We start from the raw sequence: 144,179 nt of genomic DNA on the forward strand, positions 1-144,179 counted from the left end.
GCTAAATATCGCTGCGCAAAATTGAGCATTAAAAGTTAATTGAATTAGTACCGGAAAATGGTCTGAGTCAAGCTCATCTAATTTTTCTGAAATAACCTGCGCACCTGGTATGTTTGTAAGAGCTATATCTAATATGTCAGGCATGCCACCATTCGTTGGATAGCAAGTTGGCGAGCCTGGAGCAAAAATTTCGTAATTATTTGCTACCGAATGATCTAATAATTTTCTGCCTGCTGGGTTAGTATTTTTGCATCCCCAGTCTTCGTTTTTGCTGTTTAAATCGCCTGCGATGAAAAAGTGTTGCTGTGGATTAATTAATTTATTTAAATCCCTAGAAAGTAGTGGCTTATCTGGGGGTTTATATACTGCCGACATGCAAACATGCGCATTTTTATTACGAATATTTATGCTGGTGGCCTCTAGGTGCTCTAAGCCAGTTATTTCTATCGGATGGTGATGAATCCCGTGTTTAATTAATATGGCTGTGCCGCCCCCACGAGTGGCGCGGTCAGTGCGGTAAGTGGTGTAACCACAAATATTAAATCGATGATGCGGTGATAGGTGAGTCTCGGTAATGAATGCCACATCAATCCCATATATTACAAGGCACTGTTCCAACTCGTACGACCGAAGGCGGAGACCACATGCATTAAAGTTTAGGAGTTGTAGTGTTTTCCCCATGTTTACTGCCATTTACTGGAGCACTGTCGCAAGTGCTTCCAATAGAATGGTTTGGCGGTATTTAATGCTCTCGGTGGAGCGGATGCGTGCGTAATACGGTTCGAGTGCCTTCACTAAATTCCAATAATCGCACATGCGCAAGATCTCTGCGAGTTCCGCGAGGCTAGTGATATTATTATTTGGCTGTGCTTCTGGCGCGGTTTCTGTTCTATGCTGCTGGCTCTTCTCGACGCGAGCCTGCACGATTTCCGTTGCCGTGCGCCGTGGTGCGCTTACGCCTGACGTAGCTGCCGCGTATGACGTCGAAGCTACTGCCTGTGTTTGATTTATGCCCGGTTGGCTGGCCTGCTCGCTGGGCCGTGCGTTTCGCGGACTGCGCTCTGTTGTTGTTGTTGCCCGGTGCACGTGTCCCCTGGTGGACGCGGGGGGAGGGGGGAAACTTTCCCGCGTCGGTGCGGCCGGCTGTGCTCGCGAGGCTGTGCGCGCAGCTTTTTGTGCTGCCTGTTCCGCGGCGGCCTGTCTACGCGACTCTACAATCTTCAAAAACGCGGGGCACTGTCGCCAGGCCGCGGTGTGGCCTGTCTCTTTACAGTTCGAGCACACCTTTGGTGCCTCCTCTGGGACTGGGCATTCGCTGCGGGGATGCGAACCCGCGCACCTGATGTATTTAGGTACTTCTGAACAGTTTCCGGTGGTGTGTCCGAAGGAACTACACCTCTTACAGAGCGGGACGTCTTCCGCGCGAGTCGTGTACCGCTCAATCTTTATACCACTTGTGTAGTATAGTTGTTTGACGGCGTAGATGTCGTGCGCGCTAGGTGCCACGCACACCACGAATGACGGTGTTGGCTCGAAAAACTCTTGCCCTGAGTTGCGGTCTGTTAGCCGCCGACTGAGCTGTTTGATGAAATTTACTTTAAACCCGAGCGCGGTGAGCTCCTCAGAAATCGCATCAACCGGCGTGAATTTACTCAAATTCTTGATCACTACTTTTTCCCCTCGCTCGCTGGGCTGGGAGAAAGTGTGGAAAGGCACATCGTTTGCTTTAAACCAAGCGGTCGCTTTGTCTTGGTCCAATTTGCCATCAAATGTTATGCGCACTTCTTGACGCTTCGTCAGCGTCATTCGGTTTTTGATGCCGAGTCGCGCGAAGGCAGGGCCCAAGCGGCCGATTGCCTGACTGTTGCGGATTACGAATGGTACGCGTTTGTAGCGCGGAGCCTCGTCAGTCGGTGTCCGTTGTTGCGGTGTCGGTACCGCTTGTGACGCATCGCTATTATGCCTGCGTTGTCTACGCTCAACAGTGGTGAAGCCAATGTTGTCGTCCTCGGTTGTGGTGGGCTGGAGCCCTGACGGTTTTTTAGACTGAACAGAGTGTTCAGTCTCTGAGTCGCTGCCCTCATGCGTGCGCTTCGTCGCGGTGCCGACCTCCATCTCCTCGTCGCTACTACTCATCGCAAGGAGGTGCCCCGCCTTGAAAAAAGCAGGGCACACAACAGGCGTATCGTCCGACCTAACTAGCGTGGTATTCCTATCTGTTCGCCGCGTCCTAGCTACCTATCGAACCTAGCACCTTACGCACTGGCCACTGACCTGAGCTTCCTTTTTAGGAACGCCAGGCTAGGCAAAGAGAGAGGCTGACCCTTCTCCGACCAGCACGCGGTAAAGAATCGAGAAGGGGCTGGAAAATGAGGGTATTTATCAGAGAAAGGGCTACATCTTGCTCAGCCAATGACAGACGAGCTGTCTCCCCATTGGCTGTGCACCATGTAGTTAAAGCGGATTGGTTATGGTGGGTTGAGTATTGGCTATTGTTTTGTGCTGCAGGGATGTTTCTCTCTTTATCAAAGGGATCCACATATTTTTTAATTCAATGCTCTGCTGGCTGAAAATATTTTTATTGCTAATAATGAAGGCTGATTCTTTGATTTTCCTTTTTATTTTATCGGATTCCTGTATGAGTGGTGTGGAGTCTTCCCAGAGAATTTTGTGGCTATTTTCCCATGTATGTTCAGCAAGTCTGGATTTTAGGGTTTCACCCCTCTTGCAGTTGTTTTTGTGTTCTTTGATTCGGGTGGATAGAGCTCTGCCAGTTTCACCTATGTACATGTGGCCACATTCACAGGGGATTTGATACACACAGTTGTGAGTTTGTAATTTTTCTGTGGCTTGTTTAGGTAAAACTATTGTATTTGTTTGTTTTTTCGTTTTGTCATGTTTTTTGTCTCGCTTCAACTGTTGTGCTGAATTATTTTGGGTTTCAATATTTTTGTGTTGTCATCATTTGTGGGGATTTTTTCGTTCTCTTAGTACATTTTTCTTTGTTTTTTCTTTGTTTGCTGACCATATTCCTGTTTCGGAATATTTTGTGGTGTTCATATCCTTGTTGACAACAGCAATTGTTTGCTTAATTTTGTGTGTTTTTTGTATCTTTTTTTGAGTATTTTTATTTTTATTTATTTATTTTATTTATTAGTTTTTCTTCAACAGAAAAAGTTCTTAGCAATGGCGTATGTCCAAAAACTTACATCAAGTCAAATCGGCTGCTGTAATTTACAGTTCTGACAATGTGAGGCAGACTGTTAAACACTGACAAGAAGAGGAAGTCTTTGTCTGTAAAGGATCTAGCTGGTCTCTGTCTAGTATAAACCATTTAGAGTTGAGTATTAGTCATTTAACTCTGATGCAGAAATTAATGTTTATTAGATTTTTAACTTTCGCAACTTTATCCAAAGTTGTAAATGGCAGGCACCTCAGTAATAATCAATTAATATTGCACTTTAGAGGACAAAAAATAAATTAATATGGTGGTAGTGCACTCTAACAGACGAAAACACGATGGTGGCCTCCAGCAGATGAAAACAAGATGGCGGACATGACGTCATACCAGCTGCGATATATATACCTTGGCATAAGTGGTGGGAGGTCAAGCGGTCAGTGACTTCTGTGGAGGAAGTATTTATCGAATTTTTTTATTTTTGATTTCACCGGGTTCGAACCAAGGATGTAAATGCGTGTTTAAATAAAATTTTATTTACATTTTATTAATTAAGTTTTATGAATTTTAATTTTTTTTTTTAAATGTCTTGCATAATAAGTACGGGTTTTCAAGTTGGCGGTTGTAACGGAAATTGCAACGATTTAGAATCCTAGACAGGGTCCGTATCGAAACGCGCACGATTATGTCATCCCGTTCAATATGTTGGGCGTAACAAAATGTGCAACAGTGTTTTTTAAATAACTTTTTTAAATTTTATTAATTAATTTTTCTATGAAGTTAAAAGTTTTTCCCGTTTTTCTCGCATATTAATTATATATTTAAAGATGGCGGACATGACGGCAAACTAGCTGTCTTAATATTTTTACCTTGGCATTAGTGATAGGAGTTCAGTCGGCCGGCGGCTTCCGTGGTGGAAGGATCTAACATCATATTTTTTATTTTTGCTCTCGCCGGATTCGAACCTAGGAGGTAAGTACATATTTTAAATAACATTAAATTAAATTTAGATTATTTTTAAAATAAATTTTAAGAATATTTTTCATTAAAAATGGAGACGTCATAATCCAAAATGGCGGTAATGGTATCCTAATTCCTGGAAACAGCTTATCAGAGGCGGTAGATATGGTATTTAAGCCGTTTATAGGAATCTCGAAGCATTTGGCATTTTTACTGACTAAAACGAGAATTTTTTTTTCAAAACTGCAATTTTTCCCGCGAAAATGGGAATTTAAAAAAAAAAATTCAAAATTATTTCAGATAATTTAGTAGATATTTTTTCAAAAATCTGAACATTTTAACGGGTTTTTGGTGAGTATTTGGAATTTTATTTTGCAATTTTTGATGGTCAAGGTCATGGTTAAGGTCAAAGGTCAAGGTCAAGGCCATCCAAGATGGACGCTAATACGTCACAAGCCAAGATGACGGTCAGCACCTCGGTACCTCAGCCTGAAGCCTGGCGCCAGGGCAACTATTATATACTACTGGTGTATCAGGAAATATAACGCAATTTCCCAGCGTTTAACAGTAGTTGTATCGCCTACCAGTCCACAGTGCTCGGAGACTACTACAATTAGTCGTGATGCCTACCCGTGTTTTGGCATTTGAGAATACCTATTGTGGCGGAAGACGGGTTGTCGTGAGCGTGAGTCACAAGACAAAATTAATGCATTTCAGAATCGAGCCCATGGCCACGGTAAATAAGTTAGTTCTAAATATCAGGCTTTCTGAATATCAGGATCATACCCAGATATATCAAGGAAAAAAATATATTTTGGAATCTGGATCGCAGTTTTTTTCAGTTCTTGAAAATGCATTTTAAATTTTGGCCCGCATGCGCCAGCAATCGTAATAAGATTTTCGGTGAAAACATTGAAAAATATTCCAAATGTTTTATTTGTATTTTTAATTTTATATATTTTTCATAAGCATTCGCTATTTTTTTATAACAAACTGTAAAAGCACCCTAGCAACAAACAAAAATGTTCCACGACTGTTTTCAGTGTACTGAAGGAGAAGCGATAAACTTCAAACTTGTTACACCAGAAATTCGAATAAATAGGAGAGTTATGTGATTGCTGCCGTTGTTAAACACATTATTCAAACTCAGGAGTTAGTTTATGTAGCGTTAAGAAGTGTTTTGGTCTTGAGACTACCTCGCACAAAGTCGGTAGCACACGAACGAAGGAACGCGGCAAGCAAACATCCTTGGTAATCATGTCGTACCTGTGTGAGGAAAATGTTCATTAAACGTGCCTGTAGCACTCAATCACAACATCTCCAGTAGCAGAAAATCGTTGCATTTCAAAGCGAAATTGTTTTTATGACTTTTTCATACAAGGACTTAAGTCAGGATGAAAGTTATTGTACGGAATGTTTCATTAGACTCCTAAGGGTGATATCATGTTTTAATAAATAAACTTTTTTTGGATCCATAGACGCCTCATTATGAGTTTGAGCTTCTTTGTCAAACAATTTCTCCTGCCTGCAACTAGGCAGTAAGCAGTGCAACAGCTGCCTAACTCCTACCTCTGGGGGCATTCGTAGAGTCAGGCTGCGTCCTGAGTCGCTGCCTACACAACGCATGGAGGAAACCGCGAAGCCTCGGTAGAGAGGAGACTTGACGTATGCGGTCAGGCTTAGAACACCAGCGGCATTTTCAAAAATGTCTTGTAACGTGTGTACCTGCGTACACTTGCCAAGTATTGTACCCCTGACTTTTCACGGCATACCACCTGCAACACAGTGAGCTGGCCAGGCTTCCCCCGAATAGACGAGACTATTCTTCTTCCAGCTCGTCAGGGAAGCCTGCGAGTATAAAAGGGCATGCGCCCAGACCATCAATATGCAGAACAACTGGGACATCCAGCGGGCTGGCTGCTACGCTGCTCCGACACCGCTCGCCGGCCTACACCGTCAACCGCCGCGGAGTTGCAGCCGCCCGAGGACCGAGAAGACTTCCACTGGGTGAGACCTCTCCGAGTTGTAACCCAGGATATGGACAGTTCGTGTGGAAGCGTCGCTGGATTAAGCATAAAATCTTTCAGAACGAACATTAACTTAAAACGACGGTGCAGCCACAAGGGCAAAGAGGGCGTTCATTAGCAAACTCCATGAGGGCCGAGCGAGCGGAAGTATTGACACAATCACGACACTATCAGGACACTATCGCGACCAGATCGCGACACAGTATGAACTCTACCTCTACCGCCGGTAATGAAGAATCGTAGGCACAAGAATCAGTTAACAAGATAAAGAACTTGCGCTTTACTACGGGAATGCGGAGAGAGCTTCACATGGCACCGGGGGAAGAGTAACGAAAACCAACCTATAAACATTGACAGCGTCACACGACTAGTTGCGTGTATATAATTGTAACTTCTTGAATTCTTGTATTCTTATTCTGACTTCTTGTATTAAATATCTGAACTTATGTTAGGTGTAAAATTGAGTAATATTTAGATTAAGTATGTTCATTGTGACTTTGTATGTGGTATAGAGAGATAAAGAGAGATGCTTAGTATACGTTTAAAAAATTACATTAATAATAAATTAAAAAATTGATTGAGGCATTGCAACGCATGCCGGGCATTATCTAGTATTTATATATAACTTAACCTTCTGTAGCTGAAATAATTGTGTTTAGTTGCTGTGGCTCAACAGTTGTGTAGGGATTACAGTTGCATGTGTTACTGCCAATATAATATTGTATTATAATCATTCCAACTTTAATATAAAAATTCCTACACAAAAACATTCTGTTTTAGCTACAAAAGTTATAGTTAAATATCATAAAGACTTTCAGTAATATGAAGACGATATTAATAGACTTTCGGTTGCTGCTACCCTAAAAATTGATGATGTGGCTGTTCTGGAAACTTTCTTGCGCTCATTATTCTCAATGCAAGGTTATATTTGCTGGGTGTGTACCGCGCAATGAGCGAGTTAAGTTACGGGTTGGATGCCAGGTGAATGTTGCTAGTGGTCTTGTCCCCACAGTTCAACTTCTACCGCTTCTCCGTGTCCTGGCCGCGAGTGCTGCCCAAGGGCGACCTGTCCGTCATCAACCAGGACGGCCTCGACTACTACAACAACCTCATCAACGAGCTCGTCAACAACGACACGTTCCTATAGTGAGTTCTTCCTAGCACCTTCTTCGCCCTTTGTCATGTTCACAGGTGATGCAATCCTTTATTAATCATTATAACATTTAACGTTTCTTATTGGCTATCGCTCATTCTCGATACTAGTCTTAGGACGCGGTTATACGTAACACTGAACAACTTCAGGTGAACAAGTTTAAGTTAACATGTTTAAAAACGTGAAAGCGTAGAGTTACATTGCAGTTGGTATAAATTGTGTTCAATTGCAATGCTTAATGTCATCGAATGAATGTGTTGTGGATTCTATTTATTTGAGCAAGTGCACCTCATTTAGAGAATTACATTCAGCAACATTTTAAACACTAAAATGATTATTTGTTAATCAATGTTGCCGCAGTTGGTAAAATGTTACACCAACATGTGCCAAGAACATTCTCCAGGTTGCATTTTTCGCAATGATTTTTTATATTCTCAAAACTCAACAGCCAATCAGAGAAACTTATGTAGACGGGATGTCATTCTGAACTACTTTGTCAACCTGTTCAGGTTGATTGAGAAATGGCCTTGAACGAAACATGTCCAGACTGTGTGTAACCACACACAAAAGTTGAACATATTTACCTGAAGTAGTAGAGAGTCGCACGTAACCTCACCCTTTTTTATTTCTATGACTATACTGTATGTGCAAATTGTTACCAGCTATGTTTTCTGAGTGAGGAGTCATGAAGGTTCTGTTTTAAACAATGAATTCTGTTTCTATTTAAAACGCAAGGCATTGGTCGCAAGAGGAAAAAGGATGTGTTAAACGAATAACGTTCACTTGCCCAAACTAATCTACAGTTGGATTAATTACTTAAAACCACAGAGTTTAGTCTAATACCATCCGTAAATAGCCGGAAGCACACCGGCTTTGTGGCGAGATGTTACGAGGTCCAGCACCAGACAAGGCGCGGGTGTAAATTTGTACTACTTTAAAATATTTTCGAGATATCTCATATATTGGGATATGTAAGAAATTAATATCTTGTTGTTACCAATGGCTGCAGACCATTAAATATTTTTTTTTAAAGTGAGCTAGTATTTTATAACTTGTCAGTGATGTGTAATCATCTAACAGCTATAACGATCACATGCATGTGTTCTCATGTTGCAAAAATACTTATAATACGAAAACAGGATACGGAATTCAATATATATATATATATATATATTTAAAAATAATGCGGAGAGTGTTAAATGTAATAAGTTTGTGTTTTCAAATACATTTCTTGACGCAAATTACACGTAGTTTCCGCAACCTCCGTTAGAATTCGCTGCCGGAGCAGCTGCGTCAAATATAGAATCGTTTGATTAGCAGACAAAAAAGTTAAACTATACACACTAAAGAAACGGCTCAATAAAAGCAAAACAGACCTGATTTTCGACAAAGTAATTTTATAAAAATTCTGTCCAACTTGTACAAATTCACTAAACGGTTAGTACTATAAAGTATCCTTTTGGCTTTGTGAACTTTAGTATGCACCATTCACCCTGAAAGACAGCACTGAAGTTACATTATTTCATTTCATATGATATCCTTGCCATTCACGAAATTACTCCTATACCGAATGCCGTATACCGAGAGCTAAGATGTTAAACATGAATAGTAATATTTCCATTATTTCCATCGAGTCGTCTTGACATCGAGCCAACTCTACTGTCCGGACCAAACGTTCTGATAGCTGGCTGCGCGGGGGTGAAGGGGCAAGGCGGTGGAGGGGCAGGCGATGCGCGCGGGTCGGTACGTGTAGCGTTCAGCATGAAAACATTGCTACGTGACCAACTCGCAGCGCGTGTTATGAGACGTACGGAAATGGACGGACGTGGACGTGGACGCTGCCGACGGCCTCATAAAGTTATTCATAGTCGAGAAAGAGACATTATTGCTAAAGTAGTGAGCAATGACTTCAATGCCTTAAGGGGGAGGTTATCAATACATTGTTTATTTATAATATACCTTTATATTTTTGTTTGGAAATTGTATTTATTCTGTAGACATTGATACTTACGATTTTGCTATTGTGAATGATATTGTATCTTTCATAATTTTGTATAGTGGCATTTTATAGTCTAATTTTGCATTTTACAGTATTATGCATTTAACCAAAACCGGCGACCAGGTCAGTTTGATTTTTAAATTCCTGAGATTTATGTTTTATTGTTTCATGTAATTTAACGAGTTAATTACCCGTACAGGGTGATTTTATTTAATTTTCTTTCCACAGTATGGGGCGCTTTTACCAAGAGAGTATTATATTTTCATGTAATTGATTTTTTTAAAGTTTTACTTGTGACGAGGTATATTAAAAATACGTTTTTCCCCCTGCAGTAAACTTCATTTGCTAAATTTATTTGCGCGTAACATATTTATTTCATTACACATTCCTTGATACCGACTCATATCCCTATTTAACCTTGTTTTTCAGCTAACAACATATGGAGACAGATGATTATTGGATAAAATATCTGTCGAGGTGAAATTCAGACTACTGGTAACGTGTGCATTGCATTCATATGGGTTGATTACATTGCTGTTTTTGGGTTGTTAATATAAGTCACACCATCGGTTTTACATTTCTCGTTATATAGTGAAAAAATTATATGGACCTAAGGTGTCATGATAAGGACGAGTGAAACCCAAAGCGTTGTGGTCTGGGGAGCAATGAGAAAGCGATACACGCATATGTTTTTGTAAAAGAGACAACACGTCCGAGCCGTGCCGGGCCGTGCCGAATGTGCGCCGCGTGTGACCGGGCCGTGCCGACATTACGCGCCTACAGCACTAGGGAGTCCAACTACCACAACGTTTGGTCCGGACAGTATGTCTTGATCACTCGATTGATATAACTTCAAACATATATTGTGTTCAAGTTGATGCATTTGCTTGATTTCCTCTCGAGAAGTCGCTGGATCTATCCTGGGCTCCATTGAGATGGTGGCTATCGCCGAGCCGGGAGGTGGGGAGGGTTCATTATCATTAGTTTACCATGTGCACTCTTTTGGAAATGCAGGTGCAAGTCCCTTCATATGCACCTTCAACATAACCGATCCTCTAAAGGGCTGGTCAGTAACTTGGTCTACTGGTTAGCGTACGTAGTGAATTTTCGAATTAAACTTCTGGCATGGGTGTTTTTAATTATCTTTTATTCTCCTGGAAAAAGGTTTAGTGCGCAATTGTGCATTCTTACTTTTAAAAAAACCCGTAAACTGTAATTTTTCATCAAGAAAATTTTTATTAGAATCGTGGAAGAAATGAGAGTTAATTTTCTGTAGTAGGAACGTGGAAGACTTTGCCGTAATACAAGCATTTTTTCTCGAGTCATTTCGTTATTGTTAATCGTGACTAGCTGGCTGATGACTGGCTGCCCTTTGCTGGAATAACTGCGAGCCTAACACTCATTTTGAGTGCCTGGGTTCGAATCTCGGGCAGTACATAGATGTGTATGGTGATTTTATGGTTCAATTTAATTTGCAAAAACACTCCCGATTAGTTATACGACATGAAATCAGGTGCGTGAACGCATTAATATTCAGTGATCATGGACAACGACTGTTTTATTAGACATAAAAGCTTTGTCTATCAGCAACCACACTCTCCCTTGAAGGCGTACAAAGAGAACAGGATATGAGTTATTATCCTGCATCTACTGTTTGCACAAACTCATAAGGTCAGGTTAGAGCAACATATTTTTGCTTCGAAAAAAATTATTCATAAATTAGTCTCCACCAAATGTCATGTAAATTATCTTCATTTGTAAAGCAGATTTTCTTTTTCCAATGATTAGTTTCAACCAAGAATTAAGGTTTCGTTTACATGAAGAAAATATCAATATAATTGACTTAGCACTTTACAATGTGGTAAGATGTGTGTAAACGTTACTCTCTTAAAAAATATTCTAATTTCAGGTCATGTTATTTGTTTCAGTTTACAATGTATCACTGGGATCTTCCGCAACATCTTCAAGACCTCGGAGGCTTTGCTAACGATATTATTATTGATTATTTTGAAGATTATGCTAATTTGTTGTTTACGCACTACGGAGACAGAGTGAGTATTTTTCTTTCATATATAGTTATTTTGTATAAAAAAGTTTATATATATGAATGAACTAGCCATAGGAAATATTTCTACTTTACATATTTACGTGATTATGGTTTATTTTACACGCAATTCCCATAATTTCTCAACAGTTTTGCTTTTTTCGGCAAAAATATACACTGGAAATGACATTATCAAAAAATATATTATATACTCTACATTATAAAGAATCTGAACGTAGTCTTCCCAAACAAATATTCGAGTGATGACTGTTCATTGTTAGCTTTTCTGGAGCCTTACTTCTTTATATGAAATTATTACTACGATGAAGACTGAAGACATGTTTGTAGTGTGTTAATATAATCTTGTATATTAATTCGCAACTTTTTTATGACAAACGAGTGAACGAGATCTTAAACTATAATACTGTCATATTTTTTAATTGGAGAGATAATTTTAATAAATAATTTTTCATCACTTAAAAAATAATACCAGGAAAGTAAAAGCTGCAGTCACAGTTATTGTGTGTCCTTTCCTTGAATTCATCCTTAATGCGCCACTGCGTCTCTCCATTCGAAAACAAATCATATAGGTAACATTACTCCTTTAAAAACAATTTATAATTATCTATTTAAAATCTTTTAATACTCAATTTATTCTTAAATTAATCTCATAAATAACTCTCCTCTTGCACACACACCGGTTTTTTTTCTTATACTGTACCACCACCAAAACTGTCTTTGTCTCGTAAGAGTATCTCATGAATTACCAACATATTTTTGCAATGCTAGTCACCGCTGGGAAATAATATCCCCCCACCCTCCCATATAACATCACAGGGCACCAAAAATTTCAACTCGTTGCAATAATACTTTAGCCGAATAAAAAAATTAATAAATTATTATCTATGCAATGGCCAAATCTCTCTAGACCATTTAATTTTTTTATTTTTAGTGCCTCTTACTTTTAAATATATAAGAGCAAACAAATAGGACGTACAACACACCACATTCGTTTTCTTTTGAATAAAAGACTTGGTATTACCGCCTTATCAAAACACTTAATAAAATCAACACCTAAAACTGTGGAATTCTGTTTCGCACACTAGCCGAATACCATCTCCATGGGACTGGGTCAAATTATTTTTTCCTTCTGGTTCTGTAAACCAACAACCAGCATTGTGTTTCGTATTTAATTTCATTCAACTTCGATCCCTTTTTAAAATTATTTCTCTTTCTTTTCATCCAGATAGTTTTACTAACAAATTAAACTTTTTTTAATTTTTTATTATAATATCTAGTTGTACTTCTACAGCGTTATAGATGTTGCTTAACAGTTTATTTTCTTTAGAACAACTAGTTTATTAATAAATATATATGTTCAAAACAAGGTATGCTTGAACAATTATATTTAGCAAAAACTCTATGCAAATGGAGCGGCAACTATATTGTATTCTTTGGATCCCTCCAAAGATTTATTGTCTATGCTAGTAATAATTATTTCTATAATTTGAAGAATATGATATTATATAATCAGTAATATTTATTATTTATATAAAATGTAGAACATTACCACATAGTTAACCCTGGAGTAGTGAATTGTAGTTATTTTAGTAGTAAAAATTTACTTCTAATGTAAAATTTATACGGTCGTTGACTTAAAATAAGGGCAAATCAGTATACATTAGTTTAAAAATGAAAAAAAATTTAAATGTTGACTTTTTAGTAATGGTTCGTCTACGAATAAGGATAGATTAAGCAAAATTCTTGAAGGCTGACTATTCATTGGAGTTGTGATTTTAGCTATCCAATGAAACGATTATTAATGATATTAGTGTATAATCTGAAATAAGTCAATCTATTCATGTATCTTAACCAGGGCTATTCCTTACGGAATAAGCACAGAAGTATGTTAATGTATGTCCGGCGCCAGTATCCAGGGTCGTGGTGGTGGTGTCGAGCCACATCTTTGATTGTTACGTCGCGAAGGCCATATTTGAACTCAACATGACTTAAAATTCCTAAAAATTTCTCTTTTTAGGATTTCAAAAAACCTCAAAAACGTTTGCCTTAAAAAGAAAACAAATTCCATATTAAGGCTTAAGTATCCATTTATACAGCCTCCTATAAACCTATGACGTCATCATGGAATATGACGTCATCGTTGAATTTCCGTTACGGCCGCCATCTTGAACATCTTTATTTATTATCAGATTTTAACGACATGAAGTCCTTGGTTCAAACACGGTGAGAACAATAATTAAAAAAAAAAATCGATGGATCCTTCCTCCATGGAAGATGCCAGCAGACTCTCCTCCCACCACTAATGCCATGGTAAATATCGCCAGATGCTATGAAGTCGCATTAGCAATCTTGTTGTTGCCTGTTGGAGGCCACCATCTGGTTTTCGTCTACTATAGTGCGCTACCGTCATAATATTAAAAGTTTAACCAGCTAGAGGGCAGTAATAATTTATTTTTCATTACGATAAATTCAACCGAATTTAAATAATTATTTCTGAACTAATGATGGCAAGTTTTCAAATAATAACTGTTAAATAAAAAGTAAACAAACTCTTGTGGTCAAACTTTGTATCTTAAGGAATAAACACGTGATATGTGAAAGACAACATATATCAGCACATACCGCAAAAGCTAAACTGGGTTTATCGACACTAATAAATTATAAAAAGCATGGTTATTACGTAGTATACAGATAATGAATGCATCTCTTTTAACCTACTTACTAGAGCTTAAGTTACGCGATTAGAATATTACATGAAAACAAAAAAAAATATCTCTTACCTTTAAAATCTTCTAATATTGTTGCGCAGCTGCATGTTTCGCGCCACTCTTTTGTCACGCAGTAACGAACCAACCGAGGCTATACACTTTCTTTCTTCAATGTTGCCAACTGTAAGGAAATGGCACTATGAACTCTTAAGGGATGCGCACTCTTAGGTGCCTTTCACCTATTCCTCTTTTTTTTTCATAACTTAACTAAATCTAAGTGTATTTTGATTGGGAGGGGTCTGGGTTAGGGAAGACTCTAGGTGCGTCCCAGGCCGAAGCCTTTACGCCTATTCATGCTGCGTTTAAGCCATGCAGACAAGGGAGCATGCATCGTGTGCTTGTTCGGGGATTGGTCAGTCATGGCTGCAATTGGCACCATGACTAACTCCCCTTCTTAACTCTAGACTATAACTAGTTAAGTTGGGCCCAGGTAAAACTTCCATAGACAGAGGGAAAACCCTGGGCACTATCAAGCGGGATGCAATTGCATGCATTAATGACGAGCTGGTTGGCTACGGGAATAATAGGATGGTTCAGGAAGAAGAGTTGGTCAGAGTAGAAAGAGTCTACCAGGCAGGTGTTGGGTGCTTGGACAGTTGTGTCCGCTTGGGTGGTTTAATGGCACTGGTTTTTTGGGGGCGACTTAGTCGTTTCCCACCCAACTGCCAGCCAGCTGAGACTTAGAACTAAGTTGTATCCTAAATCTAAGTGACATGTGTTGTAGCGCATGTGTGGGCATTAAATGTTTTAATTACGTTAGTTGTCCGCGAGCTGAGACGTGGGCCTTACTCTGGAGGAACTAGAGCTTCAGGTCGCCTGTCGCCTGTCGCCTGCCAATGGCTGTCGGCACTTAGAGAAATTAGTTAGTCCGTCATTGCTTAACCCATTATCACAGCATCTACGCATCCAGAGCTATGAATAATTAATTTAAATAGTGTATCCGCAAATTGGTGCGTCAGGAAACACTCAGGAAGAGGATATAGCATCATGTCGCCTGTCGCCAGTATGGGAAGTCGGTCGGTTAGTGAAATTACCCAATTCCTTCATCGCGAGCCCTTTAGCCCCAATTTCTACGCTTTAGTATCTACGAGGTTGTGTGCACGTAACATTAACTATAAATGTGTGTAAGAGCTGCCAGCATACTTGTGTGAAGTGCACTATGATAATTGTGTAATTTGAAGCGCAGCCTGCCCTCGCTATGTTAAAGCATAGGGCAGAATTTTCTCGCCAGTACGCAACCGTTAGGTCGGGGTCTGGCTTTTTTGGTTACATAGTGAGAGTTTGCCTTGAGCCTTGGCCGAGGACGGACGCGTGAAGAGGAGCTCCACTACTGAAGCTGTGTGTAGCACTTTTCAGTGCTACCCAGTGAATTTATTGAAAGGTAGCCTGTGCACCCAGAGTGCGCAGGCGGTACAGGTGTTTACAAATAGAGTGAGCGCACTAATCGCCCGGGGAGTAGCTGCCCCTACAGCCTAGCCGCAAACCCGGACTAGTCCGGGTTTTGTTGGTCAGTGGGTGAGCAGTGCTGCTGCAGGATGCCTGACCACGAGTGTACCAATGCAGAGCATGAGCACATGAATGTGCCTCTGCCCAGTGAAGATGAGGCAGAGATGTCTAGTGACGACGGCTTCACTGTCGTCGCTAGCAAAAAAACGAAAACAGGGGAAACAAGCAGGATTCGCCCCCCTCTCACGAACCCGGCTTACAACAAGCAGGGCGCGCGCGCGCGTAAAACCCCGGCACGCCGGACTCACGACCCGGCGAGCCAGCCGGCCCCCAGCACGAGTGCAGGTTCGAGCCCTGCCTCAGCAGAACCAGCCCCTCAGGCACCCAAAAAGATGCAGGTTAAACCCCTGTTTGTTTTTGTCGACCAGGCACATAGCTACCCGGTCATAAAAGCTGCATTAGATGCAGCCCTGCTAGAAAAGTGGTCGTGCATAAGAAGAGGGCACGACCAACTAATGGTACACACCGCCACAGTAGCAGAGTACCACAGGGCAGTGAAGGCCCTAGAAGTGGCCCGAGTGCAGCACTCCGTGCTACTACAGCGGGACGAGATCCCGAATAAATTCGTTTTCTGCCGCGTCCACAGCAGCATGGACAAGGCTTTCATTCAGGGGGGAGTTCCAAAGAATGGGTCTCCCAGTACAAAATTTTTGGTTCCTGACCAATAGGCAGACCAGGCAACCAATAAATAAATTAGTGGTTGAACTCCCGAAGGCCATTAACACAGACAAGGTCTACGCCATCAAGTCCTTCGGTGGCCTCAACATCAGAGTTGAGGACTACAGGCACCCTAAGGGCCCACTACAATGTGGGAACTTTCAGCGATTTGGCCACTCTGGCAAAGGCTGCAGAGCCTCCCCTGTGTGTCGCTGGTGTAGCCAGGGCCACAAAACTGAGGTGTGCCCCCAGGGAGGGGACAAAAAACAGATGAAGTGCGCGCGCTGCGACGGCCCGCATTCTGCAAACTATAGAGGCTGCATGGCCTTTAAGAGAGAAAACTGGCGTCACCTCCCGCAGCAAGAAAGGAAGGAACGCGAGCTGCAATCTAAGCGCGCAATGCGCGACAATAGGAGAGCTGCAGCAGCAGCTCCAGTCCCCCCTCCCCCGCAACACGCGGGCCCCTCTGGGTGCCAGCCCCAGCCCCCCAGACAGGCGTGGAGAGCCCCCAGCTACCCCGCCCCGCAACAGTGCAATCAGTACACAGTTTTGGCCGACCGGTATGAAACTGAGTACCCAGTCGTTGCCAACCCGTGGAGGCCTAGAGGCCAGCCCCAAACACAAAGACCCCCGAAGAAAAACCTAACGGGGCACAAGAATGGCAAAGGGAGACAGCCCCCAGTGGAACAGCCGGCCCCGAGGCAGGAACAGCCCGCGACACGGCCCCCTCCCCCCCCCTCCTTCCAAGGCTCCAGAGCAGCCAATCACGCGGGCAGCGCCCGCAGCCACCGACATGCAGGTAGAGCAGGCACAAACAGTGCAGCCAACTGCTCCACTGCAGCCGAGCCCCGTAAAAAAGCCAGCCCCTGGCCCTAGTGAATTCCTGAAGGTTGTCCAGCAATCTAAAACCTTCGCCCAGGATCCGAACCTGGCCCAGGTCCTAGAGCCGATGTGCCAACTGATGGCCATCTGGTGCAACCCGGCCATGTCCCTTCAGGACAAAGTACAAGCCACCATGGGCTTCGTGACTACCCTAGCGGCCAGCTTCAATGGCCAACAATCGTAATTTAGGCCCTGTCGTTGACTCCAACCCCGACGACAATAGACTAAGCACCATCCTTTACTGGAACGCACGAGGAATTAAAAATAAAATAATAGAGTTTACAGACCACTTGATTAAAAACAATATTAAAATCGCGGCCATCAATGAAACTCATTTAAAACCAACCGATCGCCTCACGATATTAAACTATAATATATATAGGCACGAACGCGATACTAGAGGCGGTGGGGTTGCCTTAGTGGTCCACAGAAGCATACAGCACTCAGAATTTCAATTACCTGTATTTAATGAACTGGAAGCAGTAGCCATAAAGCTAAAAATAAATAATCAAAACATAATACTAATTTCTATGTATGCAAAACCGGGCAGGACACTGACAGAATTAGACTTAGATATCTTATATCAATCAGCTCCTTCGTTCCTAGCAGTTGGAGACATTAATGCTAAGCATAGCGACTGGAACTGCCGACGCAACACGGCCAATGGTTTCGTGTTGCGAAGGCACGAGTCAAGTAAAAATTACCAAATATATGCTCCCTCAGAGCCAACACATGATAGTGGAGCAATAAGGCAAACCCCCGACATATTAGACATAGTACTAAACAAGCGAGTTCACACGGGTTTCGAACTCAAAGTAGTTCACGAAATGTCATCTGATCACTTCCCAGTTCACTTAATACTTGATGACGCGGATACCGACATTAATCCGCCGAGAACAGTAAGAGACTATAAAAAAGCAGACTGGAGAGGTTTTCAGACCAGACTGATTGACAATCTACCTGCAGCCGATGCTGCCAACTTCGAAACTAAAGAAAATATAGATTCAGCAGTAATTGAACTTACAGAACAAATACAGCTTGCAATGAACTCGTGCATTCCAGAAAAGGAGGTTAATTTTAAGCAGGACGAACTGCCGGCGTATATTCGCAACTTAATTTCTCAGAAAAATAGACTAAGGCGCGAGTTTAGCAGGCGTCGACAACGAGATACCGAATGACGCATTAATGAACTACAAAGAGTAATTTCCGAGGAAATTACTCTGTGGAGGAGTAGCCAATGGGACGACAAAGTTTCGAAACTCCAGGTGCAAGATAATAGCACCTGGAATATGACAAAGCGGTTTCTCAACAAAATAGAAAAAATTCCTCCACTGCAGACCCCCACTGGTGTTGCCTTCACCCCGATAGATAAAGCTCAAGCATTCGCGAATACACTCGAACAAGCCTTCACCCCGAATCTCGAGCCATGCGACCCGCGATTTACTGCCGAAATATATAGGGAAATTAGATTAAAATTAAATGAACCCCTAACCACAGAGCCTTATTTAACTCAGTCGCAGGAAGTTAAACAAGCCATTAAGCGCATGAAACCTCGTAAGGCCCCTGGAAATGATGGCATCCAGGCCATTGTACTTAAGCAGCTGCCAGAAGAAATTATTGAGTATCTGGCAGCCCTAATAAATGCTATATTTCATTTACAATACTTCCCTTCGCAATGGAAAGAAGCGAACGTAATTGTTTTTCAAAAACCTGGTAAAGATAAAACGCTCCCACAAAACTATAGACCTATTAGTCTACTAAATATACTATCAAAGGTGGCTGAGTATATTATCCTTCAGAGACTCAACACCCACATTAAAAATAATAATGTACTACCCGATGAGCAATTTGGTTTCCGTAGCGAGCATTCCACAACACATCAACTAGTGCGAATGACTGAACAAATAGTTGATACATTCACTTGGAATCAATTCAGTATAGCAGCATTTATAGATGTAGAAAAAGCATTTGATAAAGTATTTCATGCAGGATTAATATATAAACTTTATCAAACAGGCTTTCCCGACTGTTATATAAATCTACTAGCCTCGTATTTAAGCGGTAGATCATTTAGAGTCACGACTGAAGGGGCTCAGTCAGACGTCAAGCAAATCAAAGCAGGAGTCCCGCAAGGCAGTATCCTAGGACCTGTATTATTCAATATTTTCATTTACGACATGCCTAGACCTGAACATAGATATGTCCAATTAGGACTCTATGCTGACGACACAGTTCTGTTTAGTAGGTCTAGGAACTTAAATTTGGCTGCCGAAATGTTGCAAACTGCATTAAATCTGTTTGAAAACTGGTGCACAAAATGGCGAATTAAAGTAAACCCGACAAAGTCAGAAGCCATAAGTGTTCACGCGCAAACATCTACCGGACTTAGAAAACAGACCACGCCTCACACTCTTTGACGCAATAATACCACATAAAAACGTAGTTAAATATCTAGGAGTACACATGGATAGAAAACTCATATGGCGTGATCACATAGAATCCAAAAGAAAGGCAGCTTTCGCAAGACTCATGACACTCTATCCAGTCATGAGCAGACGACTCGGGAGCTCTGTTAAAAATGTCTTAATAATATATAACGCGCTCATTAAGCCCATCATAACATATGCAGCACCAGTGTGGGCAACTGCGGCTGAGAGCCATTTAAAAAAGTTGCAGCGAATACAGAACAAGAGCATTCGTATCGCGACAGATGCGCCTGTGTACTGCCCCGTCAGGGCTATGCACAGGGAGCTTAAACTCGAACTCTTGAAAGACTATTATGTCAGGACTGCACAGAAATTCTATGATAAAAGTCACCTGAGCGCAAATATGTATATTTCCTCTCTCGGAGATCGCGACCCTGAATTTTATCGCAAATACAAAATGCCTATCTCAATCCTGGCGCACAGGCCGCCCTAGCTGCTCTGTGATTGGCAGGCCCGCTGGCCAATCACGTCGCGCACAGGCTCACGCGCACGGAACCCAGCCCTGTCTGCACGGAAAAATTTCCTACGCGAGTAACACTTATTATTTAATTTATAAATACTAAATAACCAAACAGGCTGCATATATAACATCACTTAATAAAAATTAAATACGAATGCTCCTTCACCATTCGCCTTAAACCCATACGCCGACAGTTCTTCCACTATAACTAGTGAATAGACGTAAGTATAATAATATTAGCCTATATTATGTTACAATATATATATGTATTGTGTTACATAATATAGGTTTAAAAAAAACTAGTTTTAGTTATGCTTAGTAACACATTTACAGTTAATACTACACGCACACAACTTCGTAGATAATTAAAGCGTAGAAAGTTGGGGCCTCAGGGCTTGCGATGAAGGAATTGGGTAGTTTCCCTAACAGACCGACTGCCCTACTTGCGACAGGCAATATGGGCTGTACCCTCTTCCTGAGTGTTCCTTGTTGCACCAACTCGCGGATACACTATTTAAATTAATTACTCGTAGCTCTGGATGCGTAGATGCTGGGATAGTGGGTTAAGCAATGACGGACGAACTAATTTCTCTAAGTGCCGACAGCCATTGGCAGGCGACAGGCGACCTGAAGCTATAGTTTCTCCGGAGTAAAGCCCTTGTCTCAGCTCGCGGATAATTAACGTAAATACAACATTTAACGCCCACACATTCGTTACACCATACGTTAAGGCATGTTAGCCCGCGCAACATGCATTCCCTAAATTAGTCTAGTTTGTAGGATGTTTAATTTTTTCTCTTCTAGTTATAGGTGCTGCTGTCTGGAGCGGATGTGAGTGGTTCGTGTTACCCTCACCGCCAGGGGCGCCTTCGTCCCTGGCCAGCGAATTCCAGTCCTGGAAAAAAAATCAAACATCAAGGCGGACACCGAGTCCAAGTGCCCAACCCCCGCATGGTAGACTCTTTCTACTCTGGCCAACTCTTCATCCAGACCATCCTCTGTCTCCTGTACTTTCCTACACTAATGCATGCAAACTTGCATCCCGCATGAAAGTGCCCAGGGTTTTCCCTGTGTCTATGCAGGTTTTACCTGGGCCCAACTTAACTAGTAGCTTAGACTAGAGTTAAGAGTGAGGGGAGTTAGTCATGGCAACAATCGCTGCCATGGCTGGCCAATCCCCTCCTAGCACACGATGCATGTGACCCTCTCCCTGCATGGCTAATCCCAGCATGACTAAGGCGTGATAGGCTTCGGCCTGAGACGCACTTAGGTCCCTCCCTAACCCGGACCCCTCCTAAACACACTTAGTTTTTAGTTAGGTTAGGAAAAAAAAAATCGTTACATAGTGAAATATGTTCTGTTTGTGTATGTTTAGTAAGTACGGTGTTCTAATTTTCTTTTAGTTTAGGTGCTACTGGAGGCGGAGTGGGTGGCCCGGTGTGGCCAGCCACCACCAGGGGCGCTCGCGTCCCTGGTCAGAAGATCCAGAACTGCAGAACAACAAACAATGTGGACATTTAAGTCCAAGCGCCCAAACCCCGCATGGTAGACTCTTTCTGCTCTGACCAACTCTTCTTCCTGAACCATCCTTCTATCTCCCGTATTGAACCTGCCTGAAATTAATGCATGAAATTTGGCATCCCGCATGAAAGTGCCCAGGGTTTTCCCTGTGTCTATGCAGGTTTTACCTGGGCCCAACTTATCTAGTAGTTTAGTCTAGAGTTAAGAGTGAGGGGAGTTTGTCATGGCGCCAATCGTTGCCATGGCTGGCCAATCCCCTCCTAGCACACGATGCATGCGACCCTCTCCCTGCATGGCTAATCCCAGCATGACTAAGGCGTATAGGCTTCGTCCTGAGACGCACTTAGGTCCCACCCTAACCCGCACCCTTCCCAAATACACTTAGTTTTAGTTAGGTTAGGAAAAAAAATCGTTAAGCTGTGGCGAGCATGGCCAGGTGGCCGGGTGGCCGCGTGGCCGCGTAGGCGCGCTGTAAATTGGCCGTAGGGTCCGGCCAATGACAGGGCACTACGGTGGTCGGTGCGCGAGTACCATTTTCGGTCGCTTAAACTTAATTATTTCATCTGGGTCATATTGTCCAAGGGATGAAACAAGTGGGTTTTGGTTTGTTGCACATTTATCATAAAATGTTTATGTAGTTCGGATGTAGAAATCGTGTAATGGCTCCATGTCCGTTTCCCTATGGAGAGCCTCGACTGGGCAGTATCTGGGGGCGTCTGTGGCGATACGAATGCATCTGTTTTGTATTCGCTGCAATTTTAGTAGATGTGAGTTTGATGCTGTAGCCCACACGGGGGCTGCATATGTAATTATGGGTCGAATGAGGGCAGTATACAGGGCCAGACCGTTGTACATAGTGCCTCCCAGGTGCCTACTCATTATTGGGTAGAGTGAGCTCATTCTACCATAGGCTTGGCCGCGCTTGGCTTATATGTGGTTTCTCCATAGTAGTTTGCGGTCCAGAATGACTCCTAGGTATTTAGCGGTGTCCTTGTGCGGTATATTTTCGCCAAACAAGGTAAGCTGTGGCCTGTTGTTTGGTTGCGGCAGATTTTTTCGAGTAAATACTACTACCTCGGACTTGGTGGTGTTAATTTTTGTGCGCCATTTTGTGCACCACTGTTGCATCGTATCTAGCGCGGTTTGCAGTCTAGTCGTAGCTAGGCGCTGATTATGTGATCTGCTATACAGAACCGTGTCGTCTGCATAGCAGCCTATCTTCACGAGGCAGTGCTCTGGCTTGGGAATATCACATATACATTAAATAAGACAGGGCCTAAAATGCTGCCTTGTGGTACGCCAGCATTTATGTGCTTAAGTGTGGATTAAGTGCCTTCCGCGGTGACTCTAAATGTTCTGTTGGCCAGGTATGATGCTACTAATTTTACATAACAATCAGGGAAACCTGATTCGTACAATTTGTATATTAAGCCTGCGTGAAAGACTCTGTCGAATGCTTTTTCGACATCTAGGAATGTAGCAAATACATAATCATCGACATTGTATGCGCTAGTTATTTCCTCTGTTAGGCGAACTAGTGGTTGTATTGTAGAGTGTGCTGCGCGAAAACCAAACTGCTCGTTGGGCAGAATGTTGTGTTCACGTGTGTATATTTAACCTGTGTAATATAATACGTTCGGCTACTTTTGACAGCGTGCTTAATAGACTTATTGGTCTGTAATTTTTCGGGAGGGATTTGTCTTTCCCTGGTTTATGAAAGACTATGACATTTGCCTCCTTCCATTGCGTAGGGAAGTGCTGTAATGCTAAAATTGCATTAATACACGCGGCTAAGTATTCCAGTGTTTCGTCTGGGAGTTGTTTTAAAACAATAGCTTGAATGCTATCGTTTCCGGGGGCTTTTCTGGGTTTCATTCACTTTATGACCCTTTTAATTTCTTGTGCGAAGGTGGGAGCCGGTTCCACTATCACTGGTTGTTGTAATTTAGTGCGTAGTTCCCTGTATATTAGGGCAGTGAATTGCCTATCGCAAGGCTGGTTGTGCGAATGGAATGCAGTTTCCAGTGTTTTTACAAAGGCTTCTGCCTTGTCCGCTGGTTTGAAAGCTATTCCTGTGTCATTTTGGAGGGGAGGAATTTTCTGTGATTTATTTAGTATGCGTTTCGTCATAGTCCAGGCACTATTGTCCTGGATTATAGGTTTAGAAATTTTGGTTTTCCCATTTGTGGTCGCGCCAGAGGGCTATTTCTTCGGATAACACCGTCTGTAATTATTTATTCGGTGCTTGGTTTCGGCCTGCCTGTGTCTTGTGTACCGTCTACGTAGGCAGATTTTTTGTGCTATTAATTGTGAGATGTATGCTGGCAGCTCATCATGCTCTAACTTAATCTCCTTTACTGGTATGCACGCAGTTATCCCGTCCTGTATTTTTGTTGTGAGGTCAGCTATCGCTGCCTCCAATTCGTTGCCTGTAGTGATGTAAAGCTCTGTCACATCAGGTAAGGCATGTATTAAGTGATTTTGGAAGCCCCTCCAATCAGCGCGGCGGTAGTCTTTAATTTTGCGGGGCGTGGTGGTTTCTGTGTTCGCATTGGCAAATATAATGTGAACTGGAAAGTGGTCTGAGGACATTTCATGTACCACTTCAAGCTCGAAGCCTGTGTTAAAACGCTTGTTAATGACTATGTCCAGAATGTCAGGAAAACAATTTAAACGGCCTGTGTAGTGAGTAGGCTCTGAGGGAGCATGCACATGATAATTTCTGTTGAGTTGATGCGTATAGAGCAGTCTACCGTTCGTTGTAGTGCGCCTGCAGTTCCACTCTATATGCTTAGCATTTATGTCCCCGACAGCCAGGAAACACGGTATAAAGCCTCCAGGTCTGCCACTGTGAGTGATCGGCCTGGCTTAGCATATATGGATATTAGCTTTACTTGTTGCCTATTAATAACCAGGTCAATGCCTACAGCTTCTAAATTAGGGAACTGTGGGAGCTGACTCTGTATGTTGAATGCGCCTATGTACAGCTAAAGCAACGCCTCCTCGCCCGGCGCCATTATCCCTATCATGCCTATGTATGACATAATTTAGTACAGTGAATCGGTCTGCCTGATGCAAAAATGTTTCATTAATTGCCGCGATATCAATTTTATAGTTATTTAGGTGATAAGTAAAATCTGATATTTTATTTTTAATTCAACGTGCATTCCAGTAAAGGATTTTGTATAGACTATTATGGCCGGCCGATTGTGTTTGTTTCGGACCGGAATTATGTGCTGCCATTGAGGCGAGCATTGAGTAGCTTTACGAAGCCCATTGTGGCCTGTATTTTTTCTGACAGCTCCGTTTGCGGGTTGCACCATATGGTCATGAGTTGGCACATTGGCATGATGGTCGTGGCCAGGTTAGGGTCTGACTTGAGGTCTCAGATTTCTCCAAGACCTGTAGGAAGTCCTCTAGCACTGGTTGTTTCTTTGGTGCGGGCGCGGGGGTGGGCTGGGGCGCCGATAACTGCCCAGGGGTGGCATCAACTGCCATTGCGTTCGCAGGTGCAGGTGAGGCCTTCTGCGGCTGAGCAGGGGGGGCCTGTGGCTGCGGTGTGGGAGGCGCAGGTGTGTCGCGTGGCTGGCGGGAAGCGCACTTGCCATTCTTGTGGCTGCTCGTGTTATTTTTGAGGTGTGGTTTGGGCTGGCCCTGGTGCTGTCGGCGTAGCTGATAGTCGTTGGCATAGACTGGCCAGTCAGTCTCGTGGTAGGCCGGCTCCTGCGCGAGGGGCGCAAACCTGTTCTGCGCGGCTTGGGGAAGGTATTGCCCCGGCTAGGGGGCGCTGGGGGGCCCCAGGCACGGTGCCTGGGTGGTCCCGGTGGGCCTGAGTACTGGCGCGGGTTGCCAGGTTGCTGGCCTGAGGGGGCCTTGTGGTTGGGGCGGTGCTTGCGCTGCCGCTGCAGCACGCCGATTTGTGCGCATGTCATATTTTGACTGGCGCTCTCGTTCGCGTCGTGTTTGCGGTGGCAAATGGCGGCGTGACTCGGCCTTGTATACCGAACAGCCCCGATAGTTGGCTGCATGCTTCCTTTTACAATTGGCGCAGCGAACATTCTCGTGGTTGCCTCCATGCGGGCAGTCGGGGGCACGGTGCGGACCGCTGCACCAGCGGCAGACGGGCTTTGAGTTGCAGCCCCTACCCACGTGGGTGAAACGCTGGCAGTTGCTGCACTGGTTTGGTCCTTCCGGGTGGCGGTGCCTCTCCACTCTAATGCTCATGCCCGCGAATTCTCGGATGGCGAGAATGTTGTCGCTGTCGCAAGTCTGAGGTCTTGTCGCATTTCTGGCGTGTGTGCCTGTTCTCTAGGAACCAGAACGATTGCACTGGCAGCCGCATGTCCTGGAAGGTGTCAGAGATAGATTCGTCTGGGGTCTCCCTGTGGAAGCCCCTGAAAACGATCATGTTTGGAATTTCATCCTTCTGCAGAAGGAAAGAAAACTGGGCACCGATGGCCTTAAGGGCCCTGATCGCCATCTGCTATTCGGGCACGCTCGCTGTCTGGATTTGGAGCTGGTCACAACCGCGGTTGTACACCGTGAATTTGTCCTGAAGGGACTCCTTCAGGGCGCGGTAGATTGCTGGGTTATTGTGGGTGGCATCCACAATTGCATACAGTGGCTTGATCTGGTGCCGGCCGGGTTTGGTCGCTGCCTCTGCGGGTTGGTTGGTCGCTGCCGCGGGCGCAGAGGGCGGAGGGCCCTCGTCCTGGCCGTCCATCGCTTCGTGATTGCGCTCAAGGCGCTTGTCGGGCACTGTCTGCCATTCAGCGTCGCCAGTGTCTCTCGGTTGCGGTGCTGACGTTGTTGCGTCCATGTTGTCAGTTGTCAGTGACAGCCTAACTACACTCGCCTCACCCACTGACCGCTTCCCTGGGACTTAGTTAGCCAGGGTCGAGGCTAGGCCAAAGGGTGCTGCACCCTGGGTTTAAGCAGTGCTGCTGGTTGCTGTATTGTCGTAAGTCAGCAGTACAACTGTTACCCCTGCGCACTTAGAAGCGCACAGGTGAGCTTCGGCGGGCTGTGCAGCACTAATAAGTGCTAGCACAGCTTTGTGGCTCTCTGCAACTCTTCAATCCACGTTGTGGCTTGAAGGTCTCGTAGAGCAGCTCCTCGGGACGTCCTCTCTCCTCGGTAGCCGGGCGCCAAATCTTTCTCCTATTCCTCCTTAGTAGAACAATGGTTTATTGTGGAACGTACAACTTACAAAAATGCATGCTATCAGGCTGTCCTCAACTACCAACTGATGGTAAACTCCATCCAGATCAGACTGAAGCTAACTGACCAAATGAATACGCTTCTACATCTTCAGATAAACTCGACTGACATTTCATCTTATTCAGCCCTTCTTTCGACAGTCTGAGCCCCGACGAAGACTACATGTCGACTCCTCTCAAACGAATGAGCCCCATTTAATGAGTCATACTATCCTAAAACTCTAAGGCGCGCCTTTCCAGAACTCTCCATTGCTGCCTAAAGAACCACTATCCAGGCTGGCCCACTCGCACTCCGGCCTCGGTGCCTGACTGCACTGGAGGGTGCTAGTGTTCTGCCTACAGAGGTGCACTAGTCCAGACCTGAGAGTCAAGAACTAGCCCAACCGCGGCTAATGCGCGTTCACATGCCCTGGTTCCTGGTTTCAACACATGCCTAGCGAACCAGCAGACCCACCCAGTTTCAAAATGATGCATGCCTTAAACAATAAAATTTAATGACACAGAAAAATATACAAATTCATAAATATCGATTTTATCTGGCCTATAATGAGTTTGTGGCCTATATAATCATCAATATAAATCTAGCATCGTTATTATGTGGTCTATATAATAATAAGTGTATACCTAATATATCATCGTATAAGGTCTATACAATCATCAATGTATAGTTTATCATCATGCGTATGGTGTCTATATTATCATTGTGTATGCTGTATCATCACGAGTATGTGGTCGATATCATCATCTGTAAGATTTTTAAATGGTTCATACAATGGAGAATTTTGATTTAATACAAGTTTTGGAGATATGCCATTGCAATTTTGCATTGTTTGTAATGAACAAATATTTTCCCATTACAGCAGAGCAAAACTGCACGGCATATGTCCCAGAAATTGTATTAAATCATAATCTGAGTATAGTCTAGCATCACGAGAATGTGTTCTACATCGTCATCCGTGTTTGGTCTTGCATCATGAGTATGCGGTCTACATCATCATGTTGAGTATGTGGTCCATATAATGATCTGGGAATGGGTGTTGCAGGTGAAGTGGTGGATAAAATTCAACGAGCTCCTGTCGTTTGTGAATGGGTACTCGTCGACCAAGTTCGCGCCGGCCGTGAACGCGCCGGGCGTGGGGCTCTACCTGGTGGGGCACAACGTGCTCAAGGCGCACGCACGTGTGTACCACCTGTACGACGACCACTTCCGCAGCCAGCAGCGAGGTAATCCAAGCTCATAGTGCATGAGATTGGTCACTGCATTCAGCGCATGGCTCTAGCATTGGCTTGCAATTGGTCAATGGCTAGACGTAGCATCTAGGTGACAGTGAGCTTATAAGTAGGGGCCGGAAAAATTCGCGGTTTTGATGGCCGTCAGGATAGACTGAACATTCCCGTGTACACTTGGGCAAATAACGAAAGTTCATTGGCTGCTGACTTGTAAGTCGTCTCAGCTGGTTTGTCTGTGATTCGATCCTTCTTTGGTTGAGGTTTTATTATTGGTTGAGAATCGTCCTGTTGAACAGTAAGCCAATAGCAAAATCATTATAAAGGTATATGTATTTGAATTCAAGCCTATCGCCGAATGAATCCGCGAATTTTTCCAGTCCCTACTTATAAGAGGCCGTAACAAAGAATTACTTGATACTTAATATCACACACACTCATTACATTCAAAAATTATCTTCAAAGATCAATAAGATTTATTTTTTTTCAGCTGCATCCGTCATGATGCGTGTTTTTTTTTTAAATATTCATTTAAATAAGGCGTTCAATTATGATGCCATAAATATTTCACTGAGAAGCTTAAATAGTTTGTCAGTCACATCATTAGTTTATTTGGGGCGGCCAAATTCAATTCTAATAAAACTCCTAGTTATGTTACGAGAGACACAAACAGACATGTTTTAATTAAATATGAATATTTATAACTGAAATAACTGAGGTATTTTGGACGTGAACGGAAAGAGAGATGGTTTTATTTCATGCCCATGTTTATTGCATGCCTTTCCTATCAAATGTTCAAATGTTCGAATGTTCGGCCGCGTGCTTCAGAACGAGTGAATTGCATTGCTTGTTGCGTGTGCTCAAAGCCACCAGGAGTAGCTGTAGGGAGAGCCAGTCCCCGTGGACTAATGCGACTGGCAATGGCGTGTTGCAGAGCTCGCGTCGAAGCAGGCGGCCTCACATCTGGAAAGTAATTGTACCAATGGTTTTATTCTTATTCTCAGTCATGAAAAGTGTCAAATTCCAAAGAATTGCTAATGACATTACCATTTCTTTTGTCTCTTGTGACATCCCTGGAAATTTTAGTACAGAATATTTATACAATAAGAATAAGAAAGTTGTTACAAATTTTTAACTGAGATACTTTTAAAAAGTTGAATGGAAGTTTGTCATAGAAATCAAGTAACAAATATGGAAATGCACGATGTTAAATTTTCTAATGTGTCCATCTGAAACATGTTTAAGATATATAAAGACTTTTAAAAATAAACTAACCATGAAATTTATATTTATTACTTATTGCATTATTTTATGAGACCTACTCTTAGTGTTATCTCTTAGTGGTATGATGAAAACTATTAACTGTCCACAACCATTTTCATACTTCAAGGAAGCGATAATATGAACTAAAGTTTTATTTGCTAACTCCAAGGAGTTAAATATATGTTTCATTTTTATTCGTCGTTAGCTTGTAAAGTCAAGCATAAACAATGTAAAAGACCAAAAACGCTTGTTGCTTACTCTAAATCTATTGTTTTATTAATAAAAAGTAATCCCTTTCGGCATAGCCTACAGGCCTAGGTATATTTCGAAGTACCAATTTTTGTTCTGGAAATATTTTAGAAAGTTCTGTAAAATTCTGGAACATTTTAAGAACGTAATGTACAAACTTATTTATGTTCTCCAATATTACAAAATTTTAGATAAAATATTTGCCCATTTTCTATGCAGTGAAAATATTACGAATATTTTTAACTCAAGTAACCATCATTGAAAAGTTTTAAACGCAGTAATGAATAGGTTAGAATTTAATATTTTATGCTAACTAAGGTAATTATTTTTTTGACATTAAAAAAATATTTTATATTCCTTGAACAAATAACGCGATCGTTAAAAAAATATGCGTTGCACGAAGGTTTACGATAATATTAAGTTTGTTCAAAATAAATTAAAACCAACCTGATACTAAAAGAATTTTGATTTTTTTTTTTTAGTTTCAACCCATGTTTTTACGGTAATAATTGGTTTCATCAAAAATTGTTTTAGCCAAAGTTTTAAATAGAGCTTAGGATTGATACAAAAATTATGTCGGATATTATATTATATCTATTAAATTAAATAATGAAAATGTTTAACTTTAAAACCTTGTTATTTCCACCACTGGCAGTAATGGTTAGGTAAACTAATATTTATTTTAACACTAGTTTTAGTCAATATTTATACGGTTAAACAAAAATAGATTGAATTCAATAACTTATCGGGAAGGCATGTTTTTTTTTTCTCATTCAAAACCCAGGGTTTTTTCAACCAATTGCAATAATGTTTTATTATTTAAAACACTTTCAGACAAAACTTTAGATAAAAATATAAGATTTACAAACAAAATTGACGGTTTTATTAGTGTGCCTACTATGTTCTATGGTTTTCGTTTGATATTTAACCCTTTTGATTCCACCCCTTGCAGTCATTGTAGGTCGTATTAGAAATTATTTCTGATAAAGGCTGTAGGTAATAATGAAAGGTTTTGCATTAAACTAGACATAATTTGATAGTGTATATAGTACGGAAATTATAAATTTTAAAAAGTTCTAATGTTTCATTTCAACCCCTTGCAGCAATAATGGCTTATTGTATCGTATATTGTTTCAAACAAAAGTTTTAGATGAAAATTATATGATTTAAAAAAAATTTGAATGGATTCGATTGTGTCCTTACTAAGAGAGTTATACATTTTTTTCACTTCCAGCCCTTGTTTTTTTCACCTCTTGTAGTTATGGTTGGTCGTATGAAAAATTATTTCAGAGGAAAGTTTTAAGTAATATTTATACGGTTTACAAACCGTTTGAACGTATTTTAGAGTGTGTATGTTAAGGAAGCTAAAACATTTTTTGTGATTTTCAACTATTTAATTTTCTACACCTTGCAGTAATGGTTGGTCATTAAAAAAATTAATTTCAGACAAAATCTTTATTTAATACTTTTAGGTCTTAAAAAAAAAGTAATGTATTTAATAGTGTAAAAGTACGGATTATATAAATTTAATATTTATTTACACCCATATTTTCAACCCCTTGCAGCAATGGTTAGTGATATAAAAAATGTATAAGACAATATTTTTAGATAAAAATTATGTTTTACAAACAAATCGAACGGATTTGATAGTGTACCTACTAAGGAAGTTATAATTTTTTTTTGTCCTCAAACCCTTTCTTCAGCCCCTTGCAGTCATTGTTGGTCGTATAAAAAATATATTCAGACAAAATATTTTGGTATTACTCCTAAGAGTTATAAAACGTTCAAACGGAGGGGTGATATTTTCCATATAAAGGAAGTGACAGCGATGTTTCTGTTTTAAAATACATTCTCCATTTCTATGCCTTTGGACGGATATTGCCCATTAACCCATAAACGAACTCGAACAAGATTTTCCTCCACTAGATTATATATATATGTGTGTGTGTGTTTGGAAGTGATTTGTGAAAAATGGCGAAAGTTATCGTGCCCACAAATTTGATATATAAATAAGGCCATGTACGCCAATAAGGCCATATGATTGGTATAAAAAACAGAGCGCGCTGATAAAGTAGTGGCGTGCCCTTGTACGCAGCTGCCATTTAGTGGGTAAACAAGAAAACAAAGGCCGCCACTTCGTTTAGTAGTCACGAGGTGCACGCCAGTTTCGTTCATGGCATGACGCGAAGTGACTGATGTAATATTTTGGTGAGTGAATTTCTCTTAAATCTATGTAAATAGTAAAGAAAACTAACAAGTTATATATATATATTATGTAACACCCCTCGTGCCTCAAAATAGAATTATTTGGAATTAATTAAAAAGAGCCTTGGAAACAAGCTGGGTAAAAAAAATACGTTAAATAAATTGATTCACCAGAGGCGACACGAGGTGGGAACAAACACAATTTAGGAACTTCCTGTAACAAGCAAAGGGGAAGTTGGGGGATCGTTAACGTCAATAAAATAAAAACTACACGATTAACTTGATCTATAGTTTCCCTGTTTTATTTGCCCCGATGAATTATCTTGTTCCATTATATTAACATACATAAGGTTTTACATAACAAGTTTCAAAGATTAACAAAAGGAAAACGAAAATAGGCCGGCCTGCACTTACTTAAACCAATTTACATTCTTAGTTTGAAATATAAACATTTGCATTATGAGTTTCACACCCAAAGTTGGATGGATCCGATGATTACATTGATAATTAGTTCAATTTGTTTTACATTTTCTTGAGAAAAACACTGGTCGCTGGTGGGTTGGTCATCCGGTTAAGATAGTTCGTAGCTAGGTAAGGGGGAAATGTTGAATTTACATTACCACCCGGGGTCTTCAAACAATCACGTCGGGTAGTAGAAGCGTTTCTTCGAATGTGACCCACGGAACAGAAAGGGGGGGGGGGGGGTCACAAGATGAGAGCAATCAATCTCTCCCCGTCATCGAACCCTGTCTGCAACAGTCCAAATCAAAACTGATTAGAACTGGTATACAGGCAGTCTATGGGGCAGAAAATGCCCAAAAAAAATTTAAGGGAAAAAAAGGGGGTTCGCGAATTATCACTCACCAAAACAGGGGAGTTGCCCAGCACGCTGCCATCGTGGAGTCAGCCAGGGTCTGGAGCTCGCGAATAGCGCGGCAGGACGCGGATGATTTCTTCATGATTAAAAAAAATTTAAAAGAGAAAAATTTCTAAGGCAAATAACTAAACTATGCAGACAGACTAATACACTAGAAATGACTTGAGGGATAGCATCCCTTATACAAAGCGACTACATAGCGGTCGGATGAAGTCTTGACGATTCGCCGATACTCGATGGAGGTCTGTCTGCGGACGCGACGCGAGTTGATCTGTGTCGCGGCAGTCCGCGTTTCGTAATTAAAAGTGCCGCCGACGCTAACAGGTGGAAGGGGGGGTGTCTGGGCCACCGAAAAATACCGAACTTGCCCGACTCCGGGCGGAGAAAAAAAATCTAGCAGGAGTCTTGAAGTTGGCCACACTGGGCGACCGTAGAGAACTCTGTCGGAGGAGGCTGAGTTGAAAAGAATCGACTCGCGCCTGGCGTCCATATAACTCAAGGGGAAGCAAGTGCTGCTCTCTGGCACCCTAGAAGGTAGGCAAGCGGAGAAGTTCGCTTCTTAGTCGCTAGGTAGTGCTTGCTATCAGTTCTGGCGCCTTCGTTTTTGCAGGTAGACCTTGAGAACGGTCACTGGTGTCCAGGGGGTTACGACCAGTCATTGGTCTTACTTGGAACTGAGAAGGGGGGGAGGTGGGGTAAAATGCAACGCTGATGGGAAACTACGCCCCGTCGTGGCTACAGAGGGGCGAATATAACACTAAGACGTGATGAAAAACGCGAATCTCAGCTCGTCTCTGCGAACTGGTCGCCTGCAAGTTACAGGCTTGCCTTTGCAGTTAGGGTCACGAAGAGAAATGATATTACAGGCTTGAGGCGTGACTTAAGGCGGGGGAAATGGTAAGCTGTCTGCTAGTCAGGGATTAGGCCAGCAGAATATCCGATACGCCGATGGGAAAGGGGCTTCAGGGCACTGAGACAAAGTTTAACTCAGAGGAGTACACCAGACTAACAAATTAAAATTACACTATAGTAGAGCAAATAAAATTTCCACACAAAAGTTTAAAATCATAATAAAAATTTAAAATATATCGTGTCGAATTTACTAATTAACGGCACATACTTCCCCCCTGAAAGACGGAGTCAGGGTGGCCCACTTGAGCCACCAAAAACCTGGGTTCCAGAAACTTACCCTGTACCAGGATCTACTGTAGTAAACTACTAACAATGGCTAACAATTCTTACGTGTCTAAATAACGGCTAAAACTTACAGCTATCTTATTGAATTAGGGGCGCCCCTATAAACTAGACAACTTAATGTAACACTTCTTAACCTAAATTTCTTATAAACTAGTACCATGGATTTTTTTTTTATTACTTATAATTATGACCTAGGTTTTTTGTTTTATACCAACACGTTGGTTGAGTATGGCATGCTGTAGTAGGAACGCTGTTCCTTGTATAAAGAAACACAGTGAAGAGTGCCCTCATTTTAGGTTGGGGTGTACTTTCTTCAACTGAGAAATGTGCGCGCGCGCGCGATATTCGCCGGAACTGGGGTCGGCTAACGCGACCGTGACTGGCGTGAGGTATCGCTGGATCTGCCAGGGGCCATTCCAACGATATGAAAGCTTGGCTGACCTCTTGTCGATCGCCTTGCTGAGTGTGTGTCCTCTGCACAACACTTAATCTCCTACTCTGTAGGGATTGGGATAGCGTTTCTTGTTATATTTTTGCCTGCTTGCCTCGTGGGCCAAGTTCAGGTTTTTACGAGCTCTACTCCAGACTTCCTTAATGTTCCTGGGGTCGTCTGGTAGTAACTCTTTTAACGTCCATTGATTAGAGAGTGGGGTGTTGGGCTGGTATGTAAACATGAGTTCAAACGGCGTTGTTTTGTGACTTTCATGTCTGGCGGAATTGAAAGCCATTTGCAACCACACGAGATTAGAATCCCACCTATCCTGCGAGTTCGCATGGAATGCTATCAAGGCAGACCGGAGGTTTCGGTTGAAACGCTCCGCATGCGAAGGCTGGGGGTAGTAGGGAGTCGTGGTCACGTGCTGAATCCCGTGTGAAAAACACATGTTTTTGAACTGAGTCGATTTAAAGTTTGTGGCATTATCGGAAACAATGATGGAAGGTACCCCGGATATTTTGAAAATATAATTTTGGAGGGCTCGAATGGTGATTTCGGCCGTGGCTCTTCTAACAGGGATTAGCCACACAAATTTTGAGAATGCATCTACGCATACTAGAAGCATCGAATTTCCGTCTTTTGACCTTGGGAAGGGTCCCACAAAATCAATGAAAAGTTTTTGCATGGGCCTTTCGGCCACGTCAGAACTTAAATAGCCGAACTGGGTCTGCTGCGCAGGCTTACTCAATGCACATAATTTGCACAATTTCACCCTTTGCGTTATATCCTTGTGCATTCCGTCCCAGATAAAATTCCTGCGAATGTTTTCAATTGTTTTGAAAATTCCTAAGTGTGCGCCCAAAGGTGACGAGTGGTAATATTGAAAAACCATGTCCCTGAGATTCTGAGGTAGGGCTATTCTGAAATTTTTTGCTTGTTGTATCCTTCGGTAAAGTATGCCTTTTGAAAGTTTGTAATATTTTGGAGGTGAGCCTGATTTTATTTGGTTAATTATGTCGGACAATTGTGGGTCAGAATTTTGATTTGATTGTATGTCGGAAAATGCTAGAGGAAAATCTGTTAACAATGCGTGGCAGGACATAGGATTGTTTTCCTGAATCTCGGAGTTGGAAGGATTCTCGAACATTCGAGAAAGAGTATCTGCCACGATGTTCTGTGAACCACGAATATGTTGGATTTGAAATTTCAGAGAAGCAATCTTGACAATCCAGCGTCCTAATTTACCTAATTGCTTGGGGTGAGCCCAAGCCAAGCAAGGGCCTGATTATCGGTTTCCAGCAGAAATTCTTTATGTTCCAAATAGGGCCGGAACTTGTCTATGCCGAAAACTACAGCGAGGCACTCGAGTTCATACACCGAAGAGGCTTTTCTTTCCTGGTGCGTTAAGGTGCGGGAGGCGAAAACTATAGGCTGCCTGCAGCCATCGAATTCTTGTGACAACACGGCCCCAATGGCCACACTGGATGCATCGGTTTGCAAAATAAAAGTTTTACTGAAATCAGCCATTCTAAGTACTGGAGGGCTCGCTATTGCATGTTTTAGAAAATCAAAAGCTTTGTCCTGTTCTGGACCCCAATTGAAAACGGAATTTTTTTTACGTAGCGCATTCAATGGCGCTGCATGCTCAGCAAAATTAGGTATGAATTTGGCGTAAAAATTTGCCATGCCAATAAACCTGGAAATGCCCTTAGCATCTTTAGGGGGTTGGAAATCCTTTATCGCTTGTGTGCGATTAGGGTCAATGGTCACTCCTCGACTTGAAATCAGGTGTCCGAGGAAAGAAATTTCCTGCACTGCAAATTTCACCTTCTTTGTATTAACAGTGAGGCCGGATTTACGTAGTCGCTTAAGGACTTCTTGCAAATGAGCCATATGCTCTTCAAAGGATTCTGAATAAACAACGACGTCATCAAGATAATTAAACACAAATTTGAATTTCAGGTCGCCGAAAATTTGGTCTAGAAGGAGTGTTAACACTTGGGCGCCGGTGGCTAGGCCAAAGGGTACTACCTTGTATTGATACAGATTCCACGGGACGCAGAAACTTGTGACGTGTTTTGACTCTGGTGTTAGTGGTATTTGATGATAGGCCGAATTTAGGTCAAAGACACTGAAAAATTTGGCTTTACTAAACCAGTGACATGCCGAATTTAGATCTGGTAATGGCGTCATCTCTACTTCAATTTGCCGATTTACGCGGCGGAAATCGACCACCATGCGGTGACCTTGGCCTTGGTCCTTGGGTACTAAAAATGCCGGGAAGGCGAAACTGGAAGTGGAAGGTTCGATAACATCTTTGTCCAATAAATTTTGTATGTGATCCCGCATTATCTGCATTTTAGGTCCTAATAATTGGTACGGGTGACACCTAACTGGGGTTTTGTCCAAAAGCTTAATTTCATATTGGGTGAGATGGGTGCGCCCTAATTTTTTACTCAAAACGTCGGGAAAGTTACTGCATAACTTCTCTATTTCTCGTTTCTGTTCAATGTTAAGATGGGTTAGTGAAATGTTATTATCACCTTTAGCCTCTGTGTGAATGGCATTTACTTTGCTCTGACATTTTGCGTCAGGTGACACAAAAGAAACAAAAACTTGGTTGTTAAATTTAAAGTGAATTCTTCGTGCTTTCAAATCAATTATCATGCCTGTTTTTGCAATAAAATCGGAACCAAAAATTAAATCTGTGGCCAAATCATCTGCTACTAAGAATGGGAAAGACCAAGAAAACAAATCGATTTTTACTTTAACAAAAACAATACGATTTACCTTCAAAGGCTGTTCAGCAGCTGTAAAACACTTTATTTTTATTGGCTCAACCTTTTGAATCAAACGGTCTTGTTGTAATTTCCTGAATAGCTGACCTGACACGAATGATCGCACGGATCCAGTATCTATTAGGCCTGGAACTTCTTGTTTTCCAATTATTGTGTTGGCGTAGGGCAAAACTGTGGGTATATTAGCTAGAATATTATGACATGTTCTTTTGTCCGTGGTTCGCGGACAATTACATTGTCTGCACATAGGCCTAAACGTTTTACAGTTTTCCGTTGGCTTGTCTTGACGAGCTTTGTCTTTCTTAGCTCGCCTTTGTTCCTGTTTTCTTCTTCTGTGTGGGGAAGCTGTGTTTTGTTGCACTTTTTGTTCGTAATTTTTATTAGGGCCTTGGTGAAGGGAAAAATTCCTAATGGTTGTTTGGGTGGCTTGCTCAGAAAAAATTTTTTCTGGCCAGCGGTTTACACGTTTTTTGGATTCTGAGAATTTTGATAGTTTGGGCGATAGTTTTTTGCGCGACACTGTTCAATGTAGTGCCCGGGTTTTTTGCAGTACCTGCAGACAGGTATCCATTCATCTTTATTTTGAGGCTTAGCGACTTGTTCATTGCTGTTTTTGTGTTGCGAATTTTTGTTATAATACTGCTGTTTATTTTCTGTTACTCTGGTATTGTTGTGGGCGTAGACATTAGCTTCTCTATTTCGCTGGTGGTCTGCGTATTCTACATTTGTGTTGGAGATGCACAAGCGATCAAGCTCGGCAAAATTTTGTGGTCGGGCCTGAAAAACTGCCCGCGATCGTTTGTGCGGATTAATTCCATCGAGGATGTTTGAGACTATCTCACTCTCAGATACTCGCAACCGAAGAATTTGAGCGGCTAGTTTGATGTCTGCTATGTAATTAGACAAGGCTTCATTTCTTTGTTGTAGCCTGTTGTACCATTCCAACCTGATGTTGGTCATCAAACGGGCTGGGATAAAATAATTTAGAATGTCCTCATGAAATTGGTCAAAAGAATAATTTTGCTCAATGGCGAGCGTCACTCGCTCGCTCAAGGGTGGTTGTGTGAAGGGGAAAATAACTTCTAGGAGTTCCCTGTCTGGAAGGTTTGCCTTTTGTTTAATTTTGAATAAGTTCTTTAGGAAGTCGATTAGGCTCCTGGGCTCCAACCCTGTGGTTTCCTTAAAATTAGCCAGCAGTCTTTCAACGGGATTAGGTATCTTGGCGTAAAAACTACCTCCAGTTGTTTGATTGAAGGTAGGAACCACAGGTACTGGGTTCGGTGCTAGATTAGAGGCGTGAGGTGTGACTGGCGGAGGTTGAGTTTGGTTTTGAAGTTGGTATACCTGCGGGCCCAATGGCAGGTATGTGGTGGCGGGGCTGGGGTAAGGAAGTTGTGATTCTATCCTGCCACCAGGGTGCACAGGGGCTGGTTGTGGTAGCGTAGCTGCCAGGGTGAAAGGAAAGGCTGTCAGTGGCGAAACTGACCTTCCACTGGCCGAGGAGGTGGGAAGGGCTTCCGGAGAGGTATGGAGGGATGTGAAGGCTGACCGGAATTCATGATAGGGGTTGAAAATGGTGGGTGAGGTGGAGGGTAGGTATATGGGTTGGGGCATTTAAACAGGATGAGCTGAGAGCGAATGCATAGGATAGGCGAAGGTTACATTGGTGCTCGGGTGAGTACCAGTCGCCATGACAGTCGCAGATGGAAAATGAGATGGTGTGAATGTCGAAGTCAATGCCCGGCGACGTGATGTCACGGGGGGTGAAGGTGGTGGGGAGGGTAAAGGAGGTGGGGTAGGGACTGGGCTGCCTCCAGTGTGCATTTGTTTTAGGGGTTCCTGTACTTGACTGTCAGTTACTCCTCCTGCCACTGCCTCTACGGGTTCAAGTGTTCTTTGGTCGATTGCGGCTAGTTTGCTCCGCAATTGGAAATTTAGACCAGGAATCTGTTGCCTACATTTCTCGATCTCCTTTTGGTAGATCCCATTTAATTTTTTGGTGGCTACTATTGTGTGGTTGGTAAACCTCGTGCCAATGTGACTCAAACGAGTTAGCGCACGTAAGATATTGTTTCTGTTTGTCTCGTTTTGTACAGAATTAGTGTAACTGTGGAGTTCCTGAAATTTACTACAAACACAGTTAAATTCCTCCAAAGAGTCCAAGTCAGCGAGATTAGTGACTTGTGGTTGAATTTCCTCGGCACACGCAGCTCGGAATCTTTTCCGGAGCGTGGCCACGTCACCGAGGCTTGACAAACCTCGAAATCGGAGTTCATACTTCAGCTCGTCACGGAGGAGATACTCCGGCGTGAGCATTGTGTCCCTTTCGTAGGTGGAGCTTGGTCCAGTCTTACGAGGACAGCAAAACATATACACAAAATTTACGTTGATTGGCCAACCAACAAAGACTTAAAACTATGGTTGAAACAGTACCTTAAATTCTACACAAGACACTCTTAATTTAACTTAGCTTAATAATATCGTAGTTGCTCCGACGGGTCGGAAGTATGTGCCCAGAATAATGAAAAATATATTAGTTTAGTCAACATTAATTCGGTACTTCTGCTGCTCAAGAAAAGAAAAGAACAAGGCCACGGCGGGCGGGCAGTGGTCTGTGAAGGTCGCGCAGAACGCACAGGGCGGTGAACTGAACTCGACGCGACCACACGCGCCGTGAGAGATAAGCAGCGCGCAGTGACGGGGGAGGGGTGGCTACGACCTTGTCAACAGCACGTTCGGGGACGCGCGGTGGGGGGGACAGCTGGCTGGCTGCCGGACGTCTCGCGCGCTACGCGCTAGCCTAAGTCCAAACGGAGATTTAACTCAAGATAAATTTTAAAAATTTAACTCATTATAACTAGGGGGTGTACCAGCGATCAGTTTACAATATTATTACAAAATTGCTATTATCAAAAATTAATTTAAATTTTTTTTTACTTTTATTTTTATTTTAGATATTGTCACGTGCACCTAGCCGGTGCCACCGCCATTTCTGTCACGATCCACCTTCAGAGGGGGGGGGGGCGAGAATCGTAGCTCTTTACATAGAAACAACTCGCTTGGCATCAACTAGTCTTAACTTCATAAAATACTTTACTGTACCTAGGATCATAGGTTCGTCATCCCGTACAGGATGTCTGGTGAGAGCTGAACTAAGGAGATTTTGCAAAATAACATAATACTTAATTAAAATTATTTTATTCTTAAAGTCAAATACTCAACATCATTTTAAAGAACATTTAAATAGCGGGATTACAATTTAAAACAATAATCTCTTTACTTCCTTAACGATTGAACGACCTTACAAGAGAGAGAATGAGAGAACTTCACTAAACACTTCCCTAGTCCTTCCGAATACCTCAAATCATAATTAATACTTAAAATTAAAACAAAGATAAGTCCATACTCACATTTTCCGAAAAGCCTTTCTTGATCGATTACTTTAAAAAAATAACGTAGGGGCCTCTCCTGCCCTTGAAATCCCGAACGAACATTACATTTTAAAAACTATGACGCGTGACCCCTGACGAGGGCCATAGCCTCCGCCCGAAAGCTTGACGACTACATTATGACCTAACTTAAATTAAACGACTCGTGGCCTCTGGCGTCGACCATAGCTTCCGCCCGAAAGCTTGAATTCCTACATCACGAACGAACTAACAACTCGTGACCACAGGTGAGACGCATAGCCTCCGCCTGAGTGAGCCTGAATTCCTACATCACGAACGAACTAACAACTCGTGACCACAGGTGAGACGCATAGCCTCCGCCTGAGTGAGCCCCGAGTCACTAATCACTTGCGCTTAAATTCGCGCGCCCTGCCGCGCCTACCATAACAAAAGCTCGTTATTGAAGTCAAATTTACTAAACAACTAACTAGAACATCTGGGAAGACTCCCCCCCCTCTACCACAATGTGCAGGCCACACCGCGCGGCTTGTTACGACAGCGCGCCCCAGTAACTGCGGCCCGTGGCTGCGCCAGCGCGCGGCCAAACAAACAAACAAAATTCTGCAAGCCCGCAGCGCGCCGCGCCGGCCCCGTGCCCCAATTACATGGTCACGCCACTTGCGCTGACGAGTGAACAGAGCAGCCAGCCCAGAGTCCCGTCAGTAAAGTCCCTAAATTTGATTTCAACAACCCTGCAAAATTTCAACCCGCGACAATATGCTTATATTATTCAAGTATGCCTATAGATCAAGGAAACCATGCTCTGCTACAAAGTTGTAACACCCCTCGTGCCTCAAAATAGAATTATTTGGAATTAATTAAAAAGAGCCTTGGAAACAAGCTGGGTAAAAAAAATACGTTAAATAAATTGATTCACCAGAGGCGACACGAGGTGGGAACAAACACAATTTAGGAACTTCCTGTAACAAGCAAAGGGGAAGTTGGGGGATCGTTAACGTCAATAAAATAAAAACTACACGATTAACTTGATCTATAGTTTCCCTGTTTTATTTGCCCCGATGAATTATCTTGTTCCATTATATTAACATACATAAGGTTTTACATAACAAGTTTCAAAGATTAACAAAAGGAAAACGAAAATAGGCCGGCCTGCACTTACTTAAACCAATTTACATTCTTAGTTTGAAATATAAACATTTGCATTATGAGTTTCACACCCAAAGTTGGATGGATCCGATGATTACATTGATAATTAGTTCAATTTGTTTTACATTTTCTTGAGAAAAACACTTGTCGCTGGTGGGTTGGTCATCCGGTTATGATAGTTCGTAGCTAGGTAAGGGGGAAATGTTGAATTTACATTACCACCCGGGGTCTTCAAACAATCACGTCGGGTAGTAGAAGCGTTTCTTCGAATGTGACCCACGGAACAGAAAGGGGGGGGGGGTCACAAGATGAGAGCAATCAATCTCTCCCCGTCATCGAACCCTGTCTGCAACAGTCCAAATCAAAACTGATTAGAACTGGTATACAGGCAGTCTATGGGGCAGAAAATGCCCAAAAAAAATTTAAGGGAAAAAAAGGGGGTTCGAGAATTATCACTCACCAAAACAGGGGAGTTGCCCAGCACGCTGCCATCGTGGAGTCAGCCAGGGTCTGGAGCTCGCGAATAGCGCGGCAGGACGCGGATGATTTCTTCATGATTAAAAAAAATTTAAAAGAGAAAAATTTCTAAGGCAAATAACTAAACTATGCAGACAGACTAATCTACTAGAAATGACTTGAAGGATAGCATCCCTTATACAAAGCGACTACATAGCAGTCGGATGAAGTCTTGACGATTCGCCGATACTCGATGGAGGTCTGTCTGCGGACGCGACGCGAGTTGATCTGTGTCGCGGCAGTCCGCGTTTCGTAATTAAAAGTGCCGCCGACGCTAACAGGTGGAAGGGGGGGTGTCTGGGCCACCGAAAAATACCGAACTTGCCCGACTCCGGGCGGAGAAAAAAAATCTAGCAGGAGTCTTGAAGTTGGCCACACTGGGCGACCGTAGAGAACTCTGTCGGAGGAGGCTGAGTTGAAAAGAATCGACTCGCGCCTGGCGTCCATATAACTCAAGGGGAAGCAAGTGCTGCTCTCTGGCGCCCTAGAAGGTAGGCAAGCGGAGAAGTTCGCTTCTTAGTCGCTAGGTAGTGCTTGCTATCAGTTCTGGCGCCTTTGTTTTTGCGGGTAGACCTTGAGAACGGTCACTGGTGTCCAGGGGGTTACGACCGGTCATTGGTCTTACTTGGAACTGAGAAGGGGGGGAGGTGGGGTAAAATGCAACGCTGATGGGAAACTACGCCCCGTCGTGGCTACAGAGGGGCGAATATAACACTAAGACGTGATGAAAAACGCGAATCTCAGCTCGTCTCTGCGAACTGGTCGCCTGCAAGTTACAGGCTTGCCTTTGCTGTTAGGGTCACGAAGAGAAATGATATTACAGGCTTGAGGCGTGACTGAAGGCGGGGGAAATGGTAAGCTGTCTGCTAGTCAGGGATTAGGCCAGCAGAATATCCGATACGCCGATGGGAAAGGGGCTTCAGGGCACTGAGACAAAGTTTAACTCAGAGGAGTACACCAGACTAACAAATTAAAATTACACTATAGTAGAGCAAATAAAATTTCCACACAAAAGTTTAAAATCATAATAAAAATTTAAAATAGATCGTGTCGAATTTACTAATTAACGGCACAATTATTAAAGCTCTGGCTGTCTACTTTCGTATGTAATATTAGTACAAACCAATATTTGAAGTCATTATGATATAAGAAGCGAAACGTCACCCATTGCAAGTGTTCACATTAAGTCCAAGGTGAAAATGGAAGGATGTAGACCAACAAGGCCATTTGGCCTTATTGGTCTACACACTCTAAAAAACTTTAATTATGGTGGCACATGTAGATAAATATTTCTTTATACATTACAGGTGCACGGTAGAAAAGTTGTTTCAGTTAGCTCACAAGTCTAATGTAATGTTATGTCATATTACCACGCAAATTTAATTTCTATTACATGTAACGTAAAAGTTCCATACTTGTACCTAACGTTACGTTGATATTACTGATATGTTGCAAACATGTAATTAAAATGACAGTACATAAATAAACATTTTATCAAAGTATATGTTTTATTTTCAATTTTGAATGTTCTTAGCAGCATCATAAATAAACTTATTGCCCACCTTTTCCCAAAGTAACGCATATGAATTACATGTACAGCATCGTTCATCTTATAAGTATAGCTACTTTAGTCTTGAGATCAGCACATCGGTCTGAAGATGCAAGGGTTGCTGGTTTGATACCAATACCCTACCAATAAAATATTTTAAGATAAATTTAAAATTTCTTATGGAGAACAGAATGTAGGAGAAGGCTGAATAAACCCGTACTGTGGAGTTTATAATTTAAATTGAACGCAACTGTACCTACCTAAGTGCGAGGAGTTTTTCGTTGTGATAGAATGTCCTCAAGCAATTACTGTGGAATTGTCTTGAGATCTATTTTTCAGTGTGGATACGGCATCACGGTAAGCTATGACAAATACAGAGCAACGGGCGAAAGACGAAGTGGGCTCAATGGAACGAAGACCAATTGCAAGAAGCAATGGACAGTGTCAACTGTGGTACTCTGAGTGTGAATAAGGCTGCTTCAATCTTCAGCATTCTAATAAGGACATTGCGGAATCATTTGAAAACTGGTTCAACTGTCAGAAAACTGGGTAAGCAAACATACTTAACTGCGGCTGAAGAAAATGAATTTTGTGAACGCATTTTACGCATGTGTGCTATAGGCATGCCTCTTACTTCTAAACTCTTACGGCGAACCGTATTTACTTACTGTGCAATGAACAACGAAACGCATCCTTTCGACTCTACTAAAGGCCTGGCTGGCCGGAAATGGTTACGCCTATTCCTCAAACGGCATCCTAACATTGCAAACAGAAAGGTGCAAAGTATGAACCCCGGTCGATCTTCGAAGCTGAATCGATTCATAATTACTGATCACTTTGACAAGCTTTGAGTGATTTTACAAGATAATGGGTTAATGGAAAAACCGGAACTAATCTACAACATTTATGAGAAAAGTGTGAGACTCGAAAATTCATCATCAGCAAACTGTTTTGGCTCGCAGAGGAGCGAAAAGGGTTCACTTTGTTGCCCCGGAGCATGCTGAAAATGTAACAGAGTGACATGTGCCAATGCCATCGAAAATGCAATCCCTCCAATGGTTATTTTTACAGGGCAGCATCTGAAACCAGAGTTCCACAATGGCATGCCTGTTGGAACTATAATTTGTATGTCTAATAAGGGTTCTATGACGACTGCTCTGTTTATTCGTTGGCTCGAACACTTTGCTCCATATAAAATGAACGGAAAGGTACTTTTGATCTTTGATGGGGCTTCAAGTCACCTTGACGTGAACATTGTGCGTGAAGCAGGTCAGTGAGGGATTGTACTTTACTGCCTACCAAGTAACACAACGCACGAATTGCAACCTCTAAACAAATCCGTCTTCAAGCCTTTTGAAAGTTGCTGGGATGATGAGTTGTTGTTGGTGTATGACAGAAAAAAGGACTTTAGACTGTCTAGGACACGTTGGGCTCTATTCTTAGCAAGGTCTGGGCCAAGTCAGTAACAGCACCAAACATCGTCAGCGGATTCAGGGCAACAGCTATCTATCCCTTCGATCCCCACCAAATCCCGGACGAGGCATTTGCTCCTTCTTCAGTCACTGAACAGCCACATGATGATGTTACAAACAAAGAAAATGTAAATGACTTCAATCATTTTAAAGAACCAACAGGAAAAAGGAAACGTCTTATTACTCGACCAACACAAGTGAGTGACACAACCGAAAGTGATACAGATGACTCTTTCAGTGGACAGTACAACATGTCATTTACTGAACTTTTGTCAACACCGCAACTGAAGAAGGCACCCACGAACATAAAAAAAATCCTTAAACTACAGGGGTCAGAAAGTAAGACTTTCATTATTCGAAGAGAATGAAACACCGGAAAACATATCCAACAATAAGAAAGAAAGAACCATTGTCAAGGGCATAGATCATAATGATTTGACACCAAGGACATGCGATTTGGCAAAACAGACATCACACCACCAGGTTCCCAAGAAACGAGTTCCACAGGACGATTGCGCTACTCCTAGCACAAGTGGCATGAACACAAGGAAGGACAGTTGGTATTGTCCCATCTGTGAAATTGATGAAGTAGCCGACATGATCTTGTGTCACATATACGTGGTGTATTTTCATGAGAAATGTGTTGGCATTTAAAAGCGAGGCAAGATATGCAATTGGGTATGCTCTGGATGCTTGGAGTCTGACTAAGTGTGTTGACATGAATAATGTGTTACCTTTCACAATGCTTCACATTTTGCTGAACGTTTAATTACTTGCGTGCATTTATGCTGATGTAATACATTACCTCTCGGCCAGGTATTTATCCAAGTACCAATGACTCTTTTTTAGGATTAATTTTTGTGATCAAGGTTGACTAACAACTGCAATGCTCTTTATGTCCGATTCCAAATGCTGGCAGAAAGCAAATTTATGTGTTTTTTTTTTTTTTGGGCTAGTGTTAACAAATACATTGTAATCTACACACATTTGTAGTGACTGGCCTTATTTGGAACATAGATTCCTAATAAGGCCAATATGTTAAATTTTCTACTAAGAATTTTAAGTGCACTTAAATTTAGTAATCTGTAACTTATAGTATGTATTACTGTTTACAAGAATACAATATATAAGTCTGGTTTTTTCACATGTTCACTAGCCAATTTAAGGAAATGGTAAACAGTCAAACGTTAGCATGAACAATATTTCATCCAGGCAACTTATATATAATTTTAAAGATGACAACTGTAAAATATTAACCTGACTAAATCTCGCACACTGAAACTAATCTTTCAAAATATATTTGCAGCTTCCAACACGAAACTAATCACACTGCAAAGTTTAAATTTAAAATCAAACATATTATTTTCAAACGTAATTACAAGATGACGACTACCTACCTAAATTTCGTACATCGAAACTTACGAGCCGAGAAAGGAACATGCACGGAAGCTAGACTATTTTCCTCTTTCCCGTGACCTTGCCCCATACGGCCAACTGCGGGAGGTGCGGTGTCAGCGGCAGCCTTCACTACAGCTGTTACACACTGGGTGAAGGACGCAGCTGGGCACAGGCAAGAGAGACTGGAAAAAAATTCAATGTTGAAATGTTCAAAAAACGTTCAAAGTTGAAAATGATCCGAAAATTTTCAAAGTTAAAAATGTTCAGAAAAATTTTAAAGTTGAAAATGTTTGAACATACTTCAAATATTGCTCCCGGTCGCTAATTTAAAGACAAATTCCCCCTTTTGCCAAAGGCCCTGGCCAATCAGAGTGTGTGGGAGCCACTGCTTTGTCAGCGCGATTTTGCAATCTTGTCAGCGTCGAGAGGGGAAATTAGGAGGGACCACGAAAAATATTGGGATGGATGAAGGAGAAATTAGGAGGGGGCAGGTAATCCTGCGAAATGCCGACTGCATGGTGAGTATATTCACTAGCCAATAAGAATCAATCAGCTCCTAGCAGCTGGAAGAGACACCATGATAATCGCCTTACTCCAAAGGAAAAAAAATTATTAACTTACTTGTGAGGGCTCATAACTACGTGCCGAATGAGCCATTAGGAAATGGAGGTCTCCTCCATAACAGATTTCCGTGTACGTTCATAAATTAGATTCTTCATACTGGAAACTGTATTCTACATAGGTGTAGTCGGGTTTAGCGCTCAGGTATTCGGTTTCCGGGTTAAACTGTGTCATGGTAACTGCGTCCGGACGTAAACTGATTTTTCTAGCCATTTGAGTCTCTTTTTATAAAAATTAATATTCAGGTGTGACAATATTAAAAAAAATTTTAAAATTCGGGTATGACAATATTTAAAAAAAATTAATGGTTCTGCAGGTGCCATTTCTGCATTATCTGCGAGTTTGTGCAGGAATATACTCGTTCAAACTTGTAGCGTGGCTGCACATGATAAATTGCATAAGTTTGGGATGGAAAAGACAGCCGTAGTCGGTCTGCAGGTCTACAAATTCAACTGGTGCTTCACACAACTTGCTCAGCCATTTCTTCTGCTTAGGTCCAGCAACGTAAATAATTTAGTTTTGCAATAATAAATCTTCAATAGTGTGTTTAACTTGATGGTATGGAATTTTACTTTCGTTCCACTCCAGACCATAGTAGTATTTACATAGCCATTCGTTTGCGCGTATACTTTTCTTCGTCTAATAATTTCCAGGGATACAGAGGTAGAAAGTTACGGGATATAGTCTTGTCTCCGAAGGTGACGATAATTTCCTTGAGCACAAATCCGTGTTGGCTCTGGAAACCTTACAGGTTACAGTACATCCTGACACTTTAAATGCTCGGTCGTAACTAAATTAATATCTCAAAAGAAACAGTATTTATGACAGAATTTTCACGGTACCTGCAAACGAGTCGTAACTTATTACTCGATCGTGGAGTATCAGGCTGTATGCTGTCGTGTTCGGCGGGACATTAACTTTTGTAGAATTTCCAGCCTACAGTCAATTATGGAATTACGAATATATTCGTCATATTTACTCAAGCAACGGAGCTATTGATTTATACATTTCTAGACTGAGTACTTCTCCTGACTCGCTCGCAAAACAAATCACAGTATTCTGAGCTAAAACTATAAATATGCTTCTTTTATCAATTTTTGGTCAGTAAATCGCAAGTCGTCAAGCAAGAAGTGTGTTTGCCCGTGCGCATTGCTCAATATGACGTATTTAATGCGCGTGAATCGTGACATGATTTACTGTTGCCTTCTACCATACGATGCATAGTGGCGGGAAAACGTGCGATCTACTGAGTTTGTTAGAATAACCAAACGCTCTTAGGTTCGAAAATGTGTACTCTTTTCCAAATCGTTGATACAGCCAAAAAAACAGCGTCTAGCTAAGGTTCCAGGATCGGTTGATGGTCTGGAGTATTTCACATTAATTGATAAACCATATGTGGTGCCTACTAGCGAAGCGAGAGCCAATTCAGTGTTGGTTTTAGAATATGTAATGTGCGAGAAGCAAGGCATAATACAAGAGTACTTTTCCCTTGGTAGACACGCCAAAGTAGACTTGAATTACCTATGTCAGACGTACAGTCGTTTTCCAAAACATCTGCTATGAGACAACGTGAATGTCATAGTACTTTTTCGCATGGACGAACTTAATTTAGGTCACGTTTATGACGATCAAGTAACTATTAAGTTAATTTTTTTTGTTATCTGATTACTTTGGTTATGTATTTATTTAATGGTTCTTTTTCTAATATAACTTTTCTTTTTGTATTAACTTTTTTCCATCATATTTTGAAATTAATTTTTCAATACATAAGAATAATTCACCAATGTTTTTTTATTTTTTTATGATAACACAAAGGGAAATACATTTTTATTTTATTTTCGTAATTTTCTTTGTACATATACATTTTAAATGTTTGGCTATTGATTACATTTTTTTTCCTTCACAATTTTTTCCATTTTTTTTGTTCACAAAATTTTACAATTTTTTTTACTGTGTAATTTTTTTTTTCACAAAACGTTTCCAATATTTTTTTGTCTTCATTACATTAAGTTTCACTCGTAAAAGGGATCGTTTCATGTTACCTTGTGAACCTTTCCATTACAAATCTGAATTTGTTTAACATAGTTTGGATTCAAATACGCTACTCGTCTATGACCGACAATTAAATAACTGTAAATACTAACGTACTCAGTTTGAAAGGGGCTAGATTTATCTCACCTGTTATGGCGTCTTCGTCACTTTCCTAGCCACTGTCTGAGCTGCTCCACCACGGAAGCGTTACGTCGATGAAGGCGTCTGGTAAGAGGCCTGTCGTAGCCCGTCGGTTGTAGGGTGGAGCTTCTGCTGCTGATGATGATGATGATGGGGATGCTGCACGAGGCTGGACGCTGGACCCTGACGCTCGCACTGGATTAGACGGTCGGCGTGGATGCTAAACTAGGCCAGCCACCGCTAAGGCTCAAATAATGAGCCATAAAAGCTGCCTCGTGGCCAAGTCCTCGTCGGTATCTTGACCTGATGACATGATGTGAGAATCTAACTAGTCCGACTGAATGATTCGTGAAACGATCAAGTCCGACTGTGCGCACTAAATTTAAGTCCTATTATATGTACCTACTGAGCTGATGCAGGTAGGTATAGGGAACGATCTCGCTCGGTGTGGTAAACGAAGGTAACTGAAGGCTCCCGGGTCCTTAGTGTCTCTATGTATACCCTAAAATGAGGGTGAGTGGGTAGTGTGTTGGGTTATGAATGTCGTGTGGAAGAGGGGGAGGGGAGAAATGACAAATTCTTGGAGAAATAAAAAGGGAAGGGGTAGTGGTGGGGCTTTATTGTGGGTGGGCAGGGAGTGTGGAGAGGGGGGTAGTAGTTCATATATACAATGGTAATTGTGATTGGGGGGGGGGGGGGGCGGTCAGTCTACCAGCAGCCACCATGGGGGAAGTATCGGTTGCCATTTTTTTTTAATTTTGCCCTCACCAGGTTCGAACCAAGGACTCAGAGCTCCATGGCGTAAGTTTGTTTTTTAAATATTTTTTATTCAAATTTGATTAATTGTTTTTTATAAAAATTTGATTAATTGTTTTTTTATAAATTATAATTTTTTTTTCATAAAAATCAGATAATAAAGACTTTCAAGATGTCGGCCGTAACGGATATTTAAATGGTGACGTCATAATTTAAAATGGTGGAAATTTCTAGAAAACAAAAATGGCAAATTTCAATTTAGCAGAAACTTCTAGAAAACAAAATGGTGGCGATTATGTCATCGAAGATGGCGGATCCAAGATGACCACCGTGGTCAAGGTCAAGGTCATCCAAGATGGCCGCCGTGACGTCAGAATACAATATGGCGGATGTCTCCACAGCCTGAAGCCTGTGCTCGGATGGTCATTTACATTACTAATAGGTTCACAAGGATAATTTATTTATAGTTAACAGCGACATAATAAGATGTAATGATAACATAATAAACAACTGATTCAATAATGTTTGTGTATTGTAGAATCAGTGATATGTTACCACTGACCAATATATTATTGCAGCAATATTAACTGTCTGAAAGGATTTTTAACTAAATTGTGTGTTCTTAAGTCATACAATTTTCTCAAACTGAAATTTTTTTCAGGCAAAGTCAGCATCACGTTGAACATGGACTATCCTATGCCGAAGAATAATTCTGAGGCTGACATAAATGCAACAGAGATATATCTACAATTCAAGGTGAGTACGTCAGAAATTATGGTTTTGTATGACCATTAGACTAATATTGTTTAAAAAATACGTTTTTAAATTGCTTAAAACTGTGTTTTAACTTACAGACTTGTGAGACAGGATTTTAATTACTTGTTTAGTTATATACTCAGTTGTAACTTATTCAATATTTTATGATTGACAATTTGTGAAGTTTTTTATGTACTCAGATTTCCTCACAGTAGTATATAACAGGCGATACGGACCTAATGTATTTCTTATGGGACTACGGCTTTGTGTAGAATCGCTCTGGTGGCTACCCAATCGTGAGGAATATGCTATGAGTAGTATAGGATAGTATTTTCTAAAACTGGCTTCTGGCTGTGGATTGATGATTGTCGGTCCGCCATCTTGGATTGTGACGTCACGGCGGCCATCTTGGACTCAAAAATTCCTCAAAATTCCTCAAAATTGACTCAAAAATTCCCGTTTTAAGAAAAAGTTCCCGTTTTCGAGGGGAAAATTCCCGTTTCGAGGGAAAATTTCCCGTTTTAGTCCTCAAAAATTCCAGCAGTTAGAAATGTCCATATGTAGGCTTAAGCATCCATGTCTACAGCCTCAGATAAGCCTCTGACGTTATCATGGATTATGACGTCACTGTTGCAGTTATCGTTACACACCGCCATCCTGAAAATCCGCAATTTTTATGTTAGAAAATCGGGAAAAATTTTTAAAAATCATTAAAAAAATTATTTAATCGAATAAATAATTAAAATCTTAAAAACCACTGTTGCAGTTATCGTTACGGTCGCCATCTGTGGATTATATAAATGTTGCATATTTCGTTACACCCGCCATCTTGGTTGAGTACCATGTCATTCTTACACTTTACGTAACGACCACCATATTGGATCCTATTAATGTTGCAATTATCGTTATGGTCGCCATCTTGAAATTTAGTCGCCATCTTGAAATTTAGTCGCCATTTTGAAATTTAGACGCCATCTTGGAAATCCGTAATTTTTATGTTAGAAAATCGGGAAAAATTCCAAAATTCATCATAAAATTAACTTAATAGAATTCAGATTGATTATATCGATTCCCGTCCTTGGTTCGAAACCGGTGAGGGCAAAAAATCAAAAAAATCAGATCCTTCCTCCTAAGAAGCCACCTTCAGACTGACCGACCACCACCAATAACAAGGTATTTACCATCAGCTGGTATGACATCATGTCCGCCATCTTGTCTTTGTCCGCTGGAGGCAAACATATTTTTTTCGTCTGCTAGAGTGTGCTGGAGACATGTTAGTATAATGTTCTGTTCACCATAACTTTGACCTTGACCTTGAACTTTGCCCTTGAACTTTGACCTTGAACTTTAACCTTGACCTTGAACTTTGACCTTGCCCTGACCTTGAACTTTGACCTTGACCTTGAAGTTTGACCTTGACCATGAATTTTGACCTTGTACTATGACCTTGACATATTACCTTGACCTTGAACTTTGAGCTTGACCTTGAAATATGACCTTGACCTTGAAATATTACATTGACCTTGAACTTTGAGCTTGACCTTGAAATATGACCTTGACCTTGAAATATGACCTTGACCTTGACATTTGACCTAAACCTTGACATTTGACCTAAACCTTGACATTTGACATTAACCTTGAAATTTGACCTTAACCTTGAAATTTGACCTTAACCTTGAAATTTTAACTTGACCTTGAAATTTGACCCTGGCCTTGAAAATTGACCTTGACATTGATCTTTGACTTTGACCTTGATGTCCATCACGGATCCGACATTTTATGTTCAGTACATGCTAGTGGTCATTGCCACCATCATGTTTTCGTCTGCTGGAGGACACCATATTGTGTGTACTCGTCTTACCATCATGCTAGTTTTATTCTAACATGCTACAGTGCAGTAATCATTTATTATTACTGAGGTGCATACCATCTTGAAATTTGACCGCCATCTTGAAATCATGTAATTATTTAGCTAGAAAGGCGGGAAAAATTCCAATAGTCTCCGAAAAAATCAATTATTAATTTACAAATTGAATCGGTGGATCCCTGTCCACGGTTCGATTCTTGACCAGAGACAGTTGTACCTAATTATTAAATAAATGTTAGGTTCTGTTTTCCATTACCTTTCGCGGAGTTTATTAATAATTCACTCTACGAAAATCAACTCAAGTCAATATACCGGACCAACGAATTAATACAGTGCCGATTAGCCTATTATGAAAGTTTAATTTTTCGATAATCTGAATAACATATAAACCGTTCATGTACAAAGCCACACATATAGATCAATTGTCTTCAGTCCATGAGACCGAGTCATGTCATTATCAGACGTATAGGCTAGTCATTTCAGGACCACATGACTTTCGTCGTTAGCTAATTATATTCAATTAATCCATCATGACATTTTTATACATTCTAAAGGACCAAGTAACCTTAAAAAATATTTTAGTAACACCAAGAGATGATAAACTAGTAAATATTTAATCACTACATTTTGTACTACGCGCAATCAACAAAAAGGAAGCACCAACAACGAAAAGACAACACCACCAACGAAAAGGCAGCTCCTACAACGAAAAGGCAGCACATTTGGAAGCACCGACAACGAAAAGACAGCAGCGACAACGAAAAGACAGCAGCGACAACGAAAAGACAGCAGCGACAACGAAAAGACAGCAGCGACAACGAAAAGACAGCAGCGACAACGAAAAGACAGAACATTTGGAAGCACCAACAACGAAAAGGCACCACATTTGGAAGCACCGACAACGAAAAGTCAGCACCGCCAACGAAAAGGCAGCTCATTTGGAAGCACCGTCAACGAAAAGGCACGGACCGCAAGACCGGGTCATGTCAATATCAGACGTATAGACCATGAACTCAGTACACACAGGAAAAAGGAATGTACACGCAGGACAACGGAATATACACGCAGGACAACGGAATATACACACAGGAAAACGGAATTTACACTCAGGAAAACGGAACGTACACGCAGGAAAACGGAACGTACACGCAGGAAAACGGAACGTACACGCAGGAAAACGGAACGTACACGCAGGAAAACGGAACGTACACGCAGGAAAACGGAACGTACACGCAGGAAAACGGAACGTACACGCAGGAAAACGGAACGTACACGCAGGAAAACGAAATGTTCACGCAGGAAAACGAAATGTTCACGCAGGAAAACGAAATGTTCACGCAGGAAAACGGAAATTACACGCAGGAAAACGGAACGTACACGCAGGAAACGGATTGATCACAGGCTCCAATATTCATTGGCTCCAATGAATATTGGAGCCAATGAATATTGGAGTCAATGAATATTGGAGCCTGTGATCATTTCGTTTCCTGCGTGTACGTTCCGTTTCCTGCGTGTACGTTCCGTTTTCCTGTGTGTACGTTCCGTTTTCCTGCGTGTACGTTCCGTTTTCCTGCGTGTACGTTCCGTTTTCCTGCGTGTACGTTCCGTTTTCCTGCGTGTACGTTCCGTTTTCCTGCGTGTACGTTCCGTTTTCCTGCGTGTACGTTCCGTTTTCCTGCGTGTACGTTCCGTTTTCCTGCGTGTACGTTCCGTTTTCCTGCGTGTACGTTCCGTTTTCCTGCGTGTACGTTCCGTTTTCCTGAGTGTACGTTCCGTTTTCCTGAGTGTACGTTCCTTTTTCCTGAGTGTACGTTCCTTTTTCCTGAGTGTACGTTCCTTTTTCCTGAGTGTACGTTCCGTTTTCCTGCGTGTACGTTCCTTTTTCCTGCGTGTACGTTCCTTTTTCCTGTGTGTACTGAGTTCATGGTCTATATGTCTGATATTGACATGACCCGGTGTTGCGGTCCGTGCCTTTTCGTTGACGGTGCTTCCAAATGAGCTGCCTTTTCGTTGGCGGTGCTGACTTTTCGTTGTCGGTGCTTCCAAATGTGGTGCCTTTTCGATGGCGGTGCTTCCAAATGAGCTGCCTTTTCGTTGTCGCTGCTGTCTTTTCGTTGTCGGTGCTTCCAAATGTGCTGTATTTTCGATGGCGGTGCTGCCTTTTCGTTGTCGGTGCTTCCAAATGAGCTGCCTTTTCGTTGGCGGAGCTGCCTTTTCGATGTCGTTGCTGCCTTTACGTTGTCGGTGCTTCCCTTTTGTTGATTGCGCGTAGTACAAAATGTAGTGATTAAATATTTACTAGTTTATCATCTCTTGGTGTTACTAAAATATTTTTTAAGGTTACTTAGTCCTTTAGAATGTATAAAAATGTCATGATGGATTAATTGAATATAATTAGATAACGACGAAGATCATGCGGTCCTGAAATTTCTAGCCTATACGTCTGATAATGACATGACTCGGTCTCATGGACTGAAGACAATTGATCTATATGTGTGGCTTTGTACATGAACGGCTTATAGGTTATTCAGATTATTAAAAAATTTGACTTTCATAATAGGCTAATCGGAACTGTATTAATTCGTTGGTCCGGTATATTGACTTGAGTTGATTTTCGTAGAGTGAATTATTAATAAACTCCGCGAAAGGTAATGGAAAACAGAACCTAACATTTATTTAATAATTAGGTACAACTGTCTCTGGTCAAGAATCGAACCGTGGACAGGGATCCACCGATTCAATTTGTAAATTAATAAATGATTTTTTCGGAGACTATTGGAATTTTTCCCGCCTTTCTAGCTAAATAATTACATGATTTCAAGATGGCGGTCAAATTTCATGATGGTGAGCACCTTAGTAATAATAAATGATTACTGCACTGTAGCATGTTAGAATAAAACTAGCATGATGGTAAGACGAGTACACACAATATGGTGTCCTCCAGCAGACGAAAACATGATGGTGGCAATGACCACTAGCATGTACTAAACATAAAATGTCGGATCCCTGATGGACGTCAAGGTCAAGGTCAATTTTCAAGGTCAGGGTCAAATTTCAAGTTCATGTTAAAATTTCAAGGTTAAGGTTAAATTTCAAGGTCAAGGTTAAATTTCAAGGTCAAGGTCAAATGTCAAGGTCAAATGTCAAGGTCAAGGTCATATGTCAAGATAAAGGTCATATTTCAAGGTCAAGGTCAAAGTTCATGGTCAAGTTCAAAGGTCAAGGTCAAAGGTCAAACTTCAAGGTCAAAGTCAAACTTCAAGGTCAAAGTCAAACTTCAAGGTCAAAGTCAAACTTCAAGGTCAAAGTCAAACTTCAAGGTCAAAGTCAAACTTCAAGGTCAAAGTCAAAGTTCAAGGTCAAAGTCAAAGTTCAAGGTCAATGTTCAAGGACAAAGTTCAAGGTCAAGGTTATGGTCAAAGTTATGGTGAACAGAACATTATACTAACATGTCTCCAGCACACTCTAGCAGACGAAAACAAGATGGTTGCCTCCAGCGGACAAAGACAAGATGGCGGACATGACGTCATACCAGCTGATGGTAAATACCTTGTTATTGGTGGTGGTAGGTCAGTCTGAAGTTAGCTTCTGTGGAGGAACGATCTGATTTTTTTTATTTTTTGCCCTCACTGGTTTCGAACCAAGGACGGGAATCGATATAATCAATCAGAATTCTATTAAGTTAATTTTTTGATGAATTTTGGTATTTTACCCGATTTTCTAACATAAAAATTACGGATTTCCAAGATGTCGTCTAAATTTCAAGATGGCGACCAAATTTCAAGATGGCGACCATAACGATAATTGCAACATTAATAGGATCCAATATGGTGGTCGTAACGTAAAGTGTAAGAATGACATGGTACTCAACCAAGATGGCAGGTGTAACGAAATATGCAACATTTATATAATCCAAGATGGCGACCGTAACGATAACTGCAACAGTGGTATTTAAGATTTTTATTATTTATTCGATTGAATAATTTTTTTAATGATTTTTAAAATTTTTCCCGATTTCCTAACATAAAAATTGCGGATTTTCAAGATGGCGGGCGTAACGATAACTGCAACAGTGACGTCATAATCCATGATGACGTCAGAAGCTTATCTGAGGCTGTAGACATGGATTCTTAAGCCTACATATGGACATTTCTAACTGCTGGAATTTTTGAGGACTAAAACGGGAAATTTTCCCTCGAAACGGGAATTTTCCCCTCGAAAATGGGAATTTTTTTTCTTAAAACAGGAATTTTTGAGTCATTTTGAGTCAATTTTGAGGAATTTTGAGGAATTTTTGAGTCCAAGATGGCCGCCGTGACGTCACAATCCAAGATGGCGGACCGACAATCATCAATCCACAGCCAGAAGCCAGTTTTAGAAAATACTATCCTATAATACTGCTATGTTTGGATGTGTCCGCCTCTCAATGCCTATAATTGGAAGGTCAGTATTCAATTTAGAGGACTCCAGTCAGCCATCTTGGTTTAAGCTATCTTAAAATCCGTAAATGTTAAGTTAGAAATTTGGGTAAATTAAAAAATTCCAAAAAAAAATTCTTTATTAACTGATGCATTAAATTTAACTCCGTCCTTGTTTTGATACTTGCATGATGCGAAAAAAATTATTTTAAGCGAAAAATACTTATGTAATAGAATATGGTGAAAAATCTTAAAAAATGCATAAATTCATCCACTAGCCTCCATTAATTCAATCAATTCCTGTCCTTGATTCGATCCTTGGTAAATGCAATAATTTTTATTTCAAAAAAAAAAACACTTATTTAATTTAAAATGGTAAAAAAGCTTAAAGAGGCTTAAATTCCTCATTCACAAGCAGCCAGTAAGCTGCGATGTCATCTTGGAAAAATTGTAATTATTACCTAACCTAGAAATTCGAGAAAAAATATTAAATATTCTAAATATCAGCAATTAAATTACAGGTACGATGGATTCCTGTACTTGGTTCGATCCTTAATCGATGATAAAAAAGAGGTCATGTGATAATTTTAATTAATTTACTTATTTTTTTATCAAAATTTATACAATAAATGCTATTGTAATTCAGAGAAGTTTGTAAACTTGAAAACCAGATCCGGACACCTGAAATATCTTGCTGAATAGTTTCACAAACATATTTCCCAATTATATATTTTATCATCAGTATCTTTTCTTGATAAATTCTTGATTACAGGTGGAATATAATTTATTAAATATTAAAGAGTAGTGGAGATAAACTACTACTTTGCGGAACACCGAATACCATGAAAGTGCATTCAAAGCTTTTGATACTTTCCAACCAGTGGCGTCTTGTCAGGGCAAGCAAGGCAAGCAGTGCTTGCCCAGGCAGTTTCCAGAAATTGTATTTTTTAAATAAATATTTTATTCAGAATAGTATTTTACTTTGGCTCGTGCAGTTAGGTGTATGTATTTTTTACACTATCTTCTTGGGACCCAATACTGTGCGCTGTGCGCTATAAAAAAAGAACTCGTTGACATAAAAACATGCTGTTTTAGAAGCGTTGTTAGGTTTAGAAGCGCTGGTAGGATCGCTTTCAGCAGGAAGGCTGCCGCAGTAGTTTCCTTTCGGAAGGGGGGTGGCATGGTACAAAGGTTTAGGGAGGGGATTGGCTGGAAAAATACGTGGTAGAAGCTACGAAGGTAACGCTTTCTTGCCGAACTGGAGCGAACATGGCCGAAGCAGACGGTGGAATTCTTCCGCCGACTGCTTCGGCTATGTCCGGTACAGTTCGGCACGGCAGGTGGCGATGTCGCGTTTCAGTCGGCGGTCGTCTCTTGGGGCGCGCGCATCTCTCCCGCGGGCTGTTGGCTGGCAGTGCGTGGGGGATTTGTGGGCGTACGATGATACTACACTCCCACTTAGTATATAAGTAATGTAGAGTAGGTATTTTACTATCAGAATAATGTAAGTCAATCATTATTTTTCGAAAATAATGTACCCGTATTTAAAAAAAAATGTCAAAATTTCTACCTGTGGAATAGTCAATGTTCAGTTAAGATAACTACTTAAATAGCACCATTTTGTACCTTGAAATCCATATTTTCCCGGCGGAGGGCCCCCAGACCGCCCCCCCCCCCAACATAATCATGTTTTGGTGTGAACGGAGTTATTGCTTCCCCTCATGTAAACCTCACGCCTCGCCACTGTTTCCAACACAATCATACGAATAAAAAATTGGTTGTCTGTAAAGTCGGTTTACGGATGATAGTTTAACGTGACAACGTCATAACAAAACATTGATGAAATGATTGATCCAGAAGAAAAGTAAATATCATATTCGGCCTAAGACTGAGCCGTAATAGGTTTTTGCAACCAAAAAATTTTGGCATTAAAAATATCATATTCTTTGAGGAAGAATTTTTTTTTAATTTGTCTATCTTTTGTATGATAAAATCTACCTCTTCATACTTTTATGAATAAAATGGAATGATTTTTATTGAATTATCACTATTTCGTATGGATACAAAGAAGTGAAATGAAATGTACAATTTAATTAATAAATTTAGTTTTATTTTCATTCATTATTCAAATATATTTATTACTATTGAAATGTTACGTGCGCCGTATTTATTTTTACAAGTTCAAAAAAAAATTCGCACCTGCCGGTATTTGAACCGACAATCTTACGACTGGACAATAACGCCGCTGACCGCTCAGCCACGAGGCCATATTTGATAATGATTAGTTTCAGATGGCATATATACATTTATAAAAATTTTGTTCACGGTAGGGGAATAATATTATTTCGTTTTAATAACTCGATTTTATATCAATACGCATCCCAAATACACCAAACTTATTTATAAGGTGTTACAATATTTTTTAAATATTGTGCAAAAGATCCCGGTTGTAATTTGAATTATTATGTGTAGGCCTAACTGTAAAAAACCATTTTTGGTTCAAAATGTATTTGAATATTCAACATTACTTTTAAATAACTGTACCGATTGTGCTGAAAATCGGTGGACAATCGTTAAATTACATAATATTAATAATTCAAACGACGAAAATATGATTGAAAAGTCAAATCGATGGTCGTTCCAATCGAGTGGAAGAGAGATGCCACGCATGCGTACAATGAGCATGAAGAGAGATGCCACGCATGCGTACATTGAGCAAACAGGAACATCCGTAGTGGGACATCCGTAGTGGGACACTTTTTCGTGCGTGCAGCCGGCGTTCGTCGATTTATTAGACGTTGTCACGTCAAAATATAATTTCAGTTTAAACATATTTACTTACTTAAACTTAACAGTAAAATGCCAGGTTCAAGGAAAAAAAAGAAAACTACAAATAAAAAATATTACATAAATTCTACAAGTACAAACAAGGAAATTACTAACGTTTCTCGATTTATTCAGTCTTGTTGAAAGCCGAAGCGAATCCTTTGCATACCTTACCATCCGTTTTCAGGGCAGTTCTACATGTAAGTCTATTAACAAGCAACATAGAATCAGTTCCAAGGCACAAGCAGTTGGTGGCCAGCCACATCATGTTGGTTGTCTAGGAACGTCAAATAGGTTGACCAGGAACGCGCATCTGTTCAGTTAGTCAGGCTAACATGTCAATTTTGTGGCCAGGCAAGTCTATTCAGTGATAAGGAACTCTCAACCAGTAGGCGGCAAGGCGCATCCAGTTGATGGCCAGGCTTGTATATCCAGTAGTCAGGCATGTGTTTGGCCGTCAGGCACATTAGGAGTATATTATAGTATGTACGACGGTTAGCTTATGGCTGAGATGTAAGTCCAGTCCGCCATCTTGGATTGTAATGGCACGGCGGCTATTTTGGTGTCAATTTACCTCAAAATTCCTTAAACACGTCTCAAAATACATCAAAATTGCTATAAATGTGCCGATATCCATGGAAAAATCCCCACTTTGAAGAAAATTTCTCGCTTTATTCATCAAAAATTACAAAAACAGCTTCTGACAGCTTGTGAACTGCTCATTTGTTGAACTAGGATAAAGTTCTAGCACAAGCCAGATTTTTTTGTATTTTTTTATCTATTTTTTATTGTTTATTATTAATTTTTGTTGTTATTTTTAAAAAAATTCTGTGATTTTTTGATATAAATAAATGAGTTTCTCGGTTTTCTCCGTGTGTTCCCGATTATTCTTGTCAATTTTTTGATGGTTTTTTCATGTACTACCGAATATTCTCGTCAATATTTTGATGGCTTTCTCCGTGTGCTACTGGTTGCTTCTGAGAAACCGACTTAATGAGTCATGTGATTTTATTCAGAGTTAAATTTAATTAATTGAATTTCTACTACTAAATCATCACTTGTAATATTTTTATCAGGTGGAATTCAAACGAAAATATCATTACTCAGTCATATATAATAATAAGCTCTGAGACATCTGAGACTCACTAATAAGCAAGACGAACTTCCTTCTCCTTGGTGCTTAGAAAAGCCATCCTTTTGCGATAGATAGTGAGCATTCTGCATCCCACATAAAAGAACTAAATAATATTTATCTGTAAGCAGCATGTGGTGTCATCTGTTGTCAAGAATCGACACTAAGTACTTTAAATGGGTTATTTTGCATGGGATAAATTAACTCTCACCACTAATTGGTGCTATTGTAGTCAGTTAGAGCCAAGTAGTCTCGAAGCCACGTAGCCTCGTATCCTGGAAGCTTCGAAGCACTGTAGCCTCGTATACTTGTAGCTATATAACCAAGTTTTCATGTAGACTTGTAGTCCTGTATCCTCTAAGACTCGTAACATTGTGTTCTAGAAGCTTCGTAGCTCTGTAGCCTCGCAATCTCGTAAACTTGAAGACTCGTAGTCACGTAGTCTCGTAACCACATGGCTTGTAGTCGCGTAGTGATGATGCCTTGGAGCCGCAATTGGAGTCATGTAGACTTGTAGCTTCGTAGTCAAATACTCATGTAGACTTGTAGTCCTGTATCCTCGCAGACTCGCAACATTGTGTTCTAGAAGCTTCGTAGCTCTGTAGCCTCGCAATCTCGTAAACTTGAAGACTCGTAGTCACGTAGTCTCGTAACCACATGGCTTGTAGTCGCGTAGTGATGATGCCTTGGAGCCGCAATTGGAGTCATGTAGACTTGTAGCTTCGTAGTCAAATACTCATGTAGACTTGTAGTCCTGTATTCTTGCAGTATCGTAAATTTATGTTCTAGAAGCTTCGTAGTTCTGAAGCCTCGCAGTCTCATAAACTTGAAGACTCGTAGTCACGTAGTCTCGTAACCACATGGCTTGTAGTCGCGCAGTGATGATGCCTTGGAGCCGCAATTGGAGCCATGTAGACTTGTAGCTTCTGTGCCCCTTGTGTAGTTAAAGAAACTTTATCTATGGTTTTGAAAATCTTGGAAGCTGCATCAAGTGGGCGAAACAGTAACTACTGTTTACTCAGAGGACACAAGGGAGCAACCAAAAATATTAGTTAGTTCTCACAAAGGGAACTAGGAAGGAGGATCGTATTTGAAGTGAAAAAAAGAATATGTTTGTTTAAAATTTACCCTTTTTATTGTTAATTAAAATCTGAATTATATTATTTTGATGTTCTTTGAAATTACAAAATTACCATTATTTGAATCAATAATTAATTATTTTAAAGGGGGCCCGGGCCATTTGAAGTTATTAGTTACAATTTTATGATACATTTCATAAATGAGACTATGAAAATAACAATAATAGTTTTAACATTAATAAATGTAATAGTTATAAAAAAACATTAATTGCTCTGATTGGTGCAGGAGTACATATTCAAAATGTTGCGTAGCGGACTGTTCACTGGCGGAGCATAATTAGGAGGTTCTGGGCTTCAATCTCCAAAGGATCGGCGTAAATTTGGCAGACTAATTCTTGAAAGGAAACTTCACTCGAGTCTTGAAACATTTCTTGACTGAAGTCTTGAACCCCACTGGAACCAAAAGGGAATCCAGTGGTCAAGAATAGTAAACTAATTAAGTTAGGGCAAAAGGATAACGGTGAGGCAACAATTATCAAACAGGACGTTGACTTTTCCACTTACCGATCTGGGGTTGAAGTGAAGTGAAGTGAAGTTAAGTGAAGTCACTCCCCGAAGGGAGGCGGCGCGAGTAGTCGCGATGAACGGTCGCGAAACATAATGCGAAATTACTTGGCTACTAATGGCAAAAGCCAACCAGAAGAATTAAAAAAAAATGTTAGGGAACACTTCCGAACTTGAGAGATCACATCTCTTAGCTAGGTTGCGGCGGCTGAATACGTAAACGGCGCGGGCGATGCGAGTCCGGCGCGAGATGCTGTCGCGGTGACCGCCGAAGGAAGACTCTCCCCGCTCTTCCGGGTGACATGAAGTTAAGTTCGAGCGAGATGCCCGGAGTCTTAGGGAGTGGGAGAAGTGGCCTCTGATTGGCTAGAATAACCCCGGCGGAGTACTTGCTCCAAAAAAAAGATATGAAGAGGGCTCATTGACTAACTTAAAGGGGCCTCAGAAGGTGCAAAGCAGAGCGCTCTGTTGGGGACAACAGGAACTGACTCTGTGTTGGTACGCAAGAGTCCAGCGTGGGGGGGAACTAGCGAAAGGTAGTACCATATGGAGCCCTCTTGGTGCGAGCTCTGTCGGGGAGGAAAGGAACTTAGATGAAGTATGGTCGCGGCCGCCAGAGCGCTCGCCCCGACGCCTAAGAGAAGGTAATTTAGTTCGCAGTGCCACCGGGAGATGGCGCAAGCTGTCCATTCGCTGGCCTGCGGTCTGTTATAGTGACCGGGAGGGGGTTTATCCAGAGGGAAGGATCTGGAAAGGATAGAGAGGAAAGAGAAGGGGGGTAGTGCTGCGTAGTGGGAAAGGCCGCCTACAGGACTCCCGAGGCGTGTCGGGACCGACTGTAACCTGTGCCGGTGAACCTGACCAAAGTTGCTTCGGTCAACTGTAGCTTGAGCTACGGGTGTGCCTAAGAGGGCTGACGGAAGCTAAGGTAGCGTGTGGCAGGACGTGCGCAGAGCACTGAAGGGGTGCGAAATTTCACTCGCGTACGTGCAGAGAAGCGGGGAGACATGAGACGATGTTTAATCAGGACTTGAGTGGTGTGGGAGCCCGTGGATGAAACGGCCCGAGACAAAATTAAGTAGGAGAGTACAATACTGGGATAAAATTTTGATAGTCTGTAACAAGCTACAGAAAAATTACAAAAAATATTTATTTAAATAATACTAAGCCTAAAGATTAGCCAGGAGAATATGACAATTTATGGCTCACTTCGTAGTCAAATACTCATGTAGACTTGTAGTCCTGTATTCTTGCAGTATCGTAAACTTATGTTTTAGAATCTTCGTAGCTCTGTAGCCTCGCAGTCTCATAAACTTGAAGACTCGTAGTCACGTAGTCTCGTAGCCTCATGGCTCGTAGTCGCCTAGTAATGATGCCTTGGAGCCTCGTAGACTTGTAGCCTCGTAGTCTTGTAGCTACATAACCAAGTAGCCTTGTAATCTTATAACATAATGCTGCTGGAGCAGTTTGAGCTTTGTAGACTCGTAGGCAGTTGGAGGAGCCTGTAGACTCGTAGAATTGAAGCTTTGTAGCCAAGTGGCCTTGTAGCCAAGTAGCCTCGCAGTCATTTGGAGCCGAGTAGACTTGTATCCATGTAGCTTCATAGCAATGTAGTTTCGTAGCCACGCAGCCTTTTAGCCATGCAGTCGCGCAGCCTTGTATAACTCGTAACCTGCCAGATCCTTGTAGACTCATAGCCTTGTAGACTCATAGCCTTGTAACCTCATAGCCTCTTCGACTCGTAGCATTCTAGCCAAATATCATTGGAGCTGTTGAAGGAAAGGGCATTTGGAGCCATTGACTGTTGAAGCCAATGAGATTTGGAGCCAAAAGTCTGTTGAAGTCAATGACTATTGGAGCCAATGACTTATGTAACTAAAAACTGTTGGATTCATAGACTGTTGGAGGCATTATATCCTAACTTATCATTGACGATCCCTTCCTACCGAGTTGAATGAACGAGAGAAACCACCTCCTTTTCGTTAAATGAGCTTTCGTTTTGTAGAATTTCTGTCCAAATGGGCTTCGTTTTCATTAAATGCTTGTCCTGCGCGAAAGATGCGTAGTCATTGTGTGTACATTGCGTATATTGCGTACATTGCGTACATTGCGTGTAATTTGCGTGTATTGTGCGTCAATTGCGAGAACAATACGTGTTCATTCCGTTTACTGTGTGTACTGTCTTCATTTCGTTTCCTGTGTGATTTGTGTTCATTACATTTATTGCGTGTACTGTGTGTACATTCCGTTTTCCAGTGTGTGCCGTGTGTTCATTCCGTTTCCTGTGTGTACTGTGTGTACTGTGTGTACATTCCGTTTTCATGTGTGTACTGTGTGTACATCCCGTTTTCCTGTGTGTACTGTGTTACTGTGTGTTCATTACGTTTCCTGTGTGTACTGTGTGTACTGTGTGTTCATGATCTATATGTCTGACATTGTTCATGACCCGGTCTCGTGGTCCGAAGACGCTTAGTGTATATGTATGTATGGTTTTGTACATGAACATTTTAAAGGTTATTCTAAGTATCAGAAACTAGACTATCATCTTAGGCTTATCGATAACATATTTAATTCGTTGGTCAGGTATATTGTCTTGAGTTTTTCGTAGAGATAATGATTAATAAATTCCACGAAAATTAATGGAAAACAAAACATAAAATTTATTTAATATTAAGTTACTCTTGTCACTGTTCAAGTATCGAATCGAAGACAGGAATCCATGGAATCAATATGTAAATTGATTTTAAATTGTTTTGGTGAATTCTGGATTTTTTCTCGCATTTCTAGCTACATTATTACACGATTCTAAGATGGCGCCCAAATTTCAAGATGGCGGGCACCTCAGTAATAATGAATTATAACTGCACTCTATCGGGTTAGAATAAAACTAGCACGATGGTAATGTACTCTATAAGACGAGTACACACACAAGATGGTGTCCTCCAGCAGACGAAAACACGATGGTGGACATGACGTCATAACAGTTGACGATATATATATATATATATATATAACGGGTTTCATACGTCAAAACATTTATCGATTACTATAAAGTGGTTTGACTTCAAATAACTCGAATATACTTAGACCCTTTCTAATGAATTTATAAAATAAAAGCAAAAGAAATAATCATTTAATGTTAATTTACAGGCGCCAACAACATCTAAGAAGTTGTAATAAAATAAATATTTATATGAAATAGAAGTAAACAATAAAAGTGTGTGAATGAGTTGACTTAAATATGAATGCCACAATACTAGTATCGTGAACGGAAAGCAAAGGTTGTTACTTTTCAGTGTCATTCAATTAATACCACCTGATATACATGGTTTGCTTCATACCAGTAAAATTTCGTCAAACTCATTGAACCTGTTTTATTAAATGTCTTCAATAATTGAATTGTTTATATACAGAATGAAGTAATTTTCATTTTCCTAGCTATTCAGTAGGTAGAGCAGGGTATGTCGTGCTAATGTTCGCTAGATTTCTATATTATATGAAATACAATATTTAAATAGTAACTCAAGTTATGATAGACGTAAACATTCTGGTACTAGAATAAAATGTTGTGTCAACTGACTTTAAGGATTTTAAATATTCCGGAGTGTTTGTTCTGCAAAGTTAGTAAATTATACGAGATTCATTAAGAAAGATACGACCGGCCTGTAGTAATAGTTCAGTGTAATAGAACTATGTAATACGGTTTCTGACTTCTTAATACTGGAACTCAGCATCGAATGAACCGCATCTTTATCCTTGAAACACCAGCGCAGCAATTCCGCGTCTTCGTCCTGGGAAGCCTCTCGGTGATTCTGGATGGAATCGAACTGATTATTATTCCGTAGATTTCTATTTCTTCGTCCTGGGAACGCCTCAATATTTCTTATAATCTTCGTAGCCATGGTTCATTATGTTCATCCTGGGAACGCCTGAATACTTCTTGAAATTCTTCGTATAAATAATTTATTTTCTTCTAACTGGGAACGCTTGAATAATTATTATAATCTTCGTATAAGTTGTCATTTCTCTTCCAATCAATAAATATTTTCAAATTATCAGTAGAATTAATTTCTCCTATTATTAAATTCAATTCTTCTAAATAATTAAAATGCCATAATTTTCAATTTCTTCTGTAATGCAATTATATGTCGTGCTTCGACGAAGGTTCGAATATTAATTCTCGTTTTCGTTTTCTCCGTGAAAATTCCAAACAAAAAATTATTTGCGAGAACTAGTTTTTGTTCGACCGTCTTCGTCCAATACCACAGTGTTTTACAAAATTTAGTTATATAATTTACTCATGAAACTTGAAAATACATTTCTTATTGGCTTAACAAAATATCTAATTACTTGAGCAAAGAAGTTTAATACTAAAAGATGTACCTGCAAAATTATTAACTTATGGTTCATAGAGAAAGAAATACACGTACTTTGAAGTGAAATTATAAAATATAACACATTAATTTTGTTCTTCCATCTTGTTCTATAAATTTTCCAAGTTCAACCTTAATAGAATGCCCCTCTGAAGAATGTCTACATTGTGTATGGTGATACTATACACTGGAGGTATTCTTCCAACAACAATAATACAATATAAACAAAATTAAACTTTGCACATATTATAGTTAAAGATTTACAAGAATTAAATACAATTAACATTCAAACAAAAAAAAACACAACAAAGCAATTCTCAATTTTTATGTACAGGTTTTCTAGTTTAAAATATAGCTTAACAAAATGTATCACATTTTTTTGTGGTTTTGTACGAATTACATATATCAAACTTTCCAATTATACAAATATTATGCATTCATATCATCTGTGAGAGTATAAGCAAAAACAATTATTCAAATAAACAATTACTTTGCCCCTCCAAATTTAGTTAAGGGTATTTTATAAATAAAGATGAAAATTAACTTTCTATCATCTTAGGGTTTTTATAAATCCTTAATTGTGTTACATTGAAATGACCGATTATTTTTCCTGTTTCAATATCTAATAATTCGAAACAATTTTCTCTTATAACATTAGTTATGCGATACGGACCATCATATTATAAGAACAGTTTCTTTGTAACCAATTCCCAAAATTGACTACTATAGTAAGTTCTCTTTAGTACTAAGTCGCCGCAAGATAAAGTAATTTTGTTTGAAGATTTCAGTCCTCTTCTGCGCGCGTCGGCGGCTGCTATTAAACGAGCTTTTACCATGTCTGGAATTTCTTTCAGGGTTTCTTCCAGATCCTTTTTCTCGTTACTCGGTAGCGCTGCAGTATGTTTAGACAATATAACTTCTGTAATTAGAGTAGATCTCTGTCCAGTAAAAGTTTCATATGGTGTTAAACCTGACGAACTATGCACTGTATGGTTGATCATGCTTTCAATAAAAGGAATTTTATTCCTCCAACCAACATGAGATTCGTGGCAAAACGACCTCAGCATGTTCCCCAATGTCCTCATTACGCACTCTACTGGGTTTCCTTGTGGATGTCTTATAGAAGATGTTGTAGGAATAACATTCAATTTCTTCAATCTTTCCTGCCAAATTTTTCCTGTAAATTGTGTACCTCGGTCTGACAAAAGGCACTCGGTTGGCCAATTTCATTTATGAATTGTTAAATTTTGAATATACAATTTTACCGGTGGCGTGAACGATTGGATATAGGCCTAACTTGGTATATTTTGAAAATATATCCATCATGACAAATATGTACGTTACTTTGGCTGCTGAACTTGGTAGTGGTCCAAACAAATCCACTGACACTAACTTCAATGGCGCCTCGGGAATGATCGATTGTAATTCGCCCACCATTGTTTTGTGTGAACTTTTAGTCCTCTGACATAGATCACAGGAAGATGTGACCTTGGCGACAGTCTTCTGTAAGTTTACTACTCAATGAATCTGCTAATTTTTTTGATCCGATGTGTCCCCAAATTTCATGAGTTTCTCGAATTAATTGTAAAAATACTTGCTTAGGGATAACGGGTTTCCATTCGTCTTCAAATTTCTTTTTGTTGTGATTTTTATAAAATAAAATACCATCCTCCGAAATACAATATTTCAAATGTATTTTGTGAGTTATTTCGGTATCGTGTAGTTTACTCGTTACTAATCGACAAAAATCATCTTCAACTTGTAATGTTCCTAAATTTCTGACAATGTTTGTAAGAACTTTATTCTGTTTAAATTTATCAGCTAGCATATTCGCTACTAGATATTTCTTCGTGCGAATCTCGTGTAAAGGTACATCGGAAGATAAATCTGGTATTCTGTTAAGGTAATCAGCAACCAAATTTTCCTTACCCTTAATATGTTGGATGTGTATGTCTAATTCTTGCATGAGTAAACTCCATCGAGTTAATCGACTGCCAAAAAATTTTCCGGTTTTTAAACATGTCAGTGCTTGGTGATCGGTAAGTAATTTAATTCGTTCGCCTAAAAGTAAGTCTCGAAATTTTTTTAAGGACCAAATGATGGCTAAAGTCTCCTTTGCAGTGACAGTGTAATTTCTTTCGGCGCTGTTTAACGCCCTACTGGCCATAGCTACCGTCTTTTCTACTCCAGTTTCGTCCAATTGTGCTAATTTCGTACCTAAAGCATAATCCGAAGCATCTGTATATAATAAGAATTCTCTTCCTTGTACTGGATGGTAGATAACCTTTTCTTTAAGAAAAATGGCTTTCAAATCTTCGAATGCTGTCTGTTCGGTTGTTTCCCATTTCCACGCTCTATCCTTTTTCAACAAGCTAAATAGTGGTAACGCCACCTGTGCGATTCGGTTATCATAGTTCCGATAGAATCCGATAACTCCTAGAAACGTTCTTAGCTGATTTACATTTTTCGGAATAGGAAAATTTGTTATGGCGTGTAGTTTATCTGAAGATGTTTTAATGCCATCTGGAGTAAGTATATGACCTAAGAATGGTAACTCCTGCCTACAAAACACGGACTTAGATAGTTTAACAGTCATGCCTGCTTCCTCCAAGCGAGACAAAACTAAGTGGATGTGTTCCATGTGTTCTTCAAAACTGGTAGAGGAAATCAGTATATCGTCCACATAGGCTCGTGCGAAAACTTCTACATGCTGTACCTAGTGTTTCATCTAAACATCTAGTGAATTCTGCAACAGCATTACAAATTCCGAATGGCATCACTTGAAAAACATATTGGTAGTTCTTGAACAGAAAAGAAGTATACTTTTGAGAGTTTTCTTGAAGTGGAATTTGCCAGTAGCCCGCAGATAAATCTAAGGTAGTAAGAAATTTTACGCCTTGATATAGTCGTAGTATATCCCTCCTCGCATGTGGACTCTCTCTATCTCGCAACGTAATTTTATTAACCTCTCTAGCATCCAAACATAATATAACCGTTCCATCCTTCTTTCTAACACAAATGATTGGGTTTGCGTAAGGGCTAGCTGCTCGTTTTATAACTTTCCAATCTAACATTAACTGTAAATACTTCTCAGCTTCGTCTAAATATTTAGCCGGGATGGGATATGATTTCTTGTGGAAAGGCTCTTCCTCCTTAGTTTCAATTTTAGCTTGGTATAATTTGTTTAATCCGGGTTTGTCAGAAAAAGTTTCCCTATGTAATAATAAGACTTTAAATAAACGTCTTTTTGATTCTTTGTCATTTAACGAGATTCCTAATGTAGCATTCTTCAAATCTGCTTCTGTAGCTATTAAATCATTAGTGTTAATACAACATATTTGTGCTTCCGTTTTTCCCTTTTTTAATGTGCATAAATAATGATCGGTAAATTGCCAATTTTCTTTAGTGGTTGATGACAATCCGTCGCCATTAGTAGTCACTAACCATCCTCCAAAATATAATATAACTTTGAATTTAGTTAGAAAATCAGTACCTAGAATAATGGGTTTCGCCAATCCTTTCACAATTAGTACTGGTACTAACTTAGTTGTTCCAAGTCCATTCACTTCTAATAATGTCTGTTTGTTGATGATCGGACTAAATTTAGTAGTCACACCTATAGTCTTTAAGTTCGGTACTGGCAGAATAGGTAATTTTACACCTGTACTTTCAATCATTTCGACAGTCAGAACTGATGCAATATATTTCACCCCACTGTCTAATAATACCGGAACTTTTACTCCGTTTATCATTAACGAGATTTCAGGACATAATGCTTCTTTGTTATTAATCGCGGTCTCTTCGCTTGTTTCATCGCTTAAAAATTCCCTGTCGTTGTTATTTAACATTATGGTGTATAATGTTTAGGATTCCTTCCCATAGACATATTATTAATTTTCCCGCTAGAGTTATTTTTGACTCCATTTTCTAGTTTTGGGTTGGACGTTCGGAGTCTATCCTCTCTAACCCTACTTAGTTTAACGGCTGTGTATGCTTGTTCGCCTCTTGTGAATGCCATGTCGCATTTGAGTTAAAATTACTGTTGTTAAAACCCATTACATTACTTCCTCCTTGTATGTTCTGATGTGTTGAATTTTCAAACATAAGTTTCGTGTTTGGTAACCAAACTGGTGTTTTGTCTACATTAAATGCGAACTGATCCCTTTGTTTGTTTCCTTGTGTTGGAAATATTGTATTTGTCTGTTCCTGTGGAGTATTATCAACTACATGCACGTCTTGTGTCAGCCCCACCTGCATTCTGTGTGTTTTTACAACAGTCGTCATTTCCTCTCCAATTTCCCCTCGTTTGTTGTCTCGAAAATTTATATTTCCTATCTGATTCTTGATAATTATTCTTATTATAATTCTGGTTACCATATTTCCAAAAATTTCTTCTGTTGTGTTAATTTCTGTCATACCAATTTCGTTTATAATTATTGAATCCCAATGTGTTAACTAGCGGTGGTCTCTGTTCTCCTGTATTTTCAAATTTCCTTTAGTGCCAATTTGAATACAAAGGTACATTAGTAGTATAGGATAGTATTTTCTGCGGCAGGCGTCAGGCGGTGGTGTGTGTCCGATCCGCCATCTTGGATTGTAACGTCACGGCGGCCAACTTGTGACCTTGACCTTGGACCTTGACCTTGACCCCGGCGGCCATTTTGGATACGCCATCTTGGATCTGCCATTTTGGATGCAGCGTAACGGGACATGCCGTAACGGGACACGGCGTAACGGGACACAGCATAACGGGACAAGTAGGTCACGATCGCCATCTTTAAAATCCGCCATCTTTAAATCGAACGCCCCACTCATGATGAAATTTTCGTCTCTGTCGCCATATTGATTTTTTCTGTTCCGCTGGAGGCCTCCATCTTGGATACCGTCGACTCTAATTCTGTTGTTTGTTCCTAGATAGCGCCAGCGTCGCTCTTGATTTTATTTTCTGTTCCACTGGAGGCCGCCATCTTGGATACCGTCGACTTTGTTTATGTTGTTTGTTCCTAGAAAGCGCCAGAGTCGCTCTGTCTCAACACATAAGGTCGATGTTCCATTACCTACCAGAGCTATTATGGTCCTTATCAACATATCAAATTTATTTTTTTATGCAAAATACATTGGAAGTGCTGCGATTCGAACCAGAGCAGCTCTGATCTCTAGGTTGGAAAACATACGCCTTTAACCGCTCGGCTATCGAGACATTTACCAGACTGAGAATAAAATAAGGTATAGGTATAAAAAAATTAACATGCATATCGGGAATTGATTTTTTTTTAAATTTTAAGTAAAAATAGCACTACATGTTCGAGACAGATCCGACATCTTGTATTAAGTCGTAACTGTTGCAATTATCGTTACGCCCGCAATCATTAAAATCCGCAATTTTTATGTTAGAAAATCGGGAAAATTTTTTAAAATTCATAAAAAAATTAATTAATCGAATTAAATAATAAAAATTTAAAAACCACTGTTGCAGTTATCGTTACGGTCTCCACCTTGGATTATATAAATGTTGCATATTTCGTTACACCTGCCATCTTGGTTGAGTACTATGTCATCGTTACACTTTATGTTGCGTCCGTCATATTGGATCATATTAATGTTACAATTACCGTTATGGTCAACATTTTGAAATTTAGTCGCCATCTTGGAAATCCGTAATTATTTAGCTAGAAATTCGGGAAAATTTACAAAATTCATCAAAAAAATCACTTAACAATTTACATATTGATTCGTTCAGTTGCTGTCCCTAGTTCGATACTCGATCGATGCAATAAAGTCTAATTTTATGTAAAAAATATTAATTTCAATAAACCATGTTCATCATTCGTAAAGAGACTCTAAATCCTCTACGACCACCATCCTATCAGACATCAAGACCACCATATTGGAAATGCGTAATTTTAATGCTAGAGATTCGGGAAAAAGTTCAAAATTCATTAACTAAATTTGTAATATATATATTGATTGATTAGATCGACTTAGGTCCTAGGTACGATCCCTGGTCGATACATCACATTTAATATTTTTAAAAAGTACCACTAAAGTGGCAGGTTTGAGAAAAGAAAAAACACCACAAGTTCTTTTAAAAAAATTTTATTACATAAATTAAATACACTACTACAAGTACAAAAAAAACACTGACAAATTACCAAAGCCTTTGGGATTCCTCGATTCAAACAGTCTTCTTATTGTACGGACTAAGCCTTTTACATGACTTTAAATGTCTATCCGATCCGGTCATTACCGCAGCCAGAGACGGACTGAAGTTCATATTACTTATATAGTCTCATTAGCCGGTACAACACATGAGTCAAATCAATAACCATGTTCATTATACGTCTCGGAGCATTTTTTATAATGACGATGTAAGCTATCGAGACATGAAATTAGTATATTGCACTTATTGCACTGCAATTGTATTCTTTCAACACTATTAGAACAACCACTTATTTCATGTCTGCGAGCATTTGAGGTGATAGTAAATGATGCACCACAGATTTGCACTGATGCGAAGTACGCTCTACATTAATTTAAGTAATCAATGCTGATGAAACTTCAGCTGATGGTGGAACAGCATATATCGAAGTCTCCTCCAGTGTTGTCAGAGGCGTTGCCAACGGGATCTGCTCCAACATCGTCGACGCTGACGTCATGGTTCCCGTAGTCGATGGTACATCCTCCATCGAGTTCGACGTTAAAGTCGGTAAAGATGCCATCGAAGTCTCAAGAACAGGCAATTACACGACTTAAACTGCACCAGAAGAAACAAACTAGGTGATCCGTACACCGTCGACGGCAGTAACAAACTGAGCGTCCTGCTGTCTAGGACTCGTTTATATACATTAACCGGTTTGAATAATACGCTAGTAAAATCAAGAACAATTTACTAAAATACTAGAGTCAAAACAACATTAAAAAAATATAAGCACCAGCAACAAAAAAGGAAGCACATTTGGAAGCACCTTCAAAAATGGAAAAAACAATAGGAAGCACCGACAACGAAAACGCAGCACATTTGGAAGCACCGACTACGAAAAGGCAGCACATTTGGAAGCACCGACAACGAAAAGGCAGCACATTTGGAAGCACCGACAACGAAAAGGCAGCACATTTGGAAGCACCGACAACGAAATGGCAGCAAATTTGGAAGCACCGACTACGAAAAGGCAGCACATTTGGCAGCACCGACAACGAAAAGGCAGCACATTTGGAAGCACCGACTACGAAAAGGCAGCACATTTGACAGCACCGACAACGAAAAGGCAGCACATTTGACAGCACCAACAACGAAAAGGCAGCACATTTGGAAGCACCGACTACGAAAAGGCAGCACATTTGGCAGCACCGACAACGAAAAGGCAGCACATTTGGAAGCACCGACTACGAAAAGGCAGCACATTTGGCAGCACCGACAACGAAAAGGCAGCACATTTGGAAGCACCGACTACGAAAAGGCAGCACATTTGATGGTACTTCTATTTTTTTAATGTTGTTTTGACTTTAGTATTTTAGAAAATTGTTCTTGATTTGACTAGCGTATTATTCAAACCGGTTAATCTATATAAACGAGTCCTAGACAGCAGGACGCTCAGTTTGTTACTGCCGTCGACGGTGTACGGATCACCTAGTTTGTTTCTTCTGGTGCAGTTTAAGTCGTGTAATTGCCTGTTCTTGAGACTTCGATGGCATCTTTACCGACTTTAACGTCGAACTCGATGGAGGATGTACCATCGACTACGGGAACCATGACGTCAGCGTCGACGATGTTGGAGCAGATCCCGTTGGCAACGCCTCTGACAACACTGGAGGAGACTTCGATATGTGCTGTTCCACCATCAGCTGAAGTTTCATCAGCATTGATTACTTAAATTAATGTAGAGCGTACTTCGCATCAGTGCAAATACTGTGGTGCATCATTTACTATCACCTCAAATGCTCGCAGACATGAAATAAGTGGTTGTTATAATAGTGTTCAAAGAAAACAATTTCAGTGCAATAAGTGCAATAAACTAATTTCACGTCTCGATAGCTTACATCGTCATTATAAAAAATGCTCCGAGACGTATAATGAACATGGTTATTGATTTGACTCATGTGTTGTACCGGCTAATGAGACTATATAAGTGATATGAACTTCAGTCCGTCTCTGGCTGCGGTGATGACCGGATCGGATAGACATTTAAAGTCATGTAAAAGGCTTAGTCTGTACAATAAGAAGACTGTTTGAATCGAGGAATCCTAAAGGCTTTGGTAATTTGTCAGTGTTTTTTTTTGTACTTGTAGTAGTGTATTTAATTTATGTAATAAAATTTTTTTAAAAGAACTTGTGGTGTTTTTTCTTTTCTCAAACCTGCCACTTTAGTGGTACTTTTTTAAAATATTAAAGGTGTTTTGTATCGACCAGGGATCGAACCTAGGACCTAAGTCGATCTAATCAATCAGTATATATATTACAAATTTAGTTAATGAATTTTGAACTTTTTCCCGAATCTCTAGCATTAAAATTACGCATTTCCATTATGGTGGTCTTGATGTCTGATAGGATGGTGGTCGTAGAGGATTTAGAGTCTCTTTACGAATGATGAACATGGTTTATTGAAATTAATATTTTTTACATAAAATTAAACTATATTGCATCGATCGAGTATCGAACTAGGGACAGCAACTGAACGAATCAATATGTAAATTGTTGAGTGATTTTTTTTTTAATTTTGTAAATTTTCCCGAATTTCTAGCTAAATAATTACGGATTTCCAAGATGGCGACTAAATTTCAAAATGTCGACCATAACGGTAATTGTAGCATTAATAGGATCCAATATGACGGACGCAACATAAAGTGTAACGATGACATAGTACTCAACCAAGATGGCGGGTGTAACGAAATATGTAACATTTATATAATCCAAGATGGAGACCGTAACGATAACTGCAACGATGGTTTTTAAATTTTTATTATTTAATTCGATTAATTAATTTTTTTATGAATTTTAAAAATTTTTCCCGATTTTCTAACATAAAAATTGCGGATTTTAATGATTGCGGGCGTAACGATAATTGCAACAGTTACGACTTAATACAAGATGTCGGATCCGTCTCGAACATGTAGTGCTATTATTACTTAAAATTAAAAAAAAAATCAATTCCCGATATGCATGTTAATTTTTTTATACCTATACCTTATTTTATTCTCAGTCTGGTAAATGTCTCGATAGCCGAGCGGTTAAAGGCGTATGTTTTCCAACCTAGAGATCAGAGCTGCTCTGGTTCGAATCGCAGCGCTTCCAATGTATTTTGCATAAAAAAATAAATTTGATATGTTGATAAGGACCATAATAGCTCTGGTAGGTAATGGAACATCGACCTTATGTGTTGAGACAGAGCGACTCTGGCGCTATCTAGGAACAAACAACATAAACAAAGTCGACGGTATCCAAGATGGCGGCCTCCAGTGGAACAGAAAATAAAATCAAGAGCGACGCTGGCGCTATCTAGGAACAAACAACAGAATTAGAGTCGACGGTATCCAAGATGGAGGCCTCCAGCGGAACAGAAAAAATCAATATGGCGACAGAGACGAAAATTTCATCATGAGTGGGGCGCTCGATTTAAAGATGGCGGATTTTAAAGATGGCGATCGTGACCTACTTGTCCCGTTATGCTGTGTCCCGTTACGCCGTGTCCCGTTATGGCATGTCCCATTATGGCATGTCCCGTTATGCTGCATATAAAATGGCGGATCCAAGATGGCGTATCCAAAATGGCCGCCGAGGTCAAGGTCAAGGGTCAAGGTCACACAAGATGGCCGCCATGACGTCACAATCCAAGATGGCAGCCGTGACGTCACAATCCAAGATGGCGGACCGACAATCACAATCAAAGATGGCGGATCGGACACACACACCACCGCCTGACGCCTGCCGCAGAAAATACTATTGTATACTACTTACATTCGGTTTAATATTATTTCGACCTTTATGTGGTCTCTACGTTCGTATGTTTCCCTGTTTACCGTTGTTCTATCTAGTTTTTCAAGTTTGTCAAACACAAATTGTTGTTCTTTAAATTATACAATATTTGAAAATTGTCTACCGGCAAACTGTAATTGATATTTGATAGGGAGTTGTGATAATATTAGTGCAAGGAACTCCGCATCCTCCATTCTGCAATCTAAATACCTGGTTCGTTCGTACATTTCACTAACATGTGTTTCTAAACTTTTATTTTTCTTGTCGAATTTTTCTGCATGTAACTGGATTCTTAGATTACTCTGAACCCTAGTATTCCAAAATTGTTGTGTGAATAATTTCCTAAATGTTTCATATTCTGTAACAGTATCTTGTAACATTTCCCACCAAAAGAAAGCTGTATTCTTTAAACAGTGACTCACACATTTCAACTTATCCGCTTCGTGTAGTGAGAAAGTTTTACAATATTCTTCAAATGCTCTCAAAAATCACATGGGGGTTTCCGTGCTAATCCCGGAGTAAGTTGGTATACTGTCTAACCATTTATTAGCTGGGTGATGAAAAGCTAATATCGGATCTGTTAAAGCTGTTTGAACGATGCTATTATTCATCTCCGACCCTCGAATAATCCCTGCGGAATTAGTCAAATTAATAGTTTCAGGTATTGTAGTTTGTGAATGTGTTACATCTACTTCTCTATGAGTTCTGACGGTATTTCGTAACTTCATTTCCTTTTCGATTTCACCGATTCTTCCTTCTACTCCCTCAAATATTACTTCATTACGTCTGTTTGTCATATCTAACTTTTCCTTGACTATAGTTACCGCTATATCTTGACATCTACTTTCATATTCTTTCATTTTTCGTCTACTTTCTCTTCTACTTTAGATAGATTGCCTTCTATTCCTTCTAACCTATTACATACTATCGAAAAATTTCTTTCTGTGTCCGATATAATTTTACTCATGACTGTATTAGTTTTTCTAATAGTTCCTGATTTTCCTATCTATGCTTCTCCTCCGCTTCGCATTCTTTTTGTTCCCGTTTCTCCTCCGCTTCGCGTTCTTTTTGTTCCCGTTTCTCCTCCTCTTCGCGTTTTTCCTGTCTACGTTTCTCCTCCTCTTCGCATTTTTCCTGCCTACGTTTATCCTCCTCTTCGCATTTTTCCTGCCTACGTTTCTCCTCCGCTTCGCGTATGAACCTAAAAATTTTGTTCCATTCCTGCTGTGGTAGTTTCCCTAATTCTCGTATCTACTTCGCCTGTTTGCGGTGTTGGTACGTCGCTCTGTCTGATGTTCATGTCAATTTCAATTTTATCTGCGTTTTCAGACGGGTCTGTTTCTGATGTAGTCCTTGAGTTATTTCCCCTCAAGAAATAAGTGTTCCTGTTTTCGTCTGACATCATGTATGTGTGATCTCTAAACTTAAGTAATCTATTTGTCTCTACAATTTTGCCGACTTCACTCGTATCTCAATCCTAGCAATCTAGCTCAGCTTTATTGTTAGACAAATCTATCACGTGCTTCACTTTTGAGCAGACAATCTAATTTGTGCTAATCCTTTGAGCTAAAAGTCCCACGTTGTGGTAGCCAATCTAATTTGTACTAATCCTTTGAGCGAAATACAGCCCCACGTTGTGGTAGCCAATCTAAACGGGTTACCTCCGTTAAAACATTTATCGATTACTATAAAGTGGTTTGACTTCAAATAACTCGAATATACTTAGACCCTTCTAATGAATTTATAAAATAAAAGCAAAAGAAATAATCATTTAATGTTAATATATGGGCGCCAACAAATTCTAAGAAGTTGTAATAAAATGAATATTTATATGAATAAGAAGTAAACAATAAAAGTTTGTAAATGAGTTGACTTAAATATGAATGCCACAATATTAGTATCGTGAACGGAAAGCAAAGGTTGTTACTTTTCAGTGTCATTCAATTAATACCACCTGATATACATGGTTTATTCATACCAGTAAAATATCGTCAACTCATTGAACCTATTTTATTAAATGTCTTCAATAATTGAATGGTTTATATACAGAATGAAGTAATTTTCATTATCCTAGCTATTCAGTAGGTAGAGCAGGGTATGTCGTGGTAATGTTCGCTAGATTTCTATATTATATGAAATACAATATTTAAATAGTAACTCGAGTTATGATAGACGTAAACATTCTGGTACTAGAATAAAATGTTGTGTCAACTGACTTTAAGGATTTTAAATATTCCAGAGTGTTTGTTCTGCAAAGTTAGTAAATTATACGAGATTCATTAAGAAAGATACGACCGGCCTGTAGTAATAGTTCAGTGTAATAGAACTATGTAATACGGTTTCTGACTTCTTAATACTGGAACTCAGCATCGAATGAACCGCATCTTTATCCTTGAAACACCAGCGCAGCAATTCCGCGTCTTCGTCCTGGGAAGCCTCTCGGTGGTTCTGGATGGAATCGAACTGATTATTATTCCGTAGATTTCTATTTCTTCGTCCTGGGAACGCCTCAATATTTCTTATAATCTTCGTAGCCATGGTTCATTATCTTCATCCTGGGAACGCCTGAATACTTCTTGAAATTCTTCGTATAAATAATTTATTTTCTTCTAACTGGGAACGCTTGAATAATTATTATAATCTTCGTATAAGTTGTCATTTCTCTTCCAATCAATAAATATTTTCAAATTATCAGTAGAATTAATTTCTCCTATTATTTAATGCAATTCTTATAAATAATTAAAATGCCATAATTTTCAATTTATTCTGTAATGCAATTATACGTCGTGCTTCTACGAAGGTTCGAATATTAATTCTCGTTTTCGTTTTCTCCGTCAAAATTCCAAACAGAAATTTATTTGCGAGAACTAGTTTTTGTTCGACCGTCTTCGTCCAATACCAGAGTGTTTTACAAAATTTAGTTATATCATTTACTCATGAAACTTGAAAATACATTTCTTATTGGCTTAACAAAATATCTAATAACTTGAGGAAAGAAGTTTAATACTAAAAGATGTACCTGCAAAATTATTAACTTATGGTTCATAGAGAAAGAAATACACGTACTTTGAAGTAAAATTATACAATATAACACACTAATTTTGTTCTTCCATCTTGTTCTATATATATATATATATATATATATATATATATATTTATTTATTTATATATATATTTATATATATACCTTGGTATTGGTTGTGTGAGGTCTGTCTAGTTTGCTTTTGTGGAGGAAGGATCTGTTGTTTTTTTATTTTATTTTTTCCACCAGTTTCGAACCAAGAACGGGAATCGATCTAATCAATCAGTATTCTAATAAATTATTTTTTCGGTGAATTTATTACTTTTTTTCATTAAAATCGGATAATAAACAAAGATTTTAAGGATGGCGCCTTTCACGATACTTGATACAAGTGGTGACAATTCAGAATTTGCGTGTTTTGTAAAACATTTTTATTACTTTTTATTTAGAATTTTTTAAATATATTAATAAATTACTGGTTTCCCCAGAAATCAAACCAAGGACCGAAATTGTTTAAATATTTAATCATTAAAAGTAGGCGATTTTTTAATTATTTTTTGGAATATTTTCGGAATTTCCATCATTGAAATTACGGATTTTCAAGATGAGGGCCGATATGAAAAATGCAACATTAATAGAATTCAATATGGCGGTCTTAATGTAAAGTGTAACGATGACATCGTGCTCAACCAAGATGGCGGGCATAACGAAAAAAGCAACTTTTATATAATCCAGGATGGCAACCGTAACGATGAGTGCAACAGTGTTTTTTAAGTAATATATTATTATATTTTTATTAATAAAGTAATTAGTGATTTTTAAACATTTTCCCGATTTTCTAACATAAAAATTACGGATTTTCAAGATGGCAGGTATGACATCATACTAGGTGATGATATATATATATACTTTGAAATAAGTGGTGGGGGGAGTCAGTCTGCCAGTGGCTTCCTTGGAGGAAGGATTGGTCGCCAATTTTATTTTTTTTCCCTCACCGGGTTCGAACCGAGGACTCCGAGCTCAATTTCGTATATGTATGTTTTTTTTATATTTTTTTTTAATTTTATTAATTTTATTTTGTTATAAATTTTATAATTTTTTTCATTAAAATCGGATAATAAATAAACATTTTAAAGATGGCGTCCTTAACATAAATTGCAACGGTTACATCATAATCCTAGATTTCGTCAGAGGCTTATCGGAAGTTGTAGACATGGATACTTAAGCCTATTTAGGATTTTGTGTTCTTTCTAAGGCAAAAGTATTTTGAAGTTTTTCGAAATATTAATTTTTGAATTTTCGTGGAAGAAAACAACAAAATTTTCCTCAAAACGGGAATTTTTGAGTAATTTGAGTATTTTTGAGGAATTTTGAGGTATTTTTGAGTCCAAGATGGCCACCGTGATGTCACAGTCCAATATGGTGGACCGACAATCACAATCCACAGCCTGAAGCCTGTTTCGGATCCCCATTTACATACTACTTAGACCTGTAAAATAAAAGACTGCAATTGAAGTAGCCATTGCCATTGACAATATTTTGAGGGTTGGTCCTGTACCTCATACCTGCAAACGGACCTCGGGAAAGAATTATTCAATGCAACCTTCAAGATTTTGATGAAGAAGTATGGCATCAAACACTATTCTACATTTAGTAATGTCAAAGCCTCCGGTGGTTAAATGAACTTTGCGTTCCAAGATGTGGTGACAGTTCACGGCTAACGGAAATTACAAGTGGCTTGACATCTTGCTAAAACTAATAAGTGAGTATAATTCCACAGTGGATTCTACCACGAAAATGAAGCCAAAGGACGTAAAGGACAATCACCTACTTCGAACAGTGTTTTCCAACACGAAGAAGAAAGATCCACGAAAGCTTATAGCTAACGTAGGTGACATTGTGCAAATCTCCAAGCAGAAAGGTATATTCGAGAAAGGTTTCACTGCGAACTTGTCCCGAACTTTTCTGTGTGACACATGTACTGAATCAGAGCCTAAGACCTACTACCTCGAAGATTTGGACCACAAATCTATTCGTGGCAGCTTCTATGCCGAAGAGATTCAGCCTACGTTGTATCCCAATACGTACAGAAAATTATAAAACGAAGAAATGGACGATCCTACGTTAAGTGGTGGGGATTTCCACCTCGCTTTAATTCGTGGGTGGCAGATGCAGAAATCGAGAAATGCTAAAGACTTTAGTTATTTGTCTGTGTTTTTTTTGTACTTGTATTAGTGTAGAATTTATGTTTTAAAAATGTTTGTTTTTAAAAAAACTTGCGGTGTTTTTATTTTCTCAAACCTGTCACTTTTGTGGTATTTTTTATTAAAGTTGTTTTGTATCGCCCAGGGCTCGAACCAAGTATGGATTCAATATGTAAATTAATGAGTGATTTTTTCGGTGTATTATAGAATTTTCCCCGAATTTCTAGGTCAATAAATAAAAATTTCCAAAATGGTGGACATAGCGGCTTACTGGACGCTGGTAGTATAGGATTTTAAGTCTCTTTAAGAATTTTGAACATGATTTATTGAAGTTATTATATTAACATAACATCAAAATTTATTTGCATCATCCAGGTATCGAACCAAGGACAGGAATCGGTCCAATCAATCAGTATATTGATTACAAATTTATTAAATGTATTTTGGAAATTTTTTCATTAAAATCGGATAATAAATAAAGATTTTCAAGATGGCGTCCATAACAATAATTGATAGTGGTGACATAATTCAAAACTCTCGCCCGAAATCGAACCGAGGGTCCAAATCGTTTAAATAACTAAACATTTGAAGTAGACAATTTTTAAAATATTTTTTGGAATTTTTTCGAAATTTCTAGCATAAAAATTTCAGATTTTTAAGATGGCGACCATAACGATAATTGCAACAGTTACGTCTTAATACAAGATGGTGGTTCCGTCTCGAACAGGTGATGATTTTATTACTTAAAATTTAAAAAAAAATTACAATTCCGAATATGAATGTTATTTTTATATATACCTTATTTAAATTCTTACTCTGGTAAATGTCTCGATGGCCGTGTGGTTAAAGGTGTATGTTTTGCAACCTAGATATCAAAGCTGCAATGGTTCGAATCATAGTGCTTCCAATGTATTTTGCATAAAAAATTAAATTTAATATTCCGATAAGAACCATAATATATCTGGTAGGTAATGGAACATCGGCCTTATGTGATAAGACAGAGCTATGCTGGCGCTCTCTAGAAACAGCAAAAACAAAGTCGATGGTATCCAAGATGTCAGCCTTCAGCAGAACAAAAAAAAAATTAAGAGTGACGCTAGTGCTCTCTAGGAACAAACCACAGAATTAAATTCGACTGTATCCAAGATGGCGGCCTTCAGCGGAAAAGAAAAATAATCGATATGATGGCCGTGACGAAAATTTCATCATGAGTGAGTAGGGCACTCGATTAATAGATAGCAGATTCAATATGGCGGATCAAAGATTGCAGATCCATTATAGCCACCAGGGTCAAGGTCAAAGGTCCAGGTAACGGTCATATAAGATGGCCGCTGTGACATCAGAGCAATCGGCAGGCTCCATGGCTCCCGCTCCACACCCTGACCCTGTCCCAGGAGGAACTATTACATACTACTACTTTAGCTAGATTTACGTGGACTGACTAACGCCTAAAGACTTCTATGGTGGGAAACATCCCTTGTCTAATCTGATCACACCTTAAGGGAAAAACATGGCGAGGTGTCCCGTTGATGCAGTCAATCCAGAATCGTGACGCACAGTGGGCTTGGGGTGGCCGAGACCCGTAATTAAATGTTTCGGCTCTCGAACTGAAAGGTTCCGAACATTACCGAGGTGCTTGTCGAGGAAGGCATACTTCGATATCTCGAAGTGGGTGGTACTGCCCGATGCCAGCGCGACCTACTGAGGTGTGGCTGAACTGAGTAGAGGTCGACTCGCTGGTAGCAGTATTGGGCTTATGGAGAGGACTGAGCAAGTGCTCTGGTGGCCTGGGGAGGAACTACGTGAACTGGTTACTGCAGGAGATGCCAGAGGGCTGGCATTCTGCGGTCGTTCAAACTCCCAGGGGAAGTGATTCACAAAGCTACAGCTAGATGGCATAAGTATGTACTTCATGTACTACTGTCATGGGGGCGGTGTTCCCAGGAAAACTTGGAGATGTGGGGGTGTGTGGTTGCTGATGACAGTGGGAAAGGCGGTCTACAGGACCTGGAGGCATGACTTTACTTTGGCGAATATGATTCGCCATCATTCCATGAAGTGCTCGCGTCAGGCGAGGTCTAGAAACTGGCCAGTCTTGAGAGCTTTCAGGGCTCAGCAGTTCTCGTCACGATTCGGGGGTGAATTACAGGAGACGACCATGCGCCAAGGCGTGAATAAAAGGATCGTCCTGCTGGGTCATTGAATGGTAGAGCTGAGAAAATTTGAGGAGACGAGTCTGACATTAATTAATTTTTGAAAAAAATTCAAATTTATAATTGTGTCGAAAATACTAGTTGGCGGCACAATACATTCTGCCCAAACACGATATAGGCTCGCACAAAAGGACAAGTTAAAATTACAGGGCAATGAGACAAACAATATAATTAAGCATAAATAACTTTTATTGGGGCAGCATGAAAGGAAGTTATTATTACAAGGAAGTAAATAAAATACCATCAAAGTGGCAATGCAAACTCCAGTAGAATGCGACTGGCAGCATGGCATGACACAAAATTACAGCCCATATCAAAAAACCAAAGGCAGTTAAGGTTCATGCAGAATTACACAGTGGCCAAACAAACTGAGAACTAAAGAGTTTAGCAAACATGTTACAAGCTGAGCACAGCCTCAATGTGCAACATACTTAAAGTAACTTCACGTACATGGTGTAAGCGTCATCACCGATACTGACCAGAGTTGTATAGCGCCTCACCGAACTGCAACAGAATGACCCAGACAACATATTGCGAAGACAGTAGCAGACAGACCGGCAGACAGACTGGCATGAATAGTTCGAGGCAAAGGCCGACAAATCCTTAAATATAAGTATCACAGAGGATGCTAGAGCTGCGGTGGAGAAACAAAACTACATTTGGAAGGAGAGCAGATGTGGAGGGTGAAATCATCAAACTGAACAGTTGGGTTGAACCATTGAGGCGAGGGAACGAAATCCCTAGGTTATGCACCCACAGCATGAAGTATCTTATGCTAACATGAATCTTTGTATTGTTTATGTGCCCATTTTATATATATATTTTTTTATTATTTAGAGTTAAGAAATAAATTGTTTCTTGTATTTTTAAATTACAAACTTTACGTTTTGTACAAGACACCAAAAAAAAGTTATATTCTAGTGACACATCACTGGCGGTTAACAAATGCCGGTTGAAGCGGGTTGAAGTGACAGCTATGGCTTTAATTCTTGTTTTACAAGCCGGAGTATATGTTAATCTTGGTGCTAGGGGTTGAACTAGCTGGACCGACTCTGGGACCCCTACTGGAACCAAACAGAAAAAGATGTCCAGTGGTCTGTAATAAAATAAAAAAATGGAGTAGTAAAGACAAAGGGCTCGGGAAAACGGGGTAACAATTTTATAAAAAGTTAACTGGTACCGAAAGTGTCAAATTATTTACTCACCATTATGCAGGGGATGGTAAAAATGAGATCACTTGCTCCGAAGATACGCAGCACTCGTGAAAGACACTCCCGAGTCATACTGATAAACTATTTATTAGAAGGCTACTAATGATAATTACAAAATAACTACACGTGGGATCACTCCCGGACTCGTGGGGGAATTAAATCTCTCTTTTTTTTTAAAAAAAAAAAGGTCGTTCCCGTGACTTAAATAAAAATATCGGCTGTTGTGGTTAGTGCACCGCACATAATTGCGTTCGTAATTACAACGGATGACCTAATGCGAATATTTGAAGGGCCCTAGGTTAAATTTCGCGCGAGTAGCCCAAGGGACTAGAGATATTTGGAAGTCACCCTCTGATTTACCAAGAGCCGGGATTGCTATGTGGTGGCCTACAGTTCAGAGGCATCTGGAGGGAAAGCACTGAGCTCTAACGCAGCGCAGGAGGATTAGACTTGGCATTAGTTCCCGATGTCTCTTCAGAGGGCAGGGTGAAGAGCCTTTAAGGGGAGCGACAGTGCTGCTCTCTACGGCAGTTAAATTTTATTCGGATTCACTTTTAATTAGTGAATTTCTATTACTAAATCAGAAACTACAATATTTTTATCGGGACAATTTCAAACAGGAAAATAGCCATTATTCATGTCAAATAAGATGTTTTAATACGGCTGAAAATCACTTTAATGCTATAGGCTACGAACTTCCTTCTCCTTGATGTCTAGCGAAGCCATCCTTCTATTGCTACCTATAGGGAAGTAGGAGAGGGAATGTTTAATGTCTTAGCCACAATATGGTGAATATAGGCCTCTCGTCAACCAGCGAGGAGACTTTAAGTGGTCAGGGTCACTGCACCATGGGAAGTTAATGTAATATATGATCCGGGAGGGGAAGGTTGTGGAGAAGGGGGGGGGGGGGGGATCTGCTATCTCGATACATGCCTGACAGGCCTCGAATTTTATAATGGAGCATTTCTGGAGCTGCTTATCTAAGCTGAATTCTGGGAACGGGGCTGCCCTGGGAGGACGCTAAGAAAAGCACACTTGGTCACGAAACTGTTACCGTCGCATTTGTTGCCTGTGGCGGGAAGAAAAATTTATTATGCTTATGCTAAGCTGGTGAAACCATCGCATGCTCTCGTTTGCGGTGCGGGGAAAACATAGCTGCAATCTAGTAGGAAAGATTTTATCAGGATATACAATGGGCTAACAAAGTTCATATTAGAGGTTTTAGAGGAAAAATAACTTTGTGCCAATTATTTCAAATTTTCTGGTCAGTATTAAGTCATATTACTAGACTAAGTGATGGATTTTTTTTTTTTGAGTTACACCTGATAATTTTTTTTTCTAATTTAGTAACATAAATTCACTAATTAAATGTAAATGTGAGTAAGATTACATTGCTCGTTGGGTAACAAATTCTTCATGCAGAGATTGATTTCTCATAAATAACCAGAAGCAATTGGACAACATCTGCAGGAGTCTCGCCAGTAAGAATCAGGAGCACACAAAGAAAACGATCTCTTGTTTTCCTAAATCAATATCAGCTAATCACAATAAATAATAAAACCTAAAAAAAATAAAAAAATAAACTCTTAAAAAAAGTTTTTGTAAGCTTGTGAACTCCTCCCTTGTTCAGCAAGGTTAGAGTTTTAGAAAAAGCCAGAAATTTTGTATTTTTTACATGTTATTATTATTTTTAGTTGTATTTTTAATGTATTACTTTTTTATTCACTACTCTTGATTTAGAAAACGCGTTAGTTTTCTCCGTGTACTCATGATTATTCGGCTCAATATTTTGGTGGTCTTTCTCCATGTGCTTTGATTATTGGCGAGACTTATGCTGATGTTCTCCGATTGCTTCTGGTTATTTCTGCGAAATCTATCTATGAATGAAGATTTTTACATGATGAGACATGCAATTTTATTCAGATTTACATTTAATTCTTGAATTTCTGTTACTGAATCAGCAACTACAACAGGAAAATATCCATTTCTCAGTCACATTATATGCCTTAATACAGCTGAGAATCACTACACTGCAATACGAACTTCCTTCTCATTGATATCTAGCGAAGTCATCCTTCTCTTACGATCGTGAGTAGACACCCTGCATCCCACATGAAAAATGAATAATACCTATCTCCATGTAACATATGGTGTCATCTGTTTTTGAAAAACAGAAATACTTGCCCATGAGTCTTTCTAAATGTCAAATTAACTCTCTCTGACGAAATATTAAAAGCTATATTTAAGTAAATGTCTCAATATAAAACTCTCAGTTCGCATCTGATATTAGTCGCAGAAGATAACATGTATCCTTGTTCGTTGCCTGTATCTGTATCGTATGGACAATACTGTGGTTACTGCATAAAGGTATTTTTCCTAAGAAGAAATGATAGACTTCACGAGAAGAAGTACTTCGACACGAATATGGCCGCCATGACATCACAATCTAAGATGGCGGACCGGCACCTCGCACTGCAGCCAGAAGCCAGCCGCAGGACATACGAATATATACTACCCACATTTATTTTGTGGGCTAGTCTCGTCCAGTTGTGTGTAAGGCTCTTCCAGTCTGTGGTCAGGATAACACGACTATTCAGTGTCTATTCTGTAGCCAAGCATGTAATCCCATACAGCACAAAATGTTACAGATATGTTTCAGAAATATAACTTTTGAAACATTGTAACATGTTTGAAACATTTCGCAACCTACCTGAAACATCTCGGATATATTTCAGAAACGTCAAAATGTCCGCCCTGTGAAATATTTCAATGAAACCTCCCTGCAACATCAAATGGTAATGTTTCTTAAATGTTTCAATGAAACCTCCCTGCAACATCAAATGGTAATGTTTCTGAAATGTTTCCACCGCGACAATATTTCTGAAACATTTAACCGAAATATGTCCATAAATGTTCTGAAATACATATAAAATGTATCATGTGACCCAAAATACCTCTGGAAATTAGGATGACTGAGGGTATATTTATAATTTAAAAGAGTATTGCACTTTAACAGATACCATAATGTTACAGCTGCATTGGTCAGCTAGTTGCAGTGAAGTGCAGTGACTGTGTTCCAATTCATCACAGCATTCCCTCGTACACTTCCTCTTGATCACTTTTTGCATAATGCCCCTTGACCACACCCTTAGAAAGTGTTAATCGGTGGATTGATATGATCTTGTTCGTATCTTCTTGTTTTCGTCAAGTTTTGCTTGTCCATAGTAATGTGTCATTTTTTGATTATATAAAAAAATAGATATTGTAATATTATTTTGTTTGAAATTATTTTAAAGATGTGCTCTGGTAGGGCATAGAATGTAAATTTTTGTCGTTTTTAATGTAATGATAATTGATTATATTACTTAATAATTTGGCTTGTACAATAATTAAAAATTTACTTATAATTTCTAATGTAAGATTAAAAAGGCCTGCCGACAAAATCCAACAATTCAGGTAAATTAATGAAACCATATTCTCCACCCTACTGAGCTTAATTTATAATTTATATATATATATATATATATATATATATATGTATATAAATTATAAATTAAGCTCAGTAGGGTGGAGAATATGGTTTCATTAATTTACCTGAATTGTTGGATTCATATATATATATATATATATGAACCAAGTTAAAGAAATAATTTAATTAATAAAGACATCAGATGTTTTCCCAGGTCAGCGTACCAGACTTGCCTAACATTAATTTTACAAACTATTTTATTATTCTAAAAACAAATTATGGTTATAAAAGTAAAATTTAAATAAGTCTTCAGTATGCTTGCAAAGTGAATGAAACTTACATGAATGTAATAGGTAGCCCAGCATTGGTGTCCATGGTTCCTGTCCATTGCATTTTATTTTAATGGGGAATTTGAATGTGATATAGTGGCAGGCAGGCATGCATCTACATCAGTACATGGGGAAAAAGGGACAAGCTAATGCACAAAGGTTCCATTATTAAATACAATGACAATGTCATCTTGTAATGAATAAATTAAATTGAGGCTCCCCAAGCTATCTGGATGTGATCTCCTTATGCTCAGCACAGAAAGTATGCTAATATTTACTTAATCCATAACAACCAAACCCCACTTGCATAGGAGACATGATTACTGAGCATTTTAAAATATAATTTTCACAACCCAATGTGTTATGGCCACTTCAAGTTTGTTTTTGAGTATCATAAATGAGCACTTGTCCATCGATGTCTTTATCTGTATTTGAACAATGTCTTAAGAATTTGGGTATGGTTTTCTATTGCATTCCAGATGTTGACATTCTCAAAAATCACGGCACTGTTATTGTGTACGGTATCAGTGGTCTAGATAATCATGTGGTATTACATTAACTTAAAATACTTGATACACACAAGAAAAAAAATCGCATTCAACCTCAAACAAATGTTATAGAAATAAAAAAATAATATACCTATATACAATACACTAACATATTATAATATAAAATTCCTACTTGTATGTTGCACAGGAAACCGGTATTAACATAATGAACAGCCATGAGACTTGACCTGTGCTCGTATTGTGATGTACTTTTCTCCTTATTTAATGCTATAGTTAGTATATATGGCTGGTGCTTGTTTTTTGGACATTTGCAAGAAAAATGTGCGCTTGAAAACCCTCAAAAGACATGTAACAATTTTATGTTATAATTAATGTCTTTTTCTTCTTAAACACACATATACTAATTTACAGAGGGTCTAAATATGAAACAATGCAGTCTTAATACAATTTCATCATATAGCTTTATAATCGACATATTGTTTTCCATTTCACACAAGCTCAACATAAATGAGACTGGACTAGAATCGGCTGTCCTCACTAAACAAAAAACTTGTCTGACCAGCCTAAATGAAGTGAGATGGTGGTGTAGTAGTGGAATATAAATGGGAATGAAACAAATGTGCAATGAGAAATACTCTTTAACATTGCAATGTCACTTTCCCTAATTGAAAGACTTATTGTATCAGACAAGAGCTCAAATTGATCCAGCTTCCCTAACATTGAGTGGCCAGTGACTTGCTGAAGATACAATAGTGGCAGTCCATAAAAAATCTGGTTTCCTTAATTTTTTCTATAGATAGCATGTTAATCTACCTAAAGTTCGTGGATTAAGCTAGGTTTTATATTTGTATTTTAATACTACCAAATTGACTAAATAAGGATAAAACAACAAATACAATATGGCAATAGTGTATAGGGGCTCTAAAATCCAAATTTTCAAAGTAAATACACAAAATAATACTAACACAACAGTACTTCCACACAAACTATACTCAAATGAGATCACAAATTTATTGTAAACAAATAATATAAATAATTTTGTAATATGCAGTACAAAATTTTAAAATAATATGAATGGCGAGTTATACTTTGTACAAAATAGAAGGTAGCTAGTTTGGCCTAACTCGTCAACAATGAAGTCATTAGAGATAGAGAAACTTATTCAAACAGACAATAGGGTTTTGGATTGTAACTTCTATGATCTATGTTATGAAACCAGCCAAGAATGCACCTGAAGTAAGTTAAGAACCATGTATAACCATAATCAGAAAGCCACACCAGGTCAAACCAGGTTCTTTCCATTTGAATACTTAACAATAGAGGCAAAGATGCAAAGGGGTATTTTCAATAACAAATAACAACGTAGTCTGAGAAGTAGACTTTAATAAAAAAAACTATATATATATATATAAATAATATACACAATACATGAAACTTTTAACTGACTCTCTATGCAGATGTTCTTGGAGATTTTTGCTGAAAAAAAGAAGAAGAAAAAACAATTATTTTTAACTTGTTTCAGGTCAATTATGACATGTATGTGATATTTTTAAACATGTAGACACTAAGTTGTTACATTATTTATTTTTAAATTACCATGCAAACAGAAAAAAAAAGTTTCTGATGCCAATGATAAATTTCAAAACTGAAATCATCTTAAAATGGACAAATTGGTATTGCAACCTATGCATTTTTTTTTCAAACTTATTAAGCAGGAATACTTCTTCACTGGGAATTTCTTAACATGCTATTTACATTCCTAATAATCAATTTAATGGTGTCTGGTTAATGCAAAGAGGCCCATGACATTGTATAATAACACATTTAAAGCAAAGTTTTAAAAGAAAAATTAAATTTAAATCCTAATGATTTCCTAATAAGTGTCTGTGTGAACAGTGCCTGTGATGTTACATCATTACAATTCAGCCCATGTTTTTGTGCAATAATACTCTAAAATTTCTAGTAATTTTTTGAGCAGATTCTCAATATTATCCTTTGTAGTGCACATTTAATGTTTATTTTCATTATTTAAATTGCTACCACTACATAACTATACACATGTAATCTAATAAATCATCATTTAATGTGTTTCCTTTATTGTAATATAATGGATGGAATTAGGTTTTGTCAAACTCTCCAAATCAAACATATATGGTTACTACCATAATTTAGCATAAGATAAACTAATTTAAATAGAAAAACCAATGATGCTTATGCTTAGTACAACACAACTCGAAGACTTGTACCTTCTCTGCGGTAAAGGACAAAATTTATTTCAATTATTTTGCGCTGCAATTCCAGCCCACCAATAAAATGAAGGCCAGATTGCAGAAATAACTTTGTTAAGCGAAATGGCAATTAATGAAACCGCTGTCTAATTATATGTGTAGGCCTAGTGCATTCACTTACAATAAATTACATTTATGACAAGCCAGATATAATAGCAGGCTTTATTAAATTTCCGTTAATAGTAATACGTAGGCCTACAACATACGATGTAAGTACTACAGAGTGCAGAACATAACATAATAAAAATAATTACTTAACCAGTAGAATTGTAAATTATTTCAAATTAAACACTTCAATATTTATATTAAAATAAACACAACATAATTAATTTATGTGTTGTGCATAGTAAATAAATATTAATTACCCTTAACTACATATTATAGGTTATGAAATATATTTACTTAAGTATATTATAAAAGCCCGAAGGTGATAACTGAATAAAATAAATTGGTTTAATCAAATGCTATTAAAACCAAAATATTTAGGAACCTATAAGCCTATATTTGTGTGATTTTTAACTAAAGATAATAAATAACCCATACATTAGCATTCGTGTTCTACAGTCATTGACCATATATAGCTACAGTAATTAGAAAACTTGTTAGATGCTTTCGCAATTTTATTAAATCGCGAATATCCTGTTAATGCATCACATAAATTAAAAAATCAGACTGAAAACAGCGCACATATAAATATGGCACGGGAATGTTTGAGCATAATAAGCATACCGACAAAAAAAGACATTCCTTAACCTACAGCTTTACACATTTCGAAGACGCATAAAAGAATGTTTCTATACCGGTACTTGCTTAAGTGCGAAAGTAAAAACAAAAAAAAAGTAAACTAACATGAAATAAATAATGTTAAAACTTACAATTTATTCACCACATATAAAAATCCAAGTACCAAAATACTGCGCCAAAACAAGAAATAATACACAAAGACAAAGATTTCTAAACTTCAGTGCCAACAAGCATGATGGGAGGTTTCAATATAATGTCTCAGATACATTTCAGAATCAACCACAATGTAATATTGCCAAACGAATCTTGCTGAAATGTATCTGAAACTTCATTTATAGACATGAGTACTATGTGTCCAATGAAATGTTTATGAAATATTCCAGAAACATGACAGATGAAATGTAATCTATTCGAAACATAGTAATGTTACTGCAATATCACAGACATGTTACTGAAACATTGTGTGCTGTATGGGATCGGTGGCCAGGTACATTCAGTTTGTGGCCGACATATCCAGTTATCTTCTAGGCATGTCTGTCAGCATCCAGGCGTGAGCAGTTGTTGGTTAGATACGTCAAGTTGGTGGCAAGCTACATCAGGTCGGTGGCCCAGCACATATATTCAGTGGCCAGGAACGCACATCCAGTAGGTGGCAAGATGCCTCCAGCTGGTATTTAGGTATGTATTCGATTGTCAGGCACGTCCAGTAGGTGGTAACTAATGTCCAGTTCGTGGCAAAACATGTATATTCAGTGGTCAGGTACATATTTAGTGGTCAGGCATATTCAGTTAGTTTGATATACATGTCCTGTTGGTGGTTAGTTACTTCCAGTCTGTGGGCAGACTAAAATGATATTTTTGTGGATATGCACATCCAGTAGTTGATGGCTAGACACCTCCAGTCTTTGTCCAGGCACTTCAGATAGGTTGGACAGGCATGTTCATTTGGTGATCAGGCACATACAGGGATGTAATATTTTAATGAGTTAACATAAGGCGATTAAAGATTGTAAGTTCTCAGCTGGGGATAGAGCATTTTAATAGAAGTGGACTTGGTTGAATTTATTTTATTGCAACATGGGGTTTACCACAGTTCGAGTGAGGAAAGCTGCCTCTGAACAGCTACTCGGGTGTAACTGATGTGTCAGTGTTGTTTGATTTCAGCCATGTCATATGAATGAAGTTTGTACACGAAGACATATGAGAGGAATGTCTGCTGTATGAATATTAGAAAATAAGGACTTTAAATGGTATTAGCCCCCCCCCCCCTTTTTTTTCTTCATTTTATTAGGCTCGTGAAAAGCGGACAGACGATCAGAACAGACCAGAAACATCTGGAGGGTTGAGGAGGGGAAGGGGGATCGCAAGGAAGGGAGAACCACCTGGAAGTGACAAGAAGCTTAAGGTGTTGGAAAAGCGGGGTGGAGGAAGGATGGTTTAAGAGGGGTGAAGTAGGATATCGAGTGAAGCTGGATAAGGGGAAACAGACTTGGAGAGAACAGCTTGAGGGAAGGGAAAAAGTGTGGGAGTGAGATTAACAAAGTCGAGGTTGGCTCAGAAGGTTGGTATGATATACATCCTATATTTCTTGCTCGTGTAACTTAAAGATCATTTCAAAATGACTTTGGGAGACTGGTGGATTTTTTAGTTTCAAAAAACTGAACAATCAAAAAATCCCGTTTTGGTCTAAAATTAAGTGCCTCTATATTTATTGTACTATTAATTAAGTGAATATAAAACAACAAAACATGAATTCCACAAACAGGTTAATAAGGTAACTTAATTTATGCATACTTATTGACAAATATATTAAAACTATTTAATTATATTAAAATATATTAAAATTACATCATTTAAGGTATCTATGGGCTGGCCCTAATTGGAAAATTACTCTTAGGTTTCATTTGGCATAGATAAACCCAACCAAAAACAATAAAAAGTTTAAAGACACAATCACAGAATAAGCGCTTAGTGTAATTAAAGTCCTGTAATGAAAATTTTTGGATGTTATAAAATTTTGAATGTACTGATCAAATGATTACACTGTAGATATAACACAAAATCTGGAGGACTGGATATTTGACATTCGTTGGCCAAAGGTGAGCTGTTGCATGTTGCCAGGGTGCCTTAGTCGTCCTGCTTGCTGGAGGAAGGAGTCGAGGTGGGTGTAGTTAAGTCCACATCCGGCCCTTGGACACTGTCTGCGAACAAGCCCGAATCGAACATGATCAGAACTGGTTCATAGATAGTTTGTAAAATAGGCAGAAATGCCCACTAAAAACAGTGATGATCAGGGAATAAAGTTTAACAAAAACCCACCAGACAGGGAGGTGGCTTCTAGCATCACCACAGTAGCCCGCCAGGATGCCAAGCTCGTGAACATGTGGTTGTCGCGGACATTTCCATAATTTAAAAAATCCATACAATTTTAGCGAAGTATGACTATTTATATGAGGTATTCAGACTAACTAATTATTAATTAAGAAATGAGTTGAAAAACAACATCCCTTTCCTAGCTGACTACATATTTGCATGAAGACCGGACTGAAGTCTTGTGCGGCTCGCCGACGATACAATTCTGTCAGTCTGCTCTCGTGGCGAGAAGTATTTTCGGGGTGACAGCGACTCGTAATTAAAAAGTCGAAGTCAATCAAAAGAAAGGGGGAGACTTCGGCTTCCAGACCGAAATGTTCCGAAGATTCCCGAGGGGGTGGTCGATAAATGCTTACTTCGATAACTGGAAGTTGGTGGTACTGGCGGATAACAGCGCGACATACTGAGGGGTGTTCGAAACAAGGAAAGATCGACTCGCACGAGGTGACTGCCAAAGCACGGATCTTATGGAGGGGACAAGTGCAGCTCTCTGGTGGCTTGGAAAAACTATCTTTCAAAATTAAAATTAAGAATTGTGCCGAAAAATGCTGATTGGTGGCACAGGTATTAGCGAGATGTGTGTCATGGGTGAGAAACTCCATTTTCCAAGAATGAGACTTATTTTTTGAAGTAGTTTTGGGCCCACCTGCATTCATAATATATATTACTAACATAGATACATTGATTTTGAGAATAAATGCATACGACGGCTGAACGATGCTCTCCTCCCTCAGGTTGGGCTGCAAATTGCAATAAAGGGTTGGTCTCACTCTTGGCGACATATGCAAAAACTGTTCTGCTTGGACTGGTGTCTTGAAACACACGATGGCGAACATGACCGACGTGGATTTGTTATGGAAGCAACTACGACTACTTCAGTCTGTGTGAAGAAAATCGACTTCCTCAGTATGTAGTGCTAGTGGTCGCGGCGCAGCTTCATGTCCCAAGTGCGTGGTCCTTGGATAAGCGGGATCGGCCCTCACACTGGAGACGTCTTGAACATGCATAACCCAAGCTCAGAACCTTTCATCCTTACTTTCTCGCCTCATGCTATTCTCATACTTTTTCCGACAACAAGAAACTATGCTAGGAGGAACGATGAAAGATCCTCGTCTTCCGATTTCGCAAGCGGATAATAAAATTGAAAACTGTGTTATATTGTGCAGTGAGGCGAAACATAGCAGGAAACTGAATATCAAATATTTAGCAGGATATACAGCAAAGACGAAATAAATCCCAATTTAAGTACTATATGAACTGCTATGAATTAACCTTGGGTCGTCCCACATGTGCAAACTCAATAAACAAACACACAATAAAACAGTTTAACGTATTTACAGATAAAATACAAATATGGCGATGAAACAATAATTAAGTTAAACATGTAAACATCTACTAATGTGTGCGCAGCTATTATCAGGCAAACTAACCATTAATTCACTTTATTTTGGTGGCCACATATTTTGAGGCATGGCATACCAGAAATTGGGAATCCACTTATCATTTATATGTACATATATAAAATTCTTTCTTATTTCAAAATAGCATTACGAATTTATCGCACAGTTTAAATCGATTTTACTAAGCATTTGGACGTAAAGTAGTTAAATTAACATTACAAACATAACATTTTGTATGAGAAACTCCCGCAGGAGTTGATTTTGTTAGAAGTTATGGGCCCGGCCAACAGATAACGTCACATGTCACGTAAGAAAAAATAATGGTTTCAGTTTCCATTGTAAGAGTCTATGATGTGTGTTGATGTTCGCAGCTGGGATGGTTCGCGCACCCCATCTACAGCTCAGAGGGCGACTACCCCGCCGTCATGAAGGAGAGGGTGGCCAACAACAGCAGGGCGGAGGGACTGCCGAGGTCCAGGCTGCCCGAGTTCGGCGAGCACTGGGTCAAGTACATCCGAGGTGATCCAGCTCAATGCGAGACATGAGAAAAGACAAATAAGTTTTCTTTGAAACTTCAAACGCTGTTATGTTCCACTTCAACAGAATAATCTACAAGGAATATTGTAAAAATGTCTCCGTTCAATTCCTAAATACTTATTTATATCACCAGTAAAACGTGGTTCACCGCAAACCTTTCCACGTGGAATGTCATATCCGCAAGGTACACAATTAGAAACGTGAGAACCCGTATCATTCAAGCAGTTAAAATAGTGGCGGATACAAAAATTCATTTCGGGACAGGATTAAAAAAAAAAATAATTTAAGAGTATTTTCATTTTAAAACTAACGTCACCAACAGACAATTACATTATCATTCTCAGCATGCATCGCTGCATTTGTGGCTTGTGATTTTTAATGTTTTAACAGCTCACCTTGCATCGCCAAAATAATATACTGCATTCAATGTTTTTTTTATTTTCCATAACTTCAGCGGGGAATATATACGCCCTATCACCCTGTATGTCACCCCGTAAGTGGAAACTGCACGAGCACAGGAAACATGGCGGAACATTTGCAAGCATGGCGCAGAAAATAGAAGACCTCACCTGTTCATGTACAGTAACACGTTTCAGTAATGTTCGTCGTGATCATAGTTACATGTGCCCACACTACAGCGCAGTGACTGCCTGAGATTTCAGTTGAAGGTTAAACATAATGACTTATTTTTTCTCTATAAAACCGGCGACAACGGTTCTGTCACTACTAACCACAAAACGTAAAAGCGAAAAGAATTTAGTTTTGTCCCGCACGATATCAGAATTTAGGTGACGTTGCAGAATTCCTTGGGCACAGGATCTAAGGCCTCGTAAAGATGAATAAGAATTAGCAAAATAATGTGTTGTGATATTTATGGAAACATAATAAGGATTATCATAAAGTATTTTTAGATACTAAAGTTTTCTGTTCTGGTTAACATATTTACTTCAAAATAACCATATTTTGCTTATAAAGACACGATAATCAATAAAAGCCCATTTAATACAATATACACAAATTGGCTTATTTTGAAGTATTGCCTATAAATATCGCAATAATACAAGTTTTCTTGACGACCGCGGTTTCAATGAACAAGGACACCAACCTGACAGTTAAACATTTGTTAAATTATACCTTTATTTAAAAAAAAAAAACATTTGCTGATGGCTGTCTCAGGAATAAAAACGTTGAACACGAGTAAAATATAAGCATTAGAAACTAACAATACAGTTTAACTTACAAGTTGCATTATTTAAAAAAAATACTATATAAGCTTTGACTGTGAATGACATTATGATGATATATACGGAATCATTTGCGTAAGTTATAATAAGCGCAGGGTAGGCTCTCTCTTGTGTCGGATGCGCTCATGGAAAACAGGAGAGAATGGATAATTCCGCAGCCATTCATGCTAGCCTCGGTGCGCACTTGGTTTACTCGTCACGGTGACTTAATTTCCGCAGCAAAAATGTTTTCTGATGCGCGCACTGCGATTGATAAATCGATCGCTCCTCGTTTCACTGACGTGGATCCCGTGCGTGTTCGCTCCTTGGATACGTGCCGATGCAACATGACGCCAACACCGTTGGGAGTGAATCCCACTGCAAGACAAACATTAAAGAAAAGGACCGTATCTAAGTTTTCCGAAGACTAATTTTCCTTGTCAATTTTTTCCAGGATTACCGAATAGTAGAAACCTGTGTGATGAATTGTTAATTATTTTAACAAAAAATCACATTCAGAATATCGAAATGAAGAGTATCTGTTCAATCAAAACTGTAACCAAACAGTCGCTAGTACATGCAGCTATGTACTTTTCCATACGAGCTAACGACCATCGCTTCGCTATTAAAGTGGGTCTTATCGCATATTTGTGATCACCGCGGTTTCAAAGTTGCATGAGCTTTCATTTGCATAAAAAATTGCATTGTATTTAGTTACGGCTAAATATTCACGCGTGTGCATATTGTAAGTGCGCGCTTAGTCTTATTGCGCAATACTACAGTTTACAACACATCTCGCACTAAAGTCAGGTCTGACATCCACTCCCACAATTTATATAGTACTTATTATCTCTTTCTTGTCCTTAATGTTGGGTGAACAGACTCTTTGCTAAAGGTACAGTCATTCAGTTCAACATGTTATGCCTGAACCCCCCACTTTATACCAATTTCATGGTCTTCTTAAAACTCTTTAGATCCAAATTAGGTACCGAGGTATAAAGAGATATTGCTTCAATACATATTGCGCTAAAAAAATTTAAAGTCTTCAAGACAAAGACAATATCTTCAATACTCAACATCTTAAGACAAATATCTAAAACAGAATCAAAAGAATTCTCTATTAGAACGCGGTGTTCGCCCTAATTTTGTGCATCGAACACACAAGCACCGATTCAGTATCCAACATAGAATACGATCCCAGTAAACGCACTATAGATATACATCAACATTTTCAGACTTGTTCATTGAAGTGTGTGCATCCTCTACATGTACTGCATGTGTGTCCACAATTTATTTTGAAGTGTGTTTTTTTTAAATTTAAGCTCTTTAGCGAACAAATTTATATAAATAGCTTTATAAATTATGATTTGAAATTGAAATAACCTAACATGGAAGTAGAGGCTGAGCCATAAGCTAGTATCTTAAAACGTTAATTAAAATGTTCAGTTGCACGTCTATAGGTGACACTAACATGGAATATTCTGCTGCAGGAACGCATGACTTCTACGGCATGAATCTGTACACTGCGAACCTGATCAGCGTGTCCAACACCACCGCAGACGTCACCGACTCTTCAAACAGCGACATGGGTAGCATCATAGCAGAGCAGGACCCCAGCTGGCCCTACGAGGGCCTCAATGACTTCAGGGTAAGCGCGCAAGGCCAAGCCCGGGTTTCTTCACAATACCGCAATGAGGCGTGCTGCAAACTGTGTTGTTACCAGTGCAGTGGCTGGCTGTGTGGTCTGTTTGCCAGATGTTGACTTCTGACAACGTGTCCATGAAGAGTTCTAGAAAATTTTATAGTTGTTGGTGCATTTTTGTGTATGAAAGCTTAATGACTAAAAGTGTTAGGAATGTAACTCAAACGAATGCTATGTTAAGTGCAAATCCTGACATTTTAGAGGGAGTAAATATAGAAATAAAAGTTGGAAGCAGTTTAAGCAATGCTGCCTGCCCGGCACAGCAATTTCCACACAGAGACAAACACAGATGCACAGATGCATACATAGAGCACGGGCAAATCCACAGACGCGCACACGCATATATATATATATACGTGTATATATTATATATATATATGTATATATATCGATGATATTGTGATTTGTGGATAAAATAAAAATAATTTTTATTTTGTATTGTTTCATAGGAAATTACTTTTATTTTGCTTTGTTCACAAACCTAGGTTGAATTTATCAAATTGAGGAGTATTACCAAACATTCATTGGATGAAAGTTTGAAATGAAACTGTGCAACATTTTAAGCTTTAAATTGTTTAATATGCTTGTGAAATAATGTAACAACATGTTTCAAAATTCAATATTTAGTTTAAATCTAAACTTCTACCCAATAAGTTGCAGTGGTTCGTTAGACAAATTGATGATTACAGCTAAACAAGGGGAAAAAAATTCAAAGCAGTCATCACGACTGCCGACAGAAGTAAAACCATTTCTCAATTTTTACATAAAAATATTATCACAAATACTATCACACAACAAATTTGTTTTATCACGATAGTCAAATAACTCCTAAATTACTATAAAATACGCATTGCATAGTAATTGTAGGTATTAAAAAAACAAATAATGATGTTCTTAATTTTTAGGTAAAATTGCTTCAAGACTTCGTTTTCTTCGTTATTCAACTATATATCTATATGAGAAAATGTGTGTGCGGTGCGCAAAAGAAGTTTTCACTTCAAAAATTCTTTAAAAATATTACTGTAAGTTACATGACAAAATATATATCTGTGCGAAATTGCAAGATGCCTTATTATCGGTATATCAAAATATAAAAATATGAAATTTTTTAAAGATATAAGTGAGAGTTCAACTGTATGACCATCGATTTGATGACTTAACCAAGCACGGAGTATGAATTCTAACCACGAGGTGGCCAGCAAACATATAATTTACTTAATATTAAAAATATTTAATTTATCCCTATTCGGAGATTGGTCATTTAGGCAGATAACCTAGAATACTGCCATATCATTCAAGATGGGTAGTTTTGTAAATGTTGGACCCCTAAGTTAATGTCAGACAAATCAAATTTGCAATGTTTTTTTTTCAGGCAGGTCCTCTAGCTTAAAGAAAGTTAAATTTGAACAAGCAGTTATTTCAAGGTAGGTCCTCATATATACTGCCACATATTAAATCTTGTTAAAGAAGTTCACCATACACAAATTTTACATATGCGATTTTTTCGTAATATGTGCTTGGAGATAACGAAAAAGGACGATGTCATCAGGACGTCTGATTCTGCTATGCAGTATGTACGAGGTCTTTTCAAGAGGTATGTTTTAGTAGCTGTTTGTCCACATCCAATCCATTAACATCTTTTTCCTTCTGAGTTGGAGCTCCAGAGCTCGTAATGCTGGCTGTCTAATCTAAATGTTTCTATATTGTATTGTGTATCTCGTTATAGTTAGCATTTAGAAATAAATGCTCATCTTTCATTCTGATCAGTACCTCGCAGAATATTATGTTAAAAAGTGCCAGCTATACTGTCAATCAGATGTGTGATAGGTTTTGTGCAAAGAAACAGTAATAAGGTATGCATAAATTGTCTGTCCAAATAAATTAGCTGGATTATATTCATTACTTATTATTGATGGAAGTAGGTATTAGTAGTGAAGCGAAATACTTATTCAGCGCTGAGTCACCGGGAACTGGAGTTAGGTCTGATTCCAGAAGAAAGTACCTATTATTTGAGGAGTCGGAGCCATTGCTGCCTTTAGTATGCAAGTCAGTTTCTAACAGAACAGTGGAATGGGTGCATTGATGCGAATATATAGTTCCTCAAGGCAACTCACCTCCCCATCGTGGTACTAGTGGAGTTTTACCAATGTGAGCTCTAGCGAACCTTGACATACTCAGTTGTCGTAAAAGAGGTATATGTTGAGACGAAAAGTCTTGCTTTGCAGGAAATTCCAGATTGTTTGGAAATATTGCCTGTGGGTAAGGATAACTGTGCCCTCAGGCCATTGTATCCCACTATGAAGATCCAAAATGGGAATAGCTTCCGCTATACAACTGGGTCAAAAAGCTGTAAGATCCAGAGAGCTGGGGATGGTGAAGTAAGGGGAGCGTCCATCTAGCAGTGGTGCAGCGCAGGTCTAGGAAGACATTCTGTGTCAGGTTTGGGTGCCATCATGTGTTTATACCATGATTTCTCGTTGAAGTTTCCTGTACCACGCCTGGGTCACATGAAGTTGCTTTTCTATTAGCAGTTGATGGCTCTGATCTCTTACAGCATGTCCTTAGGAGACCTTAAATTTTTGGCAGTCAGACGAGGTGAGCTGCAAGACAGTTTCGGTACTAGACGGGACAGCTAGTTTGAAATTTTATGGACTTTAGCCGGATCACAGGCTCCTTGAGTTTTCTGAAAAGTCCCAAATGTGATAGACTGAATAAACATTTTATTGTCCTCTGAGGATGGAATATCCTTCGAGCCAACTACATGTTACCGGAAAAGGTAGTGGCGAAGTTGGGGTGGGTTACCTCAGCCTCTCACTGTAGTTCTTCCGCAAACACATTCAGTCACGATAAAATGGCGTATCTGTTTCCCCACTGCCTGGAAGTCCACACTAAACCAGTCCTTCCCATCCCAGGGTTTATGTGCTGGACCTCAAAGGGATTAAACTTTATTGTGTAATAAATTGCGCATTCGCATTCGTGTGTGATTCACACATGAGTTGTCAGGGAGAATACTTTGAAGAATCGTAAAATATTTAGTTCCCGATTATAATAATGTGTGACTTCAGCATATGTACATACTTTTTCAACTATGATTACAATCTGCCGAATGTCTATGCAACCGAGATACATCTTATTTTGAAATGCCACAAAAGAATTCATCAGGTCTCTTATATATCGTCGAACATCTCAAAATTGAATTAGTGTGACATCGAATACGATGAGCAAAGACGATTTCAGGTGAAGTTCGCCTCTAAACCTTACACGTGTGATGCTCGGTATATTCCTGGTAATGCATTATGGTGCTTCGAAGTCTAGGAAGCCATTCTGTGTCAGGTTGTGGCACCACCAGTTGTTTTCAGAACTCCCGGAAGTGTTGAAAGTGTCCAGAAGATTCTGGAGTTAGGAATATGTGTATATAAGAAGTCTAACTGGACTTAACTGTCTCCACGTTGGGCACCAAATTTACGTGTACCTCGATGTCGTGCAAATGAAGTGACGACCAATCGTAGGATGTCGAGAGAGGAAAATGGAAGGAGAAGATAGCGGCGCTCACTAGGGTCACCAAGAGAGACAGGTGAAGAATGGCCACGATCCCACAGGTCTTGGAGTTTGCTACCCAGGAGGGAAGAAAGGAAGCCAAGGAAGCACACTAACTCACTTATTACTTCTCACAGTTGGACTGATTGCCAGAGTTATGTGTAATTAATACTTTATGTTTGTTTGGACATGCTCCTCACACTAAATAGATACACATTATTGTAAATGGTACCACATAACAAATCACACATACAAATAAAATGAAGTATTTTTTATTTACATCATATGTTCCATTGAAGTAAGGTGACTACATAAAAAAATAGGCTATTTTTGATTACCATTAACTGCCATATATCAGCGGTAATAGAACATTTTATTCCTCACTGATAACACCACACAAAACGAGGAGTTATAGTGTTTCTTAAAGGTATGTATACCCCCACTTTGTATAAGTGTTTGCCTAGGCCATTGGAATAAAGGACTTGTTCATTTAAATGACAGAAATATACTAATTATGACAAGCTAGGTAACTGCGATAAAAACCAAAAGAATATATATAATCCAAAATATAGTGCAAGAGCAAACACTATGTGAACTGCTTGAAAGCTGAAAAAAAATAAAAAATGCAGAGAACCAATTACATATAACCCCACAGTAGTATGTAAATGTAACTCCGGCGCCAGGATTCAGAGTGTAGTACCGTGGTGCAAACAGCCATCTTGGATTGTGACTTCATGGAAGCCATCTTGGATGACCTTTACCCTGACCTTTGACCTTGACATTTGACCATGACCTTGGTGGCCATCTTGGATTTACCATCTCGGATTTGCAATTTTGTTTTCTGCCATTTTTAATTATGATGATACCATTGAAATTTCCATTATGGCTGCCATCTTGGAAATCAGTACCTTTTATGTTAGAAAATCGCGAAAAAAATTTATTTATAGAGAAATTTAATTAGTTAAATTTAATAAAAACTTAAATTAAAATAATTCAAATGTTTGTTATAAAAATACCCACTTATGCCATGGAGGTCGAAGTGCTCTGTTCGAACCCGACAAGGTCAAAAAAAGGCGACAGGTCCTTCTCCATGGAAGCCACCAGCAGATTGAAATCCCACCAGTTATGCCATGTTATATATCGTCAGATAGTATGATGTCACGTCCACCATCTTGAAAATCTGTAAATTATATTTGTGTTTAATAAAAAAAACTCTAAAATTTAAAAAAAAAGTATTGAACCAAAATTTAATAAAATTTTGTTTTACAAAACTGTTGCACATTTTGTTATGGTCGCCATCTTGGATTCTAGAAACATTACAAATTTCGTTATGCCCACCATCTTGGATGTGTATGACATCATCATTGCCCTTTTCATTATGCCTAACATCTTGGATTAAGGATGTTTCAATTGTCATTATGGCCACTACCTTGAAAATAAATAAATTTTATGCTTAAAAATGAAAAAAAAAAAATTAAAATCATTTAAAAATAACAAATTATTTTTTAATATTTTTTTTATTTAAACATAAACTTACATTCAAGGTTCTAGGTCAAGACTAAATAAAATGACGATAAATCCTTCCTTCACGGAAGCCAGTGACCGACTGACCTCCAACCACTAATGCCAATATATATATATATATATATATATATATATATATATATAAACATCGCCAGCTAGTATGGTGACATATCCACCATCTTGTTTTCGTCTGATAGAGCGCGCTACCATCATGGTAGTTTAATTTTTTTGTCCACTAGAGTGCGGTATTCATTAATTATTACTGAGGCCTCCCGCCATTTTGAAATTTAGCTGCCATCTTGGAATTGTGTAATTATTGACCTCGAAATTCAGGCAAAATTAAATAAATTTAATCATTCAATTTTTAATTTACTGATTTATTCGATATTCGGTTCGATACTTGATCAAAGCAGAATAATATAATTTAATTAAAAATATGTCAAAAGTAACCGTTCTAGAAATAAAACAACACAAATTCTATTACAATCATAAAATTTATTACTTAAATTCTACACTACAACAAATAGAAGGAAACACAAACAAATAACTAAATTCATGAGTATTTGTTGATTTCTGCATTCGCTACCCACCAATTAAAGAAAAGTGGGAAGCCACACAACTTGACGTACGATCGTCCATTTCTTTTCTTATATAATTTTCTTTACCAAGTATGTATCGAGATATATTGAAGGCTGAATCTCTTCAGCATAGAAGCCGTCACGAATAGGCTTGCGGATAAAATCTACGAGGTAGTAGGTCCTAGGCTCTGATTCACGAACATGTGTCACACGGAAAAGTTAAGGACTCTAGTTCGCAGTGAAACCCTTCTTGAAAATGCCTTTCTGCTGGGAGATTCGCAAAATTTTACTGACGTTAGCTTTACGCTTTCGTGGATCTTTGTTCTTTTGATATGGTAATTCCTGTTTGGAGCAAGTAATCATCATTATGTCTTTTGGCTTTATTTTCGTGGTAGAATGCACTGTGGAATTATACTCGCTCAGAATTTTTGGCAAGATGTCCAACCACTTGTAATTTCCGTTAGCCATGAAATGTCGCCACATATTGGTACGCAAAGTTCTGTTAAACCTTTCAACAACAGTGTGTTTAACATTACTAAATGTAGAGTAGTGTTTTATGCTGTACTTCTTCATCAAAGCCTTGAAGGTCGCATTGTAGAAATCTTTACGGGGATCTGTTTGCAGGTGCGATTATACACGGACATCACGCAAAATATTAGCCATTGCCTTGGTTACTTCAGTTGCAGTCTTTGATTTTACAGGTATAGCCAAAGATTACTTGCTATGCACATCGTTGACTGTCATCATGTACTTGAAAACTATATTAAATCGGGAATATGGTATCATCTCAACGAGGTCCGATTGGAATAAATCAACAATTCCGCGATCTATGACTTTGTAACGAAAGTATTTTTGTCTCGCAGGTGCATTAAGTTCGTGGGCGATTCCGTTTAGACTTATTGAATGAAGCCAGATTCCTTCAGTTCTTCGTGTATGATGACTGTTTCGTTGATGTGCGAATAGTTTACTGTACTAAGCGAAGCATGTAGAAGTCTAACACGATCAACTAATTCATTGGAGTCATCTTCAATGGAGTCATCCCTAATACACATAGTCAATATTCCGACCAATTTCTAGCCTTTTTAAACCTTCACAGTGTACTACTAGTTCACTGAAGAGATTAGCGAGAATGTTGATTTTTTCATGATCTTCGTCATATATGCCAAATTATGGATCGTTATCGCAATAATGTGCATTGGTTAGCTCTAGTAGTTTTTGTACTCTTGCAAATCTTTGTGAGAATATCCTTTAGGCTCCCTGCGAAACAGCAATTCATACAGACCTGGAGTCCCGTGCGTTTTGAACTCTTCTACGCGCACGATGTTTCCAGGTAAAAAGTATATTTCTTTAGCACCGAGGAACCATTCTTTATTATTTCTGTACACTCCATAGGTCGTGTCATTATGCCATCTCATGAAATATAACAGAAATGGCCGGACCATTGCATTAACTTAGTGTCCTCTTTTCAGTAATTTTTTCATGTGCGTAGACTCTGTACTCACAAAGTCCTCTTCAGCTCGATTTAGCACATATTTTCTCTTCTTGACACCAACTTTTATCTTCATAGTGATGGGTGATTCTTCCTTATTTTTAAGTTCATCGAGACGACTAGTGATTGGTTTTAATCTCTCTTCATTTTCCATCTCACGTGCAAGTGGTTCTTCTACTTCTATTTTTCACGAACAGACTGAATAGATCGATGAAGGTCACTGGCCAAGCCAAACATTTTACTGGCTGAAAACATTTTGAAAGACTTCATTTTATACTTTTTTATTTTCGTCCGCAGAAACTTCTTTCTTGTGTTTGGCAAGATCCAATTTTGTTACCAAGTGAATAAGTGATGCATTCAGACTAGATTGTAAAGTCCTCAAATCATCATGTCATTGGGCAGAATATACTTCGATTATGTCATAATTTCTTGAATCAGAGGCTTCCACGTGCTGGTCTAAGTCTAGCAGGTACTCTAGTCATTCATGTTTCACACTTTATACTTTTTGAGCAAGTAGTGAAATGTATTTGTGCATATCTTCGTCTTGAGACTTGAGAACAGTATGTAAGTCTTGAATGCTACGACCGAATTTCGAAATGCTATGACTCATGTTTGACGATAAACTGATCGAAACCTTGTCTTTACCTGCTTTTATATAGAGTCCAGTCCTTGACTATAATTAGGAATACATGTTCGTGATGTGCATAAAGTTTGTGACACCGAACAGTTATAAAAGCAATCGCATTTACGTGAAAAAGATCAGTTGTTTACCAGACATTGGTGCATTAACACCTGACAGCATAAAGTTTCTTCTTAGAATCGGACAAGTGCCGAATAAATATGGAAGACGAAATCCTCAACGTGGAAGACTCGGTCATTTCTGATGACAGCATTTTGAAAATGGAACTGCATGACTACCAACCTTACCTTCAGAAGTAAGCATTGCTTTACAGCACCAGGACTTTACATTCCCAGTCATTTATACGTACAAGAGGCATGCTGACAAATGCAGATGGCAGTTATCCGACAACGACAACAATATCCTGCAATGGTATTCTTAACCTTATCGTGTGCATTACAAATGTACTCAGTGGTGTCGAGTTATACCAGACAAGAAAAGTAGGCATAACCTCTGGTATGAAAAATTACCTTTCGCTCACACCAAAAGAACTGTCTGCTGCAAATATGGCTGGTTGGGCTCTCGAGGATGAATATAAGCTTCCTGTTTGTGCCGAAGGAATCTTCGAAGTTTCTGTTCCTCTGTTCATGCTTCTTGTTTTCCCTGAAGAGTACAAACATATAATCATTAATTCGAAACAGGTGCTCGTATTTCTTCTAGCCAATAATCACATTAATGCAATTGTCGATGCTGCAGAAAATCCGCAGGATGTTTCGTTAACACTAGTCTATCGAGTGGATGTTGCCTCAAATCCAAGTGGGCACTGTTGAACGTGTTAAGATGCTGAAGAACGTAGAAAATAGCAAGAACATTGATGTACCATTCCGATGCTGGAGCCTGCAAACTTATCCTGGCTTTCCTCATAGTCATCATATCAATTGGACAGTAAAGTCCAGCTTCGCTACGGAAAAACCAATATACATCATCGTCGGGCTTCAGACCAGAAGACAGCTCAATGCAGGAGTGAGCCGTCAAATACTTAATTTAAAAATATTTTTTAATAGCGAAAGCTACCCATATGTTGATATGAACATGGACTTGGAAAACATGAGTTCTCGCATATCAAATGTACGCCAAGTTTCAGCAAGCATACAATAGGTGCAGACAGTCACCGATACCGAGTCCCGACAGTTTCAAGAACAAGTCTCCGTTAATGGTGTTTGATGTTTCCAAACAGAAAAATCGAATAAATTCAAACATTATCGACTGTAGGATCGAGATATCAACTAGGGGAAATATTCCCCCGAACACCTATGCTTTCTGTCTGATACATCACGATCGGCTTGCATCGTACAATTGTCGAGACAAATTTGTGAAAATTCTGACCTTAATACTGTTTCGTTTTCGATAATAATTTAGTTACGACCGAGCATTGCTAGCGACAAGATGTACTGCAACCTGCAAGGTTTCATGAGACAACATGAAACTGAGCTCTAGAAGATTATCGGTACCTATGAGGACAACAGCAGGACTCGAACCCACAACTTCATGCCTCCCTATCCCTGGGCATTATTGGACGAAAAATCTAAACGCACCAAGGAATGGCTATGCAAATACTACCATGGCCTGGAGTGGGACGAATGTAAAATTCCATACCACCAAGTGAAAAAAAACTCTCGAAGATTTACTATTTCAAAACGAAATAATTTACTTTGCTGGACCCGAGCAGAATAAATGGCAAAGCAAGTTGAGCGATGTTGAAATTGTCGATCTACAGGCAGAATATGGCTGTCCTTCTCTGTGCAAGCTTAGTGCAATGTATGGTGGGCAGCCACACGACATGTTTGAACGAGTCTGCACTTGTACAAACTTGCAGCTATTGCACTCACAGTGTGATTAGGAGGCACCATATATAAAGAACGTGCAAACGTTCGTGCCTTCAGTAGTCGTCCGACCTGCAAGAAGATGTTAACGTTTCACCCTTCTAACGTGTACGTGAGCGTAAGACCTAGCTTCAGCAGTGTCGAGTACAGCCACTGGGATGCTGGGTATTTACGTATATATACGGAAACCTGCAATGGAGGTGCTCGGCACAGGCAGTTTGCGTACTTTCCTGTGTCCTACGAATCTACTCATCAGCTTATATATTGTTGGGAACCTAGAAACTGTGCTGTCTATCACATGAGACCACACACAATCCTTCCTCATCTCTGAGGTAGTCGCCTCGTCTGCACGTACAAAACCAAACATGGACGTGATGCAGCAGGTTGTGACATGCGATGCATCTACGCAGGCGTCCAAATGATGTGCGCTCGTCGTAGTTCAGGCAGTGAACCTGTCTCAACAAGCAATGATTCAAACTCAAGGCGCAGCCGTGGTCACAGACGTCATCGTCCATGTCTCACCGAAGCAGACGTTGCCGAAGAAGATGACCAGCTGGAAACCTGTGTTCCTGAGCCCGATACTAGCGTAATAGTTGGAACCGGAATTGACGAACCAGTCGGAACCAGAGTCGACGAATCAGTACTTAGAGTCGACGAGACAGTTCGTGCAATTTTAAATATTTTGCTTACGAAAATGCTTAATTCCTTAACCTAATATGCATTTGTCTAATTTTTGTAAATAAAAGTGTAACACTTGAACGTGTGTGATTTATTTCTGGAATTTTAAGATACCTGAATTTTTAATCTAATAAAAAATAAATGTTTAAAAATATTCGTTATTTTGACTCATGTAGTATACCAGTTGGCTACGGGTATATAAGTTAGGTCCAGAAGACGTGATCCTCAGTCCACCTCTGGTCAAGGTGTCTTGCAGATCGCCTTGTTTGACCATTCTGGTCTATAAGTCCGCTGTTCTAGATAACTCAATGAATAATCTACCATCGACTACGGGAAACCTGATGGCATCAGCGACGACTGCAGCGACGTCGGCATCAGCGGAGAGACCAATGGCAGTCGCGGAGAGAACATGGAGCTAATATACAGTAATACATCTGGAGAGGACAAGGGAAGGCCAGCAAAGGATGCGAGGTGAAGCCAGGTATCGGCGTTTGTTCCCTGCTTCCTACGCTGGAAGAAAACGAAAACGAGCCAAACTTGTCTCGCGCGGCCGAAAAATCTTCCAAACTAAACTCGCAACAGCTCCGAAACTATCAAAACAATAAAACTGAAACTTTTACTGGATTATCTGTAAACATTCTTCCCCACACCGCTTTAATCTTTTTTTCGAAACATGAATACTTTCATTTTTAAAAATTAAATACCTATTTACTGCCAAATTTTTTTGTGAATACGCAGAGTAAATTTCAACATCGAGGGAAAATTTTTGTTTGCAACTATAGGTGGGGGACATCTGCGTATGAAATTAGGAAGAAGCTTCAAATTTTATTTATATACCACTCTTGACGCATTCAACCCCATACTTTTATTTTTACAGAGAGTTGAAGTGGGAATAATGTTTCAGTGGGTAACACTACCGACATATGTCTTCGTAACGCACTTCTTTTTGCTATTATACTTCTCAAATTTTATAATGTCATACACAACGTTTATAAAAAACGAATTCTTACTTACTTAATTTAATCTATTACAAATCTCTTGTAATATACGTGTATTAGTAGAAGTTAGAAGTCTTTTCAATATCATGTTCATGTTCCAGTCTACTTACTCAACCAACGTAACATGCAAACCTTAGCTAAACACTGGTAGAGAATTGTTTGTAATAACTGTAATGCTATGCATATACTGACAATGTAAGAAACTTTCAATTTTATTAATTGTTTGCATAAGAATTAAAAATTTTAAAAAATCATAGAATAGGCCTTTATAGACTGAAAACCTTTCACGTAGTTTCAAGTAGCGTACATAAAAGTTTTTAAATATATATAATTACCAAATATTGTTGAATATATTTAACATTTTTATACATGTTACAACACACATATAATAACAAGCCTATATAGGATATAAAAAGACAGACGCCAAATTTTAGCATTTTGTATTTCTTTTCTCTGTGTGAATAAAATAACAGTTCTTAACGTAGTTGCTAATACATACTGTACTATATTTCTAAAAAAAAAATACGAAAACCCCAGACATCGTCACCATAACAATGATAAATTTGCAAAATAATTAAGGCACGTCTTTTAATGCTACGAAGCACACTCTTAAGAGAAATGTTTTAAACTTATGTTGGGATGTAACTAATATCTTAAAAGCATTGTGAAACCGTTCCTTTGAGGGAAACCTTAATATACCGAACACCATATCATCCTTTAATCGAGTTCGATTTTCGCTTATTAAGACCCGTTTGTCTTCAAAATGCACTGTACACAATGCATGGTTCGGAGACGCAGTCCAATTTTTCCGCTTTGTCGCTTTTTCTCAGATCTGTCGTTGATCCTCACGTTTTGGAAATCTATGAAAACAGTAAAGAATTATACTTACAACTGAAACAACTTCCCTTTGTTAAATAGTTTTCTTAGGTTTTTCGAAAAGTTCGAAGATTAGTTACTTCTGTTTAAAACATTTGCCACTTTTTTCTGATGCTTCAAAAGTTTTGGGAATTAATTTAGTTAACAAATGAAAAAAAAAATCATTAATACATGTGAAAAGCAACGCCATCCGGCTTGGAATTCCATCGATTTGTACAGCCATATGCGCTACAGGAAATCACCATTGTAGCCGCACACCAGCGACACTCAAACCTCAAGGGCAAGTGGGCTGGGGCTTTGTTTGCAGTAGAAATACGCTCTCTTCCTCTTTCTTTTCAACCCTTCTTCGCAACCGGCTGGCTTCGCTCTCGCCCTACACATGTCCACTCCAGATCTTCTTACATGCTCCTTGGGAGAGACCAATGGCAGTCGCGGAGATCCCAAAATAAAAAGTACTATCATATGCAGAAATCTGAGATACCGATATCGACTTGTGCTGTTCCATCGGTTGAAGTTTTGATATCAACATTGCAGACTTCAAAAAATGACGAACGTTCATCACTACAGTGCAAATACTGTACTGTGTAATTCACTACCACTTCAAGTGCGCGCATACATGAAAGAAGCGGGTTTTAAAATAATGCTCAAAGAATACTGTTTCAGTGCATCAAGTGTAATAAACTAATTTCACGTCTCGATAGCTTGCATCGACATTATAAAAAATGCTTCGGGAAAGTTAAGTGTAAGCATAATGAACATGGTTGTTGTTTTGACTCATGTATTGTACCAGCCAATGAAAGTATATAACTGAAGCCCAGACGATGAGAACTTCAGTCCGTCTCTGGTTGCAGTGATGAGCGGAATGGACAGTTAGACTTGTCTTACATAATAGACCAGTATATAAATATTCTTGAGAACTCGATGGCATCATAACCACTATTAACAACGACCTGGATGGAAGGCCTACCATCAACAGTGCAGAGCCCGATGACAACGAGGTCAACAGTTACACCTAAAGGCGCATTTACACCTGTGTACCTTGCGCATAGTAACCGTGCGTGTGTACATGCCCCGACGCAAGATGCAAGGCGCCAAGACGCAAGGTAACGCATACGACTAGTGTATGCGCCTATGCGCACGCAGCTACCCGTTCACACATAAACTCGAGGAGCGCATGCCTTATTTCAGTGACGATGGAGTCTGTAGATGCAGTTGCCGCTGTTGCTAGAGCTGTTATTTATTTGCGACGAAGAAAAAACAGAAAAAATAAGGGCGCATACTGAATGAATGAATATCTTAAACGTCGTAGTGTGTGTGAATCTGTGTGAAGAGATTAAAATGGCAAGTGAAGCGCTATTCAAAAACTTCACTCGTGTGTCGGCAAATGACTTTGAAGTACTATTACAGCGCGTAGGCCAATCTATTGCGAAGCAGAACACAAAATACAGAGAAGGTATTTCAGCCACAACAAGATTGGCAATAACGTTACGATTTTTGGCTACGGGCGATAACTATCCGAGCTTGATGTATCAATTTAAAGTATATACAGCTTCCATATGTACAATCATTTCGGAAGTGTGTAAAGCTTTGGCAGAGTCGCTTCACGACTTCATTAAGGTAAGTTAACTCTGTCTCTCTCTCTATATATATATGTATGTATATATAGCTATATACACATACATACACATACGTTTGTGCTTGCTGCCATTACAAGTGTATAAAAGAGGCTTAGCAAAGGATCAGATGTCAACATAGCACGACATATTAATAGAAACATGATAAAAAAAGAAATATGGCTGATATAAACTGGAAGTTTTACTGTTATTCAAATAAAAACTACACATGCTGTACACAACGTACTACACAATTTCATAAACGAGCTCACGCCTAGCCCCTAGATTCGACAAGTTATCTTACCGACTCGAATAGCAATAAATGTAGTCGTTTATAATTATTTAATTGTGTTTAAGATATGTTAACTGATGTATTGCTTCAATAAGGACTTTGAACAATACTGGTCACATAGAAGGATGACATTTTTTTTAATATCAAAATAATTACATAACTTGTAAGTGATGTAAAGAATTCAAAAACATTCTGTTCCATCTCGGAGCATGATCAATCAGCCGATTTGGGAATATTGCGGACCATTTGACTGTTGTTGACACTGTTGAGGTAGGAAAAATAATTCAGTGTTCTGTTCTTGTTGCGGTGACACCAGACACAATATTATTGCAAATAGCAGTTTCTGTATTCATTATTCCATTATATATGATTGCAAATTTATAATTGTTAAACTTTAACATGTACACTTAACTTTATATTCGTGTATTATTCACATAATAATAAAATTACCTACTTACCAGCGTAAACGTTTCCGTACATCTGCAGTGCCGGCACCACTCTTCTTCTTTGACAAATATTCATTGTGTACTCGGCGAAAGTACGACCGCAAGCTTTTTATTTTGTTGAGAACTGCTTTTGTTGTCGCCATTGCGTATTTGTCTTTTAGATTCTGTAGAGCATCACGACGTTTTTTCCTATCTTTGTAATCGGCGCACGTAGACATCCACAAACACGGAAATGCATGGTAATTCTCTGCGAAATTCAAATTTATTTCATTGGGCCACTTCCTCATTTTTAACACATGCAACGAAATCACTCTGAACCAAGCTATACCTCGGACAACCGCACAAGACGCACGACTGTTGCAAGTGTCTCCCCGTCTGACATGGGCAGACACTTGCACCTACTTGCCTCTGCGCGGCAGGGGCCGTGCGCACATATCTGTGGCATGCTCCTCCTCGCGTTGTTGCATGCTCCTGCTTGCGACTGCGCGCAACAGTCGCATGCCTCCGAGTCTCACGAAATGTTGCACAGGTGTAAATGCGCCTTTACTCTTCCAGCACAGCAGGTGATTTCGGCGCGTACAACATTTTCCGCAGAGCAGACCTTGAAGACTTCCGAATTTAAATTTTCAGTGGTGTCACAGTGGTTGTGGACAGTACCAGTGACATCTTTAAAATAAGCAGCATCTAACCATGTTCCATCACCTACTTGTGCATACTATGACCAAATCAAAAATTTGAAATTACGTGATTATGTAATACACAATAGTAACAGTAACTCTGAACGCATAAAATATCAGTGCATCAAGTGATGAAGCCATTTTACACATTCTGGAAAATTGAAAAGGGGTTTGGCAAAGGACGTGTTGATCATTTATCAGATTCAAGCTGCATCTTATGTGGTAAAACATTAGCAGTTATTCCAAGTGCAAAACGGCATGAAATATACCACTGTCCTTTTAATGAAATAGAAAATTCTTCTCAATATGAAAAATGTGGTGCACCAATGAGTCGACCTGATAAACTGAAAAGACATTTTAAGATATTTGATGTGCTCGCTTTAATTCGTGGGTAGTGGATGCAGAAATCGAGAAATACTCAAGACTTTAGTAATTTGCATGTGTTTTATTTATAGTTGTAGAAGTGTAGAATTTATATAATAAAAATTTATGTTGGTAAAAGAACTTGTGGGGTTTTATTTCTAGAACCTGTTACTTTTGTGATATTTTTAATTAAATTACTTTTTTTGCATTGACAAAATATTGAACCAAGTATCGAATCAATAAGTAAATATACGAGTGATTTCTTTTTTGAATTTTTTGGTTTTTCGCGAATTTGTAGGTAAATAATTACATATTTCCAAGATGGCACCCACATTTCAAGATTGCGGGAGGCCTCAGTAATAATAAATGAATACTTCACTCTAGTGGACCATAATTAAACAACCATGATGGGAGCGCACTCTAGCAGATGAAAACAAGATGGTGGACATGACGTCATACTAGCTGGCGATTTGCATTAGTGGTTGGAGCTCAGTCGGCCAGTGGCTTCTGTGGAGAAAGGATTTAACGTGTTTTTTTAGTTTTGAACTAGAACCATGGACATAAGTGTGTGTTTAAATAAAATATTTTATTAAAAAATAATTAGTTATTTTTTTATTAATTTCATTATTTTTTAAAATTTGAAAGTATGTTGGTATTTATTTTGTGGCTTTATTTTGATATAACAATGGAACGAGTCAAATAAAAATACAAATTTAGGGCAAATGTGTATAGAATATTTCGTCTCTATTTTCCGTTGCATATGCAGTTTAACCTCTTAACCTTTTCACCACTAAACCAAACTATATTGATGATCGCCGGCGATATTTTGTCGCTCTATTGTGCATTGACTTTTTCAAGCGCTGGCACCCGTCGCGAAGCTTTATTGTGAATTCCGTTGTAGTCTCAGTTTTGAATACACATACCTGCCAACTTTGGCCAGTCCAAAAGCGGGAGGTTTTTTTATTGACGGGAGGGGGGGGGGATGTTGTTTATTTTGTAAATTTTGAATAGTAAACCAGCATGATTAGCACAAGCAATGGGCAAATTGTGTTCTAAAATAAAATACTTTAACGAACACTCTGCTTTTGTCACACTATCTTCTTTCCGACTTGTGTCACGAAAAACGTCTAATTTCTGATTTGATGCCATAGCATTGACGGCATGTTTCTTCGTATTTATATGCTTAACAATGTCGCCCTTTCCGGCATGCGAGACGAAAAAATCACGACACAAAGAACAAAATGCAGCATGTTCACCTTTCCTCGATTGCAAAATACACGGAAATTCGTCACTAAATATCTTCTTGTACACAGCAAGATACTTCACTGTAGGCTTACTTAGCGCCATTTCTATTAAATCCATATTGCGGAGTAGGCCTACAACTAAACAACGCATACAAAATACTCATCACGCAACTGCTTCCACAAAATAATATTTTTATGAATACACCGTTGAATAAATTCGAAGACTGTACTATAATGCTACCTCTACACTTCGTCTGTGAGCACAGACGCGAACAAAGGCGAATTTGTTCGGGGACGAACAAACAATTCACACATAGCCGGCTGACAAACCGAAGCGAATTTGCGCACAAATGTAAACAGTGGTATCATAAACTCATTATTAATCCACTCCGTCTTTATTTCAAACCAACACCACCGAAAATACAGTTTACAATGTTGACAACACACGCAATCTTGGAAAACAAATGAAACCTTTTTCTGGTTGGCTAATAAACACCAATGACGAACGTGTACCAAAACAGCTCCCATAATTATCGTAAATAACTACGTTTCTTTCTTAGATGTACGCTTAACCAAGCGCTTTAGCCGACAATTGTGGGCATTTAGGTTATTAAAATAACTACACGTTATGGTACGAACCGTAGTTACTATACGATTGTACGGAATAATGGTACAAACATATTAATTCTATAAATTTATTGCATTAGAAACTTCAAGATAAACAGAACCAAAAATCAGGAGATTTGAATGACAAATCAAGAGGGCGGGAGAAAGGGTATAAAATCGGGAGTCTCCCGCCTAAAGCGGGAGGGTTGGCAGGTCTGAATACATAATGATACGTTTGTAATGAGGGCTACAGCTTTTGACAATGCTAAAATTATTTGTGTCTGAAGTGCTTTTATAAGTATAGGTACATGCAATAAGTTATTTTTGTTATTTTTAGGGTCTACGTAAACATGTCACAGCCAACAGGATTAACTTTTGCTTTGATATTTAAATTATTTTTGTACTCACTACTGAAATTTATCGCCACGTTGTTCATTAATTTTGATATTTTACTTTTTATGATTGTCTGAAATTGTTTCATATGGCATAGTTTCTTTGCATTGTTGTTCTTAAGCCTCAATATTTCCTTGTGTTGAAATAAAATAATGTTCTATCATATAGGATTAGTTTTTACATTCCAGTCCAGCTGCAGCATTAATTGTACCCTCTGAGTTAGGTATTTTTTTAAAAGTTATAATGGTGTTGCAGGGCTTCCAGCAACTTTTCCAACCCAAAAAGTAGGAAAAGTAGGACTATTTTATCAAAAAGTAGGCAAAAGTAGGAGACCTATTTTCGCATCATTTTTCAACGGTATATAGTTCTAGCAATGCCATAATACAAGTCTTTATGATTTTACAGGAAATAAAGCATATTATTATTACTTATTACAATTTAAATAACCCCAACCAAATGGCCGGTTAAGCTGAACTCAACTTCTGAACCTATTATGATTAGAAGATTACAACTAGTAGGTAGTTATATCATTGGAAACTGATTAGTAGTCCTAGACTTGCACAATTTTAAAATAGAAGTTAAAAATACTGTTCCTAAATCTGAAATAAAATCTAATGCACAAAAACAATAAAAGCCATACTCCTAAGACCCTATCCTATTGTAGACCATTCCAAAGAAGTTGAGTTCACCCTGGATGAGGTATGGCCTTTATTTGTTATAGTAAAATTTCCATAGTTTAATGTAACTGTTATTTAGATGTAAAAGTTAAAATAATATAATTGTTGGTTCTGTTTTATATTATGGGAGGGAGCTGAGGAGAAAACTGATGGAGGGGGGGGGGAGAGGGGAGTGAGTGGGAGTTCTTGCCACCGGGTGAAGCCCAATTGCAGGTTAATAAGTAATAATTATAATTGTTGTATAATAGCCTAACACAAGTTCCATATTTTAACATATTTTTCTGAAAACTTAATAATAGATAATTACGAATCTGGGACAGAATTAAACAATAAAACATTGTAAAAGAAGATTCAAAAAGTAAATTTTGCAATACAATGTTCATTAAACTATCATTGTATCTAAAAAAAAATATATACATATCAATGAAAACAAGTTACATACTAAAAAATGCAAGACCCTTTCCAGATTTGAACCACTAAATGTTTTGCCACAAGTTAATTTTATTTTAACTTGTTTTTAACTTATTTTCCTTGGAAGATACTGAGAAATATTCCAGTAATGTTTGCTTGTTCTTTTCCACTTCTCTTTGTTCAACTTGTATTCCTTTTAAGCTTGACTTGCTTTCTTCCACCTTCTTAATTGCTGCTTCTAGCATGGTTTGTCCTATCTTCGCTCCTTTCATATCATTATTAATCAAGGCATTTCTTATCCTTGTATTAGCTTTTTCCATCATTTTAGTGTAATTTTTTATGTCCTCATCAACTTCTTCCTCTTTCTTCCGTATGATTTTTTCTTTTTGTATGCTCTCTTTGGCTTTTATTGTTTTTTCTTCACATTCATGTTCTCTTTTTCGTTTCTCTTCAAGTTCTTTACTCTGTTTTTCTTTTTCTTCAGCTTTCTTCTTTAATTTTTCAGCTTTCATTAGTGTTTCCTGAGCAATTCTCTCTTGATACAACCTGTATGCTAATTGACCCTTTCTGATGAAATCCTTGGTTATGGGAAATTTGTGGGGAAGATTTTTGAATTTTCTCAGCCCAACTTTGGTAGATTGAAGCCCACTAACACCCGCTGCTGACAGACACGATCTGTTTGATGTGAGGAAATTACTGGTGTCAGAAAATCCCTGCTCGACATCAGCATTACCATGGAGGAGAACAAGTATTGATTTTACCAGCCTTGTTAATACTGGAAATTTTTTTCCTCCAAGTGAATTTTGTAAAGAAAAAATTTTCCCCCAGCAGTGACATATTCTTGTGCTTCTAATGTTTTAAGAATATTCTTCCTTTTCACTTGAATGTTCTCCACCACTCTCCTTTTCAACATGCCACTCTTCTGGGATATTCTCACACTGTAGTATTTTCCATTCATCACTAATAGCATCTAAATCCACACGTGGAACCAACTGTACAGATTCTGCAAGACTTTTCATAGCTTTACTAGACAAAAGATCATGCCTGTTCTTTAAATTGAGACAAGACGAATTTCGTATTATTGTATTCCCCAATGGTAGTTTTGAGATGGCATGCTGCATAACCTTATGGTAGAATTTCCTCATCGAGTACAGAAGAACTGTCCGAGTTTCTTCTTTCATCTTATCCAAAACTTTCCTTGTCTCATAGCCAACTTCTAGTTCGGTGCTGTCCAATTCAATCTCTGAACAAGGAAACTTCAATGATATAATGTCCTGAAATGATCTCTTTTCCAGTTCGTTAGTTTTTACAAAACATCCTAAATAAATTCTTACAAGTGCGCACATTTCTTCATAAAGCACATGTATTAGAGGTTCTTCTCTCTGAATCAAAACAAGAAACTTTTCGAAAGGTCTTGAAGCATAAACAATGAAATGCAACTGAACAAGAGTTTTCAGAGGAGTGTCTTTCAAACATTTCAAAATTCTTGTGTATCGTGTATTGCTTGACAAAGTCTTATCTCGCTTTGGAAGCTCTCTGATGAAATACTTTTTCAGAGCTGACCACTGGCTTATGACTCTGTGCGGCTGGAACCAAAGTCAACCACCGTGTTTCAACATGCTTTAGGAAAGACAATTCATCTAGTTCAAGATCAACTTGAATCTCATTCATCTCTTCTTTCCTCAGAGGAGACAACTTAAAGATGATGTGTACATCAATAATTAAATCAACTACCTTTTGCCCAAATTCTCTGACACCTTTCCCAAAAGCATTATGAACCAAATGCAAAGGACATGTTCCTATATCTAAAAGAGAAGGTGAATCTAGAGCTTTCTTACATTCACAAATAGCAGCAAACACTGCTTTATTAACATTTGGGCCATCACTACCCAATGTTACAAGATCTTTGAGCATCAAGTTGTTTTCATTCATTGACTTCATTATACACTCTGTAATATCTTTAGCTTTTGCTTGCCCCATGATATGAGTACTTAAGTGATTAACATTCACTTTGTTGTCTTCCTTAGACCAATATCTTATCTTGATATCTAGTTGCTTCTTGATCTGCTTATTTGTCAGTTCATCATATGAAAGAGTAAATGGTGAGCAGGAACTGTTTAGATCATTTAGTAGGAGAGAACGTAAATATGGACCAGTGGCTTCGGAAACCATGTAAGACACTTTCGATTTACTCATTTGAAATTTTCGAGCTATTGAACTGTCCAGAAACATTTCCCTAAATGTATCACCAATAGAATTTGAAGAAGTTTAACTTAAGTTTGAAGCCGCTGTTTTTAAACTCCAGATAAGTTCAGCTTTTGTGACCATAATGAAATTGATGATGTAGGACCAGATGGACCACTTTGTACAACAACCTTCTGTATCTGTTTTTGTGTTCCACTAAAAACATCTCGAGTTTGAGATGAATGGAGTTTTGTTTCAGAATGACACATCAACTGACTCAACCCCCTATTATCACATCTCACTGATTTCTTGCAGAACTTGCAAAAAGCTTCAAATTTTGAACTAGTCTTTTCACACCATTCTTCCAGAACAACACCAGTCTTCTGAAAATAAAGTTTTGTGACTAGGCATCTTGGCTGGTTACACAAAATTATATACCTGAAACAAACATAAGTAGGTAATTTAGAATAAATAATTTTTATATCAGCACATTCAAATCCACTTGCTATTTTGTGTTGTCGTTTCGTTGTGCCCACCAACAAAGTCTAACGACTGTTGGTGGGCATGTTACAATACAAAATAAATAAAAAAACAAACAAATCCTTGATAATGGTGTTGTAAGGAAAAGACAAGTTTTAAGTTAGAAGCATTATTTCAAACAATATTATCTGCACCACCCACTACTACATTAAATTTCTAGAATGGTGCTTCAACAGCATAGGGCTGGAGCACCAAGAAAAGTGCCCCTCAGTTAATCTTCATTGGGGCTGACATGAAAATAATTTACTTACCTACTTGGATACTTTGACTACAATTCAAATGGCAAAAAGTAGGAAAAGTAGGACATATTTAGCAAAAGTAGGACCATTCCTACTTTCCTACTAAAAAGTAGGAAAAGTAGGAAAAGTAGGAGGTCTGGAAGGCCTGGTGTTGTCTAAAAGAACAGGGGCACTAAGATGTTTCCTACTAAGTAAAATTATTATATTCAACTGAGTAATATAAAAACATTTTAGTCTCTTCACTTTTTTTTTATAATAAGTCAAATGTTTTACAAATAGCTTAACACTTTTTGATCTTGGACCAAAGCACCTGGTTTAAAATTGCGTATATATATAAAACTGTTTTGATAAACAGCCCACGTAAAAATTCTTCTTGCTTATGTGATGACCACTAAAATCTTTCTATTTTACCAACGACCTAGAAATACATAGACTGCTGGTACATATGCTTTCAGCGCCATTTGCTGCTGTCGACGGCAATCTCTGGAACTACTCTTCGAGTGAGTGAGACAGAAACATGTTTTGACAGAAGAGGGGGCAAGATCGTATCCATTGTTTATTGTTCCTTATGGACAAATGAAACTACTAGTTCGTTTTTCAAGTCTAATTATTCGTAACAAGTAAAGTCACCATACAAAATGTGTAATATAAAAGCAGCACAATATAAATAATACAGTGAGATTCAATCAACCACTGTGCCTAGTTGGAATTTCCGTAAATAAAAGTTTGTTATGGTCTTGTATTGACAATTTTATCCCCGCGATTTCGCTTATCTTGGCTCACGTAAAGTATTTGTAAATGTACCGTTTTAAAATGATTTACGTAACAATTGAATTAAGCAACTTTTTAAGTAAAATAGGCCTAAGTTATATAATAGTTCAGTTGCCGAAACACTGCGTTTATAGTTGAAAGGCCTTTTACATGACAAGGTCCGGTATAGTCTACTAGGATGCAATTAAAGAATAGTGAATTGAAAAAAAAACACAACTGTGCTTGTTTCCTTAAAACTGAAAGTGATCGTAGGTGTGTGTGGTGAACTATAGTATGCTCACAGAATTATCCTGCCCCAACATTTGTCTAGCTAAGCATGTGGAAGTAAGGTCCCTTAGCTACTTGCAGCATGCATAGCTTCTTTCTGTTCCAGTATCGTATGTAGCAAATAATAAACGCTACATATCTAAAATACATTATGTACACCTCGGCTACAACATACAATTTAGCAGAACCCTGTGGCAAGCAAGGTAAACACACCTTTAAAAAAAACCTAAGTGGCTGTATTTTTTACGACGAAAGAGTTAAGTTCATTTTCTTTCACAGTTAATTATGGCCTAATCACCACGGAGGCTGTCTATGTTGTGACGAGTTTGAAAATACATATTTGTGATGTTACCTCGTGCATTAATACCGTAGATAACAAGTTTGTTTATTTTTAGGCTTTTATAACAGCAACTTTTTTTCCATTTCACAAGTTTTATCAGGCAAGGGGTGAGAAAGAGGACAAAGAGAGAGAGAGGAAAACCACTATTACAGAAAGAACAATAAAGGAGTGTAATGAGTTGGGGAAGGATGTGGTTAAGGTGACTGAAGCAAGGGAGTTTCAGAAAATGTTGAAGGGGCTGAGGGATTGAGATGTTGGTAGAGGCAGTACTTGCTACAGGGCTGAAGGCCAATTGCAAGAGAAATTCAAATTCATTTCAAATACATAACACCAAGGTATTCTGGGATGGATTCCTAGTGGTTTCACCTCAGACTACCATTATGTCGAAATTGTTTCAAACAATGCATTCTCTTGCTAATCCATAACACTCTGTACTCATTTCATTCTACACAAATGCTTGTATAGTACCTTACACATAGCCTATTTTTAAATGAAGTGCCTAGGTAGCTACACAGAGATTGGCATTAATTAAGGTTATATATTGAGATCAAAAAATTTAACATGACTAGCTGACATCAAGTAATCAAAGAATGCTTGCTAAGCCTTAATTTTAAATCATCATGATCATATGAAAAAGTTAATGTTATCAGATAGCTTCCTGCACACCTATTTTTTTTTTTTTTTAATTTTTTGTTATTAGGGTTTTCTTGAGCCTGACTCAGTTTTTATAATCAAAATACCCTTTGATTTGTTTTGAGAGTTATGTTTTAACATGTTGTTTGGGAGTGTGAGAATAATACACCTGTATCACAGTTAAGTGCAATTTTTAAGTTAATATTAACTTAAGTAACAATTTTTCTAAGTTTAAATTACTTAATAATAAATATTACAAAGTAATTGTTGTACCAGTAATTATTACAGAGAAATAAATTGTAACCAATAATAATGACAATTGTAAATAACTTGGAATATTCCTTGACATATCAAAAGTTTTTGATATTGCTGAGCACAAATTATTTGAAAAACTGTAGGACATAGATATAAAAGGTATTTGCAAACAAATTACTGTTATCATATATGACAAACAGGAAGCAGATTTATCTATTTATTTTCGCTTTGTAAATCCCTCTATGTGTCTTTCAGACAATAGGGATATGAAGCATGTCAATGATACATAGATATACATGGTGTAATAATTAATTCATATTACAAATACATATATACATGATGAGAAATCTATGTACATACACTTTGACAAATATGTTTAAACTTAGGAAATAAGCTACTTCCCTTTTAAAAGTACTGAGTTGCAAAGCTATTTACATTACAAACATGATGTGATCTGCATAATGTAGCTAAAACAACCAATTAATAAATATACACACACAAGTGATCACACACCATTGCATACACATGCCCTCCTTTAAACTTTATTTACATACATACAGAAAAAAAAAATACTGAGTGTATAAATGGTATGTTTACCTTTTTTAAATAAAGTTTAAATATTCATGGATGGTATAAAAGTGTGAGCTTAGAGTAGAGCCATCAATATTTATGTATGCAAGTTCCCAGCTTTTCATATGATTTTCAGAGATAGTTGAAATAATAATAAAAAAAATTCTATATATATGTACACATACACACACACATTGCATATCACTCACAAAAATACTCAGGAGTCCTGCAAGGTCGTTGGACCTCTTCTGCTCCTGATATACATTAAAGACAGAACTACTGCAGCCAAATGCAAAGTTACATGGATATATCGTTGGCAGATTCTGCTATAATAAGGCGTGAAGTCAAATAACCTGATGGTATGTTTAAAACAATTTATCTCCAAAACTGAAATAAAACCAAGTGCATTTTTCTCAATACGAATGTATGTACATCAAAACACTACACCGTTGTCATAGCAGCGGTAAACACTAGGTCAGCCTCCGACAATATGGTGAAATAATTTGCAGTGACACATATATGCACATCAAAGAAGTAACTCTTGAACTAGAAATGACAATGACTTGGTCAGTTTCAAGTGACAATATAGTGGATAAATCAACAGTAACAAATGTACATACATCAAAACACTATACCTTTGCATAGCAGCTGTAAAAACTTGGTCTGTTGCAAGTGTCACTAGGCTACAGTAAATAAACCAATAGTAAAAAGTGTATTTTTTATGAAAACACCTTATCATTCCTTTGGTATTGGCTACCATTGGCAGTGACAAATACATATTTAACTCACTAACAAAATTGGCTCTAGCAAAGTTATATAAATCAACATACAAAACTATATAAATAACCTAAGGAAATAATTACAAAAATGAAACCTCCCTTTTTCTGTACCCCATAAAATGATTGAATAGGTTTACAATATTTACAGAATACTATAATGTCATAACAATCAAAACTTGACATCTCAATCATAAAAGTTGTTTTAGCTACATCATAGTTTATGTGGAGCATAACTGCACTGACTAAACAATGTTGCTAAAGTAAATGTTTACAGTTTTATCCATAGCCCATGTTTACCAGATGCACGTAAAACTCTGTTCGTACAATTGTAGGCAACACACGAATTCGGCATATCGACGCTTCGTAGCCTCTTGATCTTGGCTGTTACAACAAAACTGCTAACAAATATCTTCAAGATAAAGCTTGGAGGAGATAAACATATAGCTCGGACCACAATAAACCACAAATTCACGTTCGTTTCATAAAATTACAGTCACTTCGCCATGCTTTCCTTGCTTTGGGATGGAGGTTACTGCTTTGTTTTGCCCCCTCAACTGTCAAAGTCCATCATAACCAACATCATAACATTGAGTTTTAATTGGAATCAAATATGGCGTCCTATTAGCAGTCTATGTATTTCTAGGTCGTTGTATTTTACTGAGAACGACAACACGGAGAAACGATGCAATAGTCATCCAGGACTTTGTAACATGTTTTGAAAATAGCTGTTCGTATTTTACCGGTAGATCATAACATCGCAACTTCAAATTTTGATGTGTTCCTTGCAATGGCCTCAGGATGAGGAGTTTACATGAGACTGAAGCCAATTCGATTGTATACGTGTATTCCTTTGACGTCATGATTTGATTTTTGAAACGTGATAAGATTTATATAAGTTATAGTGTGTCAGGTAAAAATTTAAACAAAATAATATAATATTGAAAAGTAATTATAGTAATTCCGAATGGGATGTAGTTGCCTTTAGTTTTAGTATCGTTATCATTGTATGTTATGCATATTGACTTAGAACCTTGAAACAAAAAAGTGCCCGCCGGCTCTTACAGGGGGAGGGAGGTCTGGGCCGCCGAACGATTCCGAACTTGCCCGAATGCGGGCGAAAAATAAAACTCTAGCAGGAGTCTTGAAGTTGGCATCACTGGGCGACAGTAGAGAACTCTGTCGGAGGGGTCTGAGTTGAAAACAATCGACTCGCCCACGGCATCCATATAACTCAAGGGAAACAGGTGCTGCTCTCTGGCGCCCTAGAGGGTAGGTTAGCGGAGAAGTTCGCGACTTGTTCGCTAGGTAGCGCTTGTGATCAGTTTTGGCACACTCGCTTTTGCGAGAAGACCTTGAGAACGGTCACTGGTGTCCAGGGGGTTACGACCGGTCATTGGTCTTACTTGGAACTGAGAAGGGGGGGGGGGGGTAAAATGCAACGCTGATGGGAATCTACGTCCCGTCGTGGCTGCAGAGGAGCGAACATAACACTAACACGTGATGAAAAAAGCCAATCTCAGCTCATCTCTGCGAACTGGTCGCCTGCAAGCTACGGGCTTGTCTATGCAGTTAGGGTCACGAAGAGAAATTATATTACAGGCTTGAGGCGTGACTGAAGGCGGAGGAAATGGTAAGCTGTCTGCCAGTCAGGGATTAGGCCAGCAAAATATCCGATACGCCGATGGGAAAGGGGCTTCAGAGCACTGAGACAAAGTTTAACTCAGAGGAGTACACCAGACTAACAAATTAAAATCACACTCTAGTAGAGCAAATAAAATTTCCACACAAAAATTTAAAATCATAATGAAAATTTAAAATATATCGTGTCGAAATTACTAATTAACGGCACAAGAGCCAACCTAAAATAATGAGATCATGCTAAAATTCTGTGTACAATGAGATGAGTACACAATAAATGGGTGATGCAAAGACATTTTTTTTTAAAGTAACATAATAGCCAAAGTGATTAATACACATGTAGTTAAACCAATCTCTCACTGAGCACATCTTTAAATTGTGCACACTCATTTAGCTTGTTATGAATTTTACTACAGTGAAACCCCTTATTTACGTTACCGTTATTTACAATTCCCATTTTTTGCACAATATTCTTCATGTGCCGTTTGGTTCCCATTTAGTCCAATACAATACTTTCACGTGAATTACCGTATTTACTCGTGTATAGCGCGCCCTCGTGTATAGTGCGCACCACGATTTTTGCAACAAATTCCAAAGAAAAAAAATTGAAACATTTTTTTCCCATAAACAAATTTTACTAACATTTTGTGGTACCTGATAATTTAAATTGATGTGTGGTGATGCGTCAGGAAAATACTTAAACTCTGCTGTGTCGACGGAAGATAATGAAGCGCTGTATCGTCACAACTGGTACGTGGGAGGGAGGGAGGGAGGCGTGCCGCGCTACGTTGCTAAGCTGGCGCGGAGAACTAGATGACTCACCGGTCGCTGCTGGGAGGAGGAATGGATGAAGCGAAGAAAGTGAACAGGGGGGGAGGGGAACTGGTGACAAGGGGGGAGGTCTAAAAATAAACAAGAGACCATGATGTGCGAGCTTGCACGCGCGCACGTGTGTGTGTGTGTGTGCGAGAGACCAGGTTGTGAGTCTGTGTGTGTGTGTGTGAAAGAGAGGCCTTGTTGCTTGTGCGTATGTGTGGGGGCTGGCCAGAAACGTCACCCGTCACCCGGCAGTTAACGACTTCCACTCCTCCCCCCCCTCCAAACTTTTTTTTTCCGTGTATAGCGCGCATCCTTATTTTTTTTCTTTACTTGAAGGGAAAAAAGGGCGCGCTATACACAAGTATATACGGTAAATCTCAAAAATTGCATCCATCTTGCTAGTTAAATCATGTAACACGTAACACACAAGCAAACTTGGTGCAATCGCCATACATGATGAAACTGTAAAAGAATTGTCCGAGAATAAACATGTGAAATGTGAAATTAAAAACGGCATTTACAAGTTGCCAACACTGGCCTAGTAAAGGCAGGTTTCGAGAAAACATTAGCACATGATGCTACAGCTACAATTTATAGAAATTCCTTATGTTTGTTAGTACTTATACATACAGAATTATGTACATTATGTATTTATATCTGGTGTTAATCTTTGTCAACGTCTAACTTTTTCAGCAATATATAATTATTGTAAATAAGGAAAAATTTTTGACTTTTATCTGTACGTTTTTTACAAGATGGTAGCATGTAAAAAACAAGGAAAACATTTTAGATTGATGAAAAACTCAACTAAGTGCATGAACGATGACAAAGAAACTTGTGTTTCACTCACTGAAAGGTTAGGCGTGCCGATTTCCACTCTGAACAAAATTGTAAAAAATCGCGAAATGATTGAAGAAACTGCATCCCAGTTGTAGTGTTTCTAATACATATAAAATACATTCGTGAATCGAAATATAAGGAAATTAAAGTACTTTAGAAGGAATGGTTGGTGGGTGCAAGGGCCCTGGAATGACCAATAAACTGTGTTTTGATTAGACAAAAGGGGCAATTTTAGCTACATGGCTCGGAATTGATTAGTTTCATATATTCATTGGTTGGATTGACAGTTTCAAATGACTAAATGACCATTGGAATTTTTTTTAAATACTAAAATAAGGTTTTTGTAAAACTTGCTGTATGATTTTTTTAAATGTAACTTTTGCTTTAGTAAACTATCCTTATGTAATGACATTTTTATTAATATTCTTAATCTGCAAACATCTGATATGAATTGCCAACTACAGTATGAAAGTACGTATGTATTTTATAGATGCTTACCTACACTTCACAGAATGTAAATAAGAGATTAAAGATTAAATGTCAATTATTATTTTTAGATATGCTTTAGACACTCATAATAAGGAATAGTTATGTTTATATGATAGTGCACTATGTTAAGGTTGTATAATATGACAGTTATCTGACCAAAAAATGATTTTCCATACATTTCCCTTATTTTACATTTTTTTACTTTGTGCCCACGAACAGTGCAAATAAGAGGTTTCATTGTATCCTAGTCTAGTATTAACACATACGTAAATTTATCATCACATTGCAGAAAAAGAAACTACATAGTTAAAGATTCAATTCAAACTGTGCTCCAAATAAAATTCAACAAGTGTTAAATTAAGCAGTACTGAATCGAAAACCAGATATATTTTATTTTGATTTTTGTTGCAGAAATACACAGATGAGAAATATCATGTAATGAAGTCTGTAGTTCTTAATTTTTTATAAGACAAAAATCTGGAAATCCAAATTCCACTCACTACCAGAATTGAAAATTGTAAAATAAAATTCAAAATTATTTTTTTTTGTATATAAAAGGCAACTAGCCAAAAATACAATCATGGACAACTTTCAACGTTACAATAAAAAAGTTGTTAAAATAAAGTTGTTAGAATAACAAAAGTTTTACCTCCTCATTACTCTTGTTTTGCTTTGTTGCAGCCACAGGCAGATTGTTTCCTTCACCTCAATATGGGTAACTTTATGAAGTTTCAGGACATCAGCTGCAAAAACCAATAAATAAATAACATATCAGCCATATTCACAATAAAAATTAATTCAGACACTTTATTCCCAAAATTTTAAATTATATCTAGCAAGAGCAGATCCAAGAATACTGCACTTTTAACTAAGCTGTGCACAACAATTTTGGTCAATTATAAGTTGTAAAGCTAATTACTTTAAGGCCTCTTTTCTAACGTCCAAAAGATGCATTAATAAATTTATTATTTAAAAAGATCAAGAAATTCTAAAGTTATGTCTCTTAGCCCTCATTTAATAATTATAATGGTATCTTTGCCTCGTAAGGAAACTTAGGGAGACAGGATAGGAATTATATAGAATATTGTGGAAGCAAGAGTACAGGACTTTAATAACATCATAGAAAAGCGAAAATGAGATAGTAAGGCCACGTCCAGAGAATGGGAAGAGAGAGGCAGACTAGGCATCAAGAAAGAAGACCTACATGACAACACTATTCTAACTAATGGATGTTTCTGCATTTTATATACAGTGGTTGGCATGAAAACAAAATTCAGTAGAACTGACCCAGCCAGTAATACCAGATAAGCAAGTTTCCAGGCTACAAAAAAATCCTACAAATTCAACAAAGCACATGACTTACTTTTCATAGTTACTACTGGCAACTGTTCTGTAATAAGGGAATTGTGATAATTCAAATAAATTACAGTTATGTTTGTTTTCATTTTTAACAACTAGGCCTACATTGAAAATACTATAACATATATGTATATGGTTGGTTAGGTTAATTTATTTATAATCAGTAATTCATAATCAAATTCATGATTTAAAGTTATTTTTAATAAATATAACTAAACTTCTTATTAAAACTCTGTAATAGCGCAGCTAAACTACTTTACGTATCCTGTTATGAATACATCCTGTTATGGAATACTTAGTTTAGTAATTATAGACATTAAGTGAAATAATTTTCAGATATTTTGAACATCTGGTATTTATTAAGATTGGCCTCTTTTTCGTAAAAATTAAGATAAAAAAAATCTGAAACAACTTTCATTACGTGCATAAAAATTTCTTGTTTTTATATCAAAAAGGCGTATTACGAAATTCCTTCCCGTTTCGGAGAAATAATAGTTTACATGAAAGTTTAAAATACCTGTTCCTTAAGATGCCAACGGACATTTGTTGTCATTGTAAGTTCGTGAGTGGTTTTTAGTAGTTTTCAAACATATTACGTTCCATTTTTTATCCTAAAACAAATAAAATTATTTGAAACATGGTTTTTTGGCAAATATGTATTGTAGTTAAGACACTAAAGTCTGTGTATTTTCATAGATGTAGCCATCATTGTTTGCACGACTGCAGGACTATGCTATTCAATTGGGGTGTTTTTCTTTTGGAGAATGTATTCAAATGTATTCAAACGGTGTTTTATTTCTTTGTTAAAGACGGCCTACAGCGTTTAGAACAACAGCAATTTGCGCTATTATGTTGCAGCCGTTAAAGGGAATACGTCAATCTAAATAAAAAAAAATCCCATTTTTATAGCAAAAAGGCACATTACGAAATTCCTTTTTGTTTCAGAGAAATAATAGTTTGCATGAAAGTTTACAATACCTGTTCCTTAAGGCTAAGATCCTGAGTTTCTCGCGAGCGGGCAAAGACACGCGTAGTTATCTTTGTCCTCAACAGAGCGCACTAGCAGTACGGCTGAACCATGTAGCGACGCTTGGAAAGGAAGGGGGGTGGGAAAGAGGACGCTGTTCTCAGAATTCTTATCGCCCAGCGGGGAGTCATGTTTACGACCGGTCAGGGAGAAGGGGGTGGGGGAAGGGTGTACTCTGCCTCGGCTAGTATTAGATTTCCAATCCCTTTGCCTCTCTGTCCATGTCCCTCACACCCACCCAAGAATACTGAATCCTCAACAAAGCGCAAGAGAATAAATATTACTATTTTTGGTACATTTCAGTTAGAAACCCGTACGTAACCGAGTGCAACCCAAGGTAATTATAATAAATATTAATTTGGTGCACTACACATATACGATATACAAATTGTATGTTTTACTGTGTTGATTATGTGGCCAAAATTATCAGATTTGATCTCTTTTGCAAGAACGCTCGTTCACAGCTAACCACTACATTCAAATAAGTTGACCAGTAATGTAGTTTTCCTGCCCCCGTAAAAAAAAAATTTAACTGTGTGTGTGTACAACAAAGGTTTTGCGCTTCTACAAATTTTATTTCTTTACGCATTTTGTCACAGGTGTGTGCGTATATGTATTACACAAACAGTTAAACGTTGACCACCTAATAGCATGACGTTATGTTGCAAAGCGGTATTATTTGCTATATTTGATATCTGATTAGGACTGTATTTTTCTGTGCAACTATATATACAGGCGAACTTTTTATACTATCGGAGAATTTTTTGTAGCTGAATATCTGACTTCAAAATATTGCAGGTTATTGCAATAATTTTAGTGTTTTAAATGTATTATGTTTTTAAGTATGTATACATGAGGCTAGAGCTATAAAAATGTTTGGTTTGCTTTTTTAGCTGACCTGCAGCTTGTGGCTTTTGATTACACTTCCTTTTTTATATGTGATGTTTAAAAACGATATTAGTAAATGTCCTGGCATTCGTACTTCTTGTAAAAAACATAATCATATTTTCGAAAATTAAGCTATAATTTAGTAATTTATTATTGCAATATAAATACTTGTCAGTCGAGTCTGGTGAAATGAGGAGCTCCTTCACGCTATCCCTACTGGTGACGTCAAGCATCACTGGTAGTTCGTCTTTTATGTATGAACTGGAAGTCAAAGAGGCTCGAAATAAACATCAGTTGTAACTAATAATAATAATTTAATTCTGAAAGGGCCACATACTCGAAGAATCGCCTTCTCTACGCAATAAAATGTGTTGGAAGTAAAATATCTAAGGAGTAGGCTACACGTCATAGGTTGTATAAGGGAGCTAACCAAAGGATATTTTATCGTGCATACAGATAAAGTGATATTTTAAGAGTAGTAATTACCCCCTCCCCCAACACCACCCACAAACTGATGGATTTATTGACACATCTGTACATAAAAAAACACTGCTCCAAAATCTGCACCTGAATCGTCTTAGTGGGGAAAAGGTGTACATAAATTACAATCACTCAGGTTATACAGAAGGTAATCAACCAGAGTAAGTGATTAGGAGCAAGGAATACTAATGCAATAAATATGCCTTTGATATAATTTAATGATAATTTTTACTCACGTTTTAGAAGTTGATATTGCTGAATAGCAAATTTAAATTTTAAAATATTGTAACGATGAAAAATTGTGAACCAATAAATTTTTTTTGCTTAGTGTATAATTTGATTATGTCTTAAGACAAATGGAAACTAGATATTATGAGTACGAAATATTTGTTTAAGTAATAAAATTTACATAATAAAATACATTCATACAAAATACAAATCTTTTTCTTAGATATACAAGTATAACTACAATTCATTTTTGGCCAACGAACATATAGTTATGCTTTGGGCCCTGATAATAAATAATACCTACATAATTACATTTTCACTTTTCACCAAAAGTACATGAGGTACAAAAGTCAACAAATCTTAAAACACAATAAAAATATACCCGGTATACATTATATTTTAATACAAACACCAATACAATACTAATTTTAACTGAACGTTTTTTGGAGGTATGCATAATTTTATTAAAATTAATCAGAAAGTAATGCAGTAACATGTTTACCACCTTGCGTACTTCACTTGCCTTTGACGAATCCGGATATGTTCAATGTTGAGCCAGCCGAAAAGGATGTTTAGATTTTATTTTTAAACGCATGTGAAATTACTCCTTTCTTATAACACTTCATCGCTGTCACGTGAATTTACGGCATCTTACATTATTATTGTACTTTTTTTGTACTGAACGTTTTTTGGAGGTATGCATAATTTTATTAAAATTAATCAGAAAGTAATGCAGTTACATGTTTACCACCTTGCGTACTTCACTTGCCTTTGACGAATCCGGATATGTTCAATGTTTAGCCAGCCGAAAAGGATGTTTAGATTTTATTTTTAAACGCATGTGAAATTAGTCCTTTCTTATAACACTTCATCGCTGTCACGTGAATTTACGGCATCTTACATTATTATTGTACTTTTGTTTTGTAGTAACGATCGGTAGGCTAAATATGTACATGTTTGTTGAAACTTCGTTTTAAACATCCATAAATTAATTTTGTCAATTTATTTATTGATACCAGTAAAATACAAAATAAATGATATTTATTTTACAACCTCTTAAATTATTTAAATGATATATAAAATATGACCAAAAATTTTTCAAATTAAGACGTATTTTCAACTGGAAGTACGCGAGAATTACACAGATTCATTTACTTGTGTACTGCATAGCATACTTCACGTCCATTTCTGACAGCCTTGCGAAGTCACTTCCAAAGTATCTACAAGTATATTCTTCAGGCGAATTCGGACACGGCATAATAATCTTCCATTATATCTAGAAGACGTGTTCTTACATTTGCTTGGAGTTTTAAATTAATTTTTTTGAAATAATAAAGGCAATTTTAAAGTTTAACTCCATTGCAGAAACACTTACGCAATATATTTGGTGGTTCTCTGCAAGTGTATTTTGTGTTTTATTCTATTTCGATAATGAAGTCAATCTGAATTTATTGCCCTTTTTTCAGATTTGTTTATACATTAGATGTATATAAATACATATAGTTATGCTTTGGGCCCTGATAATAATACATAATTACATTTTCACTTTTCACCAAAAGTACCTACATGAGGCACAAAAGTCAACAAATCTTAAAACACAATAAAAATATACCCGGTCAACATTATATTTTAATATAAACACCAATACAATACTAATTTTAACTGAACATTTTTTGGATATATGCATAATTTTATTAAAATTAATCAGAAAGTAATGCAGTTACATGTTTGCAACCTTGCGTCTTCACTTGCCTTTGACGAATCCAGATAGGTTCAATGTTAAGCCAGCCGAAAAAGATGTTTAGATTTTATTTTAAAACGCATGTGAAATTAGTCCTTTTTTTTAACACTTCATCACTGTCAGGTGAATTTACGGCAACTTACATTATTGTTGTACTTTTGTTTTGTAGTAACGATCGGTAGGCTAAATATGTACATGTGTTTGTCAATTTATTTATTTATACCAGTCAAATACAAAATAAATGATATTTATTTTACGACCTCATAAATTATTTAAATGATATATAAAATATGACCAAACATTTTTCAAATGAAAACGTATTTTCAACTGGAAGTACGCGAGAATTACACAGATTCATTTACTTGCGTATTGCATAGCATAATTCACGTCCATTTTTGACAGCCTTGCGACGTCACTTCCAAAGTATCTACAAGTATATTCTTCAGGCGAATTCGGACACGGCATTATAATCTGCCATTATAGGCTAGAAGACGTGTTCTTACATTTGCTTGGAGTTTTAAATTATTTTTTTGAAAAAATAAAGGCAATTTTAAAGTTTAACTCCATTGCAGAAACACTTACGCAATATATTTGGTGGTTCTCTGCAAGTGTATTTTGTGTTTTATTCTAGTTCGATAATGAAGTCAATCTGAATTTATTGCCTTTTTTTCAGATTTGTTTATACATTAGATGTATATAAATATAAAAAATTATGTAACAGGATTAATCTTAAATGGTTTGAACAGTTATCTATAATGACTTAGTTGGTTTGTTCATTAAAAGCCTTTCTTTTTTACTGTTCAAGTTGGATTCCTTTATAACTCAAAAAAATTATCACGTACCTAAAAAAATTAATGAAAGAGCTTAGTTCTGTTCGTATGTAGGTGTTAATTTTATGAAAATAATGTAATACAATTTGTTCTCTAGATAAGTACATTTAGGAGTAAGTCTTCATATTTCAGTCGTTACCATGGTACGACTTCCGGAAAAGTTTTACATATATTTGTTTTTACAGAAGGTACCGGAGCTTGCAGGTTGCGCAGAAAGGAATTGTATTGTTTGTGAGAGTTCTCTGTTGGTAGTAACACATATGATATATGTTTGATGTTCTGTTTCCAACTCATCGTTAACTAAATTTTACAGACTGATAATTATTCTTTGATTTAAAATCTAAGTTATTTACAGTGTTTAAAAAATACTTTCTTGCGTTTAAGAATATTTCGTTTTGTTTGTATGATGTTTGAGTCACTCGCAAAGATAATGAGATAGTTATTTTATACTGCTTCTTTCGCGGTTTTTTTAATTTTAGTCTTGACAATGGGGAATGAATTATTCAGGCTGTGATAAATAGATAGATTAAGCTTTATATCATTAAGATCAAACTATTCTATTTTTGTGCATTTGATAGTATTCCTAGTTTAGTTAATTTATCCAACAATATATTTAAACAATCGAGGCCTTAGATGCTTTATAAAAAAACTCAATTGATTCATAATCAGTTGCCGTGTATAGATTTATTTTGTAGAAAATAAGCAGTATGTGTTTTAGTACTTAGAGTTGATGTAAAACCATGTATTAAATTTGAAAGTATGTTGTGCTTTTCATACTTAAAATTATCATACAATGATCAAATATTATTTGATATAAGTAAGTACACATGTATTTCGCGAATACATCTCGTGTCAGGCTATTTCACACATAACTGTAGCTTTTTCCTTAGAGGTTTGGCAAATTGCGGGAGTGCAGCAGTACGGTAACTACGTCCTCATTGGCCCCGTCGAGTGCGGGAAAACAGCCTTCACCGACCACAGCCAATAATTACAAGAAAAATCTACAGTGTTTTGTAAAATACCTTGACACGAAATGTATTCGCGAAATACAGATGTCCCTAGATATAAGACGTAATTGATCTTGGACGATAATTTTCTTTACTGGTATTATCACCTTTCTTATGCAGGAGAATAGTTTTTGTAGTCTTGTGATACCCATTCTGAACGAATTCCAATAATGGAATATGTGTTTATTATAATAAATGGAGAAGTGTATATACTATTAGCAAATGAATCATTAAAAATATGAAAAGAAATTATAAAAAATTACAAATTAATCTACTGCACATAAATCACAGATTTCAAAAAGCCAAAATTACTATAATATTAAAAATATTACAGAGCGTGCCATGTAGAAAACACGGACGCATGTTGTTGTCTAAATGAAATAAATAAAATACAAGTCTGCGGCTTTAAAAACCAAAGAAATAAAATGTTTCATAAATATTCAACGCTTATAAGGGTACAACCATTCATTACACTGATAGGACATAGTTTTTCAGTACATCATACTGATTCCAAACCAGACACACATATATAAATAATTTGTGTTACACTTCAATTAATATGGCCATGATTTAAACCTGATAAACAATGCAAACAAGCGGAACTGTACAGAGTATCTTCAAATAAAATCTGGGCCAAAAGTAAATCAATATTTTAGTGCTCAATACAATTCGAAGGAAATGGAAGATTCTTTGTAGTATTATAAATGATCAAACAAGGATTGCTGATTTGGTTTTGTATTAATTTTGAGCGTAAAACTACCCCGAAAATATTGCCATTGTAAACATTACTATGAGTCTGATTGGCCATGTTGGTGATATGCACGATTTTCAAGGCTGTCTCCCGATATTATATGATGTGTTTTATTTTTATACAAAATGAAGCACGAATATGTTTTATATTTCTTGTGTGAGATACCAGTTGCAAAGACTTTGCAGTTGGATTTTATGGGTAGTGAATCAGTGGTATAAAATAACTTCATTAATTTTTTCCCGATAACATATTTTTGACATTAGTATAATTTTATCACTCACCAAGCAGAGAACCTTGTTTTTTTTAGTCACGAAAAAAATTGTTTGTATTCAATATCAGCTAATAACTTATTATTGCTTATGTCATCAAATACATTTACAGTACTGTTCAATTTGTACAAGCATGAGAATTAAACAATAATTTCTGCAACAACGTTCTTCCGAAAGAAGGTATACACCGATTTTAAAGGTGCGTGCCTATTTCTTAATTTTATTTTTTTAATAATTAGAAAATAAAAATTGGTACTTTTCCGAATTTCCTCATTGAGGCTGCGACCCAAATTTCAAGTTTCCAGACATTTTGGCAGTGGGTTGGAATTTGTATTGGCCAGTATGTGAGCGAGGGAACTACTTTTTGCATATTCGAGCAATTCAAAATTTAGGCCCTAAAGTTTAATTATAACAATTTCACGTAAACAAGATAGCTCAAAGGCTGGTAAAACAATAGAATTTTATTTCATATTATTCTGTATCAATTTCATCGAAGTATTACACACCCATTTAAACACATTTTATATACATAATAATTTTACTTCAGCAAGGTCTTCGGTTTCTTGTAACACAAATAAAATTACCTAAAAAAATTACGGGAAATACTTCAAAAAGTTTTTAAATTGTAATATTTGCCAAAGAATTTAAATAAATCTAACTGCAAATGTAAGAACACAGTATAAAGGTCTTTAAAATTGTATTTTGGAAAATTACCTGAATTTTTATTTGCTAAAACTGCTCATTTCACTTGTTCAAAAGTATTTACATGTATACATATGCGTGCGTGTGTGCGCGCACGTGGAACTTATGTTTCTATGATCATTTATAGTTGCAAATAATGTAGCGGAAGTTAAATTGAAAAATATATAATTCTTTTTGGCCAATATTTGTTTTAAAACATAATTTTACATGACCCCAGAAGCAAAAAAAAAAAAAAAAAAAAAAGAATCGCCACTGCCTTGTAATTGCGTTTCTAACGAACTTGTGTAACTAACGAAAATGCTCAAGGTTAGTGATAAAATAAATGCTTGGGTAGTGAAAAATCCATTGTTAAAAACCAAAGGTAATTTTAAACTAGCTTTAGTTAACCATACTTGAACGACAGCATCGAGAGATTGTCCCTTATTTTTGTATTGTTATATACATAACTAAATCATTACGGGAGGAAGTTGCCATAGGCGGCTGGTCCTTCAGTTACTAATTTTTTTTAAACATCTATTAATATTTTGATCATAACTCATTTATGTAACATTACACCCAGAGGTATAGCCCATACTACCAGAGCTAAAGTCGAGGTACAAATATAATTAAAGAAACATAATTAAATAAATTATAACTAAAGAAATATAATTAAATTAATTTATACAAAATCATTGTCATTTTGCAAATCAATTTTTTTTACAATAATTATTGAAATATTCTAATAAAATCTTAAACTTTATATATTTGTCTTGAATAGAAGTATAAATAATAATTTAAATTGATTTTGGAAGTTATATTATTATATGTTTGCTATTATTTTAATACACCGTGATTGCAGGATTCATTCATGTGTTACGGTAAAGTTTCATATCAAAATACATAATGAAGTCACTAAGATAATATGTGAAATAAGGTTGTAATAAATTTAATTTGCGACGTTCACGTAGATGCCCGTAAACAAAACAGGTTAGATATCATATTTAGCACTTTAGTATTTCCAAAACAAGTTTTTTTTTAAGGCGCCCAACTATTATAATAAATCTCTATCTACTAAAACGATTCAGTAATTGTAGTTAGATGATTTTAAATCAAAAATATTCTATGAATAAATTTGTCACGACAAGAGAAGCATATTAATTATAATTTACATCACTGAGAAGCTGACAAATATATCTATAGAAATTGTCGACAACGTGAGACGGGTTTCAATTCATTTATTACTATTGCTGATACTAGTGTTGTGTTTTGACCGTTTCGAAGCGGTAATATTCCCGCCTGAACTCCTGCGATATTCGAGGCATCTAGTGAGTAAACTCGGAACTAATCGGAGCTCTAGCGGCAAACTGTTGAACTCGTTCCTTTCATGAGCGGCAAGTGACAGTTAAATCACAATATTTTGTACTCAAATTATTTAAATTCTGTACGTTGTATTAACAAAATTATACCGACCGACCGACCGACCCACCGACCGACCGACCGACCGACCCACCGACCGATCTATACAAATTCTAACCCACTGCCAGCCGTGCTAGAAACTCAAAAATTTCACAGGCGGTAGCTCTCGTCCCGCAACCGATAAGAAAAATTCTGAAAAGTTGAAATTTTTCATTTCGAAACAAAAAAAAAAAAAATTGCCAAAAAATTAAGATGCCAGGCCATAATAGCATTGTTGTACACGTGACAACACGAATCGGGCCAATGTTTATTTGCAAGCCATGGCCATAGACAAAATAACACGCAAATACTGGACAAGCTTTGCTCTCTTCATTGATCGATGTATTTTTTTTGCTACCGAATCTAACATAAATGTTTCTATGATGTTTAAGTTGCTACTGAAATTGTGCATGTATTTAGCCCCCAACGAGCGATAGAAAGTTCTTTTTATAGAATTTCATGTCGTAAAATTCATAGGCCTAACACCTTGGATTTTGACTATTATAAACAACCGTAATATTATGGAATTATTAAGGCCGCTGCACACGACAAAATGTTTTTTACAAGCTTTAGTATTGGATAGTTTACAATTTTCAAGTTTCCAAGCTGACATACTTTCTATGCTACAAGTTTTCGCTGCACATGATACTGGCAACTTTGATGGTTGTGGTCTGAGCATTTTCAAAACAATGAGTTATCAAAACGATTCTTTTCAAAGCTGCAATATGAAAATTTTTATTGTGGTAATTACTACTTTTCACCACATACAAACAAAGAACTTCCATGTAAAAATGTATTATTGTTGTTAATTGGTCTTTCGTCCACTTCTTTCCTTCCATATTTATGTTTCTCAATCTTGCACGCCAAATTCTAATGTTGTTTTGATTCATTCTGATTGGCCGCTGCTTAAATATTGTAGTGAAACTCGTATGAAAAATAGGACACTGAGATTAGGCTAAACCAGTAGCCGATCTCTCAGGGCTGCTCGTAGCCAGCAAGTTTTTAAGTGACAAAACTTATAGCAAGCCAGGATAACATCTCTTGTACAATATTATAAGAAAAATTGTGTCGTGTGCAGCGGGCTTTAGTTGTCATAAGCATGCTACGGAACGATCTATGAAATAATTATTCAATGTAAACAAAAATAGTACAATATTAATAATTGTTGCTTACCGTGTCAGCTATAACTATTAATGAAATACAATGATTTCAAACTAAAGTTAACAAACTTCACCTACTTCACATTACCTAACCAAAACAAAAACTTATTTGGCGCGAATATCATGAATATCATGAACATACATATTACAAAAGATACGACACATTTATATCTCAGAAACATCGCACATGTTATGTAACAAATTACATAATTCAGTTATTTTTCAGAAATATTAATAATATTAGTTACAAAAAAGGTATTTGATTATATATCAGAAATATTTACCGTGCTAAGTATAATTTGTATATCTCAGTTATATTTCTTAAATATTAGCAATGTTATCTTTTAAAAATTATATTTCATTAATATTTCCGAAATATGTAAAGGTGGGTCTACACTATATAACAAAAACATGTTATATAACATGTTACATAACAAGTTAAATAATAAGTAATACAACTTGTTTCATAACATGTTACATGTTTTTAAACATGCATACCAGTGTGGACAAACGGCCAACATGTTATAAAACAAGTTATTTAACTTCCTTTGATCTATACCGACACTGCATGGGAAACATATAACTTGTTTTATAAAGGTGGGTCTACACTATATAACAAAAACATGTTATATTTGTAACATGTTATACAACTTGTTTCATAACATGTTACATAACAAGTTAAATAATAAGTTATATAACAAGTAATACAACTTGTTTCATAACATGTTACATGTTTTTAAATATGTATACCAGTGTGGACAAACGGCCAACATGTTGACGCCGTCGTCGGTGCTCCCTCTGAGAGCACAGGCCGTTATGTGTCCTCAACACCTGATAAGTGCCGCGCCCCGAACGCGCCCGTGCGCGCAACGTAGTGCAGTGCCCCGAACGGCGTGACGTCAGTCACAGCCTCCTACGTGTGCAAAGCGCCCGGCCGGGTGTGGCACTGCGCAAGGGTATTGTTTATTCATGCTTTTGATAATATAAACAGAAACTAATAAATCTAAAACCATCAATAATCAATGTTAATGCAATAATCATTTTATAAAGGGTTATAATTCACAAAACTGGCCGAAGTCATCTTCCCGCGCTCCGCAGTTTTCCCGCGGAATTTCCCCCCTCCCTGGCCCCGGCGGCCAGGGAGGTTAGTCAGTCGCCATCCAGCACTCGCCCGGGCCGGCAGCCCACGCACGGGGAGCCTTCAACTTTCGCGCCAACATCTTGTAACTGCAATAGGTAATTATAGCCAAACCGTTTTATATCAGCTCCCCGGTCGGCCCAAATCGGCCGTTAGCAACCTCGCGCAGTCTATTAATAACATGTGTATCCCATCAGGGATTTTTATATTTTACGTAAGCAATTAGGTGATCCTTCGTGGCACCTGCGCCTCACGCTATAACGTCCCACCTCGGGACATAGTTCTTTGCCCACGCAGGGCGGCACTGCGCCAAACGCGACCACAAACATTCGGACGAGTCATCAACTGGGACGTGCCACGGCCACGTGTGTGATATCGTACCAGATTCCACCGTGTCCGTACCCAGCTTAACGTGGCCTTCGCCACCCCGCGGACTAGCCGCTTGTGCATATCCTCATGTGCGGGACTAATCACAGTAATTGAGTGTAATGTGTTTTCATAAGTAAATTCGCGGGAACTGCCGTCCTTTTAGTGTAATGTGTTTTCATAAGTAAATTCGCGGGACCTGCCGTCCTTATAGTGTCATGTGTTTTCATAAGTAATTTGCGGGACCAATCGCCCACACACCTCACGTCGCGTCCGAATACTCTCGCAGAAGCCATAACACGTTCATCGTGCGCGGAGCTTAGGTCGACGATGAAACGGCCAGTTACGTGAACGTGTGGCGTGTAGACTGTGATACGCAATAAAACGGCTATAAGCACGTGTGTGTTCTTTAATAAGGCGTCCTGGGAGGCCATAACAGCCCGGGGAGTCCTTTGTCGCCGCATCCCTGTCTGCAGCCACGAGGCCAGGAACCCCACCCTTGAGATTCAAAATTAACCTACCAGTTTAAATTTACGTAAATTCAGATCAGGCAACGGGGACGGCGTCAATGTTATACAACAAGTTATTTAACTTCCTTTGATCTTTACCGACACTGCATGGGAAACATATAACTTGTTTTATAACACTTATTTTGTTATAAAACATGGTGTTATATAACATTTTTCTTCACGTTTTCATAACAAGTTATATAACTTTGTTGTATAACTTGTAATATATAATTTTCATTCTTTTCATGGTGTTGTATAAAATTTTTCTTCATGTTTTCATAACAAGTTATATAACTTTGTTGTATAACTTGTAATATAATTTTCATTCTTTTCATTTTGTAACATGTTGTATAACTTTGTAATATAACATTTTATAACTTGTTTTGTTATACATTGTAGACCCACCTTAAAATATTATGTAACAAGTTGTATGATTCAGTAACATTTCAGAAATATTAACATTTGATGTAACAAATTGAATGTATTAGATATATTTCAGAAACATGCATATTGTTACATAACAAAAGAGGATATTACATCTTCATTTCAGAAACGAAATACTGTTACATAACAAAATGTACATTTCATATATATTTCAGACACATTAATGGTGTTATGAAATGAAAATGTCATTTAGTAA

At 38.3% G+C, this 144,179-nt stretch overlaps 1 protein-coding gene across 1 annotated transcript; it reads left to right on the forward strand.

The window, feature by feature from the left end:
* Positions 1 to 6,004: 6,004 nt before the first annotated feature.
* LOC134536431 (myrosinase 1-like) lies at positions 6,005 to 102,781 on the forward strand. Its single transcript, XM_063376146.1, has 9 exons — positions 6,005 to 6,145; positions 7,178 to 7,311; positions 9,410 to 9,440; positions 11,246 to 11,368; positions 27,925 to 28,105; positions 50,835 to 50,929; positions 97,292 to 97,439; positions 100,171 to 100,328; positions 102,608 to 102,781. Exons 1-9 carry the CDS (start codon positions 6,005 to 6,007, stop codon positions 102,779 to 102,781), a joined length of 1,185 nt encoding a protein of 394 aa, XP_063232216.1.
* Positions 102,782 to 144,179: the final 41,398 nt, after the last annotated feature.

The sequence above is a fragment of the Bacillus rossius genome, chromosome 11, assembly GCF_032445375.1.
Source record: "Bacillus rossius redtenbacheri isolate Brsri chromosome 11, Brsri_v3, whole genome shotgun sequence".
Classification (NCBI taxonomy): Eukaryota; Metazoa; Arthropoda; class Insecta; order Phasmatodea; family Bacillidae; genus Bacillus; species Bacillus rossius.

What these genes read in the sequence shown, in the direction of transcription:
- LOC134536431 (XM_063376146.1), top strand. Translation starts at nt 6,005, where the DNA reads ATGCGCCCAGACCATCAATATGCAGAACAACTGGGACATCCAGCGGGC. An exon ending in TTACGCACTACGGAGACAGA is followed by an intron (nt 11,369 to 27,924) that starts GTGAGTATTTTT and finishes TGGGTGTTGCAG; the next exon opens with GTGAAGTGGTGGATAAAATT. An exon ending in CTGGGTCAAGTACATCCGAG is followed by an intron (nt 97,440 to 100,170) that starts GTGATCCAGCTC and finishes ATTCTGCTGCAG; the next exon opens with GAACGCATGACTTCTACGGC.